Raw genomic sequence first — 144,179 nt, forward strand, 5'->3', positions numbered from 1 at the left:
AAAACTTACTCCGGGACGAGCATTGCCATATATTTCTCGTGTGACTCATACGAACAAAACCCAAAAGTTAATAGCCAAGAGTTTATTTGATGGAGGTTTTCTCCTAATTAAGAGGTCATTAAGGGGATCCGATTGTTACTCAAGGGCTGAGACGAAGGTCACCAGCAGCTGCTCCAGCCCGGGAGATGTGCCGGCCAGCACATTTTCCAGAAACATGTTTCCTCTCTCGCCAGAGGCCCCTTCCCCCTTCCCGCCACCCCGTTTCTAGTCTCTCCAGCGCTGATGAGCTAATAGCATTTTTCCTTTGCATACTTTGGCGCTGCCCCACGGCATACTCTGGCAGCCTACGTGTGTCTGAGCGCGCCCGCCCGCCGCGGGCTCGGCACGGCTCGACGCGGCTCGGGGCGCGGGGGGAGGCGGGGAGACAGGGCAGGGAAGGAGGCAGGCAGGGAGGATGGGGAGGATGGGGAGCCCCCGTCGCCGCGCCGGCCCGAGCCGCCCCGTTCCCCCCGAGCCGCCCCCGCGCGGGGCGGGCGGCGGCGGGCGGGGGCCGGCCGTGGGGGAACTGTCAGGGCCGCACGTTTCCAGCCGCATTACGTGAACAAATGGCGGGGGTGCAGCCAGCCCAGCCAGCGGGGCTTGTGTAACTTTGCGAGCGTGCCAGCAAGTTTAAAGTCCCTGGTCTCTCCTCCTCCTCCTCCTCCTTCCCTCGCTTCAGACACCACCGCGGGCCGGAGGACGAAGAGAGGCTGATTGTTTGCTCCGGGTCCCATTCGCATCCCCTCGCCTATAAATACCGGGGAGAAGAAAAGCCACTCTCGCCGCCTCCTCCGGGCCGGGTTTCCTTTCCGACGGCCCGACCTGCCCGACGGCACTTTCCGGGTGCCGCAGCGCCTGAGACCCCGCTGCTCGCCCCGACCCTTCCAGAGGCGCAGCCCGCACGCCCCGGCCTCCCCGCACCGCCCCCCCGCTCCATCTCTAGCAGGAAAGGCGCCCCTCGCTCTCCTCTCTTTCCCCCCGCCCCATTCCCTCCGGGTTTCGCCCGTATCTACGCCGTGCCGAAGCCCACGAAAGACGAGAAGATGCGTTTCGCGCCGCCGGGGCTCCTGCTCGCCCAGCTTCACGCGTGCATCTACTGGAGCTGCCTGTGGCCCGCCGGCTGCCAGCAGCAGCCGCCGCGCCGGGATACCCCGCCGCCCCCCGCCGCCTGGAGGCAGCGGATCCAGTGGGAGAACAACGGGCAGGTGTACAGCCTGCTCAGCCTGGGCTCCCAGTACCAGCCCCCGCGGCGCAGGCAGGCGGCGGAGGCGGCGGGCAGCCCCATCCTGCTGCTGCGGAACAACGGCACGGCGCTGCCGCGCAGAGCCGCCGCCCGCGCCTCTGCCGCCGCCGCGCCGCCGCCGCCGCAGCAGCCCCCGCCAGCCGCCGGCAGCCGGGGCGGCTCTGGCGCTCGGCACTGGTTCCAGGCCGGCTACCAGGCTTCCTCCGGGGGTCGCGCCGCTGCCGGGCAGCGGAGCCCGGCGGCCGCCACCTCCGCGGCCCGGAGCGCCTCCTCGGGAGCGCCGCGACCCAGCGCCGCCGCCAGCCCGGCCGGCGGCACCGGCACCGACGGCAACGGGAGCAGCACCGGGGCCGGCAGCCTGCCGCCCCTGAGCAGCTTCAGGCCCGGCCGGGAAGATGTCATGGTAGGAGACGACCCCTACAACCCCTACAAGTACACGGATGATAACCCCTACTACAACTACTACGACACCTACGAGAGGCCCCGCCAGGGCAGCAGGTACAGACCCGGCTACGGCACTGGCTACTTCCAGTACGGTAAGAGCGCTTCTTTCCGCCCGTCCCTCCCGTGCCCCGCCGCACCATCCGCTGGCCCCGCGCACGCCGGTCCCGGCGGGATGAGCTGCGCGGGTCCCGGCCCTGCCTGGCCCTGGCTCGGGGCAAAACCTGGCCGGGCAGGCGCTCGCCCGGCGCTCGGGCTGCGGGCAGCGCAGTGCCCGCGTCCGGGACAGGGGCGAGATGCCGATAAGCCCACCTCGGGTTCCGGGCGTCGTGCTTGCGGTGGGGTGTTTGGGACAAGCCTGAGCAAAGGAGAATGCGAGGTTAACGGAGAGCAAGGGTCCGTAGCAAAACGGCAGCTCCTAACGACTGGGATGGTAGCCAAATATTTGCAAACGTGTCCTGGGTTGATCTTGCTGTTATGTGGTTGGTTTGATGAACTGCAGGTCTCCCTGACTTAGTCCCGGATCCCTATTACATCCAGGCGTCCACATACGTCCAGAGGATGTCCATGTATAACTTGAGATGTGCTGCCGAGGAGAACTGCTTGGCAAGGTAGGCATCGTCACGAGATTTTGCCAGTTTGCCATGGGTTGCCGTGCTCCTTTTTCCACCTGTGAGCACGGTGTAGAGTGGAGAATGGTGAGGCTGGAGGGCTCAAGGAAGCCCTCTGTAACCTTCCAAATATGTGGTAGATGGTAAAGTATGCACATCAGAAAGCGATCCTGCCATATTAGAGAGACAAGCTGCAGTTCTCCTGAAGAACCTACATGCTGTGAAAAGTTGTATTACAGGTTTCTATTGTCAGGTTCACTTGAACATTTCTGAATTTTGTGAAATGGAGGCATCAAGAAAACCACTTCAATCTGTTGATTTTCATTTCCTTCCTCTACTCCCACAAGATCATATGTAACTCCATTAAAACAAAACAAAACAAAACAAAACACAAAAAACCCCCAAAACAAACAAACAAAAAAAACCAAAACCCCAAAACCAAAAAAAAACCCCAAAAACAACAAACACTTAACCAGCACAGTTGCACAGTTTACTATTAAGATTATAATAAGCTAATTGTTTTTGGGCCTATGCCTTTTAATGTCTCCTAAAACTGAAATCCCTCTCAAAAACTGTTTCTTAAGGGGTTGAAATAACAACTTTGTTATGAAGTTAGGTCTTGTCCAGTTGGCAAAGAGGGATTTTTCCTGTTTTGTTTGGAAAGAAATCAACATGGCTGTTTTTAACCATTTTAACTTGTTTGATACCTTATCATGCAAAACAGATTTATTTATTTACCAGCATCATTAATTTATGTCAGACTGTTTCAGGGTCATGCTTGCTCTTCACTTGCAGAAAAAAGAAAACACTTCATAATAAGCAGTATTATTTTGCTAGCTTCAGTAAAGACTCCTTGAAGTGCTCTTGCTGGCTATGAGTTGATTAAAATATTCCAGTATTTGAAAGAGTGTAGCTCTTGTAGAATAGGAAAACACAGCCTGATTCATATACATATTAGGGTTTTTTTACAATGGAATCAAACATCTGTTGTGTGATCTTGCTACACAGGGAGTTATTTTGGTTACCAGCAACTAATAAAATCATGCTTTTTGGTACTAGAGTAATTTTACAGCTCAGCAGTGATCTTCATAGATGGAGTCAGTCAGTGGTCAAACTTCCGTTTATAAAATTAAAACCAGATCTGATCTTACTGAGGTCTTGGTCTGACACCAGGCATTTCCACACTACATGGAATTCCTGTGTGACTTTCCAATGCATGAGGCTTGTGGGGCCTGAAAAGGTCTCTGCTATCAGTTACTTCTGAGACAATATAAAGCATTTTTCAAAGTATTTCTTGCATATACTTATGGCTTTTTCCTGTGTTTTCTTTGACTTGCATGGTTGCAGTTCAGCTTATCGAGCAGATGTTAGAGACTATGACAATCGTGTGCTCCTGAGATTCCCCCAAAGAGTCAAAAATCAAGGCACATCGGATTTTCTGCCCAGCAGACCCCGTTACTCATGGGAGTGGCACAGCTGTCACCAGTAAGTGAAGTGCTCAGTATGCCATCTTCTAATTCTTTTCACTGACAAATTGTCACTTACAAGGGACATTGTCTAAAAATAAAGTGAAGCAGAGAGAGATCATGGGGAAACTTTGGCATTTTACTATCTGATTAATTTTATGTTGTGGTAATTATTCTTTGCATGTAGTGATAATTACTCTTTATACAGACACATGAAACGAAGATGGATACAAAGCTTGTCCATCTGAATGAAACTCTTACAGAGTGTAGATTAACATAAATACAAGTCTGAAATGAGATTTGACAGTAGCACTTTGTCTTTTTATTTTACATATGGTCTACTTACATTTAAGCATAATCAGTAAATAAAAGTCCCAACCATGTTAAAATAAATAGAAACCCTAAAATGTACATTTATTAGCATATTCCCTTTAATAACACAGTGACCCATATTTCCTGAGCTGAATTTAATGAGCTAGTTCTTCACAAGAAATGGATTGATCAATTTGGGAAAGGAAAGCTACTGAGTTGACTGATCCCATTATCAATAACATTATGTATGCATATGATGATATTTTTACAGAGCAGCATTGCTCTAGAAGTAGTATATTAGCTGGAAACACAGCAAGGGAAATGTAGTAGAGCATTTTCAACATTTTGGGGGCAGGTAATACCTCAAACTTGTACCTTTTCAGGAAACTCATATGCAGGAGTTTGCAGGTATGTTCCAATTTTTGCTACTTCTCAGCAGGAGCAGTTGTAAAATACCAGAACTAATTACTCAGAATACTTACTTTCACCCTACGTAAAATACAACTCTGCTGCTACAGGTACATAAATGATAACTTAATCTTTTTTTTTAAATGATATGCAATGTAGATCTGAAGGTCTCTGAGCCAATGGAATATTTTTCTCTAGGTTCAGAGGCTTTAGGCACTGAATGAAAAATCACTATCATTAAAATAAATTCTGTCAAAAAAGACTCATATTATCAGTTTATAAATCTTGCAAGCATCAGAAAGCTGAAACTAAATCAAACCTGACAAAAAAGCCTCCACAAATGCTTTAGTTAACCTCTATTCCTAAAAAAAACCCCTTCAATAACAAAATATCCCCCAAACCAATAAGAAAAATCCCCCAACCCTAGTGCTTACAAACTTGGTAAATGGATTAAATGGGTAGGTAGCAGTTGAAGTTTTCTATTTGTTGAAAAGCACTTTCTTACTGTGCTGTGATAGCCCAGCTATCACTGTCCAGATGCAAAGTGTCTCTGATGTTCAGTTCTTGGACAGAAAATACATTGGCTACAAAAAATGCATCTCTCGTGATCATTTCCATAACAGTGAAGTAAACTCATTTGGAAATGAACTCTAACTGCCAATTACTTCGGCTAGCTATCAGACCTCAGTGTTTGTTAGTCACCATCATCTGTGGACCGGTTTTAGTGGTCTGGATGTGCCTGCTTGTGAGGCTCCTGTGCTGCTTTGTTTTACCAATATATTTGAATTTTGTTTAATTAGGCCTTTTTCATATAACTCTTGAGCTGAAGTCATTCAAAAGTAACAGTAGCCAAATGCTGCAAAGACACATTATTAAATAAACAAGCAAATGCAAGTTTATTTTCCCACACATTTGGAAAGAATGAAATTACAATATGAGGTGTTGAAACTCCACAGTAAGAGCTAGAAGTCACTTTGTGTGAATGCAAGAAAAATTCTCACTTTGCACAAATCAAAAGGATACACAATCCTGAAACAGAGACAGCATTAAGTATAGACTGTAAAATTAGTTGATATTGAATGAAATTTGCATTGCCAATACACAGAAGCTGATTTCTTTGTGCAGATTTTATCTTCACCAATGTTAGGAAAGTGTTACATTGTCTCAGGGCCACAGAAATATGAAACCAAATTGTTGGGATTTTGCTAGTAAGTAGCAAACTTCCATGGAATTTACAGTATGTAAAGTAAGCATTCCTAGCAAAACTCTGCTTAAAGGCACTTATAAGATACTCAATTCAAATTTGAACTACCTAATACTTGCTATTGTTATTGAAAAAGAGGTGAAACAGAAAATTTTGGAAAAACAGTGCTGCTATGAAATCTTTCCCATAACAAATTAAAACCTATTATTTATTCATAGATTATGACAGGTAGTATTTGAAAATGAATATATTTGAGTGGTCATTAGTAGGAAAGTATACTAAAATACAAGTTTTGGGTAGTAAATAAATTTTGTCCAGATTTAACAGGATGTAGACCAAATAGGAATATGTGAAAATGTTATTGAAAGGATCTGATCCATCTCCAATAATGTATCTATGGTTTAACAGACACTATCACAGCATGGATGAATTCAGCCACTACGACTTGTTGGATGCAAACTCGCATAGAAAAGTTGCTGAAGGACACAAAGCAAGTTTCTGCCTTGAAGATACTTCCTGTGATTATGGATATTACAGGCGGTATGCATGTACAGCACACACACAGGTAGGAGCTGCTTTGGAGACAACCAAGTGTCTTTCCCCTTCCTAGTTTGTATCTGGATAACTTTTCTGCCAATATCACCTGATGCCCTAAATTAGCTGATGCTCTAACTAGCTTCTGGAATTCTCCATTACAGAGACCAGATACTGACCTGGAGACTGATAATTCACCCATGTGGCATTAACTGTGGGTTTCTTTTATTAAAGAGCAGTGACACTGTCTAGTGCAGCAGCACTGGTAACTGAATTATATTAAAACACACCACAAGTTCTTGTGGCAGTGTGACTGGTCAGGCTTGCTAAGGGGAACTTCGTAGAGAAGCTGTTCCAAATGTTCTTCCCCCCAAACTGACCTCCTTGGCTGGTGCCAGAGTTCATAGGTGGTATTTTCTCCCTTATGGAGTCTGAAGCTGTAAGGTGCTGGATTCCATGAACATCTGCAGCTGCTGGCTGGCAGTCTGCCACAGAAATCTCAGAGTATTGTTCTGTGCTTGTACAGCAGGAGGCTGTTGAAGAGGATGGCAGCTGTGTGGATGTTATGACGGGTTGTGCCACAAACGTAAAGCCAGGTGCCAGGGCTTATTAGGAGAACATGGAAAATGGAACATACCATTATGATAGACAAATCCATGCAAGACTTGAATATTCCATCACCACCTTGCAGAACTGCTAAAGAAAAGCTTAAAAAATCCTAACCAGCCAACCCCAGCAGAACCAGGTTGATCAGCAGTGTAGTATAGCTAAGAGATTTCATAGACTATCCCATTAGAAAAACGAGAAGTAAGACCAAAACTTGATTGATTTTGGATTGAAAGAGGAAATTATTGATATTTACTGACAATTGTTGATGGTTCTGACAATATATGAATTGAAGACCTGTCAGGCAACAGCCTGCAGAGATCAAAAATCTCCATGGGCTTAAGAAGAATAAAGACAAAGTAATGGATGTTATTAAACACAAAAATCTGATGGTACCCCATGCCTTAAATGCAGTTAAATGCCTGGTGGAAGGAATTTGCCTGACATTACACATCCCATTCCTTATGTTCTTTTCTAGTTAAGCATCTCTGCTGAACACTGTCAGAGACATGACACTGAACTTTGATGGATCTGTGGTTTAACTCAGTGTGGCCATATGTACACATGTATCCCTTATTTTGCAGCTCTTAATCTAGAAGGTAGTTATTCTGCCAAAGAGAAATGACAGCTATGTTTCACTGGCTGACGTGTCCACATTTGAATTTTAACTATAATGAATGATCTGCCATACACAGAGACTTTGAAGAGGTTTTATAAATACCTTTTCTACTTCTGTAGACTATGACATCTAACTAAGCAACATACATATTTTACAGCTGGAGTATTTGTCTCACTAGAATCATGGCTGTGTCAGCATTTCCACTGGAAGCCCATATTTCAGGGGTTTGTAATTGGACTGTAAAACTTTCCTCCAGCCTCAGACTTGGCACAAATGTCCGAGTGTCTGAGCTGATCACCAGCTGGGTCAAGAGGGAATTCCTGCAGGAATTGGGTTTTCTGCACTCTGTATATTGCCAGAACAGATCAGGTCTGCTGAGAGCAATCTGTATTGGCCACAGTCAAAGATACTAGGTTTGAACAACATATTCATATGTGAGAATTCTTACTAATGTTCCTAACGACAAAGAATTTTTCAGAAAGATGCATTGGGAATAAAGGCTACATTTTCAATTCCCTCAGATTCTTGTGCCACTGTTTGCCTGAAGAGACACCATTTCCATGGAAAGCTCAATGTGAAAATAGCTCTTTACCCTACTATTCGAAGATAGCAGTTGGGCAGAGTACATCTATAGCAAAAAGTTACATCATTCCTAAAGCACAGTGAGAGGTTCCAAACTGGTGATCAAGTCTGTTTGTACTCATGACCTCAGAAGATATTCACTTGACATTTACAGATACTTACCTCCAGTCTTTGGTCAATTTTTATTGTATTCTGGTCTTATGTAAAGAACAGGAAATAATAACATCAACAGTTTTTTATAAAAGGAGTACTGTAACAAGTGATTATAAGAAAATAGATATACCTCACAGATGAATAATTGTCAATATTATACGTGTTTTTTATCCAGTAGTACTAAAGGGCAGTCTATAAAGTGGTTCACTAGACTTAGGCATTCTAGTTTACACACATAAATAAAATACCAACTAAAAATAAGACTCATTTTCTAAGGCAATTTTCTAAGTGAACTGTGATAGTCAAGTGAACTTCAGTCTGAGTGTCCCTAATGTCTAGAATGTCACTGTTTCTACAGATTAATGGTTTTTTACATCCATGTTAAATTCATTTTTAAGGGTCTGAGCCCTGGCTGCTACGACACTTACAATGCTGACATAGATTGCCAGTGGATTGATATTACGGATGTAAAACCTGGAAATTACATTCTGAAGGTAAGTGTATTGGGAATGGGGAGGTTTGGGATTTTGTAGGAAGTTTTTTTTCTATTTAAAGAAGCAAATGATTTGCATACATCCTTTAGCATGTAAGTTAACAACTGAAACATGGCAGTAGACAGCACTGTGCTTTCTCCCCTCCAGGTGAGTGTAAATCCCAGCTACCTGGTGCCTGAATCTGATTACTCCAACAACATAGTCCGCTGTGACATCCGCTACACGGGCCACCACGCCTATGCCTCTGGCTGCACAATTTCACCGTAAGTGCCTCCCCACTGGTGGTTTTCCTCTCACTGTGCCCCACTGGTAGCATTTTGTTTTGTGGGTTTTGGGAATTTGAAGATCTGTGGGAATTTTGCCTTCACACTTGTGCTGTTGGAGTATGTAACACTTTCTAAAACTCCTGTCTGGTCTGCTAGATAATGACCTCTGGCTCACACATCTTCTTTGTACTTGCACTAGGACCTTTCAAGGATCATTTAGTACCCTTTTACGCCACCCACACACAACTGAGCAGCTGCAGTGCTCTTTAAGACACTCTGCAAAATCCCACACGTGTATGTTACTTTGCTGCTACACAGCAGCAACGCTCCCTGAAACAGTTTTTTCACACATCCTCCGTTTAGTTTTGATCTTTAAAAGTTTAAACAATGCCAAAATTATGCCTTTCTTACATTTTTTCCTCCAAAAAGGCAAATTTATTTAATAAATGTCCTCATGGTAGATCTACTCTACCTTAGTATCTGTGGATACAGAGAAAGCAGACTCTTCTGTAACACAGAGGTAAGCCGTTCTCAGAACACTGTGTAAGTTGATCATATGAAGTATTTATCCAGAGACTTCATTTGGATTCTATAAGGAGTGAGTATTAACATTGTAGAGAAGATCATATCAAACAAATCCCAGAGCAGTAAGTGAAAAGTAAAGCAAACGACCAGTGTAGTCTTCTATAAGAGTATCAGTGAAACAGACTGAATTAATGTGACTTGCCTCATTAGCCTGTAAAATATTCATTCCTCACTTTGCATTAGGAAATCAGTACCTAAATGAGGCAAACTTATGCTTCACACTTTTAACTTCTAATTTCCCTATCTTACCTCTGAAAATGCTACTGAGTACATAGAATAATAGGTTGGAAAAAGTTGGAAAAGACCTTTTAGATCCAGCCATCAGCCTCGGATCACACCATGCTCACCACTAAACCATGTTCTCGAGCGGCATATTCGTACAGCTTCTGAACCCTTTCAGGGTTAACAGCCCCACTCCACTTCCCTGGGTATTCTGCTCTAATGCTTTATGACCCTTTATGTGAAAAAGTTTCCCCTGATAGCCCATCTAAACCACCCCTTGAGGCCATTTCCTCTCATCTTATCTCACTGGCTAGGTGGGAGAAGAGACCAACCTACACCTCACCACAGCCTCCTCTCAGGCATTGTGGAGAGTGATGAGATCTCCCCTCAGTCTCCTCTTCTCTAGGCTAACACCCCATATATACATGTATATATGTACACCATACTTTAAATCTCTCTAAGGCATGTATTCATACAGGGCTAGGAAACAAGATGTCTGTTACTCTTGGCTGACCTGTGCTTTCAAGATGACAAGTGGGTACTTAGCAGTTCCTCTTTCTCTGCATGCCTGCTCACCTGCATAAAATTATTTCTCCTCTTTCAACAGATACTGAGAAAGATGCAAGAAATGGATGAGATGGTGCCAAATGTTTTGAACTGAAGTATCATTATACAAACCTCACTAGGATGCAAACACTATAGAAACAAAACTACAGAACATACACCGATACACCCACACACCTTATGTGACTTTGAAGCACTTTTGCTTCTCAACCAAAACTTAACTGGATTTAAAGAATCTAAATTGTCATTACCTGTATTGCTATTGAAACGTGTGAAACTGGTGCTTCATGTAGAGATATTTTAAATTTTAATAATCTAACTCATTCATGAAAACATGGGACCATTTCTTAGCTCCTTCAAATTTGGAGTTTACATGATAACAGACTTGAGTGGGAATATTACTGGTGAATGAGTTGAACATATTTTAAAAGGTAGAAAAAATGTATGCAAAATGAATTAAATAAAACTCAAGAGAAAGTACTGATGTCAGCTATCTCAGAAAATACCATAATGAAAAACAGACTAAGAGTAATGATATATTACCATTAAAAATCCTTGCTAGGACACATTGATATGAAAGAGGGAAGTATGTTCAGTTTTCAAGGAATATTAACATATAGCAGAGACATGCATATATATTATATATATCAGTTATACCCCTGCAAGAAAAGTTATGTTTACATTTTTAATACATTAGAAGTTTTTCCATTTTCTTAAGTGAAAAACAGATGGGGTTTTGAAATACACCTTTCATCTGTGAAAATTAATTAAAAAGCTTACCCACCTTTATATGTTCATGAAATTTTTCAAGGTGGGACTTTTAAAAAACTTCTGCAAACTTAATGTGGATAAGAAATACCTGTCAGGAAATGGGCTCCTGGAGATGATGAAGAGTCTCTGATGTGGTCATCTGTGAAAAACACCCAACTTGAACAGGTTAACCATCAAAATAATACAGGCAATTAACTCAGGTGGCACCACAAACAGAAGTAGGTCAGATTATCTTACAAAGTATTTTTAGTGTGAAGAAAACCTACTACCCGCTTCCCCCTTAAGTACTGTAGTTGACTTTAAAATGTATATCTCAGTATTCAAAATAACAAAGTTGAAAATATACTATATAGAGAGGAAGAGCAAAAGTCAGTGTATTTAACATCCTACTTTAGGCTGTTCAGGAACCAAAGGCATTTTTAAGGGATAGAACTTCCAGCCCAAATTAATATTTTTGCTGAACTGCTTAACTGGTGCTGGGTATACTACTCCTCCTCCCATCCCCAAATAATTTTGCTTTTGCAGTGCACCCTGCTGTAAACTACAGTAGCTGTGATTCTTGTTTTAAACTGTGAAATGACATATCACAAGGGGATCTGGCATTTTTCTTTTCAGAGATTTCTGATCGTGTAAAATGAAGAATCTACTTTTAGAACAATGGAACCTAGAAATATTGATCGTCATTGATTAAATTTCATCAGCAGTTAAAAACATCTAATGAAATATTGGAATCTCAGTAAATTAGGATAAAAAAGGAAAATAATGTGCTATTCAATATAGTTGAAAATGAAAAATCTGAGCAGTACGGAGAGGTTTTATTATCACTATTGAGAATGCTTCAAGCAGTATTTGGAAATATTTTATGCATTAGAACCCTATGGATTTGGAAGTTCGATGAATTACCATAATATCCTTCAAGGATCAGCTGTTCTTTAGTACATTTATTTATTTCCACCTTAATCATAACCTGGTTACAAATTTGCACAATTAGAACTTAAAAAGAACATGAGATCCAGCAACCTGGTGATTACTACCCACCAGTGGGAAAGGGTGAGGAATAATGTAATTTATACCTGCAGGTCCCTTTCTGTTTGCTGCGAGATCTGTTTTAGCAGTCCGTAACCAGTACAGGCAATGAACAGAAGCAAAATTTGGAAACTTGATTTATGGGAAAACCATTTGTTACATATGTCTGCAAAAATGACGGCCTGTTTAAAGTCTAGGCTTCTGAAATCTCAGCCCAAAGAGTTCTTAAGAGATGTTAAGGGATGCAAGTGCATTCACCTTTCTACAGATTTAAGTCAAAATTGGGGTCAAAGTCCTGAGAGCAGCTTGGGCAATGGACACAAAAGCTACTGAATGGAAGTCACATTGTGGGCATGGCCTGCTTCCTGGGAAGAGGTGGTGTGCTCATACCTCATTGTGCCTGATGCTGAATGTGGGATATGAGAGCACTAACTGGAGATGGAGCAGCCGCAGGAAGGGGGGGTACCCCTCACTCATGACACACTCACCTGCTCACACGTCTGTGCCCAAACTACTTGCAGAACTCCACTGAAGTCAGCAAAGGGGCCAGAGGGCCTTGAGCATTTGTGTAGGTGGAACAAGTGGGAATGGCCTCATTTGGAAAGGTGTTGAATGCTGTAACTTTGAATATTGGGGATATTGGAGCTACGAAAATGTAGCTTTTTTTTTTTTCCGTAGCAAAATATTGTATTTGTTTTGAAATGTGTGTTAAGCAACATGACATTGATGTACAATAGCATAAAAATTGCTTAAGACATGAACAGAAAAACAAGAGATTTTAGGATTAAAAAAAATGAAGGAATTTGACTTTAACCCTGTCTAACTATAGTAAATCACAATGCAGTGGAAAAAGTTTATTATAAAGCATGTGTAGAAGTAGTCCTAAATAGGGGAGCACCAACCAATATTTTCGATATCTTGGCTCTGAAGATTTGACACCTTACTTTTGCGTACTGGAATAGTTTTGGGATTACATGCATTTTTTGTTCAAAAACATTTTTAAAAACTATTTTGGTAGAAGTTTTTATTTTTACAGCAAATTATATTTGGATTCCATTTCAGACATTGGGATTATTCCCTTATCTTTGAAAAGCATATTGACATTGGTTGCAGTGGGAGCAAAACCAGATTTAAATTTTGTGAGATTTCCACTCTGAATTTGCTGTCATACAGTCTCAAATTTCTTGAAAAGCCAGAATGTATAAGTATGTGTGAAACAATAACCTCCCATATTTCAAATCTTTTCTTAAGAACTGCACATAAGGAACATGATGTATATCAGGCTCATCAGAGGAAGGGTTTGTTATATATTTTTTTTAATCCTGAAATACATTTTATATTTGTGTATTTCTAGACAAAAGTGTAACAAAAATGACAGATTGGTCACCAGTGGAACCAAAATATTGTGTAGATGACATTTTTGTGTTAGGAAAAGTCTACTTGTTTTTTCTCTGCTCCAGAATGAAAGCACATATCAAATGTACCTTCTATTGTCATTCATGTATTGTTTGCAGTGTGCTCATTCAAAACCAGCAGGGTGGTTTTCATAAATGAGACATTGAAAGGTGGTTTATCCTGTGTCTCACATTTACGCCAAAAAGGCATTTTCATTTTCTCCAAATCTTAAAAGGTGCTGAAAGATTTTAACTTGAATTAAAACCAAAGAGTATGTAATTGGGAGGTTTTTATTATGCAACTAAATGCTACAGATACAGTGAAATGCCACTTCTTTTTGCAACTTTCTTGATGAATTTCCATTATTTCCTTCACTTTTCTTCAAGGAGTCTTAATTTCAGTAACTTTGCATCTTTACCTGAAGAGCTCTAATTTATAATATTCAGGCACTAGCTTTGTATTCTTCATTGCACTTTCATATTCTTGTGTTACATGCCCGTATTATGGTTGCAAGTTTATGTGAAAATGACTTGAATAAAATGTTTCAAGCGTTCTCCTTGTCGAAGTATTACACTTACTGTATAGGCCAGATCTATCTCTCAGTGAGAAGGCTTCAGTTAAGGTTGTTATGTCTACATGAAAATGAAGAAAATTCTGTATTGCAGACGTGGTGTGAGAAAAAATGTCACAAGAAGGTAGAAACAAGAAATTTTTCAAGGCAAAAATTTTGTACTACACAAAGGATTAACATATCAAGGCTTAACAGGAAGAGGCATATGATTCATCTGGACACACAATTTCCATACCATATCTGTCTTGGTAAAAACAGGAACTTAAAAAGGACTTTCAGAACTTCTGCTCCAAAAACTGCTCTCACAGAAAGGACATAACAGCAGTACATGGTAGGAAGTCTATGTACTCTAGAAAACTGACTAACACATTAAGCATGCAGTTACTCCAAACACATTTTATCCTGATATTTACATCTTCTGAGTACAAGCTAGTGTCCTGCTGCCTCTTCAATCTGCATACTAAGCTGAGCAAACAGTCTGAGTTGTGAAGCATCTCTTGTCCCTTCACTGAGGGACTACTAGAGAAGAGCATGGTTAAAAAGCTTGGAGACTTGTTCTAATAAGAAATCATCAGACACTTAAATATCAACTAACTGCCACTCTTGGCTTCATGTAAATGCAGACAAAACCAATGTAATATCTTTTAAAATTCATACAATAAATGTAGAATTATTTCAGATATAAGCCACTTTGTGTAATGTTTCTCTATGTAAAAAGTATTTCCTATCCTGCTACTTATTAGAGCTAAGAGCTTTATATGGAGAATTTCTCCATGTGATATTCCTAGAGCACAGAACCTGGAGTGGATCAGAATCTGTACAAATACAGAAATGCAGTAAAAATTGCATATGATAATTGCAGAAAGTATATTCATATCTATTGAAATTAAAGCATCTCCCAGTTCCCAAGTACCTTCTACACCATTCTGCTCATTTTTACATTAGATCTCCTGCCTAGTATCACAAAATGATCTATCATCAGTCTAGATTTGCAAAGCAGCTCAACACTTTCATTCAAGTAAGTATTGCTGTAACTAAATTTTTATTCTAGCCCCATTTTTTCTGATCTAATAATTCCATAAAAACTGATTAAAGAGATGTTTATGTCCGTTTGGAAGTCCAGAAAATGGTCCCATCAATTGTACATCCATTTGCTATTGAAAAAAAAATCACATTTAAACTAGTGATGACTGTTTTAAAAGATTGAAAAATCTGAGATTGTTTTGTTGGTGAGCCTGAAGTTGTGCACCTGAAGCAGCCTAGTAGTATCTGACCGTATGGTATGTTCCTGGCTAAAGACATTTGTTCTGTGGTATGGTACTGAACTGAAAATCATGTTTCTTAACATTTTTAAGACTAAACATCCCAGAAAGAAATAACTTCCTATGTCACCATAAAAATAATATGCTAGTACTTTGTGAGAGGACTCTGTCTAAACAGTGTTACAGATGGGAATTAAGTTAAAATCATATATGCTGAACATGTTATGTTGTTACAATGAAGAGAAAACATTAGTCTAAACTTTATCAACAACCCCCAGGCAAGTTCACTGGGTTTTTCAGTTCACAAATAAATTGCCCAGTTACACGTCACAGATATTATCAAGTCTTCACCATCACTACTCATTTATATAATGTATTAAGGCTGTGATCCAGGTGAGTCACTAAGCACCAGCAAAAAGTAGCAGTAACCCATTAAAATACGAAGTAATGCCAGTATCCTAATCTCTTTTCTCATTCATGTTCAGTGCTTTTTCTTTTCTTTAAAGTATGAGCTCAGAGGTATTTTTGAAGAAAAAATTTAAAAAGGATGTTTAGAAAAGTCAGGCTTCCTTAAGGGAGAATTCTGTGGCCACAAATTACAGCTGTAATAATGCAGTAGGAAACTTGCTCAAATCGCAGGATAAACCAATGCTCCTAGATCATTTAAACACATGCAAAAAAGCACTATAGAACATTGGTTTCTAAGAGTCTTGACGTTTTTTCCAAACTATTTGCAATCTTTAAGTTTTTGATCCTTAAATAAGGTACTCATCTGCTAAAAAAAAGGTAAGCTGTCCATGAAAAACTGTTACAGCTGATGACATCTACCAAAAGACATTTCTCTTGCCTTACACTGGAAGCAGAGAAGTCACATACCAAACCTTTGCTTGGTGTTACATTCATCTAGGATTTATTTACTGGTTTCATTTAAAGCATTAAGAATTAAGATTTGCATCTGAAAATCTTGAAGTTTGTGGAAAGCAGGTAAATGCATGGCTTCTTCTGTGAAATATAACCCTACAAAACAAGAGTAAACACATTTCTGTGCTTATTTTGAAACTTTTGGCCTTAAATACTGTTTCATATGGTACAGTGAAAATAACAGCAACAAAACCACTTTGAAATGGAAGGTTGTTTGAATTTCTCATTTCTCTGGGAGACAATGCCATTAAAGACAGTATTACAAACACTGCCATTTGTCCAGTATATAGGAAAGAAAGCCTAAGTGGGGCAAACCATGCCTAAATATTAATACAGAACAGACCAACCTGAAGGTTTAGTCTTCAAGAAATTAACACAAGATGGGACTTGTATAATGCAGCATTATCTGTGCTTAGTCCAAGGCAGGGATCCTCATGCTGCAGGCAACATTTTCTAATGCAGCCCAGGAGTGTGCTGGCTTTGGCTGAAAAAGACTGGGATTTTTCAGACTGCAATATGCAGAAAGGTCATCTACACCTTAAGGGATGACATGATCTACAAGTTTGCAGGGATTTAAGAGCTGACAAATCTGAAGAAAGGAAATTGATAAAGGATTATTGAACACCATAAGCTACAATATCACGAGATGTTACGGAGCTGTAAAACTGAAAGCTTGTAGAGATGGATGTTGCATGATATATCACCATGTGCTCCCTCTGTGCTTTAAGCATCCCTTTTCGACTGCTTTCAGAAATATTGGGTTAGATGGGCCCTTGGGGTGATGCAGAGCATTTCACTAGGCATCTCAAAATGCTGCATGAATAATACAGTCCAGTCATTTACCAAGTTTATGAATTAATTTGATTATGAAAGGTAACTATATTTAATTAAACAACATTATTGAAGATTAATTACATGTTCAGAATTTCATTCAATTACGTAATAGGAAAGCACCTGAAGAAGTATTCAATGAACGTTTTTGTCCTATCCCAGTCAGATGAACTCCAGTGTCAGACTGGAACTAAAAGTCAAATGTTTCTTAGTGTTCAAAGTTTTTTTGAGTTTTCACATTCTTTAAGAAAGTCCAAGACATACCTGTTGAAGAATCCACACATATCTACCAGAACAAAGTATTAAAGACACCTTTTACTTTCTTCAAGTTGGCAGTATAATCAGAGGACAGAGATCACAATTTAAAAGCATAATATTTTATTCTCTCCAAAAGTTTATATATTATGCTTACAACTGATTGACTTTTCCAGCTACCCAATACACTGATGAATTTATGAAGTCTCTTCAAGTTTAAGAATCTTTTACTTTGTCTCAGATGAGATGTGACAATACATAATATTTCTTTTGACAATCAAATTCTCATATAAAGTACATTCTTTTACATACAAAAAAATCCCTTCCAAACCCCTCCTCCAAAGAATCTGCACTATTCCTGCAGATCACCAATTATGTTCCTAAAAACCCTTTATTCATGTTAGGATATATTACACAAATTGTGGCACTACATAATGGGACTTATGAACCAACACCAATTGGCTATTACATTAATCAACAGACAGCACACAAAATGAATTAAACAATCTTGATATTTTAAGATGTAAATAATAGTTGCAATTTTGTAGGTTGCAAAGGATATGGACAATATAACAAAGATGTTCAAACAGCAGTTGCAAAAAAACTTTTTTGAACCTCCATTTACATATAGTCTAGTCATCAAATTTAATCCTTTTCCCCTGGAATGCTGTAATTTGAGACATTTGCTCTCTGCGTCTCCTGCTTGCTTCCCATGAAGGATGAAGAGGCTGCTCCAAATGTGCTTTCTTACTGTTGGAATTAGTACCCCCTGAAGCTTTTGCAAGTGGCTTCTTCTTAAGCTTTGTTTCATTTTTAAGAAAACCTGTGGAAGTACAAACCAAAACATTTACTGTATCATGAACCTTCAGGAAAGTATGCAAACTACCTTGGGATTGCAGATATTTTCAAAAATTCCATAATGAGCCATGGGGAACACAGTCATCTGAATATTCACAGTAACATCTCTTCATCTTGCAGCCTGGTAAATTGCCATTTGGTAGACTGCACATTAAGATTTATTAATACTGACTACACTCAAAATTTGTGTAGACAAACATTCAGCACAGTCTAAACTTTTTTCTTCACAATAAACCAATGACTATTACACAAAGTAACACAGTATGACTGGAATTATATCCTCAATCCAATGAACTCCAAAATGGTACCACAGAATATAAATGGAATAAAATATTCCATATGCAGGAGCTATTGAAGAAATTATTTATGAGACAAGGTACTAGTTACATATAACAATCTAGTACCTTCACCTGTGCACAAGTAACACTAACTGCTTGACAGACAGAAAAGCATTTTCTAGTGTAAACCTTATGTTAAGAATTTCTAATATAAGAAAATAGAAATAACCAACAATATCCACAGATTAAAATAAAAGTTGAACAGTTTGACCATTTTAACAACAAATGTTAAAATATAGGCCACAAACTTGGAAAGAAATAAATACATCCCATCATGAATAGACTGCAGAGGCAACAGAATTTCAAAATGTTTCTTCTGTCCTATTTTTACCAGGTTAAGTAATACCTACCTATTCTTTCATTTTTGAGAGGCTCGTCTTTAGTATTTCTAAAAACAAAAAGAGAAATTAAGATTTTTCAATAAAATTGAAAGATTAACAGACACCTGCGAATAAAGAATCATCATCACCAATACACTCATGCAATAACTTTGCAAATGTAATATGCAAGCCTCTTCAGTACTGCTCCACCCATCATGATAAAGAAGTATAAAGAGAAGTATTCAGAAATGATTGAATTTGGGTGTAGATAAAGCTAGGAACCCTATGCATAAATCAGTACTACTGTACATATAAAAAAATATGTATTGTCAAGGAAGCTTAAGAAAACTAGTAAGTAGTTTCTTTGAAAATGTTCAAAGGTTTAATTGGCTGAAATCCTCTTTGTTTAGTAAGGACTATTAGAAATCACAACCATTTCCATTACCATGACGGAGGGAGGGAATGGAGAACATAGCAAGGGGAAAAGGTTTACCTTCTGTTCTGAGATTTCTGATTGGTGGTAGACAAAGAACTGCAAAACACTGACTCCAGCTGGTTTGTTTTTCCAAGAGGCTTTCTCTCTTCCATGATCAAATTCTGTGCTGTCCTAGACACTGTGCTCTTTTCTGTCTTTATTACATTTTTCTGAACACTACCCTTTCCTTTTGTTGAAGAAAAATTATTAACTGCTACTTTTTTCTTTTTTTTCACTTTGCCAATGAAGAAATCATCATTGCTGTCACTGTCAGAATCTGATGATTCATTATAAAATCTCTCTTCAGTACTATCATCAAAATATTCCTTTTCATGGGGTTGCTCTTGGTCACTATCATCAGTTATTTCTTTTATTGTATTTAATTTGTTCATACTCATATTTTCTTTCTTTTTTTGATAGTCAAGTTTCTTTCCTGTTTTGTTTTGAGTAACTGTTTGCATTTCTACTGCCAGAAACAAAGGTTCTTCTGGAGTATATGCTCTCTCCATTTCCACAGTATTCTGCTCAGATTCACGTTCACAGAGCTCTTCAACCTTGTCAGTTTTTATTTTTGTGCCTGATTTTATTTCATGTTCACATCTTTGCTGTTTTTGAGGCTGCTTAGAAGCTTGGTCATCCAAGTTGCTATTGGAATGTTGTGCTGATTTAGGCTGTTCTTCTGACTGATCCTTTTTCACAGGAGTGGCTTTGTCTGGGTTCTTTCTTGCATCCTTAAAAGCTTTAACAGCAGCTATTTAAGGGGCAGAAAAATATTTTATTGCAGCTACAAATGAATTTACATAAGTTATTTTTATGTAATAGAATATTTTTGCAACTTATATGGGTGGTATTGAGCATATTCTGAATATCCTTATGAATCATTTACCAAACACATGGGATAAGAGATACAGAATCAACAGTATTAGGATACAGTATCAACAAAAGTGAAGGAAAACTCTTGAAAATATTATCAATTAAATACACTATGAAATTTGGGTTAAACTGTGAACTTTTTCAAAAAATAATTTGCAGTTGATAATCATGTTCACTTAGGACACTGTGTACAAAACTGCAAACTAATATTAGTTTGTTCATATATAATCAAATGGACATTTGAGATGCTCTGTTATTGATGAAGTAACTTGGTGACATAACTACTAGAACTTGATCTTTTTTAACATTAATTTTAGGTGGAAAATTACAGTTAGCAGCGAAAAGAGAAAGCCTAAATAACCAGGAAAGATACCCTAAGGACTAGGGTATTAGGATTAGCACAGTTTTCTGGGAAGATTAAGACAGTAATCTGTAAAATCTTTCAGGTGCCTTTAAAAACCCAGATATAATTATATATTTATGTTCCTGATTAATTTACATCTATTAATTTACATCCATTACATCTATTTGATTTTTAGAATTCCCATTATAAGCTCTGTTTGTTTAACACCCTATATTAAATAAATGTCATATTGTATACTGTCATATATAAAGCCATATCAATTTCAAGACACATAAATGGTTTAAAGTTTGTGGCTTGGTTCACTGCAGCTAGTTAGGCTAATCACTAATTACAGAAGCTTTTAGTTTTTGTTCTTTTGTTCATGTCAGAAACATACATGAACAAGGTAACACACCAGTAAGTTATAGATATAATAAAAAATTCAATAAAATGTTTCATACCTTTAAGTTCAACAAATCTGGGCTTTAAGGTGGGGTGTGTTGCAAGTCTTGCCATAGCTCGCTCAGCTGCAGTACAGTTCGGCTGCACAAGAAAAATTCAAAAGCATGAAGTCAACAGAACAATCAACTTACACAGGCCTGTGTCAGTTATGCTACAATGCATACTAATGTGATTCTCACCAGGAACTGAACAAGGGGAAAGCTTATGACACTAACAAGTATTTTATTTTTCATGTATTATATCATTTGAAATGCATTTAAATCTAAAAATTCTGCCTAAACATTGAAAGAAATATAGCAGAGGCAGAATGTATGGTATTTCTCAGGTACTGAAAAAGGATAACATGATTTTCTTTAAAAGCATACCAGACACATCATTCACTAATTTTACATTTACTCTTTCATACAGGAGCAAAGAAAATTCATTCATTCATTAAAAAAGAACATCACACTGGTAGAAGGCATTCTCCTTGAAGGAATGCAACAGGCTGGCAAGAATTACAGTATTAATCCCATAAAAGCTGGCAAAAAGACATAGCAGATATGGAAGGAATATACATAAAAGGCAAGGTCTAACTTGACCATAAAGACAAATAACCCTAAAGTTGATGTGGTAGGATACTGAGCTCTGTAAACTGATGCAATGAAAAAATATGATACTCTTGCTTCAGTTCTATTCAATAAAAAAAAAAAAAATTGCTTTTATTCCTACTTACTCTTTTATATACTGGAAATTACAGGTATGACACATTGTAAAAGCTCTAATTTTAAAGTTCTTGTCATCACTCTGCTTGAAAAACAAAATTAAAGCTACTGAAGATTTTTCCAAAGACAGCTCTGTCTTCTATTCTCTTTTATTTTTTGTGTAACTGTTTGTTTGTTTCCTTCTTTCTTATCTTCTTTTTTGAAAGGAGGAAAAGTAGCTCTAACAGATTTGTAAAACATATTTATCAGGAAGATGTCTTAAAGCCTGCAGTGGAATTCCCTGGGAAAGAGAGGAAAAGACATACAAAAGACATACCTTTCTCTCTTCCTCCTAGTGGTACTGCAATGGATACATGTTCAACTGTTTCTGTGATTTCTGCTATGGAAGTATCACAGCAGAAGCCACCAGAACAAACAGATAATGATATTCATTAAGAACCAGACCCAACCTGAGCAGATTTTGGTGCCATCAACTCAACAAAGCATGCTGTCTCTCCTGTCCTAAGCAATCAACTACAGCAGATGGAGCTCAAGCCACAGGTGCTACTTGGTAGATAACAAGGAGTAGAAGTGCTACTAGGTCTATCGTGGGATGAGGTTAACTTGTTTGATAGCAGACAAGATGGTGCTGTGTTTTGGATTTGTGACTAAAACATTTTAGAGTTGGTAACACATCAGTGTTTTAGTTACTGTTGAGCAGTGCTTGCATAGCATCAAGGCCTTCTCTGTTTCTTGCTCTGCCCCTACCACAAGCAAGGAACATCCCAAGGTACAGCTGATTCACATGGACCAAAAGAACATCAAGTCCTTTTCAAGTCATGATTAGCAATAAAAGCTTGAGGTAACAAAAATGAGATGTCTATGGTTATACATTTATCTTCACAAGTAACCATTATGCGAAGTGAAGCCCTGCTCTTTGGGATGTGGCTAAACATCTGCCTGCTGATGGGAAGTGGTGAATAAATTCCTTCTCCTTTCCTTGCACATACAGCTTTGATTCCCTCCTTGAACTCCTTAACTCTTATTCCTTTATCTCAAGATCGAAGTTTTTCTGACTTTGCTCTTGGAATGCTCTCCCCATCCCGCAGGGGTGGGGTCAGTGAGCAGCTGCTGGTTGCTTAGCTGCTGGCTGGGGTCAAACCACAACGCACATCATACTCAATATATCAGCAATTCACATTAAAAGCAGCTGACATGATCCACGTAAGATTGCTCAGTGATGAATATCACTTGCTTGCCATTTTCTTCCAGCAGAACCAAGTGACTATAAACAGTTATATATCCATTGCATAAAGACAGATGGAGCACTTCCCACCGTTAGTGCAGGAGAGTCACTTTCAGTACTTTGGTCTGAAGGAAACAGAGCCAAAGAAGGAACTACAAATACACCAGTGTCAGTACTTCTAAATACAGAAACATTTTATTGGTTTGCCAACCATAGATCTTCTTCTTTAACAGGTGCAAAGCAAATCCCATTTTGTAATTGTATTGCCATAGTTTTAGAGCTTACAAAATATACTCTATGGCCAGCCATATTTCATATTTGAAATGTAGAGCATCTGAGAATTCTAGTATTTTCCTTTCCCCTGAAGTCTCTGCTGCTACAACATTATTTCTTCAGGTCAAAAAAAGCTGGAAAAACGTTCTCTCTGAAGACTGTCTATATAGAACTATGAACATTGTTCATAGGTCCAAAGACAGGTCCATTTCCAAGGGCCACAGACTGGCTTATTTCCAGGCTACCTTAGCTCTGAGAACTTGAAATCTGAATTTTGATCCCAATGTGACAGTGCTGCATGCTGCCACCAGATTCTTGGGACAGAAAGCTCACATTTTTGAAGATCATATGCTATTTTCTTTGGAGATTTTCCTATAGCTGGAAAATCCATTTCTGAACTTAATTAATACACTTTTTCCCTCAGCTACTTCCTGTGGGTTTTGAAAGAATATACCATGAACTTCAGAAAGCAGCAGCAGCTTCTGTGCAACATCTGGTGTCTTTTAATTCAAGTATTTATAGAAAGGCTTTAAGCATATATAGGCCAGTCTATATGGAATAACCACATTTTTTTCCTTACAGCAAAATACTTCACAAACACTACTCACATGGATATCACCACCTAACAAACACACAACGTGATATTCACATTCTCTCAAATTTCTTATTTTTCTGTGTGTGGGGGTTTTTTTTGTTTGTTTGGTTTTTTGGGGGGTTTTTTTGTGTGTTTTTTGGGGGGTTTTTTTGGTTGGTTTTTTTGGGTTTTTTTTGTTTGTTTTTTTTTTTTTTTTTTTTTTGCATAGACCATGCTCAATTTATTTTCCCTCAAGTATTTTCCAGTATATAAAATGTCATAGAAATATAGACAATCCAGAAAAAAAACCCTAACACAGTAATGTCAACTGTCTTTACAAGCAAGAACACTTCCTCTATTTCCCATCCCTTGGATGTTTAATTAGATACTAGAATTATACACCTTTATTCTGACACACTCCTGCTACTTTTTGTATTATTTTGCACTAGTTATTTTTTATGCAAGAATGTGCTAGTACTTTCTACAGGAATGTTCTTCCTCCTTCAGTGTGTAACTGAGGCACTGGAAAGTGAACAAATCAACAGAGCAGTGTATAGTCACACTTTGCAGTGAGAAATTTTAAGTTACTGTGCTGGTTGAAGCTGAGGTAGGGCTGATGTCCTTCACAGCTGCTGGTATGGGGCTGTGTTTTGGACTTGTGCTGAACACAGGGTTGATAACACAGAGATGTTTTTGTTTCTGTTGAGCTGGGCTTACACAGAGCCAAGGCCTTTTCTGCTTTTGCATTTCCACCCTGTTGAGAGAGTTGGGGGTGCCTGGGAGGTTGGGAGGAATCACAACTGGAACAGGCGACCCCAACTGACCAAAGTGATATTCCAGACCATCTGATATCATGGTCAGTACCTAAGTGGGGGATAAAAGAAGGAATGTGGAGGACATTGGAATGATGGTGTTTGTCTTCCCAAGTCTCTGTCACATCTGACAAAGCTCTGCTCCCCTGGAGATGGCTGAACACCTGCCTGGCATGGGAAGCACTATTAATTAATTCCTTGTTTTGCTTTGCTACTGTGCATAGCTCTTCCTTTCTCTATTGAATTGTCTTTCCCTCAGTACATGAGTTTTCTAGCTTTTACCCTTCCAGTTCTCTCCCTGATCCTGCTGGTGCAGGAGTGAGAGTGAACGAGCAACTGCCTGGGGTTAAACCATCTGAATGAAGGCAGTCTCCTCTAACATTCTACCTTGGTAAATAATGCACTGTTTCTCTAAATAATATTAAAAACATCTATTATCAAACACACATGTAAGCCCCAGATAAGAGTGACAAACTTGGCAAATAGTGACAACGAATGTGAAGAGAATGGACATTACAAACTTATGAAGATAAATGCAGATTCACAATGCAAGTTTTGAGATACGCTGGAAGGAGGGTCAGGAGTTTAGAATGTTTCTGAGAGCTGGCACCACAGGGTAAAAAGGAGCAGTGTAATAAAAACATCAGGTAGAAGCTGTGTGGGTAGAACCTGATTCATTACAATGCAGGTAATAAAGTGAGAATGAGAAACTGGGTGTTTTATGGTCTCGAGGCAGATGGAATTGCAGGAGCTGAATGATATGCTTTGGTAGTATGCTTGAGACAGTAGAGTTTCAGGATAAATTAAAGGGCAACCTGTGATTAACCTTCGAACATGAAATGTAGACTTTTGTTGATTGCTTTATTCTCAATAAACTTTTTGTTCCAAGACTACTTCTGTCTGTACCCTCTCTGCTATAGTTATAATCAATAATAGGAAAGAGGTCATACTTCTGTTCTTCAACTGACTTCTGTACAAAAGGGAACTGCCTCATTATAGACCTCATCAGAAACAAGACGATTATTAGAAGCATATACCACTATAAGGACAACAACTTGAGTTTCACCTGGGTGAAAGTGCTACCAAACTGGTAATGCTTTGTGGCTCGGCATCTGTCATTAGTCAGTTATTTAAAGCAATGACATTCAAATGGAGACAGTAAGAAACCCTGCTGGGAAGTAAGGAGTACATGGCAAAAACCATGACACAGAAACCAACATTGGAGAATTTAATCCAAGTTTCTAAACTATCTATAAATGCAGTTTAATTTCAAATGTTAACAACACTCTGATTTTAAGAAGAGGAAAAAAAAAAAAAAAAGAGTCAATTCTAACTAGAGTAAGCATAAAAATGGATAACATCTAATTCTGGGCCCAAACAAGATGTTACTGCAATAGCCTTCATAGCAGCTTGGGAGAAGAGCTCTCTATCAAAAACAACAAAACCCATACAAACACCTAGAAAACCTGTCAATACACACAATCTTTACAAAACTCTAACTAGTTACAGCTGTCCTTCATAACAGCAGATGTGATTAATGTGAAGTCATGGGGCGGTTGAAGGTGCCAAATCATGGCTGCCACCCAAGTCCATTCCATGACCTCATACTACTTTGGAACAAGACTTGAGAGAAGTTACTTTCTGACTTTGAAATGCCGCTAGTTCTCCCTCTTGCTTTGTGTCTGTAGAACATACAGCATGTGATTTGTGGCCATCAGACATGGTAAAAATTTTGGTATGGGAGGCAACTGGTTAGTGGTATCATTCATGGCAGCATTGGTGTCTCTCAGCTCCTGACGACAAGTGCTTGGTTGTTGACTGTCTCACATTAATGATGACAAGTTTTTTACTCATCATCTGCCAAAACCTATCATTTTCACAATAATCTATTATGTTTTCACTCACGCTTTTACTATTTCCAACATCAAACCAAAATGATCGTACAGGTATTATGAAGTAGCCGTTAAAAGCTATATAGCATGGCAGATACATAAGCTTAATAGCATGAGAGGTGAGAAGTTCTCACAGAATTCAAATCTTTAGGGATCTCAGGAAATCATCCAAGTTTCAGCAGATTTTTTTTTAAATTGGATGATATACACTTTTTAAAATAGGCTGATAAAATTTCCATTTGAAGCTAAAAAATGTCTTAACAGATCTAAAACCTTTGCAAAAACTCATCAAGACAATGTTCTGTAATAGAACTACAGAATTAGAATGGAACAATTTGTTACAAAACATCGAGATACACAAGTAAACTTGTTTGTTATTATTTTCAATGCTTCTATTAATTTATATTGTAAATTAATATAAGCATTGGCTTACATTAATTTACTTTTTTTTATCATGGTAATTCAACCATGAAAGTATCTGAATATTTACTTTATCTATCTTGAAAGCCATGGTGGCTGACCTTGGCTGGATGCCAGGTGCCCAGTGAAGCAGCTTTATCACTCTTCTCCTCAGCAGAAGAAGAGAGAAAAAATTCAATGAAAGATTCATGGTCAAGATATGGAAAATGAGAGATCACTAACCAAGTACCACAGTGGGCAAAACAGACTCAGCTTGGGGAAATATTAATATAATTTATTGCCAATCAAATACGAAAAGGGTAATGAAAACAAAAAACGAAATCTTAGAACACCTTCCCTCCACTCCTCCGTTCTGCCCACGCTCAACTTCACTTGCCATTTTCCTCTACCTCCTCCACCCAGTGGCACAGGGAGATAGGGAATGGGGGGCTGTGGGTCAGTTCATATATTGTCTCTGCTACTCCCTCCTCAGCTGCAATGCCTGAAGCACCTCCTCCCCTCCTTCTTTATGGCTCTTCTTTCTCTCATATATTCTCACTCCTCTCTTCCCTGACTGCAATTGCTCCTGCACATTCCTTCCACTTCCTCCTCAACTCTGTTATCTCAGAGGTGCTGTCATCATGGCTGAAGGCCTCAGCCTTGCCAGTGGTGGGTCCATCCTGGAGCTGGATGGCATTGGATCCATCAGACACAGGGCAAATTTCTAGACCCTTCTCACAGAAGCCACCCCTACAGCCAACCCATCTATGAAAATCCTGCCATGCAAACCCAACACAAAACATTGTGAAGAACATTATGAAACTGAAGACCCACGGCAACATGGATCATCTTTTCACTCATCTGTAAAGCTGCACACAGTAGAAGGCAAAAGTCTGGAAAATCTATCCTAGCTTGGGCTGCCACCAGCAGCACTGACTCAACTCATCACTGCCTACCACAGACTCTTGAATCTAGCACTGAATCCATTTAGTTTCTTCCAAATACTATCAAGGTACTTACACTGCTCCAATTTTATTTGAATTTGACCAAAGCTATCCTTTTCACAAAAGATTTGTTCACTTAGATTCATGCTCCTTTCCACATTAAGTCTGTCTTGTCTTGTTTTTTGGCTGGTCTTTTATCAAAAAGAAGTCTGATGTATAAACATGTTTCTATCATTCCTCCACTTCTTTTAAAATAAGAATTCCAAATAGGTCATAGATTCAAACAAAAACAGATTATTTGCTGTGCTTTAGTACATGCATGATAAAATAATACATCGTATCTAAGCATTTTAAGAAGTTCACAGGCTCTTTAAAAAGCCTAGCACTCTGCAAATGTTAATAACCACATTTAATATGAGTATAAAAGAGTCAATAGAGTTTATTTGGACTAATATGTCACAATTAATTTAGCCAGGCAAAGAAGCGTGAAGTAAATGCTTGTTTTTCAGATTTGGAAATAGTCAAAGAGAAATGGAATCTTTCACCCCAAATTATCAGAGTGATCTATAGATCAGAGCCCAGCATAAATCTCAGAACTGCCCAAGTGCAACTTATGTACTTAATCTTCCATATTTCTTTGCTTTTTCTATTTATGCCATAAAACCAATTCCTGTGATTGTTTCAATAAAGAAAAGTCAGAAGAAAAAAGCCAAGATTAAAGTAAGCATGGATTCTTAATTATTTCCTTATGGAAAACAGGGTCAACTGGAGGGTCAACTCTAGGTGTAAAGTACAAACAGCAAGATTGTGAGAAAATTCAAATGCTTTTAACTCATCTTCATTTTTTCCAAGGCTAGTAAGGTGATGTGTCTATAATCACCTCCGTTTGGAATCTGACACAAACAACTCGCACATTAAAAAACAAACAAACAAACAACTTCTTAACTTATGAAAGAGGACATAAAAGTGAGCACTGTGATAACTCCTCCCTGAATTGTGATGGTCTAATTCATACCAACACTGAAACCATTGCTGGCCTTTAAGAAAACCTAGGAGGATGCTGAACATTACTTCATGCTATAGAAAACTGTGGACAAATTCCAAGTGGAAAAGAGTTGTGAAGGGAGTGCTGCCTAAGTTAGAGTCTAAAAAAAATTATTGAGAAATATCAGTAATCTAAAAATATTACATAATTTAAATTGTACATCTAGGGCAATTGACCAGGATAAAATACATGCAGTTGTGACTCACACAAATATAAAATTAAACACATAAAGTATAGCAGTATAAAGTCTACACGTTTCTGCCTTTTTTTTTTTATACACCTTTCTATAAAATATATGCTTTTCATATATTTTGACATTTGAACAGTTGAGGTGCAGTACTGTCATAAAATACAGGCACCTTGCCAAACTGTATGAACAATTTTTGGGGAGAGCATAGAAGACACTAAAAAAACCCACCCAAACCCCATGTAAGAAAACCTTCAAACCAAGCAAACATTCCAACCAGAAAGTCATATTGAGAGACGAACTGGAAAGCAAAATAAGATGAAATAGAGACCCTGAAACAAAGATGTACTTCAGGGGGAATAGAAACAAAATAACATCTTGGATAACAAGAAGTTGCTATGAGAAAGAGAAAGTTCTTTGCCACAAAATTCACGTAGTCTTAAGAAAAGAAAATGAAATTTGGAGAAAACAGCATCAACAAATTAGTTGGACACCAACTATATATCACATCACAATTGAAACCACAACTGACTTCTACAAAAAAGTGAAGTTGAGATAATTTTTTGTAACTGGCCATCTTGAATGAGCATCTGAAAAATTAAAATAGGCAGTTGTTTATTAACTCTGAACAGATAATTAAGCTAGGTAACATAAAAATGAAATATGAAAGAACTATTTTTTAGCAAAAAATTAAGACTTGATTATGTGTACTTATTTTTATTGAAAAGAGAGCAGAAACACAAAGGAGACCAACAACACTCAGGCAGTGCTGTAAACCAAGCAGTAAAAATAATTCTCTGACTTCACTTTAACGAATACATCTGAACTCCCATGAGTCAGCTGTGCACCATGGGCTTGCCCAAATATTGAGTTTAGCTCATGGTAGCAACTAAATTGGTGATACAGGGATGAGCTCTGTATTATTATAACTATTATAATAAGCCAAAAAGTTCAGAATATTTTGTCTTGGATGAACCAAAGAAGTTTCAGGACTGAAATATTCACAACTCTCCCTATAACGTATATATGCTGACAGAACTCTGTATCCAACTATCAGGGATGTAATCTTGAGATATCCTTACAACATTTCACTTTAAAACAGATGCTCAAATCTCAAACTATAACTTGTCAGATGCAGCCTGATACTGCACCGTAAGTATAAGCACATATAAACTTAAATTTATACTAGAATAAGTAGATGTAGTTGAGTTCTTCAACTTTAAAACAGATGCAATGCTGCAAAACTAGCTTATGTTTCAAAAACAAGTGCCATTTTAATCAAAATTATCATTTCAGATAATTTATAACATAAAGGAAAAAAATTTATCCCTCTGGACAATTAGATCTTTAGATTACCATCAGGGAACATACCTATATATAACTTACGTATTTTCAGGTTTATGTCTTCAAATAAAACTCTCAGGAAAGACATACTTCTGTTCAAAGCACTATTGAAGGAACTGAGAGCCAGGGATTTGGAGGCACAGATGACTTAAAAGACTTTACAAGCACTGCACACACTAACCAGGGTTAGGCCATGTTATAATATGCTACCCAAGATAGCATTTCTTGGCACACTACATTGCAATTTGTGTGCATGATTGAAAACAGGTTTTTTTTAATATATACGTCTTTCAGACTTTTTCTGAAAAAGACAATGGAAATACAAATTCAGTTCACTGAAAAACTATTAAAACATCAGAGATAAACATGCCAGTTCTCTGGCACCAAAATGTAGATTTTCCATCATTAAGTCTATTGACTAAATGTATTTGAGACTTTAATGATAAACACACATCAGATACATATGTAATTCCTGGTATTACTTGAGCGCATCAGCAGAGAACGGATGTAAAATGGATGGTAATCCTGGGTGTTCAGATTTTATAGCAGGTATTTCACTACATGGCACACAGCACCTTTAGGCTTAGAGGCTGTCAGGCATCTTCTGGGCTATTACATTGTTATTACTTAACTTTGGCATGCTGTTTTCCTAATATGCAACCACTGAACCACTCCAATAATTTGGCAGTTATTTGAATTCCAAACCCAAGAAAAAGATCATCACCACTTGAAATTTAATGTTGTTGATGTTGTATTTCCAGTAAGTCACTAGTTACCTCCAGTTTCCCATACTTTTTCTTGTCTACCAATATTGCCAGAGGGGTGCAATGTGCTATAAACTTATGTTGCCATTTTACCAAGCAATAACCTTTTCACGCAAATGGTCTTAGCAGCTACATTCATTGGCCTCCCAATAGATGAGAATTTTTCTTAAACAGAATTCCGACAATTCAAGAACATCTTCTACAGTTTCAGGCAACGGTGGCTCTAGCACTTTTCTTCTAGTTTTCCAGTATTAAGAGCAGACTGATGGGCTTCCTAATGAGCTGGAAGAGCCTGCTTAAGTCCATGAATTTTGCTTTATTTTTTTGATTTTTGTAAGTATCAATTTCTTGGTACTGAGTTGGGCACTTAAAACACTTACCTGGATAGGAGAGATGGGAAGAAATCAGAATAATGTACTTTATTTTTACATGATATATATAATAAAAACCTGATAGAGTTTCATTTGTAAAAATAAAAGGAGCATAAGATACCAGCAGCTGTTTTTCATTTTTAGAAATATCAGGAATATCAGATTTTTTTTTCTGATTTTGCAATGCAATTCTGAGTCACACTACAAAGGGAATATACAGAAAGAGCTTTTCCAGTTAATAACACACAAGGAACTGTTAGTCTTTAACATAAGTAATCACACTTGTTTATATAACACTAAAGACTTCTTAACACTTGGAATTTTCTAAGGAATCAAAATGTTTAAACTCATGTAAATTCTACCTTATGTTGTCTCCTTGCACTTTTCTTCTTGATAGGAGTGCATTCACTGGGCACACTTATCAGAGAGTGCCAACTCTACTGTGCTTCTCAAAACAAGATCAAGACATAATAAACTATGGCCATTTTCCCCTCCAGGATTAACTTATCTTTCTTTCTCACACAAACACACAAACAAAAGCTTTCCTTCTGGAAGTTAATGCTCTTAAAACCAGCAACAGGAACCTTGGTTGCACATGCTCAATGAGTATCAATTCTCAGAGGATTTACAGATAGATGACAAGACAGAGGAAACATTTTGCTTTGTCATTTGGTTGCACAAATCCATCTCCCTGCCCCTTCATGTGGATCAACTTTACAAACAGATTACTTTCCCTATGGATACATAAAAGATACAGTTCAAAGATTCTGTCTTTAGCCAAAAGAATTAAGCATGCCTGAAAACACTGACTCATTACCTGTCTTAAATTTGTAGTTTTTCTAGTCTCACTGAACATTTTCCGCTCACCCTTTCCATTCTCACTGGGGCCTGTAGTACATTTCTGGTATCAAGCTTTTGTGACAGTTGGAACTTCCATTCAAAACACTTCTGAGATTGTGGTGGGGTTTTTTTTTGTTTGTTTTTTGTTTGTTTGTTTAGCATTTTTGTGGGTTTGTTTTGATTTTGTTTTGGTTTTGTTTGTTTTGTTTTGTTGTTGTTAGTTTGTTTTTTTTTTTCCAGTAATATCTTTGAGCTGTTGAACTACAGTGCTTCACAGAAAAGTACCACTCTCATGTGTGTATAATATCCCTGTAAAAATGGTAAACTGCATTAAGTATCTTGAAGACTCGGTGGAAGGAGGGTCTCTGTACAATCTGTGATGATGATACATGTCAGGAATTGTAGTTCTCTACCATTGTTGTTTTCAGTGCAAGCGTTAATATGGAAGCATTCATAACTTACATTCTTCCCCTGTATCTTGCTATTGGAGGTGTCAATCAACTGTCAGTGCACCCAGTCTGATTCACCTTCATTACTTGTTGGATCAAGCTGTTCTGTCCTTGGCCTTTAAGAGACATCCTGAAAAATACCCACATGCTCCCTGCGTGTCACGTCATTGTTAACTTCATGGTTCTCCAAGCATATAACCTTTCCTGTGCTTTTAAACATTCCTTTATGTCCTTTAAAATTTTCACCACTGAGAGCCAAGTGCAATTTTGATTATGCTGCAGGTCATCCTTTATGTCCAGCTTTTCCTGGCCCAAAACATACTACAAATACCTAAGGGTCTCATTTTTATACTATACATTATCCAGGCATTGATATTCTGCCTCACAGGCATTGTGTGCAAGTCTGGAAAATCATCTGGAGAAGGAGATTGTGGCCATCAGTAGCTTGGCTTTCCTTTATTAAAAAAAAACCCACCAATAAACCACAAACCACTCAAATGGTTGCCAAATCAACCACAAAAACTTGAGAACCTCTTGTTATGCCACTTTTCCTGTATTTTTTTCAAGGAAAGCATAGAAACAAGACTACTTCTAATATTCTCCTCTATTATTCCCATGACAACTCATACCCAGTAAGATACTGATTACGCATCACTCAAGTACTCAGTTAAAATTGAAATGAAAGTTGCAAGTTGCTTGTCTTTTGTGAGTGCTAACATAAAGCTTTCTGGGACTGAAAAAGTACAGCCATGTGTATGTGCAGCACCATGTATCATGACACCACTACCACAGGCATATCTGACTCTAACAGCAGTGTTCATCCCACCCAGCTTTTGATCCATTATACTCTCAAAAGCATATTCATTGTGTTTGAATCACCTGGGGATGCAAGCCAAGTAACACTCACAAAACTGTTAATCAGCTTCCTCTGAGCTTTACTAACTATGATATGCTTGCCCACATTCTGGTCTAGCACATCAAGTAAGTGAAATGAACACATTCAAATCTAAAGCAATCACACCACTTCTGAGTCTGAGCCCTGTCTAGGGACAAGACCGTACTTCAGCAAACTTGAGGTGTTCAGCCAGGCAACAAAATTAAGAAATGCAGCCCTCACAGGAACGCAAACGAGTGGTAGAAAGATTCTTGGACTAGCAATTTAAAATCTGAAAGGAGACAGCCCTTTTGTGTCAGAGATTAACAATATCTCTGTGAAACACTACCGAAGTTACTAGCAGCTTATTTTGACACTGAACTTAAAAGAAGAGTCCTTCCAGAATGAACAAAATCAAAGCTGTAGTTAAACTCAGCTCATTGCAATTGCTACTCTGATGTTGAAGATGATGCTAGCTTTGGTCTAGTCTACCTCCATGCTCTCAAACAGTGGCAGTATAGTGGAGTGTGTATGGCAGCCTAGTTTGAATGCAAAGGGGCAACTGGAGAAGACATCTATAGACTGTTCCAGAGACAGTAAGGGAAGAGTGTGGTGCAGGGGAGGAATGGCTAACCAAAGGTGGGAGTGACATGGACATAACCCAGTACAATCCTGTACTCTCCCACTGGAAGCCTGGGGAGGGATTGATACTGGCTGAGCTAGCAGACAGATGGACAATTGCAAAGCCAGGTAGGTGGGGAGAAGACTGGAGAGAGATTTGTCAAAAATTGACAGACTTCATTTATACTGACATAAAATTTCAGTTACAGTCACAGTAATTGATTCTAGGCTCTAAAATATAGTCTGGTATATACAGAGATCATGCTAAACAGTTTGGAGTTCAGGTTATCAAATTTGGAAGATGAGGAACTTTCAGGAAAAGAAAACAAAGAAGAATCAGTCACACAGAGAAGTATTTACACTTGAATGTGATATTCATCAATGAATGCAAAATTCTTCATTTCATCAGTACTCTTAGGAAGACTGCAGACTGTTTAACACTAACATCTGGTGTTTGACATGGAAAATTCTTGGGAAACTGTGGCTTCATACATTTAGTGTAACTTCCATTCAAACTGAGAATACTCAGGACAAAAAGAATTCAATTCTGTAACACTGACGCCCAGCATAAAGACAATTATTTTAGTCAGTGATGCAGGAAATTATACTATTAAATTAATTCAACACATTTCAAAAAAATATAAGATGTTGACAGATGCATCTATTACAGAGAAAAAAGTCTATCTGGCATCTGATATGGAAATTAATATCTACTGTTTCACACTGAAATAAGAAGGGAAGGTAACATGTAGGAAAGTAAATTGAGTATTAGCATTTTACTGTTTTCAGCATAAACATATTGTTGGACAATACAAATATCCATGTGCCTAGTAAGGCAATACATTCCTTCGGGAGCCAAAGGAGATAACAATGATAAGATAACAATGTTTCCAAAAATTAATACTTATAGAGAAGTGGGTAGGGAGTGAGATGGAGATTATCTGTGAAATCCAGGTAAGTTATTAAATCACTGGAACATAACAACCAAAACTTAAATAAAAAGGAGAATGAAGTTTTTCATGGGTTCCTCCAAAACACCAGCCATTTGCCCCCACATAGCCAAAATCAAACTGCAAAATTGTAATGAATTAATGATAAGCATATTATACAACATTTATGGACTATCACATCAGTATTACAAATAAAATTAATTCATACAATAATTATGTCTTTACAGTTTATGTACTGCAAACAAAATATTTCCATAAGCAATGTTAAAAATCCATGTGTGTAAGAATCTACTGTTAAAGGCAGTAACAGAAGTTTTACATCAATAATAATATCTATCCTAATCAGTATGTTTGTGTTGTGAGTAGAATTCTTCAGGAAGGCTGTGGAGAGGAGAAGGGAGTAGGTTGTGGAAAAATCCTCCAAACCGCAAACGAAAGACAGCAGCTATTCAATGTCTGATCCAAAGCCTTTGAAGCTAGCAGCAAGTCTCCAATTAAAATGCAGAAGACTCTTTTTAGGGGCCCTTTGCATGATTTAGTACATTTCCTCAGATTAAATCTACAGTGCGTGCAGAGGGGTTTGTTGAGATATTTTCCACTAGGAAGTACATTTTTAAAATAAATGAAGGCAAAGATCAAAAGCATACATTTAAGACTATTAGATAAAATAAAAACCTTTATATTTCTGAAAATTAGAAAATACAGATATAACTTTTCCTCTATAGATCTATGTGTTTAATCAAAAATTCTACTTGATTCAGAAATTACATCTTTCTTTTTCTGCCACAAAGCTCAAAAGTACTAGGAGTATTAACTTTAAGATTTCCTTAATAAATAAGTGTATTTAGTAGAACATCTTGTGTATTCCTTCAGCAAGAACAATGCTTTATATCCATCTAGTCAGTTATTCCCAGACACTTGCTGTGCCAATTAACTGTTAATTAAAGCCTCAAAGGTAGCAGCCTTTCATAAACTGCCTTTCACATCCTGTTGATGTGAAAAATGTTTTCAATATAAATCTAAAAAGAAGAAGAAAATTAGAATTGTGAGTACTCTATCCTTGCTCTTTTTTTGTTTACTTATTACTGAGAGGCTGTGAATTGACAGACAAATTTCAGGCCATCATTTGCGTATTTTAAAAAGGACATGAATCTGACAAATGCTATTTTGATAATGTCATTGAAACACTTTTGAAAGAATTAAAGTTAATACATATTTAGCCCTGTAGCTTCACCCTTCTACTTCCTGTCTGTGCTGGAAAAAGAACACCTTTCTACCTCTTTCTCATTTTCACCTTTCTACCTTTTTTGCCCAAGGACTTACTTAGCCCCACATGAGAGATTTAGTGAATTCAAGAATAAGTTTAGGAGGAAACAGAAATGTTCTTCTCACATGTGAATAAATCAAAGTCCTGTTTGATAAATCATAGAAAACCCTTTCATATAACTGTTAGTATTTTAGTTGGTTCCCCCATCCCAAGGTCATTTGAGTCATATAGGTAAAGTGCCACAGATATTAAATTCACTCACCCCAGAACTTCTAAGTGTAACATGTCAGTCTTTAGTGCTGAGTTGCTTCTGGAGCAGGTATTTTTAACAGATGCCCAATGTCAACCCTCCAAAATTATGTTAAGCCGAGCTGTCCTCAACAGGCAGTTTAGATTTTAAATGATCAAACTCATACTGTGTACCCTACACAGTTGCTTAGTTAAATCCTGGCATGTCTCCCTATGGCTGTTCATGAGCCGCCTGAGATCCTGTTTCCAAAGTCTTTGAATTCCTTTTAAATTCCAAACAAGACAAAGTTGGTTTCTGTACATGAAGCAATCCAAAATAAGCTTGCCAGGCCTTAAATTAGGGAAAAAAAAAGGCAAAAAGCACTACTAATGACTTACATTTCTGACCTACAAAAAATTTCTCGACACACGTAGAAACTGTGGCAAGCTTTTCAGTAATCTTGAAATTCAGAGGGATGTTGCCCAAAAATACTCTGAGGATCATAATACACTCGAAATTTGCTGTGCAGAATCCTCTTTGCAGACAAGCATCTGCATGATTGAAACACAACAGGATTTGAGCAATGGATGGAAATACAAGACTTAACAGGAAAAGGTGGCATTCTTCTCAAGGACCACAGATTAAAGATCAATGTAAAAGAAGGGAATACTATTCTCCTAAGGTAATGTGAAGATTGCATCTGGAAGCAAAAAATATAGGTGGTATTTATCATCTGTGAATGCTTGTCCTGCAGGTCAGAAACATACGCTTAATCCAATCTCTCATAATACTGTATATTGTAACTCTGTTCTTCACTCAAAGTAAAATACAATAGTCATTTCTGTTTCAACCTGCTCCCCAAATCAGACAGTTGCTGAATTTTGAAATACATTGAGTTTATTCTTTAGAAAAAATAAGAAGTATTTTGACTTTTCTGCTTGTAATGAACAGCATTATTAGGATTAGTTTTCAATTTATAACTTCAGTGTCTTGGAGCACTACACTGGTGAATCAAGCTTCCCATACATTGCAGAAATATATACTGTGTGCAACAGTTCAAAATGCCATCACAGCTGCAAATGTGAGTTGAAAATATGAGCTGTATGACATGTTTTTCTAATTTTACTAATGTCTGTCAAATATATTTGTAGTAGACAGTGCTCAACTTGGAATAAAAAAGTGCACAGGGACTTGGAGAAAACCTACAAAATACAGGTTCTGTTTTTCAACAGCTGTAAATAGAACCAACAATATAAAGCCTAGTAACATTTGGTAACATTTATTACAACTTTTACAATAGAATTTATCACCTATTGGTAGCAATGGTGCCAGCTGCAGCAATATTCAAATGGATTAAAAATATTTCAGCAGACATGCATGAAGAATTGTTCACCTGCTGCTTCTTGTAATGCTTTCATAAAAAGTCTTGTGTGATGGGGCTGGTGACTCTCACCAACCCTGCAACTAGATAAATCTGATCTGCTTATTATCAATACTGCCATATTGAAATTTAAGTCATAGGAACTCCCAGTTAATTGCCACTTGCTAAACGCTTAGCATAATTTTATTGCACTAAACTGAAATATATGCAAACTTTTTTTAAATAGAAAAGTATGCTTAACTTATTCTGAAAAATGTTGGGAACCAGTACTCAGTGAGGAGAAACAATTAAAAAAGTATCTTGACTACATGACCACTATGCAAAACTAATTTTCAGCATTCCACAATGAATTAAAAGCAGACTGCCTTTTGTCAATGAAAACAAACCTATTCTGAAAATGAAAACAGCCACAGGATGTTTTTGTTAAAATATTTTGAAACTCATGTTAATGAAAAGGTAAACCATGTGGTCTGTATGTCATGAGACTACAGAATATTGCTAGGGATAGAAAATTTTTTTTTTTTTTTCTTTTACTGTATGATTAACTGTGGGAAAATAAGAAACAAAATACTGGAGAATTCACTTCCGTTTAGGCACTAAAGAAGGGATGCCTTCTTTAGTTGAGGATACACTATGGCCAACCAAAAGGAACCAATGAAATTAGGATGGCACAGCCACCACTTGTCACATAGTTGTACAAATTCTTTTACTGCAGTGAAGTTAAAACCCTCTATGGGATTAAAAAAGCATCAGCATCCATCCATCAGCTTGATTTGAAATGTAAGTTCCACCCACTAAAAACTGTAAGATTAACAGACTTTAATTCCCCTGAAAAACAGGACCAGCAGCAGAAAGTAACAGAAACAACAACAGTTCAAAATCCCAAAACAATTCCATGAAGATACCTACACTATATGTTTGCAAGAATTAAAGCTAAATTAAAGCCTATTTTAAGACTTTAAGTAAATATGAGAAGCACATCATCAGTCATGACTATGAATATATAAAAAATAATGGGGTGAAAGTAAGATTAATTATATTCCTTCAGCAAACTTGTCAATGATATTGCCACCTTAGAAAATAAAATTACAACTGTAGATCTACAAACTCCTTTCAAAAATAGCATCAATAATTGCATTTTGGTGCACCTTCCAGAAATCAGTATAAGTCTGACAAATTTGAAATCTTGGCAGAAGAATCTCCTATGGTGAAGTGCAAAATGTCACTATTTGAATTTAGCATCCCTCTTCAAGAATGAAATCCCTTTCCATATGTCCTCACACATTCAAAATCTTCATGTCTGCCCCATTTCTAACATTACAGTAACCTGCTTCTGACTACCTCATCTTCATACTGGAAAATCTTGGTCAAATACATTTAAAAGAAGAATGCTTTTTAGCTTCATGTCAGTGCATCTGTGACCTTTTCCTTACTCTCATCTATCATTCAGAAAAGGAAAAACAGTTAAGATGCTTCTACCCAAACACTTCTCCAGAAATCCAAATTTTCCTATTAACTTTTTTCCTATTAATTTTGCTGACATAAAACATTGAAAAGCTTTCTGCACACTATGCTAATAACTGAACTACATCACACATGACTGTAATATGCAACAGCAGAGTTATATTACAAACTAATGATGCCATTAGAGGAGTAAAAGACCAAATTCCACATAAAAACTTAGCCTGTGAAGTATAAACATTTCAGTTTTCAGACCTCCTCAGTGGACCACCTATAGGAATTAAGGATAAAGTGAAAAGGTCCATAAAACTTCAAGTATTGACATTTTTAAACTCAAAATTGCTTTCCGGCATCAATAATGTAACATGTTCCTTGAAATGGTAGTCGTTTCAGCCTCAGCTACTCATTTCAACAAGCGTCTTTGCACTTCTATGTCTTCATTTCATCGCCTACAGACATCACTAGTTAGGCAGTTCATATTTGATACTGTACCATCAGCAGGCTTCAAGAGAAACATTACACTGAAATGAATGAGCCACAGGGGTGTTAGAATTCCACCTTTATTTCAAACTAATGTTTGTCACATTTTGTTTTTAGATGTGGCAACTTCTCTCTGCATTTGAAAGTATTGAGAGCTTTTTACCAACAGCTGCTGAAAGCCTACTTAGATTATTTACACTAATTGAATCATGTATATATACTACATAAACAAAACAAATCTATTTATAAAGACTAAGAAACCACTACTATGCTTCCTGGTATTCTGTTCCAATTACTAGGGACTAGCCCACCAGACTACTGACAATTCCTACTAGACAGCTACTCATTTTTCTGTAGATATGTCCTGGTGGATAAACCTCCTCAGAAAAGGAAGATCTACAATGAAGATACAACACAACAAGCAGAACACACTGTGTCAAATTCATGTACTTGCACCCACACATGCATACTTTTCACACTCAGAGAGGCAGGGAAAGGAAAACAGAAACCAGCAAGTCTTACCTTTTTGCAGACACTTTCAAAATTAACTTCTGTCCTAAGAGCAAGTCTGGAAACTTCATCTGGTTTTATTTCCTGCAGATGAAAGATACGTTTATTCTTCTTATGCTCAAACTTCATGAAGTCTTTCTAGGGTTCCCCTTCCTTATAAACATTCTAATCATGGCACGTCCCTAATCTCTTAAAGGAAGAAAACCAGTTTGTTATATGGTGAATTTTGGTGTGTATGTTAACACTGTATTTGTACTGACTGACCTTTCCAAAACACTACGTTAATACCTAATCTGAGTGTATATACTAGTAGTGAAGGCAAGAGGGATTTTTCAACAGCAAAGTATGCAGAATAGGAGGTTTTATTCACAGAGTATGTCAACTGCCCATATTGTTGTACTACAAATAAACTTTGGAAGGCCTCAAATTCCCAACATATCTTCCGATGAAGTTACATGAGAATTTATCAATATACATGAATATATAAGTTAAAGACAATGAAAATGAAGCTGAGATTAAAAAAAAAAATCTTTTTTCTAAAGAGACTGACTGAATACACAGTTTGCATTCCTGGACTTAAGCATTTGTACAGGCAGCTGAAATAGAAGAATGAAAATCCTGGACAAGCATTTTGTTAAAAGCTGAATATTTTATGAAACATGCCCCCACGACAGATTTTTTGCAGCTTTAAGACACATGCTTTACATAGGCTGTATTAAAAAATGTTCTATTAACCTCATCAACTGAATTAATTGAACACTATTTTCTTCCTGGGACTGCGCAACAAAAATCATGTTACACAGCAATTGCTTCCCAGATGGCCATTTTAAAAGCAGTTTAACTACTCTTACGCCAGACCCAAATAATGTTCACTCAGTTTGAAAGGTTAAAATTCTGCACAAAGTAACTTAGTTATTCTGATAGCTTTTCATGCTCAACAACTACACTGTATTTGTTAATTTCTTTCTTTGCCTCCTTAAGCATTCTTGAAATGTATTCCAATACCTTCATTTTAACTTCAATGTTAAGTTCCATATTCTATCCCTTTTCTGTCGTAAATCTGGAGCAGTCTGTACACTTCCTTACACACAATTTCAGGAAGAACAAGTATCTTACCTTCTTATAAAAGAGGTCATAACTTGCATCTGAAAACCTTATGACTTTTTTTCTTTGTATAGGTAAGATACTTCACAGAGATTTGCAATTTATCTAGATCTTTAAAGTGTTGCATGAATTGCATACGTCTTAGAACTGTAAACAATTATCTACTATGGGAAAAAAGTAATAGAACTTTGTTAAATTAACAACAACAACAATGAAATATCTTTTTGTGAATTTCAGAAGACCTTCCTGACAATAATGCAAAATCATCTCCCAAAGGTACTAGTGGAAGCCCAATGACTTAGAGGACAGGATCCACACTGGAAAAACACTGATGGATGCAGGAAACAATCTTCTACTGGCAGATGAGCAGCTGGATGACCTAACAGAGATGGAAAAGACCTATGATTCAGTTTTCCATGACTTTCCAAAGCGTTTCACAGATGGTGAAAGTAGGACACGTTGGTCAAGCGACATGCTTACTGTCACATAGGAGGCTGGGGTTACGAATGAAGCTCTGGAACCCAATATTATTCATTAAATCAAGCTGTTGGTTTATTAAACAAAAACAACCAAAAAAGATAATTCCTATGATCTTCATCCCAAATAAAACTGCCTATTTCCTGTCTCCTTAGGATTTAAATGCAGCAACAGGGTTCAGGGCAGAGGCAGACAAACTTCAGTGATTCCTTCATGAGAATGTCAGAAGTTTAATTTTGATATGACAATATTGCAGAATTCCCAAGACATTGCAGAATCATGAATAATACTGGAGAATCAATTACACTTTGGAATGTGAAGTCATGAAAGCGACACTGAAATGCCTAGGATACAAAATGAGGCCAAGAACCTTCTGTTCAGGCTTAAATCCCCACATTTATAAATTATGTCTTTCACTTCTCCTGGATTTAACGCAAACTAACAATTCTTGACTTAAATATTCTTCCAAAGAACCTCAGTTTTGTAAACGTAGTCACTTGCCTTGAGTCAAGTGACAATAAATATGTATCAAATACATGTTTATTCTGTCTCTATTAATGGTCAGAAACAGAAAATAAAATATAAAAAGGGGACAGCAGAATTTTTCCCAGCACAGTTTTCTCAACTTTGAGATGCACCTGACTCACAAGGAAAACCTTAGTATTGAATATCTATTATGGAACCCTCCTTCCAATTGTGCTAAGGGATGTCATAAATGGATGCCCCCTCCAGCATCTCTGAGACCAGTCGATGGATTCCTCCTGCCCTGATGCTGCAGCCCAGCTCAATGTGTCCAGAGACCCACAGGTGTCTTTACCAGGCCCATAGACATAGCAGTTGCCTTCTTATTAACAGGTTAAACCAGTACTGAAGCTCAGTTATGCAGCATGTAGCAGTCTCAGGACTCACATGAACTTCAGTAGAGCCAGCAAAGACCTCTTTTCTTATCAGGACTGTAGTTCACTACCGAGAGCATGCTACCTCTCACCCCCTCAACAGCACAAACACATGAGCACTCGTGGATCCCTCAGTATCACCACAGTGTATCTCTCTGTCCATCTCATACCCTTTTGTCAGGGTCCATAGCTCTTGTGCCCTTCTCATGGGCCTCCTACTTGCTGGCTGGCAGCAAGCCACTAGCAGGCAGATGCACACACCTCATAGGCACCATCAAGGGCCCTCTGGCCACCAAATACCCCTTCTGAGATCACAGAACTGCAGAAAGAGAATGGTTAGAAGGGGCCTTAAAGATCCTCTAGTTCCAACCCCCACCATGGGCCACTAGATGAGGTTGCTCAGGGCGCCACCCAACCTGGCCTTGTAATATTCCCAGGGATGGGGTATCCACATATGCTTTGGGCAACATGTGCCAGTGCCTCACCACCCTCACAGTAAGGAATTTCTTCCTAATATCCAATCCTAACCTACCCTTAGTTTAAAGCTATTACCCCATGTCCTATAATTACATGCCCATGTAAAAAGTCCCTCTCCCACACACTGCTACTCCAGTTTGAGTTTTGCTAGTGAAGTGCTTGTGCCCAAGAGATATACACATGGTGTCAAAGCACATAACAGTCTGCTACTACATCAGAAGTAGCACAGGCACACAGGCTGTGACCAGCAGCCCAGTCCAGATGTGCTGAGAGCCTCACAGGCATGATTCACCCCACTCTCACCCACAGATGCATGCAGGACATGCAGTGCCTGACCTCCCTGATGGTGCATGTGTTGTTACTGCCCTGTGCCTGGAGACCCACCCATTGCTGCTGACACCACAGGCTTGGGGCACCTACACTACTGCCCTGACTCCTGTTGCTTGCCCCATAACTCCAGCAGCTGGCACCTAGTTCCTTACAGGACTTGCAGGCAGGGGACAAAGAGGTGAGATTACAAACAGGTAAGACAAGAAAAAAAGATGACTCTGTCGATCAGTTACAGTGCTTGGTCAGGTAAATTTACTGACCAGAATTGACTGAGACTGCTCAGTCTCAATGCTCAATGCTCACTCTCAATTATGCCCCCTAATTTTTCTTCATCCCTTCCCCTTTCCCATACTCCTTTAGCACTGAGAAGATCCACTTCTGGAGGCCCCTAATGAACAACACACTTACTGCCTTCCAAATACTCTCACAGATTGTAGTTGCTTTCTCAAATTGAATTAATGCTTGGTGTCACAATCTGTACCAGCTGGTTTTCAAGAGAGAAACTATGTTCCAGTGAACAAGGAGTACAAAAGTTAAGAGGGAACAAGATAAATATGCTACTTTGAAGTAGCATATGAAGTACAGAAACCACAATAATCCCAGATTAGGGAAATACAGACAAAAGCCTCCTATGAACCAATGCACACACTCCTCCTTGAAAATCATCCCTGTTTTCTCAAATATCTAAAAATACCCCAAGCCAAAACCTTCTAAGTAAGGTGTTGACACTGACTGCCTATGGAGCGATGATAAAAAACTTTTCAGATTAAGAGACCCTTCTCCCCTGCACACTGACCATGTTTTCACTCGTGGAAGATAGACAACTAGCAGAGATAACACACTGCCAACACTACTGGCATTAGTGTTTTAGGTGGTAAATGCTGGCACATTGATGGATAATGGGCAGTAAGCAACAATGGAAGAGATAATTTTCTTTTACTTACAAACTGCACCCCTATCTCAACTTCTGTCATGAAGTCCTTTGGAGACAGGGACACAAACAAGAAAAGACTCTGTAGGCTGATATCCATGACATAAAGCGTAATAGTGCAGCTGTCTGTCCTGACACCTTGGCGGAGCTCACAGTGGCCACTAGAATGCCAAGATGACACTGGAAAGAGGCAGCAAAGAAGTGGCAGCAGTAGGACCAGCCTGACTCAGTTTTTCCAACCATGTGGGGACCAATGCTCATCCCAGCATTCAGCTGCCCAGGCAGCTGCTCCAGTGGGCAGTGGAGTGATGTCAGGAGAATCACCTGTAAGACAGTTGGATCCTGTCAGAGCTGCAGGCAGATGACCAGGCCCTGGCCTGAGATTTGGATGAATAAACAGGATGTGAAAAACTACTGGGCATAAGAAAACTGCTGTTTGTGACAGGTAATGCTAGAAGATGCAGAATGCCTGTAGGGCAGAGTTACACAAAAACCAGACAAGCTCTATGGAAAGATGGAATACAGGGCAGACTTCAGGGGTGGACAACTTGCTAGATACCAAAGTAACTGAAACAGTAATAGCACATGAAGCCAACATTGCATACAAAGTTACAGTGAAACACCAAATTTATGGAAAATCTAACTATGGGTGGGCAAAGACTGGCCTGGACTGGGAAAAGTGAGCCCTTAGTACTTACAGAAACTTAGAACAGCAATGTTGGGAGATTTTTTTTTAACAAGCCATAACTGTCTTAGACAAAAAGACAAGACTATATTAAAGAGAAGTATGTCAAGCGTAAATGGTATGTGAAAATAGGATTTCATGCTTATATTGATTGTGGCTGCTCAGATGAGACTTTATCCAAGTGGTATTGATTAAGACAGAGGTTCTAACCAAAAAGGCATGGAAATGTAATTTACTGAATAGCCTTTGGAAGACAGTAAAAACAAAAAAATTCACTGTCAAATGAGGCTTCAACACATCTCAGAAATGCAAGGTTTTTTCATACAAAAGGTATTCCCAGCTATGCTGTCTCAGGCAGCTTTAGATGACTCAGAAAAAACCCCCAAAGTTTGCCAGCAGCCTGTAAAAGCAATTTAGCAGTCCTCAGACTACTAAAAATGACACAATTTCAATTTTGTTTTGACTAGTATTTTTGGTTTACCTTTATAATAAAATTCGTTACTTTTCATCATTATTTTTTCACATTTTCTTAGCTCTGCAAGTTTTAAGCCCTTCCATATGAAAAGATGACTTTCATCTTAAATTGGTGAAACTTCTACAAAAATAAGTAATAGAATCAGGGTATATAAAAATAGAAACACAACACCCTTACCAAAATATTTATGATGAAATCTTAGCTATAGTTTGCTACCCATTAATACACTGTCAGCTTTTAAAACATAACCATCATTTTTGCTCTTATATAAGTATTTCAGACTACTTTCTCACAAAGTTTTTTATATTTTCCCACAGCATTCAGTCTGATGTTGCTACTTTCTGTCATTTTTCAAGGTTGCTTAGTGAAGAGAAACGTGTTGAGACAAAAAAAATCCAGAACACTTTTTCAGCTTTTTTCTTCCCTACAATTTAATCCCTGTATATCTTCTTGTCACAACCAATTTGCTCCCCTAAGTCTTTAGAAGTTCAGTATTTTAATCATTCAGAACCAAGCAGTCTTAGACTTATGGGTAAGCATTACCATTGTGAAAATACACAAAAATGGGATATCTTCAAAGTAGCGAAATAAATCAGCCATGGCTCACCTGAAAGCTGATCCAGCTTCCGAAACGAAACTAAATCCATTATAAGAGAACAAATTTAAGTTACAAAGGCATGTTTTCCAGAAATGCAGTGCTGTAACTGATTATTATCAAACTGATTATGAAGAAAAAGAATACTTTCTTCTCCCAGCAGTTTACAAGTCCAAATCCTTTGTGACCTAAATACACACACGAAAATTTCCAGTGTAAGTCACATTAGTGGACCACCACACGAAAGTAAATAGCACTCTGACTATATAAAAAATAAAATAAATAAATCCAAAACCTCTATCTCCCTTAAATCCCCATTTTACTAGATGTGTAAACAAGATGAAGACTATTACCAGGAGAGGAATTTGGATAAAATTAATAAACAGAGTAACAAAAAATTTGATCTTGTAAGTAAAATATGACATTGTCTAGTTAAGTGTGGCTTAAGCTTAGAAGCAAGTTTATTAAACAAATCAGTGCTACATCGACATACTTGCTTTATTACAAAATCCCTGTGGTATTTTACCACAGGCAAAGCTAAGCATTTCCAAGTAGCTGCTTGCCTTACTGCTAGTCTTTATGAACTATTAGTAAAACACCACTTAAGCTCTCTTTTGAGTAATTAAACGTCATGATCTCCACCTACCACAGAACAAAAGCTTAAAGATATGTAAGGTCTCTAAATATTTTCTGCATTTGCTCTCATTTTTTAACCAGAACTTTTAAAACATGAATAAAATGGGAGGCAATATCTCTCTCGGTAATATCGCACAGACGAAGAGAAGTCTAATCCTAGACAAAGAGTCTGTATCCTTAGCCCTGGAAATTTCATCTTCCATTTGGCTTTAGTTTTTTCCTCAATGGAATCCAGATAATCCAGGTCACTCTAATCTTTATCCATGGCCTGTAAGTTACATAAAATCTTTCCAGGAAGGCCTACTGATTCGTTCAAAATTTCCCTAACTCTACCCTGATGACAGGTAAACTCAGAACACTTCCTACTTGTTTGCAACTGCACCTTCTGCAGTAAAGCATTTCACACCTGAGAACTCGCATCTGTTCTAATGATTTCCTGCTTTGCTGACTGTGACAATTTCCAATAACAATTTATCCCCCCAGGCTGAAAGACAACATGAGAATTCCTAAATGATGCAGTTGATCAACTTACTTTACTTGGTGCTAAGAAATAGATTGAAAAATCATTAAGATGTTTGATTCACTGGATTTCTAAAGCAATTCTAAAAAGACCTGCCATTGCCTCCTTTGCAGCAGACATACCCGTGGACGTGAAAGCATTACACAATTACCAAGAGTTTCCTGTTGAGAAGGAGTGAGGTTTTCAACCCACAAGTGAGAATCCACTGGGGACCAGTAACAGTCTCATGAGAGGTAGATTGAACTGATAGGAAGTACAAGCTGGTGCTGTTAGGGCCATCCCTGTCATAGGTCTGGAGCTGACTGATGTCCAAAAAATTATGAAGACTGCCAAGTCACTTGTTAAGAATACTATAATCTTTCATGAATCTAGTAAATGTGTATTCATCTCCACGCTGAAAATGTTCCTGTTTTTTTTTTTTAAACCATCATTAGGAAAACGGCACTCACCCATCCTGAAAGCATCAGCTCACTCTCTGGCCCATGCAGCTCAAATGGGGACTGGTTCTTGGAGTTCTTGGGTGAATCATACCTGGGGCTCAAGGCAGAGGATATGCTGGGAAACTTCACCACTTCAGGTCCCCTGTGTTACCACAATCAACTCATACAACATAGGGAAGGGCCTTGCTATGCCTACTAAGACACAGTTAATGCTGGATTTAAATAAAATGCTATTAAACCCATTTATTTTTAATACTTGAAAAAGACAAAAGACAGAAACATCTACAAAGTTCTTCGGAAAATAAATAAAAGACAAGGTATACCTAATTTACTCACACTAAGGTAAAGATATCTTTGCCTCATTTGATATGACCTGCCATTCTTCCTGGCAAGACAACATTAGGATTTTCCATGTTTGCACACTTTTATGCCAGAGCCTATAACTTTCAGATTGAAAAAATAAAGAAATCTAATTTTGGGAGCTATTTTCATGATTTCTTTGGTGACCCACTGGCACAAATTCTTGCTTTTTAAACTACAGATGGACACAAAATCTGAGTGGTGCTAACATGTAAATATTTTTTAAAAACACAGGACTCTACTGTGTGGTAAGAGACTATAAAAATAGTAACTAACCACTGTGGGGTGCATGTGTTTGGGAAGACCTTTTAATCTAATAAAATGTAATATACTGATGAAGTAAACACTGTCTGTTGAGGTGTGTGTGCACTCAAAATTAATATAAACAAAACAAATCAGTGTATTACTAATGTACTCTTAATTCTAAGAAAAGTAGATGTCACATTACAATGAGGGTAGGAATGTCTTTCCAACTAGCAATGCTCTGCATGATGTGGAAGCCTCTCACTACCAAAGAGATACATGTACTAACAAATTTCAAATAAAAATATAATAGTGCTTGATTAAATACTATTCCAGAAGTTTGCACATATTCAAAAGTAATACATTCTTTTAATAAATAACTTCAAGAAGTTAGCCTTTGCTATGCTTCCCGTCACTGCAGCAAGTCTGATAAATGTCCAAAAATATATGTATGTAGAGATGTAGCTTTCCATGGAAGTCAAGTTTTACCATACATACCAGTGTCATAAAGCACAGACAACGACAGGAAAGCAAAAGCATAATTAAAAATATATTCCATGGAATTTTTTTTTTGTTAGTTTGTTTGATCGGCGTAGCCAACAAAGCTTTTGCCAGCAACCTGACTGGATGACTTGGTTGTGTATTATCACATACTGAAAACAGGTTTTATCCAGTAGAAATGAAGACAGTTGCTCTCTAATTGGAGATGGGTTAAGAGAACTATAATTTAAATACATTTTCCTGTATCACCTGGGTTTAGGATTATTATGATGTTCAAAAGTAATTAGGGAGTTTTTAATTTATAAACTATCTAGGGTCAGTATCACAAAGAGGAAAAAAAGCATAAAAAGAAATGGTTCTACAGTTTCTAATTTTCCTGAAGTATACACCAAAGACATTTAATGTATTTTTAATAACTTTGCATGTTTTATCAACTGCCTTATATTTTCAGAAGTTTTATTGAATTTTATGCTGCTTTAACTAGTCTTTGATTTTAATATAAGACCTCTCAAAATAAAAAAGTAGTCTTTTTTGAAATCATTAATTTTCAACCTTCTTGAATTAATAACGACTTGGAGAGAAAAACTACAAAACAAATTAAGGAAAAAATGGTAACATTTACTTCATATTTTAAAATAACAAACCCAAAGATGTCACTAGAGGAAATTATCAGCATACAACTTCCCCAAAAAATCAGAAGATGGAGAAATATATCACTTTAGATAAACATAGGACAATTGATTTTGATGGGAATTAACTATTCCTAACATGTGGGGGAAAAAAAAAAAAAAAAAAGAAGGAAAAAAGAATACTCTAAAATTGCAGTTAATCATTGGGAATGTAAGAATCTACTTTATGGGGAACTTCACTAGCAATTGTTCTTTTTGTAAACTACACTGGTGTCAGGTTTTTGCTGGCACCAATTTTAAACATTACTAAATGTCTACAGTATTGCTGTCTCAGTTTAGATCCAAGTGAAATTCAGTGTCAACCTGTGAATTCTCGTCTAATAAGTTTCATAATACAAAATTTTATAATTTTCTGGGTTTATTGCTTTCTGGAAAATTAAAGTTACAAAAAATACTTAGCTAACAAAACTACATCATATTCCTAAGAACACAGTTTTGCACAAATGGTTACCTTCCTCTAGCTAAATACCCTCATTCTTCTATGCTACATAACCTTTTCTAAAAGCACAACATGCAGCTGAGGGAAAGACTACTTATTCATGCTTTAATAACAAAACAAAAAGAAAAAAACAACTCCCCAAAAGAAAACTCAACATGGCTAATTGTTTGAGCTCTTGTAAAATACTCAAACGTTACTTGGCAAGTATAGGATGCTCTTTTCTGCCACGTTTGTAAACTAATTTAATATTTCAAGTTATGCAAGTCAAATGCCAGCAATTACATCAGTCTACTGAGATGAACACTGTGAACTTGGCATTTTATTGTGTCAATTAGATTAAATGAATTGTTTCATTTTGGAGGTTCACATCTGATTCAGTAGTCACATTCAGAGAGCAGTCACTGTTTTCAGCAAAGCACAGAGAAAGCAATTAGCAAGTCTGCAATCTTATGACAATTTCAGAAGCAGAAGGTATTAGGAAAGTAAACTACAATTACAAGCGTATAAAAAAGACAAAAAAAGAGTAGTAAAACAAGCTCAGGAGCACAGCAAGCATTATGTCAAAAATTGTCATTATTTGAGTATTCTTTTTTCTTCAAACATCCCTTCATTCTGAATGTCAGTGTTCACTTGCACTGTAATGCAATCAGTAATTTCACTGTTCTGACACAATTTGTTCCACAGCGCTTTCTTAATAATAAAATAACAACCACATGCGATTTGAGGGTTAACATATTTCCAGGCAGCCCTGTGTTGGCTGGAAGCGCCTCGGGTGTTGAGTTACTATCCGTGGTATTCGGCCCGGCTGCCAGCAGCGGCGGCGGCCGCCAGCAGCAGCGCGGCTTTGGAGAGCGCAGGAAAGCGGCGCTACCTGCCAGGAGAGGGCGCGGGGCAGCTCCCGCCTCTCCCGCCCGGCTAAGGACAGAGCCAGCGAGGCGCCACCGAGGCAGCCAGCGAAAGGACGTGCTGGATATGCTCACAGCATTCCCAAACAAGAAGATAGCGACTGACAGATGGGTGCGATCCGCGTAATAACCCCCCCACCCGCTACGTTCCGGTTTGAAATAAGACGCGGAATCAAGAAATAAATAATGAGGACAGAAGAACCCGGAGAGACGCAGTGTGAAGCAGAAGCACGTGAATACACAGACCCTATAGGCACAACCCCTTTGCTTCCAGAGGGCATAACAGTTCAATGATTACACCAAGCAGAAAAAAAGAACTTCTTGTTTCCATTCCTTTTCCCAGTATGCAATGTCTCCAGGAAAATTACTCCTCCTCCAGTCCTTTCTACAAGCTCCATGGAGAGAAACATGAATTAGTTTTTGTCCTTTCCTAGAGATCTTGAAACTTCAGCAAGACAAACCAGTCACCTGATTTTTCCAGGGTGAGGAGTGAAGGTGGAAAGAAGAGATCATAACAAAACATGAAAAAAAGTTTTGCTGTAAGTATATGCAGATTTTCAAATTGGCTGTTAAAACCTCCTCAGCAAAATATTGGTACACAATATATATCGAGGACAAATACGTGACTTGTGTAAAATCACAACATCAGTAGTTCACCTTGTACCCTGGTGAATCCTCTTCCAATTTTGTTGCATCTTATATAGATGCTGTGCCATATCTGATCATTCTTGACACTCTTCTTTATACTTTTACCAGTTTATTTGGTTCATTTTTACATGCACAAATATGATTTATGCAGTATACAGTAAAGTAATTAATTTTAATAGGAAGACTGTTTTCTGTCTGAAGACAAGGAGGAGCAATCTAGCATTTTCCCAGATATCTATGGTAACTCTGATATCCACCTGCTTGTGGTATCAGCAAAAGCAAATTTTTTTCAATCCAGTAATAATGATGAACTAGAAATGTAATTCTCACCACCACCACAACTACTTAGCCTTTATCACCATTGAATTTCATCAGTCATTTCATTGCCCATTCGATCAGTTCTGCAGTATTTTTTAGTTTTAGTAATTGCATCATCACTACCCTGAAACTCTGGAATCATCAAGCTCTGTCACTCATTCACTTTTTCTGAATAGTTTCCAGCACTGATCTGCACAAAACGCCACTGCTAGCTTTCCAACCACTACAAAAGCCAGGCATCTTGTCTTCTCTTTCACTTACTGTATTTAATTCTATGACTAAAAGAAGAAAATTCATATTCATGAACAGCTTTAAAAAAAGAAAAACCAAACTAAAACCACATAAAACCTCTAGAGGCTTTGGTGAAAACTGGACAATATACAGACTCAATCATCAATATCTACTACATATTTAATCCTTCAGAGAACTCCCACTAATTTGCGGCATGACTTTCATCTCCTAATGGTACCAATATTCTACCTCTTACTGTTCATCCATGTGCTCACTAAATCCTCACTTAAATAAAATACAATGCCTGTTCAGCACTGAAGTCATATTCACATTAGCATTACGTTCCCAGACAGACTTCATCTTTTTTTTTTTTTAAGCATGAGGTAGCCATGGGAGAAATAAGATTTTACACACAAAAGCATCAGTTGGAAAAAGGAGTCATAGCAGCTGCAGTTGCTATTCTGAATTAATTTCCAAGTGACTATACTTACAGTAATCTCAAATTTCCTCCCCCCTCCCACCACAAACCCTTCAATTAGAAGAAATAGGAATAAAACCATTACCACAATATTAAAGAAGAATTTCTATTTGTGAAGAACAAAATATCTAATTTCTATGGAAAATTTCATCAGAAGAAAGAGGACAAAAAAGGACAGCTGATTAAGGATTTAGATACTTAAATATTGATCCACCATACTATGCAGATTCACTATTTACTGCATATTATTCTTTGCTTCTCAAGAATAAATTAAATACAAAGACCAGCTAGTATGCAGCAAGAAATTATTTAGAATTATTGTCTCAGAGATCTCATGAGAATCATCTCATCTTGATGACTACTGTACCTCAGCATAGGATGATCAAAATACAAAGGAAAGCTATGTAGTACTTACAGAAATGTTCTTTTTTCAGGTTCTCATGAATTACAGAGACAGTTAAGAAAACGCCCAAGTTGGTTCAGTAAAGAGAAGTGCATGTTGGGATCATGAAGGAAGTCAACAACAAAAAAAGTATCTATTTTGAATACACATAAATATTTTCAAAATAAGTGCAGAAACAAGCTGACAATTCTGTCATTATTTTGATTAATACTAAGTGGTTTGTTTGGCTGACACTGGTAAATTTTCACATAACGGCATGAGATGTGTTAGGGTTTTTTTTATATTATTGCAAAAGTTGCCCCTTTATTTAAATAAACAATGAAAATACATAGAATTCAGAAAGGAGACAAAGTCTCATCTCCAAGCCCTATTTTTTAAATAGTGAAAATGGTTTATTCTGCATCCTTACAAAAAATAAGACAGTAAAATCCTTGTGCAAGACATGATTAGAAAAAGCTTCGCCTGAAAGCCATACTTCCAAGTCAGCTGACAACCTGCACGTAGAACATACTTTAATATTTTCCTTAAGTTGTCTCAAATCCAACAAAAAGCTGCCTTTGTGATCTGTTTTGACTTTGTACCTAGTAATCAAATGCATAAGAAAAAAACCATGATAGATGCTTCTATTTAAGCATCTTGTCAACAAGAAGGTTTTCAAAATGAAGCTGATGATACTTTTACTGACTTTCATTCTTAAGAAATGCAGCCCATTTCTTAATGTAATCCAGGACAGTATTTCGGTATATCAAAAAACCTCAAAAAACTTCTGCTATCATAATGTAATAAAACAGTAAGAATGTCTGCCAGCTATTTTCTTCTTCATATTAAAACTGTGCAGTACAAGATCCCACACTAATTTTTCTTCCTGTCTTTCTTACAATTCTAAGTATCCTTTTATACTCATTATGTAGGAGAGAAAAAAAAATCTACAGCTTTCTTATGCTCATTCAACATATTTTGACCCTACAGGAGAAATGACCAAGACACTGGCTTAGGAAAACAGTTAATATTAAGTTTGGAGTTTCTCATTTTAGTATAAATATGACTGGAAGCAATATATCAGAGAAAAGAGTATGGAATGCTATGAAGAACAGAACTCAGCCAGTGATTATACCAACCTGCCTTCTTACTACTTTGATAATCAAAAAAGGCTATAGGTAGGAATATTCAAGTAAAGTGGGTACACTGAGGAGATATGTTTATGTTGGTTCCTGATGAGGCATTCCTTCCTCATTCTTATTCATCTATCAAAAAAAACATTAAATAGCTCCCCTTTCTCAACGTCTCTACACTGAGCTGTGGAGTCTTATTTTCCATTAGCCTTACTTCTGCTGTGTTCCTACAGAATCCATTCCTGCAGAGCTTTACATTCCTCACTACCTGAAAATCCATCAGAGTTTTGCATTTACTAATGTCATCTCTGTGCATTCAGGCACAGTGTCTTCTGCATTCCTCGCAGGCTCTCTGTTCTTGCTTCCACCTTTGGTGGACTTCCAGTATGTTTGGGCCCAGGAACATACAGTTTACCCACACCACCTTCTTCTCCTTTACATCCAGTGGTCTTTACATTGTGTTCCCTACTTGGGAGAGCTTTTACTTCAACCTTGACATACTTTTAGACAGCCATTGAATTAATACGCAGTTTGTTTAACAAAAATAATAGTCCCTACTAAGGCATACATTTTCCAGAATAGCCAGGAACTGCCAACAGCAAAGAATTTGCTGTTGAGAGCAGCAAACTTTTGTGTTTCCTAATAGCGCCTGACTAATGCACACGTGGATGCATCTGCCACTCAAATCCCTATGCTTCCTGCATTACTGCAGAGGAATTCATCATGCATGGATAAAAAGTCAGACATGCATCAGAGCAAGGACCTGGACTGCTCCACTGAAGGAGGGTTGCATTACTTTAGGTTCTATTTCTTACTCCTTCCCTGAAAGGGTCTACAAGTAGCATCTGGTCCACACCATTGCAAAAGCTGAAACAACCATGACTCTGCCTTTCATTGAGAAGATTAAGGACTACACTGACTACACTGAAGTTTAAAGCACCTCCCATTACTCTTACAAAAACTTTTAAAGGTTAAGGATTCCAGAACATTAGGATGAATGTTTGCTATCTATTTAAAAGAAAGCAAGACTGTTGGAAAAAACATTCCAGGAGAATGAAAAAGCAAAAAAAGTGCATTTGTTTCCACTCTGACTTAGGACAATTGTATAGTGAGATGTGAACTGAAAGCCGGGTTACAAAAGATGATACCATTAACCAAGAAAGAAAACACTATTGCTAGAAGAAAATGATGAAGGTTTACAAAAAAGCCTGGTATTTCAGGATGTAAAAATTCCATGCAAAAAGGCCATACTACAAGAAAAACTTAGGAAGTTCCTTAGGCTGACCTACTACAAAAATCATCAGTTACCCAGCCCTGTTCTCAACCTTGCCATTATTACCTTCAGGAAACTGAATGACTGTTGTTCCAATGAGGAAACATCCTTCAAACTGAGGTTCTACTTTTATAAAATAATTTGGCTTTCAAAATCTTAATAATGGAGTTCATATTTAAGTCTACTTCTGTTAACATCTTCAGAGAGTATAAAACTAAGAGAAAATAATGTAAAGCATAATTTTTTCCTGTATTTCTTGTACTAAATTCATTATTCTGTGATAAATACTGGTTTAAGCGTACTAAAAACTCCACATTGTATTAACGAATCTGTTACTCCAGCAAAAATTTTCAGGACAGAGAAATCATCTCTCCAAGACACTTGAAAATGGCTGAGACCAACTGACAAATGGAAGGCATTTTTCTTTCAAGCATTGCAAATTGCCTTTTGTCCTTATTTTCTTAATGGGCACCCCCCAAACATTATATAGGAACATCTTCCATAATACCAAGGTCTTTACTGTGAGATAAAGGCAAAAGCACTCCTAGACACATGGTAAAGAAAAGATAATTTATATTAAGATCTTACTTCAGCCAAGAAATTCCAACAACTCAAGGTAAGACATTGCTAAGAAATCACTAGACAGTCTGTTATTTTTGTGTCAAGAAACTTTCAAGGAAGTAATAGCCTCTTAAATATGCAAAGTAGTACTCTTCCATGGATAATTAATCCATTTTGATAGTATCATCAAGCCTGACAAACAAGTTGAGAAATACCTGTAAGTATACACAATTTTATATTTCATAGAAGTAGTATCATACTAGAGGACTAGAAAGGATCATACCATTCTTTTTCCCCATCTTTTGTGAATTGAACAAATATTTTTTACAGTTTTGGAAAAATGAAAACTGAAGAACTCAAAAACTAGTATATTATTCCAATAGCTTTGAGAACTCCTGCAAACAATTAACCCAGTTCCCACATCCATGTAGCTGGAACTTTCACCTGCTCTCATTTCTCACAATGTTTACTTCTGATTGTTGTTCTTAAGACACTTTTAATTGTATTTGCCAGTTAAGTTTTTTTCTTATTCTTCAGTTCTAACAATGAAAGTATAGAGAATAAAAAAATTAAATGCTCTTCTAACAGTACGATAATATATACTATTTGTAAATACAGGTAATAAAAGGTTTTTCAACACAGCCCAGAACCAACACTTCAGATAGTTTCAATATATATGCAGACCTGTGCATATGTGACTGTATAGAGCATATTAAAAAAATACATGGACATTCCATTAAACCTAAAAGTTAAAGCATCTTATACTATCTCACTCCTAGGAAACAGTGATATTATGTCAGCACTGTCTGTTCAGAATTTACTCAAGGACAGGACAATAGCATCCCTGACAGTTAGTGATACAACTGCTAGTGACAGCAAGCATTTTGTCCGTCTTGTTGTATCAGACTGCAGTTAGTAAAGATACAAACTATAAAGAAAAGTTAAAATCTTGTAACTGAAAGTTCAAATTTGTTTCGTTCACAGAAGTCCTGCTCAGCCGCAGGCTCAAAAAGTTTGTGAGTTTACAGGCAGCTGAACTGAGAAACGTAATAAAGCAAAGAATTTTCCTTGGTTAAGATTTCAAACCATTAGATTTTTTTTCTGAAATGTAAGCCATTGCATTAAAAACTTCAGAAAAACAGACAACTGTGTCAATGTTGCAGAATTTAAGTCTTTCTCCTGAGACTGAAACAAACAACCTGTAAAATGGAATTCCCCAATAATGCCTTCTGAGGTCATCAGAATACATTATGTCCTTCCAAAGATTTTGTTGCCAACAGTCATCAGGCAGCCTTTTTTTCCTACTGGATATATGATAAGGAGAAAGGACATGTGGGTCTGTTCTTGACAACAGAAGAAAAAGGACTGATGTTTTAAAAAGACGTGTCTTTGGGCATCGGTTTAACACAATGGCTTTTAGTGGAGGTGGGGGAAGCCATGGAAGTTACTTTTGAGAAAAGCTCCTTGAAGGTTCTATACTATCCGGCAGAGTCAATCCCTGAAGGCTCTGACAACAGACATGCTGCTGACTCAATCAGAGAAGTTGGTAATGTCTCTGCAATGACATACTTAAAAAGTAAAATAACTGCTTGCAGTCCTTCCTCTTCTTCCGCAAGCAGCTTCCAGGGCCACACAGCCAGGTCATGTGGCTCACCATCTCAACACAGCTTGCAGCAAGTGAACTTTACTTGCTTAGCTGCTTTTAGCCAGTCGTGCTGCAGGCAGTGTCAGCAGTGCCTTCTCCTTTTTGGTGCCCCATAGGAAGAGAGGCATGGAATGGTGCTGGCACTGTGGCAGCCAGTGTCACTCATGCAATGCCAGCAGGGGACACCAACAGCAAGTGGCATAATGAGCAATTCCCAATATTGAGCCTGTATGAGATCAACCTTTCAGTGCTGCAAAACCCTGAATGAACTTTTCAATTGATAGAACTTGAGAACAAATAAACCTACGACAACAATTTTCTCCTAAGTCAGAGGAAAGGAAGAAGCGAGGACACATGAGGAAAACAACATGGCGACACTAAGGTCATTGAAAGGAGGGAGAGAGATGTGGTCCATATATCAAAGCTGAAATTCTTCTACAAGCTCTGGTGAGGACTATAATAAAACAGTTTCCCTGTAATTCATAAGGGGAATGGGGGGATCCAGAGATCAACTCACAGCCCATGAGGTGCTCATGAAGGAGCAGATGATGAAAAGGATGCTGAAAAACTGTAATCTAGTAGGAAAACCAGAGAGAGCAGACCCTTGCTTCCAGAGAACCCTTGCTTCCAAACTAGAGCAGCTTATCCTTAAGACTACATACACCCCATGAACTAAAATGAGCCATGCCACGTAGTTTGGGAAGACTATTTTGCCTTGGGGAGGGACTCATGTTACATCAGGCTGGGTGGGACTGCTACTTGTGAAAATTAGAACCAAGCTGGAAAAGTTCTCAGAGAACTGTCTCCTGTGGGAAGGAGCCCATGGCATAGCAGAAGAGACTCCTCTCCGTAAGTGAACTGAAGAAAGATTTCAGGTGAAAAATTGACAGAAACTCTCACACACTGTCTCCCACCTGCCCTGTCACTGGGAAAGAAGGAGAGGATGGAGGGAAGAAAAAGGTGTTCCAAAGGTTGATTTTAGTTCTTATTATACTCTTTTAATTCTTCCAATAATTTTTTCTTTATACCTTTTAAGTTTTGAACCCATTTTGCCCTTCGAGTGTATTTGCCTAATGCTTATCTCAGTTCATGAGCCCTTCAGCTTTTCTTTCCCCCTCCTTTCTCAACTATAGCAGAGGATTATGAGTGAATAGTTTTCCTCGTGGGTGCCTGGTACTTACCCAGTGTCAAACCACGACACTTTGGCAATGGCAAAGAACTTGGAAAAAAATTTGTACTATTTTCTTTAACCTACAGAAGGCCTTCATGCCTCCAACCAATAAAGCACTTCCAGAAATTCTAAGCACCTCAATAAATCTTTTATCCTGAAAATACACACACTATGGGAGTCTGGTGCAACATCCATTTTCTGGCTCCAGGCAACTTTGGCTGCTGTAATTATTTTGTTGGATTTTTTGTCTTTTTCACTGAACTGCTCTTTGCAGTTTGCAGCTCCTCAAGACTAATCATTCAGTAAGAGAATAAACATTTTTTCTTACATGATACATGTGAGAAGTTCATGGACAATTTATTGGTGTTAACAAACATGAAAAAATTTGATATCCTGCACATAGTTCATCAATTTTGAAAGGATTTTGCATTTCCTCTGGCATAAGTTTGAGATCCACACACCAGAACTCCTAAAATAATCTAGAATATCTCAAACCTTAGTTATCTGAATTGCAACTATATAGATCACTTTCTATTTCTATTGTGTCCAACCTTACCTTAAAATTAACAAATTTATAATTTGTTATGTAAAGGTGCTTTTTATGAATCTTATGATCAATAACTTAGGAGAAAAGGTTGCTGGGAGGGAGGTTTCATAAAATATAAAATCTTCCACTCATCTGAAAGAACATCACAAGTTTGTGCGAAAGCTGTCTTTTTTACTTTTTCCATGATGAATAAGGAGTATTTCTATGCTAACTCTAAAAATCCCTGTTTGTCTAGAAATCAACAGCGGTTGAAAAAATACGTAAACAACTAGTGCCTTTTAGGTTGTCATTCATAAGAAACAGGAGCTTTTCTTTCATGTAAGAAACAAATACACTGTAGAGCTAGTAAATATCGACTTCTGCATTTTTGAAGTCTAAAATTATACAAGTAACCCAATCTTTTTCTGATTAAACATTAATATAACTGTGCATTGTTTTAAACAATAAAGTCGACTTACAACACTTAAAATTTTAGATAGCCAAGTGCTTTTTTTAGCTATCTACCCAAGAAATGTGAGAGTTTTTCCTTCTCAGCTGCTTACTTTGAGGACTCCTTCCTTTCTATAAACTATTTCAGAGCAAAATTTGCTTTCAGCTCTCTAGATTACAAATCTATCCTCCCCTGACAATCACTCTTAAAGCTACCACTTACAAGCCCTGTACATATTCATGCTAACTGAAGCAACACTTGAATTTACTTGGCCAATACAGTCCTGACTGCAGGCAGGCTTTAGGATGTCTGCATGAGTCAATTCTGGAAGGAAAGGCACAACGCAGACAGAACAGAGATGCATGCAGAACAAATCCTGCAGTGGAACTCTCTCAAGAACACTCACAAAAGCCCCATAAAACATAGTTTTCTGAGCTCAGTGCTCCAGCACACCTGATCACTAGATCATTCTCTTAGAAACTAAGAAACGCATACTTGGCATTAAAAAACTTAAAAAATTAGAATAGAAAAAAGGAGAAAGAGAAAAAGGAAGAAATACAAGATCGAGTTTAACACTGATGGCAGGTCAGTAATGCAGAGTGCCTCAGTGCTAATGCCATGGTGTTTGAGCAGTGCTGCCCGTTTTCTTTTCCCCTTTACTTATTTATGAAGACTCTCACTGAAAGTATTAAGCGAAAAATCCCTATGAAGAACCTGACCAATCTGGCACAAAGCACATCTCCATTGGTCAATGGAGCCTTTCTTGTTATTAGATTTTTTTGAAGACTAAGATCTCTGCAAAGTTGAGAAAAAAAAGGAAGAAATATTAAAAACAAACAATCTCCCAGAACAGCGCACAATAAAAAGAGTTATACAATCACTACAGTTATCAACTACACTTATCGAAGAAACAATCAAAACAGCCATATTGTGAGAAAACATTTGTCACAACCTATATATGACTCTTGTGTTCAAGCCCTATGATTGGAATTCATAACTAATTTCACCATATATAATTTTATTAGTATCAAGTAAAATCGAGAAATTTGCACAATCATTATTAAGTTATAAATTCTGAAGCATTTTCTTGACATCATAACATATATATAAGATACAAACACTGTATCAATTAACAGCAAGTCTGAAAATTAAAAAAAGATCTGACTCAAATGTAACCAGTCCCTTGCAGCTACAATTTGAAGCTGTTGCAGTACCAAAGACAAATGGCATGGTATTTAGAGCCTGCAAGACAATGAGGATACTGTACTATTAGACACACAAAATGCCTCCCCACACTCCCGAGCAGCACAAGAACTTTAAATTCTATGCTTTAACTGCTACAGTAAAAACTCTGAACACTACACACTGCTAAACAAATTCATGTTTAGCCTGGGAAGCTTAAGACTCAAATTGTTTAACACCTTGACAAACGCAAATACTCATCATTTGCTCATTATATAAATATTCAAGCTTACTCTGAAAATACTTAAAAGTTTCAGTAATGCAGCCACAGAAAACAGACAACACTTTTAGCTACTAAAATAATTGTCTCTAATATTTAATTATTGAAACATGGCATTACCTTCATGGCATGGATTTCTTCTATTAATCTCTCAACTCGTTTTTGGTTCTTTAATTTCAAGTCTTCTGAACCCCTGCAAGTAAAGTCTATCTTTATTAAGATAATCTCAGCTTAATTACTTTATTTCCTCTCTGGCAATACTAAGTAGTAGAATTAAAAAAATCAGGAGATGGTGCACAAACAGAATCCCTTACTGGCAAATAAACATTTTAGCAAACACCTGAACATAGCCTAATGCTTTTACTGTACTGAACAGCAGAGGAAACACTGAGGATTTAGCAGAACAATGTGAAAAACAATTGTTACTGTATTAGAAAATACTGAACTACAATTCATATAAAGAATAGGTGGCACCAATGTCTCAAATATAATTATATTTTAAGATCTGTAATATTCAAATATGGAAGTTCATTGGGTTTCCTTCTTATTTTGGACACCTTGCTAAAATTGTGAGAGTATGCTAAATTTACACTATGAACACAGTAACAGATGTATCTCACACGATCTCTAAGATGGTGTGAGATACATCTGTTAAATTGCTAATGCTAAGTTATTTCAGGCCAGTAATCTTTGAAAATTTAATCTACAAAATATTGTTTAAACTGTTCATAAAATAATAAAGTAACAGTAATTACTAAAAATCAAGTATGATCTGTATATCTATGCAAACCAAGTATTTTTTGCTCCACAATACTGAAGACAACTACAGTAAGAAAACTTGGTGCAACTTAAATTCAACAGCAGGATAAACTAAAAGATGAAATCTGACACTTTCTGTAAAAGGTTCTGTAACTGACTCAGATTACCTTCCAATACACTAAATCCCATTAAAAAATCATCCCATATCTGCTTTATTTAAATCCTATCAGTTAGTATTTTTAGTCTAAAAATGATGTAAAAATAAGACAAATAGAATTAATGTGTTTTAGTGCCTTAAGTTTTAAGAGTAGTGCGTTTTTCTCCCATTTTTTGTGAAAACAATTAAAATACTGCCTTATTTATAAGCCACAAAACCTCATTATTATTTAAAACTGACTTTTTCGATTTTAACTTCCCGATGTGTCTGGTTAGTCTGCGAATAGTGAGGACTCTGGCCTTCTTCACATCTTTTCTCATCTTCACAACCTGTGAGAAGTATGGAAGACATTATAAAGTGCTTTACTTGATTATGTTCCATATACAATACATTCATTACACTGAGTTAAATTTTAGAAATTAGTTCAACAAAGAGAACTATTTTGAAAAGAGAGTGCATTTCTCTGCTAACCAAATCCCATTTCAAATGAATTCAGATTTCCATTAAAATCACTAGGTCAGTTGGTTTTGTCCCAAAACCCTCCTTTACTTTACCTTTTTAGTTCTTACGATGCAAGTGACTAATGCTGCCCCCCATACAATTCCCCTCCCTTGCTTCTCAGAGGAGCACTGCTTCACATGTTCCTTTGCTTGCCTGGCAGAGGCAAGGCTGACAATCAGCACATGCTCCTCTCTAGAAATTGTTTTGCTCTGTTCCAGCCTTCAGTTAAGCCACTGCTGAATACCATTAAGGGCTTAAGAACTTGATTGAATTTGATCTTGATTAGCTCTTGTAGGCCCTGGAAACATGCTGTGGATGCATTAATATTTCTATTAAAAAATACCTGACAAAATATTTTTGAGAGAATACAAAATATTTTTGTAGCCTGAGCTACAAATGTAATCAGTTACACAAAGTATGTGTTCTACATTAGGTTGTGGGATTTTTTTAGTATCATCTTTATGATAGTTTAGGGTGTTTATTTACCAGCCAGACTTCCCATCACGGGTATGAAGTACTGCTCTGTGAGCTTTGAAGATATTTATCTTTTCTTTTTTTTTTGTTCAAGCTTGGTGTAGGTTTATAGTACTAATATTCCTCACCGACCTGAGTAGGTGATGCAGTCATCATCACTCTGTCAATTTGATGTTATCTCTGAGAAATCAGAATAGAAATCTGATGTAAAGAACTTTATTGAGAAAGAGGTGCCAACTTAATTTTGAAACTTACCCCACATGATAAATTTAAGATAAATTTGGCTTTTGTCAGGAAGACTGATTCTTTTGTTTGTTTTAGTATTTGGTATTAATTCTAAGTTTAATTGTTAGATATAAAATCATAATAGACATAGTAAGATATATATGAATAACTAAGAGGGAAGTTCAGCTGTAAAAAAAAGGGTCACTGTTCACTCCCTGTATCTCTCAAATGTTCATCATTAGACAGCACGTGGGCTTAAGGTTTTCCATTATGAAATTTAATTGCAACAGATTGGAAAGATTTCTTTGTTCATCCTATCTGTCTAACAGGTAGCAGAATTCTCTTACTAAATAAGAGGGATGAGAATTAAGACCAAAATATCATTGCCAAATTTTCTTTAAAACTGCCTGCATTAAATTTTGGAACAGACTACTGGGTAGGATGGCAATTGAGATAGACTATAGTGAGTTAGAAATCACTTGGATTTTTGTTTTCAGCAAAAACTAATTCAAATACATAAAAAGAATTTAATATCTAAAATTCTGTTCCATCATAAACAATGTTAATTTTGAGAGTCTTTCCTTGACACTTTGTGATATTTTGTAATGAAAGTGCTTTAATGTATTATGCACCAATGGATTTAAGGTATACTACTGGTGTTCCAGTGGGACAAAAATAAGCAAAGTGAAGATAAAAGGTGAGACTTTTCAAATTTCTAGCTTAGTCTAGCTCTAAGAATGGTGTTAAAGTATGGCTAGTTAGGAATGTCGTGTCTTCTGTTTAGACCTCAGATGCATTTTTAGACTGTTGGTTGTTCTTCCTCTTATGTTTATGGAAGCAGTTAAGTGGTCTCCTGTTCCAAAAATTGTTGTAGCAAAGGTCAGCACATACCTTAGTTACCCTAGTAAAAGTAACTGTACACACAGGTCTACCTACAAAATCATTTCTACTGCAGTTAACAGCAGAAACCCCATGGCAAAAAGCACAAAGTGTCAAGTTTCTGCTACACAGCAGCACCGCTCAAGTCTTAAACATGCTAAGGAAGAAACCCACAATATCACCATCTGCCATTAAGGCATGCAGATATTTATTTTTCATAAGATACTGAATGAGATTATCATAGGTCCGTATAGTACATCTTCTTCTAAAAGGAAGAAAGAAAATAATGCAGTTTCTGGCTGAACACCTCTTTGATACTACGTACATTCAATTAATTTGGAATGTCAGATGCAAACTGCGTATGTCTTCTTAGAAAGTCTGAGGAGGTGATGTTGTTTTGAGTTTGTGTTGTTTTATTGTCTATTTTTTTTAGTAACAGCTAAAAACATCCACAAGCTAGAAACATACTGGAATTTATGTAACTCATACTTTACATATTAGTTACTGTGTATGCAAACACAAAGTATATTTAACTTTCTCTCAAAAATATTTTGTCAGGTATTTTTTAATAGAAATATTAATGCATACACAGCATGTTTCCAGGGCCTACAAGAGCCAAACTTCAGCCTCCTCTGCTGCCAGCCAATGAAAGCTGTATAGACATGACAGCAGGAATGAGGGAAGGTATTCACTCTTTGGCAGACTAGGAATATCAATTCAGTCACTTCTTTCACACGGGACAGCATGCATCAACTCTCTTCTTGGAAGTACTCATAATGTTCTCAAGAAAGCAGTCAGCTCTTTGGAAAAAAAATCAAAAAAGTTAAGCATCAGATTTTCAGTGTCCCTCAAACGATGGGGCTCAGACCACCAGGGTAGGCCCAGATATTGCAAAGTGAGAGAGGCAGCTTTGCCATCAGTAGGGAAAAAAAGTCAACTACACCAAACCAACAACACCACCACACAAAAAAACCTCCAACCAACCAAAACAAAAACCCCAAACAACTCCCCAAAAACCCCAAAACAAAACAAAAACACAACAAAAGAACTACCCACCAAGAACAGTCATGACTTTCAAAAAGTAATAACAAATATTTATTCATAATAAGGTATTTTTATAAATAGTTCAAGGAAAGACTGTAAGAAAAAGCAGAATCTATGCACTGAAACATAAAAAGGGTACACTGAAACATAAAAAAAGTTACAGTCTAAGTCAGGATCAGACTTTATGCTTTAAGACTAGGCAATTTTTAATCTACTCAGCAGTCACAGTAAGCACAAAAGAATAATTATAAACAAGCAAAACATAAACTAAAACATTTCTTCCGTCAACAGGATCTAGGATTCCTGGAAATTAAGGAAATCTGCAATTGTATGTGGAAATAACCACTTCAAGGATTTCTTTGAACAAAGAACAAGAGATGCTTTCCTTTTTTGAAGACATTTTTTTATTTTGTTGGGAAATACTACGTATGAGACAGTTAAGCCATTCCTACTCATTAATGCTACCAAATGTTTGTGTTCACAAATTATTAATTATAGATAATATCAAAGAAAGATTAGACTACGTATCATTTATTAAATACAAAGGAAATCATAAAAGAAATGAACTAATTTTTGAAAACAAGCCTAGGTAGTAATGTATGCTAGCATGAATGCACATAAGCATATTTCAAAAGCTATGGTTATGACTCTGTGCCTTTTCACCAAGTAATGTATTTATATCACTACTGATGCTAAACAAAGATGAAATCCAGAAAATTCCAAGGCTGATGATATTCCACAAAGAGAGACATCCACCAACCCACAATTTGTCACCTGCAATAACCACTGCCACAAACCATTTCCAGCCATAGGCAGAAATGGTAGTTGCTGCTGCCCTTTCAAGAAAGGGCAAACAAAGAGCACAGCAGGGGATCAGCAGATGACAAGCCAGACAAGAACTAGAAACTCTCAGGCAACTCACCCTTTCCAGGGAGTGCACATTAATGAGGGAGATTGTGACAGGAATTGCAGGCTTCAGTACAGCCTGCATTAAATGTGATACTGGGCACAACGCTCCCAGTACTCATCTGGCAATGAAAACAGCTCCAGCTTTAATGGATGGGTACCACTGACACAGTACAAAGGCACCAGAGGATACATATCAAACCAAGAGGGTAATTTCTAGCAAATAATAAAGAACAAGTGTGTGTTCAAAGACATAATGAGAACTGTATTTAACACAGAATTCACAGCCCAGCCTTTTTCCCTGAGAATGGAAAAAACTAATAGTTTCACCTCCTTTGCCTTTCAGCTTCAGGTTATACCTGACCCCAAACAGTTAATAGCCATTCCCAGATATTTATCTTTTTGTGTTGTAGTCCCATCAGACCTTCCCAATCCTCACCATGTCCAAGCTCTTCTCCTGTCCAGAAAGAAACTGACAGGATTACTTAATTGTACCTTTGATCACTAAATCTTCTCTAGGTCTTTTTCATTTAACAGTTCCGTTTTGACACTGGTATGTAACTATGACACTCAGTTACAAATTAATTTAAAGTAACAAAAAAGTCTTGGAAGGGCTGAATCAGTTCCTAAATCAGTGTAAGACTGTCTGGAAAGGGCGTCTGATCACAGACATTATCCCTTTTAAATTAATGGGATATTGTTATTGTACATAAAACAAGACAAAACACATATGCAATAGAATAGAAAGTTATTTTAAGAGTCACATAATTAAGGTGTTCAAAAAACACTTGTTTGAAAGTTTTTAAGTTTCTTTAAGAGAAACGTAAGGCACTTTTAGATAAAGCAACATCAAGAAGTCTAGTTTAGGTTCTGAAAGTCTGTATTACTACAGAACAGTCTTCATATTAGGGATGGTAAGAAAAACACACCAAGGAACGTGGACAAAATGATAGTGTAGGTACAATTATACATTCAAATTCACATGACTAGTCAAACATATCTGCCTTCACATTTTAAAGACAACAGCAGCAAAGTTCTCAAACGAAGATTACATTAGAGTAAAATGTTATAGTTGGCCATTTCTGAAACTTGTTTTGAGGTCTGTACAAGCAACATGACTCCAAACTAAGCTAGTGTTCAGCCAATCAAAAAAAATAAAGGAAAGTGTGACTAGAGATTTGTCGATGTATCAGGAAAGGTATGTGTCTACTCTGAACTACAGTATCAACTGTACTTGACAAAAAAAACCAACCCAACCAAAACCAAACTATTATTAAAAAAAAAAGAGAAGTACTAGTATGTTTCTGCTTGTGACTTGTTTAAATGCATTTTATTCAAAAAAATTGAAATACTAGAACTGTGAAAGAAAAGGCTTTTTTTTTATATTACCACATATAAAAGCTAATATTGTATATAAAAATACCTAAAGGACCTACAATGTCTTAAATTCTTAACTAAAGTTAATAGAAATTAACTTACACAGTCAGCCCCAAAATGCATCCAGCTATCCAAAATGCATGAAAGCAAATAAACTGATGGACATGTCCTTTTCTTTAGAGCAGTCTGAAGCACACATAACTGTTCTTCTTGGGCTTCAGTCCATGAGGTACTGAGTATTTTGGTCCTGACCCAATAATGCACTTAAATTATTAAATCCTTAAACAACCAGCACTAGGCAGACCAGAATTTCTTCATCCACTTTTGCTTTATGCCAATACACAGTCCTAGTTGTGGTACACACAACCAGAAAAGACAAATAATTCTGTTCTCTTCAAGGAAGGACACTGCATCTAACTTCATCTAGTGAAAAAAAAACAACCCTAATTGTAAGAGTTTTCAACACTGTGAAATATCCATAATGTTGAACATACACCATTAAACAGAGGCCTCCAGCCTCTCCCTCCACATTGTAAGGTCTCTCCTAAATGAAAACTGTCTTCAACAGGACAATTTTGCAGACACAACTGCAAAAACTATTTTTTTTTTCAATTTGAAAATGATGTTCCTAAAACAGTGTTCTGTAATTTTACAGACACGTCCAATTTCACCGTGCAATTTAAGGTCTCTTATGTCTTTTCTATCACTTGATGCCTAGGAAAAAAAGGAGCTTTGTTTTGAGCTTGCTTTTCTATTTCAATTTCTTCCTGTACTGTCCAGGCTAACAGGATTTATCTGACATGAGGGTCACATGTGAGAGTGGGATAAAAAAGAGAAAACATCAAGAACCGAGGCTGTTAATTCTGTCCCAGGAAAAGTCTATTTTAAACATTGCCTATCATGACAAGTTACCATATACCAGGGTCTAGTGAAAGAAGGACAGGAAATAGATGAAACTGCAGGCACAGGATATACTTCAGTCCTCTGAAGTATACTCCTCTTCATACATTCCCTTATGCCAACAGAACCCCAGGAGGTTGAAATGAGGGCCTTATCTACTAGGATCAAAATGGCTCAATGCAGAAGGAGAAAATATTTACATATGCCCATAGGTACATAATAGTTTTTAGATTTTAACACAGTAAAAGATTTACTTTTAAATCAAGTTTAAACAGTGCTGCTAAAGTAGAAAGGGAAGAAATCATAAAAAATACATCGAAATCACTTGTGTTTTGTACAGCGGCCGTTTTTACAAATTGCCTTTATTACACATCAACAAGTGTCAAAGCAAGAAATCCAGCTTAAAAAAAAAACAAAAAACACACACACACACACAAAACAAACAAACAAACAAAAAAAACCCAAAAGAAAAACAGAAAAAAAACAACAACTAAAAAACCACAAGCAATAAAAAGAAAGTGAAATGTGTGTAAGTTGAATATTCGGGGTCCCTCCAGTACCTACAAAAAACCATGGAACTCAGTAATGTTTCAGTTCTCACTGATCTTCCCTTCCTCGTTTTAGGGCACATCAAAAGCATTGGTTTCACTTTATAGTTACTTGGCAGTCTTCCAACCAAGAAATTACTATGGCAACAGAGTATTCTCAACATTAATTTTTTGGTGCTATTTGGCAACACAGAGTTTTAAAATTCAAAACACCTGCAGTTGAATCACATACTAGCCAGAACTAACAATAGTACATAATCTTTTGAGTGAATAATCTAAGTGAAAAAATGTTTCTGGAACTTCATTACAAATATTTCTCTCTATTATCTGGAATGCTAGCTTGAAAGATCTAATGATTTTTAGATTCTTCACACATTTGCGTGAAGAATCAGGGTTCAGTTCCGGAACAGTTTTATACAAATATATACTGCAAAAAAGAATATACAGAAAAACCAAAACAAGGTTGAATTTTCAGCCAGATCAGTTTTCTGAACTCTTTTCTCTTATGATCACGTGAATGTTAGCTAGCTCCAGCACAAAAAAGCAAAGAAAGAACATACAGAAGACAGAAAGATGGACCACAACAAATCAGACTACAATAAATGAGCTATCCCTTTATTTAATATAAAGATCAAATCCCAAAATAGAAAGTGCTAAGAAGCACAGTTTTTCAGTTACTGTTTGCACCATATCATCATGGTGTTAATATTACCTTAGCCATACACAGCTACATGAGAACAGGTTTGAATCAAATGAATTCAATCAAAACGTACAAAAATTCTTGAAACATGAGTTGAATTCTTCTGGATAAACTATTGCACCCTGCTGCCCAAAGCAGGCAGAAATGCCACTGCTAGCTTGAGCACTCAGAAAGCAAAACACCTGCAGCTTCTCAGGCCTCTGGATACTCACCCTGTCAGGTTTCCCAAGGGGGTTGCTAACGATAAATGAAAAAAAACCACACCACCCACTCTGGCAAATTTCCACCTTCCTCACAGGAAAAGTAAACCACACACCCCTTGTGAGTTACTGTCAAACCCTTCCTCCACAGTCTGCCCATGTTGCTTTCTCTGTATTTTCTCAACAGAAGCACTGAAATATGAGGTTTTTTATTCAGTGTAGCACTGTATTTCCTCCTGCATGGAGAACAGTTGCCATTCCTAGCCTAATTTCTCCAAGTGGAAACCACAGTGAGTACTCGAAAATGCTGGAAAAGATCATTTTCATCTAAAGGTTTTGAAAAGCAATTCCAAATATCTAAGATAGTTGGGAGGGAATAAGGCTAGCCTAGAATTACTTGATCACTGCCAAAGACCAAAACTTAATGGATTTACTACTTCAAAGTCAGTGTCTCACTGGATGGAATCAGACTCTATGCAGTACTTCAGAAAGCATTCAAGTCTAAACCAGGATCATGAGATGGCTAGACACACATTTCTAAACCCGAAATACAAATCAATATGTCAATAAACTATGTCCAGATAAGAAGTAACTGTTATAAACTAGACTGAAGATATTAGATACATCACTGCATATGTAACCACATGGAAACAGAAACTATACATGTTTTACAAAACAGAGGACTACCTGAAGGTAATTTCTAACTCTGTACTTAACTGATTGGCTGTATGCAAGTTTTGAAAAACCCCAGCTATCACTCTGCTAAAAGTAGAATGGAATGTTGAAGGAGGGGAGTGATCAAGGCATCCAATACACACAAGCTTAAATCAATGGACTTCAATCCATTGATTGACTTCTTAATTAGACCAGAGCTCTAACCAGAAGTCACATGTGAATTTCATACCTCCTTAAGCTTTGATTTACACAAAGACAGTAACAGCACAAGCTGCAGAGAAGCTGCAGTATTGATGTAAGAATTATGAGGGTGAACACACTTCATAATGAATAAACAGTAAGAATGCTGAGGGATTTTACCCTTCAAATGGTGAACCTTTTAAAAGCAGCTGGAAAAGAGCACTGATCACAAGACAGCATTACAAATGTCTACATTACTTGCATAATCTGAAGCAAGATGCCACAGCTCGATTACAATGACTGACAAACAATCTGTGTAATTTTTTACATTAATTGTGACACAGGTCACAAACATGATCCAAACTTGTAGAGTTGAACTGCCATCATGAAAAGAAAATTGTGTCAAAATTAGGTAAAACCTTTTCCCCATAACAAATACAGAAATTGAACCACAGTGATTCCAGTATAAATTTGGAGGGATGTTTGGAGGTATGAGTGCTTTGTCTTGGAATTAAGAGATGTTAATATAAACAGTGGTATGGCTCCTAAGTCACCACAAAAAACCTCCAAGTCTTGACTGCTAATATGTTGCAACTTCTCTCACCTTTTGTGAAAGAGAAGATTATCCAAACTATGTGTTCTGAAATTATATTTGTTAGTCTGGTACCTGTGAAAATCAGGTTTGTCAGCACACTGTCATTAGTATTTATCTCTGGTAACTTTTGGGCTTACTAAAACGAAATCAAGGTTGACCAACCATCACAGGCCAGAGCTGCGACATGTTTTGTGAAAACCAGTAGCCATTTAAGAGTTGTGAATGAACATCAGCATGGCTAGCATGGAAGAAATACACAAGCAGAATTCAAGTCTCTTCCATTTTGGCTGAGAACAGTACATGCATACTCATTGACTAGCACATGTGGCTCTGAAACAGCCATAGAACACCCTCTCCTGACTGTCCAAACAGGGAGGAAACATATCTCATAACTACAGTTACCAAGAACACTCCAAAAGAGTAACCCCAAGGATAATACACTGAAAACTAAAAAGAAACAGAGGCTCTTTTTAGAGAGACTAAAAACTAACTGATGATATCTATACGAAGTTTTTTGGAATACAGGACTCAAAGCAGTAACATGCCAGGTATCACTGGTTCTCAACTTAAACAGAGAGTACATTTTATTTTTATCACATTGTTTGTACTAATGATTTAATCTGGTGATTGAAACTTCAAGGGTAGTTAGAACACTGACGACTTGCTGAACGGGACTGAAGAAGGAGAGATTCCAGTGTGCAAGACACTTTATGAAAAAATAGATACTTTTTATAGTATCTTCAGTTATATAGTAACTACAGTTGTCCTCAGCTTGCACCAGCTCACACACCAAGAGGCCAGGAAAAGAATGGAAAGCCTGCACAATGTTACAGCACCTCAATATTTGACAAATACTTGTATCTTAATATTACCAGGAAATGCATCATCATTATCTGTCATTCAACACAAACACTCACTTTGTAGTAAGTCATCCATTTCAAAATTTATATTTCAATGTCACTATTTAGTTATTATTATGCAAGCAAATAATTAAGGAAAAATGGTTTCAAATTCATTAAATGAAACAGAACACCACCAGAAGATGAGTGATTAATTTAGAGAAATACCCACTAAATAATTTTCCATTTCTCCCTAAATCTGAAAGACAAAAAATCTAGCTAAATACCACAGTTTTTAGATTGACCATAAGTATACATTTAGCCTGCACTATGAAAGCAACTGCTCCTACCATGATAAGAAAAATAACTTTTGTTTTAAAATTTAAACTATTTTTCTTCAAACTCCTCCTCTGTAAAGTTTGTCCTTTATCAACACAAGAAGAGGTCTAAGTACTGGAAAAAGGCTGGAAGGCTATTAAGGTATGTGAAGACCCCCAAAAAGGGAATGATCAAATATCAACAAAAGGAACGTCAACTTCTGCTGCTCATGCAGTAGTCAAGTGTTCCAGACAGAAGGAAACCACGCCTCAAGCTACATCTTGCAACAGGTACAGCCAATTTTCATGACATGAGTAAGCATCACCAGGTATTGATACATTTTTGAGGGATGAACAGCTCTCTCTATTACACTCTACTCACAATCTGAAGAAATTTCAGTTGTGAAAGTGTATTTTAAAACATCAGTAAAAGTTTTTCATCTCTAACTTGTATCTTCCAAGACTGTGCTTTCTTGTCTGATGTTCTGATATGTCACGTATAACATTTAGACAAAGAAATAATCTATATAAGTAGCATCACAAAACCAAAACAGAAACCTTCATGCAAGAAGCAAGTAGACTAGTATGTCATGGAATGGCATAGCATAATAACAAAAGCATGGAATGATGTTAAGTCCAAAACACTGATCAAATAAAAATTAGTGAGTTGAGTTCCAGGAGGAACAAAAAAATTAGAAAAAGAGCCTAGCCACTTTCTTCTTATGTCTGGGAAAAAAGCAATTGAGAAACAGATAATAAGGATTTAGTATCCAAATCTTAAAGGAAAAAAATCCTTTATTAAAAAAAGAAAAAAGAACATGAAAATAGGGAAAGAATAGAAAAGATGTGTTTGTGGTATATGACTTTCAAAGTATTTGGTACTTCTGCCTTTCCTCTTAAAAAATGATCTGTCTTCTTATTCAAAAAATGCTACCACCCCCAAATTTCTTTGAAGAAGTGTGAAACTTCTTTTACTAACAGTCTATCAAGTCTAACTTTTTTCATCTGTCTTATGGTGTCCCTAGCACAGACACCTGACATGCATATAGAAAGTATCAAAATGCATCCAGTGAGTACAAGTAAAACCTCTGTTCAGACCTATGGTACGCCAGTTACCAGCAGAACCCATGGCCTCAGGAAACATATTCTGATACAAACCTCATATAAGGGAAATCCGAATTCACCTCACAGATCTTTCTGACTTACACTTCCAAACAGGATGAATATTCAGCCAAAGACTATGAACATCACCAGAATGTGAGGTAAGCTTCCACTGGCTTCAAACATGCTGCAATATTAATGGCCTGACAAACTCTGAAATACTATCCTACTTCCCACAGAAAAACTGCTCATCCCTATGGTCCTTTCTTGCTATTCTATCGCTATGACTCTTATTTTTTGTGGGAGCTTTCTCCCAGTCAGTAGTTATTGATTTATGCAAAAAACCCACAAAAAAATTCAAAAATAATTTTTTTAAGTGGCACTACCATATAAGCTACTATTCAGTCTTTTTGGAAGGATGGGAAGAATTTTTGCTAGTGGGAATGAAGAATTACTTTGCTACACCAGTTAGTGTTCCTTATTTCCTCAGATCAGTTTAAAGAAAAACAATTTCATGATGAGAATTTCTCATAAATACAAACACATGGGAAAGTCAGTGGTTAAGAAAACCCAAAAAATCTAATAATTTGCATTCTTCCTAGAAGTTTCTTCATGGAATCAACAGAAACTGGGGAAAAGGACAAGTATGAAATGCAGAAGGAATAAAGTGCTTAAAATATCCCTGCCAGATGTCTGACATCTATTCATTAATTTAAATACCTTTCCACAAATTGTTCTCCATCAGTTGCCAAGATACCAAATGTACAAGAAATTTGTACGCAACTATTCCAGTATTACTTACTAACAACTTGGAGCAGGGCTTAAAGGTTCTTGCAAAATCTTCTTTGTTGTGACAGAACAAGTACTCTCACATGCCTGCCCAACGGGTATATTCACTGTCCAGCCATTGACAACTTCTCTTCCACACCAAGTGCTGGTTCTGTTGGAAAATTATACTTCCAACAGAAATATAATTTCCTTCTTCTGAAGCTTGCTACCTTCTTCTTCCATCTAGGTTTTTTTTTACCAAATTGATTTCCCCGTTCCTGCCCTTACAAGTTCTCCTCATTCCTAAACCTTTCATTTTGTTCAACACACTTCATCACCTACCCATTATTTCTGTCTGTTTCAATATTTAAATACTTATGAACTCCTCCCCTCCTTCATTCTTCCCTTCTCCTCCCCTCTCCTCCCCTCCCCTGCATGAGCAAGCAATCACCTTAACTGCCCTTTTGTTCTATATTGTTCCGAATTCCTACCTTATCCATGTAAGTTATGCTCCCCTGTGCTATTTACAACCTCGGCAGCATTTCCTCAGTGAGACTTGCCTCTGGATGAAATCCACCATTCATTCCTTTGAACCAGGAACTATCCAGAACAGTTCTTACCAGCCTCTCCTGCAAACAGCTTTTATCTGCTCATCCCTTCCTACATTACCCTACCTGTACATGACCTTATGTTTTCTCGAGAAATACCTTTAAGATGATAAAGTCTAACCATAAACCAAACACTGCCAAGCCAACCGCTGAACAAAGCCCCAAAGTGCAACATCTACACATCTTTAAATACTTCCAGGAATGATGACTCAACCACTATCCTGAGCATCCTGTTGCAGTGCTTGACAACCCTTTATGTGAAGAAATCTTCCCTAACAGCCAATCTGGAACAACTTTATGCCATTTTCTCTTGTCCTGTTACTTGTGAAAAGAGACCAATACCCACCTCACTCCTTTCAGGTGGTTGTAGAGAGCAATCCGCCTCACCTTCTTTTTCTATGCACAGTTTCATTTGGCATTAAATGCCATATGAATTAACAGGTACCATTATGACCCTTCTTTGCAAAGGAAACAACGTAATGGCAATTTTTTTTCATATAAAATCACTGCAAGAATTTTAAATCTCTTTACTTTATATGACTTGAAAAACATTCCAAAGGGTCCTTGAATTTTGTACTTGGCCACTTCATAGCTCTTTACTACTGACAGCTCTGCAGCACAAGACAAACAGAGAAGAATTCTATCATTGCATATCAATGAGCAATTTGCAATGAATTCACAATTGACTACTATTCTCCTTCTAGGAACATCTCCTCCCCAAAGCCCCCAAATTCTATTATGGAAAAGTCTAACACCACACCTTCCCTTCTACACCCACTTCAGTCTTGCTCCCTTCTTTATTTAACAAGAAGTTCCAGACTTCGCAATGTAAAGGCTGCTGGAAGACCTCTGCAAGGACAGCAGTAAGCAATTACATGCATTTACTGTAAAAGAACCATTTTTAAATTGTGTTTTACTCAGGCACATATAGTCATAAATTACATTTAATAAAAAAACTACATTGTGTACTGCAAGTACCTCACAGTTCCTTTAAAGTAAAAGTAACGAAGTTTCCCATGACCGTTTGCATGTTTTTTTCATTATTGTACACCACCACACCAAGGAACCACAGATGTTTTTGTTTTATGAGAGCATCTTACTAGCCTACGTGGCCTACCACACACACTTTATATAAACCACTTGAGCTAAGAAAAAGTTTTCATTACTGTCCCCAAGTACAGCAGTCCGATAACGGGTGTATACAATGCTGTCAGAAATAAACTGCGTTAGCCACGGTTAATTGCTTCAGTAATCTGCTGAAAAAAGGTCTGTGTGAAGAGCAAGCAGATCAGAATTTGCTGCTAATATTAGTAAAACTGATGATGTGGCAACTCTAGAAATTTTAGAAACAGCTGCTGGAACAGTTCCCAGGGAAAAAAAGCCACAATTCCTCAGAATTTTATCTCACAGAGTATAAGTTTGGAAATTTCATAATGTTTCAAAAGACTTTTTCCTTAGGACATTTACATGGTCTGTAAAAGAATGTCAGCAATTTAACACTTGAACTGTTTTAAGCAGAAATCAAGCCCTATGTAGCACAACTTTCTTCTTCAAGAAACAGTTGTGCCTAAAATTATTTATTAGCAACACAACTAATGCAAGAATTTTTACATGTATTTCCATAGAGCTAAAACGACTGCTGCCAAGTATTCCAGAGTTTTAAAAGAAAGCCACATTTGCTTTCCAACTTTGCATAGACTTGTAACATACAGAAAAAACATAGTGATTTGCCAGTATACTAAGAAATGAACTGATGGAAAAGATCAGGTATTTAGTTTTGAATCCTGCAGAAATTTATCTTTTCTCAGTTCTCATCGTTTGTTTATATGCCTTTCCAACACTTTAGACTGACTTTAGTGACATTTAAGAGAATGCAGAACCAGCTTCAAGGAAGTATTTAGGACTATGTGCAAGCCAGGGATACACAGATCTTGGCAATGCCAACAGTCATCCACAGCTTCAGTTTGACCACAAAACATCATAGACACCTAGACACACTTTTTCAGAAGTATCCAAGTGCTAGCCACTCTACCTTAAGAATAATTTTGAAGTGGTCACAGACGAACTTCAAGCCAGCTTAAACTGACAAAGAGACAGAGACTCCGTGATACATCTGAACCATACTAGCACACAGCTCAGAAAAGTACAAGAACTGGTGTTCACCATCTGAAAAACAGTCTGGGTGCTGGGGCACATAACAGAAAAGAAAAACTTGGTATAGGAGTCTAAGGTAAATACTTCCACTTCAAAAAAATGGCTTAGCCAGCATACTGTACAGGTGCTGGATTAAATACAGCTCACAAATCACAGAGAAAATAGCCAAAGAGAACTTATCTATAGACCAGCAAGAAGAATTTTCTCAGGAGTAAGAAAGTCAGTTCCAGTTTTCCTTTCAGGGAGCTCATGTATTTTATGCTAATTGTTGGATAAGCAGCCCTTGGAGCACGGTCAAGGACTTTTCCTTCGGAAATGCTCCCACTGGTGAAATACATGACCAGGCTCCCCTCACTCCATAAAATCACCCTTCTTTGCCAGACAGTAGTCCAGCAACAGTATTTGTGATTAGTGCACTCTGCTGGTCATTGAGATTCACAGGATTCAACTCACCTCAGACTGAGGGAACCTATATATGAGCTTTCTCAATTACTAGAAAGTTTCATAACAATCAAGCCATTAAAATTAAAAAAATTCTCCCATCAGTCATGCCTTAAAGGACAATACTGTATTTTGAATTAAGAGCAGTAAGACATCCCACAGCTCAATCCAATACCAAGTAACTGGTCAGATGCCTCACCTAAAGAGTCACTTCCCCTTTATATAAAGGGAGTAGACACAAACATTGAATTGAGCTAAGAGATTCTTTGATTACCGCATAGCCCGGGGCATAGCATAAAAATAGATCTTTGGGGGTACATACTTTATTTCAGTGAGAAATAAAGCAATGCACTGGACTGGCTGCCCAGTATTTTGAACTGCCTTACACACAGTAGTGTCTACAGCACTCTGTCAGTGTTACTTTCAAAGTTTCTATCTAGGATTCTCTTCCATCACTGTAAGGAAGGCTTAGGAACATACTTCAAAATACCACAACATACCTTAGGTAATAGAAGCTATTTGGATCATTGGATCTAATACACTACAAACCTGAATGCTCACATCAACTTGCCCATGGTAGCGAAAAGCATTTTTAAAGAAAGCCCATGAAGGCCCAAGTGTTAATTTCTTAATTACCATTGGAAATACAATTCAAATATTGCATTTTCCTCTACTTCTTACCAGGCTGCAACTTACTGTTCTCCAACAGGTAAGAGACTCTTTTTTCCCTCCTTAGTCACATTTCCCGAAAAATAAATATAAATTTGGTGACATATAAGAGACTGTATGACCAGATTCAAGGAAGTGTTTAGGAGCACGAATTGTCAGGGATAAACAGATCTTGGCAGTGCCAGTACCCAGCCATGGCTTCAATTTTGACCACAGAGCATCCTAGGTATCTGTATACCTAGACACCACTGAAATGGTAAGATTCTTCTTTCAAGCTGACTTTTAACTAGTCTCCTATGAACTCATTATGTAAAGCCATCAAGATTAAACAAATATAAGGGCTCCTCTGGCTTGCCCTTTGAACTCTCTAATTCTCCTGCCTTCACAGCCTTGACCACTAGTTAACTAGTTAACTGTTAACTTCTGTTAACTTCTGTAACAAACACCTGCCAGACAACGTAACTGCACATAACATATCAAGTTATTTTAGGTTTTGCTAGTTCAATGCCCTCCCCAAACCCTATGTTTATTTCACAGAAAGCCACTGCTTAAAGAGCAACATATAAGTGAGATGAAAAACAGCTCTATCAGCCAAACAAACAGCTCACCCACTGTGGTTGGATAGTCCATTTCTCCATCTCTGTGCCCAACCCACTCATCTCAGATCCCACATTCCTGCTGCTCTCCCTCGCTTGTAAGACCCTGCTACCATCAAACTGTAGCAGAAAATTACTGCAGCAACAAACTTCTTATGATCATATAAGAGGGAGGCAAGACCACATGGCTTGATTGAAAAGCCTCAGATTCAGAAGCATCAAGCCCAGATGCTTGTGAAACCACAGGTGGAGAATCACAGTCCTTCAGGGTCACATCTCATCTGTCTGAACTGCAAAGCACTTCTCCATTAAAAGTGTTATATGAAAGGTATTTCAATGTCAAAAATTCTCCCAGTTTCTATAGAAAAAAATGTGTGTGAAAAAAAAAGACCATGAAAAAACACAAATTTGAATTATATGTCTAATTCAGCATCGTAAGTCAACAAAAACACAGAGAGGTACATCACATCTGAGTGACAAGCTAGTCATACATAATGCTGAAGAAGGCTGAAAATAAGGAAGATCTTTAGTAACTGCAAATAAATACCACAGTAAAGTCTTAAACTCACTTCATACAGAATGCTTCTTGCAAAAAGGTGACCATTAAAAGACTAAACTTTAAGTTTATTTCATTTTCTATCAATTCAAAAATATTTATACAAGCATGCTGGACGTATTGTATTGAACCTAGAAATATATAATACACTAAGGACTAGCATGAGTAAATACTCAGATCGTTCACATTTAGTGCATTTACAAAAATCATGAGGCAGTTCTTGGTTATAGAAATCAATTCAGCTTCAGGAAGAATGAATGACCCATCCAAATTTCCCACTCCCTAATCATTCTTGATATTCCATGCAGACCACGTTCTCCTTACTGCTATATAGAAACTTTGGTGACCAAAAATTATTTACTTATAAAAGGATGTACTCAAACTTTCTTCCATTTGTGAATGAACACATACATAAATGCAATTTCAATAGCTCTTTCCCTTTTGGTTTTTATCTTCGTTGTGTAACCTACGGACAAACACAACACCTATCCATGCTACACCAAGACAACTCAAGTATTTTTATAAGCATCTCGAAATACACATTTACTTCTGTTTGCACTGTGACAAAAGATTAAATATTTTCAGCTATAGTTCTATATAATTATTGAACTACAGCTTAAACTCAAGACTGCAGCTTCAGACTTCCAGAGACTGTATGTCAGTCTTTCTCCCTAAGTTAAGGTTATACCCTATAGCTTTTTGTCTGATATTTTTCATTATCAGTCATACCATTCATACTTGACTTTCCCATACACGAATCTAAATTCTTAATTCACATGTCCAGACTGCTTTCTAAACATGCCATTATCTAAACCACTGCCCAGCCAAATGTGAGGCCAGGATGTCAGCCCTAAATCTAAAGAGTAGCAGAGTTGAGTGCTGCCATGAATATCATCACAACACGAAGTGCTGGGATCCAAAATACTATTAATGGAATTTATCACCCTGAGCTTCATTACTAAGCTCCCTACACAACAATTTTAATTCTGGACCTTGCGTGGAAGGCTGAAAAATACATGTGCACACAAATAATTCTCAAGATATGGTTTTATGTCGATCCTATCTTTTAGGGAAAAAAAAAGAACAATTCTATCGTGGATGAAAAGCATTACACAGACATCTGGTTTTATTATCTAAAAGCTGTAGCATTGTAAATACAGAGAAAAATTATTTTGGCTGCATGAAATTATTTATTACAAATTTAAGATAAAAACTTCACCTGATACTCAAGCTTCAATATTCAATCAAGTTTGGAAAATTTTATTCACATGTTCCACAGACAGAAATGCCAGTCAACTCTAAGAATTTGCTTTATATAATATAATGCCTTGCTAATGTTGAACTTTAGCCATTAGAGCATTCATAAAGGTACACACTAGAACACCTATTTTTAAAACACTGTATACAGACTTCATTTGCATTAGCTTCATCAGCTTTCTGCAGCATAGCTCCTTGAGATAGTTACAAACAGAATATCATCAAAAAATCAAACCAACAAACAAAAAAAAAACCCACCCAAAAAGGATGCTAGAAAGAAAACTGTATTTGTTGCAATAATACAATATTGGTAACAGAACAAAATAATTTAAGAAGTACAGGTTCTAGAAAAAAACCTAGAAATCTGTAGGGCTCCCATTCAATAGCTTCTGCTTCATACTGTTGTGTACTGCTGATCAGCAAGGATAATTTTTCACATTAAACATGAGCTATCTCCCTTTAAACTTGCCCTTATCCATGGTAGTTGATGATTATGTGCTGCCATCTAGCAAATGTTTCCAGAAAAGCTTAACTTTGGAAGCTGTTCTGTGACAAGTCACCTGAAATTTCTTAGAAAGTTTTTTAAAATAGGAAACATATTCAAGAAAGCAAAAGGTTTTCAAAACGATTCTTTCAGCCTGCACATTTGTAAGAGTAAGCAAAATTGAAGAATACAATTAGGCTTGATACAGACAAACCCTCCAAAAGTAAGATCATATGCAGTCAATGTGAAATTGAACTTTTCATTCTATGACTTACGCTTTCCCTTGTTTCAATGAGTGCAATGAGTAGAAAATGGTAAGAAATACTGCATTTTCTTCTTTCCCAAAAACTCTAGTCTTCACTGTTTCACTTCGTTCCAATTTTGTTTTTCTTATTTCCCTTGCACCCATCCTCCCTCTTTTGCCCCAACCAATTCTTCCTTCAGCAGTATTCCAAATGCAGCAATCTCATACAGTAATATGGTGCCCGAACTACAAAAAAAAATAAAATTGTTTCTTAAGCCTTTTCAATCTCAATTTTTCAGTTATGTAGCCACACTGGAACTGTACCATGCTATTTACCAGCAGCAAGATGTCTTCCTAAAATTACTAGACCTTGCTTACTGTGGGTTCTGCCAAGACATTAGTTTTTTTCTGTTATTATCTAGGTATATATTCAATTAGAGAAAAATGAAGAAAAACATTTATACACTTTTGGCACAAGTCCTACTTGTTAACATGGAAACAGTGTGATATTTTGCAGGATTTACACTGCTATAAACAATTTTTCATGAGAAGAAATATTAATGAAATGTCTAAACTAATAATTTGTGTATTAATAATTGATTGAGAATTGATTAATTGATTAATATGAGAATTGATTAATATGAGAATTGATTATAATCTGTTTCTTATTATTTTCTGTCTTATTTCAACTCATCACAAAAATTGCAATTTCCTCTTTTCATCCTGGGTCCCTAACAGTGTACAGCTACCTTAATCCTCTCATTCATACAGTCACCTAAACAGTACATTTTTATTCATTGCTCCTTATAGATCAGAACATTCAGTAGAATATTGCTCCATGGAGGTACTATTCTTTAACCAAACTATAATTAAAAAAAACCCCAAAGCCCAACAACTTCTGAAGTGTCCACTCATTTCCAATTTCTCTGAAATTAGCCATTGAATTCAAAAGCTCTCAGAAAGGACACAGACAACACGGCCCACTATTTGTCTCATTTCCCTGGAGGATTTTCTTCTCCATCACCATCATCATTCAATCACCATGCAATCAAATGTCCCCTAGTTTCAAAGCACATATACACCTCATGTAGTAGACACTGAAGAACAAGTAAGTTTTTTGACACTTATAACTCTTTCTTAGCTACTAATATCAAACATAAACTGGTAAGTACTTAAATTAAAGGTCAATTAACATTAAGGTAAGTGCCAGTTTATATCACTGAGAAACACTGGTCTTAAAAATATTTGCTCTTCTGTAAACAAAATGTGAATTGGTAAAAAGTGAATTTTGAAATCATCCTAGAATTGCTTAAGATTCCACTATTTAGCAGGACATGGTATTTTATGTCAGTTAACAGAAGTCTTTCTTTGCTAGAATTAAAACTGAAATATCGAAGTATAATATCACAGAATTTCATAGAACGGCTTGGGTTGAAAGAAGCCTCAAAGACCACCTGGTTCCAACCTTGCTGCAACGGGCAAGGTTCCAACCTTGCTGCCACTAGACCTGGCTGCTCAAAGTGCATCCAACCTGGCCTTACACACCTCCAGAGACAGGGCATCTGTTGGGAAAGATGGGACAGGAAGGGCTTATGGATATGATTGTCTAGTAAAAAATACTGGAGATACAAAATCTGTGAGTGAAATAGAAATGAAGGCCAGCTTTGAGATGTAGGCATGCAGGCAGGAAGATGGTGATTAACTGGAGATAGGTTGAAGGACAGAAAACAAAAGGACCCAAGAATGCAGCCCCTCTTCACCCTGCCAAGGCATCAAGGAAAAAGTAGATAAGAAGAGTAGTCTTTAGAGTTTAGAATAAAGGACGATATGGTAATTTAGTAGTTCTCATAGGTTGCATGCAAAGTTTGTGGGTTTTGTATCTTGTGCCGGTTGGTCACTGTAAATTAGAATATTCATCACAAAAGGAGATATAATGTATTTCTAACAAGGACCTCGCTCTTTTTTCCCTACTCTTCTCCCTTCGCTCTTATCTTACTCCTCTTACCTCTTGCTCTCTTGCCTCTTCGCCCCTTCTCTTGCCTGCTCTCTCCCTCTGCTTCTCCTACCACTCTGACCCCGGTACTCTTCTTACCCCCCCTTACCTCATTCCCCCTCTCTCTCTCCCTCTCTCTTTGGGGCTTCCCTTCAGCCGAGGCTGGCGGCTGACAGCAGCCCTCTTTACCCACGACCCTTGCAATGAAACCATGTGTTTCTAGAATATCTCAGGTCTGCAGAGTTCCTTTATCCCTGCTGTCCACGGATGCCCTTACAGGTATACACATATCCACAGGCCAACACATCCTAGTGCCTCACCACCCTCACAACACAGAACTTCGTCCTAATATTTAATCTCAATCTACTGTCTTTGAATTTAAGGCCATTCCCTCTTGCCCTATCTCTACATGCCTTTGAGAAGTCTCTTTCCAGCATTCTTGTAGACTCCCTTCAGACATGGGACTCCTGAAAATCCAGCAAAGACAAACAAGTTTTATCAGCTATGTATGAGTCATAAAAGTTGTCTCTGCAACAGATATCATCCTGCCTACTGTATACAGCCCAATGGGGAAAACCCCATGGGATGTCTAGTATTGTCTGAAGGTGCACAGAAGAGAGCCGCTCTGTCATTTGCTTTCCCTTAGCAAATTGGAATACACAAGAAATATTATTAAATAGACTGCATTTTAAAAAATTATTCCATTAGACATGGTCCTAATAAAATTCCTCCACTTCATCTCTTACTAGAGGAAGATATGATTTTTATTTTTCAAATACTTTCTTACAAGGGCATCTCTGTAACAAACACACAGACAGCATCTGTCACAGAGATATGAAATATCCAGGTATTGGTAAATAATTCATTTCACATTTTATATCTAAACACCACAGTTTAGCACAGCTCTGACACTTATAAAAGTACATATACACAGAAACAGAAAACACTTTTTAAGTGTTCTTTCATGCTAGGTCTCCAGCCTACTCTTAGCCAGACTGACCTTCTGTCCTTCTTGAAGAGATGGTATCCAAGATTTCAATCTCTGTCCTACCTTACATCTCAGATGGACCTATTATTACTGAGTGTCTTCTTTTTTTTACAGATTGGTAAAAGCTACCTCCTCCAGAACTTTTAGTTTCCTCTTAGGAGAAGGTTATGTTATGTTTGAAGTATAAAATGAAATTACATTCCCAGTATTCTTAATGAAATCTTCCAATTTTTTGTACAGGAACCTATTGTACTCCTTTTCTGAAGAGCTCCTCAGTCAAATAATGCTTCTGTTTTATCCCTTGTTATATTAATGTTTTTGTGGTGAAAGACTATGAAACATCACCCAAACGTGAATCAATCACAAAAAGTTCACACTACATCAATGAATGAATACCCTCTTCTTTTGAAACATCACCCAAACGTGAATCAATCACAAAAAGTTCACACTACACCAATGAATGAATACCCTCTTCTTTTCTTGGTGATTTACAGGTACTTTTCAATGTCAAATCACAAATTTCTGACCTTACACTTGTTAAGAGCAAGAACCAAAAATTACTGAGTAAATATCTCGATTTTATGTACTATCAAACATTTTTTTCTGATGAAGAGACTACACGTCACTAAATTCTTAACCAGGAAATCAACTTGCAAATCAACCAAGTTACTATATGACTAAAATAAAGTAATTTTTTTTCTGTTGATAACTGTAATCAAGCTGTTAATTATGTAGGAATTCTGCAAGTGTATAAGTGCTAAGTGCAGGTGCATATACACACATGCTCAGAACAGCCAGCTACTCTAAACTGATGGTGCAACACCTAAAAAGAGGTTACTTCAGTTGTGTCAGGCTTATTGTGCACAACGATTTGCAAATATGTAACCAAAACCCATCACAAGTGAAACACACACAACCGAATTCTTCCAATAAAGAAGAAAAAAAATATACTGAAATAAATATGAAACACAAGACTTTTTACGGAACAGTCAGAAGTTAGCTGTAACCCATTAATTTTTCATTTTCAGTCTCTCCATGTCCAATAAAATAAGGCAATATCTTAGCCATCCAGTAGGCAGGCACAGCCGGGGCTTGAGTGGATCCGCTAAATCACCTGCAAAACTTCAGTGTGAGCACAAACACAGCAAACAGGCGTAATGAAACGACACTCAGAGACAGGACATCGCACCGAGGCACACGTGTCGAAATCTCCTGGCACCCCCCTACAAGTAGCTGAACTTCACCCGACGGAAGTTTGTTTTCATCACACTGAGCTCCAGCAAGATGGGATGAGTTTTCCCATGCCGAGGGACGGCGGCGGCCCCCTCTTCCCCCCCCCTTCCCTGCGGCTGCAGGCGGCCACGCCGGCCGGCCGGCTCGCAGGTCGATCCGCCGCCGCTGACCGCCGCCCCGGCCCTTCCCCCGGTCGCGGCCGGGCCCTCCCCGCCCCAAGCCTCCCCGCCCCAAGCCTCCCCGCCGCGGTCCGCTCCCAGCGGCGCCCCGGGGGTCTCACCTCGTTGTTGAGGTTGAGCACGGGGGCCATGGCGCCGCCGCCGCGCCCCGCAGGCCCCGCCGCGCCCGGGCCGCTCCGAGCGCTCCCCACGCCGCCGCACGAACCGAAACCGCGCGCAGGCGCCAAGGCGCCGCTCCCGCCCGGCCCCGCCCCGGAGCCCTCGTTCAAAAATGGGCCGAGAGAGACTGGGTCGGGCTTTTCTCTGTAGCTTTCGGGCGGTATGAGCGGCGTGGGCAGGGACGGAGCCAGAGCCCGGCCTACCCGCGGCGTCCCGCCGTTCCTGCGGAGCTCGCCTCGCGCGGGGGCGGTGTGAATGGTTGCGGCGCGGTGAGCTGCGCTGCAGCGTGGATGGCATGGCGGGCCGGCTGAGCCCCAGCCGATGGGCATGTACGCTTGTAAATTCTTAAGCTGAAGTGGCTTCTGCCCCCGCGACTAATTTATACGCTTAGAAATATTTTGGGGTTCTTGCTTTTCCCTCCTTGTTACTGCTAGGTGGAATGCGTTGCAGGAGTAAATTGTGACCGCTGCCGTACCTCTAGACCTTGCTCTATCCTTTCCATGACAAAACAGCCTCCATTTTCAAAGTGCTCTACAGTTTTCAGATTGAGTTTTCCATCTGTGGAGAAGGAAGATTTAGAGTTGTGTGTGAAACTACATGTCCTGGAGCTTTGGCTATGTGAATGTTTTTACAGATAATTAATTTTAAACAGCTGTGGTGAAGTGTGGCTGAGCATGCGTTTTGGACTTAGTCATGTCTCAGTCTGAAAAGTTCGGCGAAGTTTGTTAGAACTTTCCTCATCACTGCCAGTTTATTATGCTAGAAGGACTTGCTGATTTAAATTGCTACAAATATTCTTCTGTTGAGACTTTTGCAAACCCCTGGCTTAAATGTAAGTCTAGTATATCTAGAGAATGGATCAAGTTGGAGTTTTTTTCACATTCCTTTTTATGTGCTGCAGTATTCAAGAGAACTGAGGACATACTTGAAAATATGTGGGGAAATCGTTTAAACAAACCGAGTTCTGTTGGTACAAAAAGAAACAAAACCACCACCACCACAAAAAAAACCAACAAAACAAAACAAAAAACAACAACAACAACCAAAAAAAAACCAAATAAGAAAACCCCACCCTAACAAAAAACAAAAAAAAAAAAACAAAAAAAAAACCAAAAACAAAAACAAAAAACCCCCAACAAGCAACAAGCCAACAAAACTCCCCCCCCCCCCAAAAAAAAAGAAAAAACCCAACAAAACAAACCTAAACCCAAAAAACCTCCAGAAAAAAACCCCAAAAAGCAGTTTCAGGAGATTCTTTAGACATTTACCAGCAATTAGCTGGCCCCTGGATGGCACTGTTGTGCCTAGAATTCTGCTTTGAAGTTTGAATATTTAAACATATGCAACTGTTTTCAGCTGTCTTTAATACATTTTATGTACAGCACCTAGCATTTGGATCTTGTTATATTTTAATGTTTGATTTCTAACTGATGCTTAGGCATCTCCTGTGTGAGAACTGCAGCAAAATCACCCTTGACTGCAATTTATCAAGCCTTATATGAAAGTGAGGTTAGGCCAAGCTAGTCCTTTCAAAGTACTGCTTTTGAGTTCCATTTAGGATGTTTCTGAAGGTGGTGCTGGATGTTCAGTAGTAGTATAGGTTTCATCTGGATCAGTAAGGAGCCAACTGAAAATACTTTGAACTCATCCCTTCATCTTGTAGTAAAGGAATTTTGTTGCAACAGGACCCAAATTTTATTTAAAGCATATGTTTGCTGAGAATGTTCAAGTCTCACTGCAGATGAGACTCACAATTGCTGCTTCATAAAAATTCTGACTTGCACAATTATATCCAGTTTAGCAAGAGTCAGCCAACCATCACAGAATGAACTTTTCTTTGTAGTACCACCAATGTAGGTGGCTATAGTGATCTACATGAGAAGGAGCTGGATTTGTCTATCTCTGAGTATAGATTAGTATTGGATGTGATACACACAATGCCATCAATATTTGTTTAAGAATTGCTGGAAAGAATCTCACGTCTACATTATATTTGTTTGCAATGAGTGTAAAATTGTATGCAAAAAAAATCCAGAAGGGAAGATGTTACAAGAAAAATAAAGAGCTCTTTCCTTTTGTCTTGATATTTCATGCAAAACTATCCCTGCATATGCCAGCCTTAAGTTCCATTGTGCATCTTAGCAAAGAGAAAGACAAAAGCAGGAGCAAGGAGCCAGCTGCAATTCTTTGAATCTAACCAGTGCCAGCATGGCCTCACATCAGTTAGAGTTGTTCCATCTGTGTAGTCTAGTGGGTCATAACTTCAGTTTTCCTTTCCATTTCCTCTGAACACTGAAATAACTTTGCTTTTAAAGTTACTTGCAGGCCCTGATGACACACTTCTGGCCCTTCTTTATCCAACAATTGTGTTTTCTTCTCACTTAGTTAGTCATTGCTGGAAATAAGTGGTTTATTTCTTTCTCCCTTTTTAAACCTCAGTGACCTTCCAGGGTTAAGAATCTTTGTGCCTCATAGCTTCCCTCTCAGCCCTTTGTCATACTATTTTTTGACTTTTATTCATTCTAAGTCAAGATTTTCTTGTCAGCTTGTCACAGTCAGGATGCCTTGAGGCATTGCCCCATATAACACTTTTGTACTTTGATGCTTTGTTCTGACATTTCTTCCTGTTGTGTCAGTATTTCACTACAATATATTGGTATGTATTCTCAGTGTTGGAATGCAGTTTTCTGGACTGTTTTCTCTCTTTTGAGAACAACTGTCTGTATGTGCACATCACAGGGCAGCATATATTTATGGGCTATGAAGATGGTTGAAGGGCCTGAAGGGAAGCTGTGGGAGGAGTGGCTGAGGTCACTTGGTGTGTTCAGCCTGGAGGAGACTGAGGGGAGACCTCAGTGCAGTTACACCTTCCTTGTGAGGGGAAGGGAAGGGACAGGCACTGATATGTTCTCTGTGGTGACAGTGACAGGACCCAAGGGAATGGTCTGAGGTTGTGTCAGGGGAGGTTCAGATGGGATATTAGAAAAGAGTTTTTCACCTAGAGGGTGTCTGAACAGGGTCCCCAGGGAAGTGGTCACAGCACCAAGCCTGACAGAGATAAAGAAGTGTTTGAACTGTGCTCTAAGGCATGTGGTGTGATTCCTGGGGTCTCCTGTGCAAGGCTAGGAGTTGGATTTGAGTCATCCTGATGGGTCCCTTCCAACTCAGGGTTTTACAATTCTGCACATCTATTTGTAGGATGTAAGATGTTGCAGAACAATGCAGTTGTTGAAATGGAGTTCAACAACTTCACTGAAATGGAAAACTATTTAAAGAAAGACGGGGTTATGGCTGATTTCTCTTTCTCTCCCTTTATCTTGGCACTCTCCAGATTCATGTGATGTGGTAGCAGCTGTGTAGATCATCTTGTAGCTACAACTGGCCTTGATCCCAGAGGCCATGCATAAAAGTTGTATTTTTGGAATACTTATTGAAATATATGATTATCACAGACTTGCATTTGTATGCTCAGTACAGATGTGATGAAATATATATGAAGTTGTTTTGTGTTGAAAATGATAAGTAAATTTTAGGAATTTCAATTAATCTTTCATGTTTTGTGAATCAAATTTAAATTTTAAGAAGTTTCATAGAAAGAAGTGCCAGTAGTGTTAACCAGACACTGAGGACAACAAAACCAGAAGGTTTTCTGCAACTTGTTGTTTCCATCAGCTTTGATTTTTGCCAGAGGAGTTTCTTTTTGCTGATACTTAGACATCTCTTCTGGGCTTGCTCCCTTTCTTTTTGTCATGGCAATTTAACAATGTGGGCACTCTAAAAAGAGTTACCTCCCCATAATTTCAACCAATTCCTTTCCACTTACAAGGAACAAATATTAATAAATGTAAGTTAGAAAATAGTGGTTTAGTAACATGCAAAACAGAAACAGGAAAAAACAAAACCCCAAAACAACCAGTTAATACAAAATTGCTAAATCTGAGGAGCCCCATGGGAACAAGGAAACTCCCAAAATGGCATCATACTGCCTCCTCCCAAGATGACGGGCCCCACTGCTGACATCGTGTAGGAAGACAAAAGGAAAATGGCCTCAGCCTCTTGCCCAAGATAAGATTTCTTACTTACATAGGAAAATTATTGAAAAAATATACAGTAAAAAATTCTGTCATCCTCTGTGAAGGACATGTTCTATGAAATGAATTGTTTTTACTCCTAAGACAGAATAGAAATATTTCCTCTTATTATTGCAGATGTTTTCCTTATTACTTTCTTCACTTTTGAGTTTTCATGCACACGTACATGTGTTACTGTCCTTATGTACACAAACACACACGTTGGTGAAACACATTATATTTGCATCATAAGCGATCATATCTCTCTGTTATCAAGAAAGAAGAATTAACATTGAGATTCCTTCCTACTTAGAATCCATTCAACATTCAGCAAAACTTGGAGAATTTATTTTTTTTAAAAAAATGTGAATTTAATTATTATTTTAATGCATATGAAAACAGAGCTTAGAAAGAAGATTTTGTGGTGAACTTCAACTGGGCATATGAAGTTTAAATGTGCAAAGCACGTTATAGAAGAAAACATTTCTTCTACAATCCATCATAAATGCATCACTTAATAATTCCTATATCCTGCATTTTTTTGAAAAAAGCAGTTCCAGTAGTTAAGCTGACTATTTCACCTTGTTGTGTGAGGCCAAAATTTTCTCTTATAACACATAGGTAAAATGTTAAGTAAATAATGGGACCCTAATTTCTGCTAGCTTCCTTAAGTATTATTATAAATTTAAAAAACAATCCATGAAAGTTTCATGGGCAACTCAAAACCTTCCATATCCAACAATTGTTGCAACCTGGCCAGTGAGTTTGGAGTAGAAAAAAACACATCTATGTTTCACTCCAGAGAAGATTGATGAATTTATGATAGCAGAAAAGACTACTCAAAAGTAAGATTCAGGGGAGAAAAAGACAAAAGACCAAGCTCTCTCTGATCCCCTGCAGAAAATACTTGAAAATAAGCTGCAGAAGCATTCTGAAGAGATCCCATGAGCAAATGATAGACAGTGGGTCTTTGTCATGGCACTTAAACTACAGAATGTGCTGGGAAAGATGAGAATGAATTGGGTCTGATTCATTCACAGTGACAGACTGTTCATAGTAAAAGATGCACAGGGAGTGCACATTTGTGGTGTCTGCAGTTAAAGCTGTAGGATGAGTCCTCATACCAAGTCCCTAAAAAGGAATTTGGAAATGGGTGATGGAGCTTAGAAATGGATGGGGAAGGGGTCTATAGAATAGTACTGGAGTGACTGATGGGTTTAATGGGACTATCTGCTGCCTGTATTGCAAAGAAAAAGCTGAAGAGAAGGAGTGGGCAAGAAAAGCATAAATTGTAGTATGAAATTTTAGTAAGTGGAGCCAGGAATAGCATGGAATCATTACTAAAAAAGCAGAGGTGTGAACAGACAAATAGAGGAGAAACTTCTTTGCTAAAATGGAAGAGAATTTTGCATCCATAGAATAATTTTAGTTACTTATATGAAAATATGAAACAAAGCACTGTTTAATTTTACTCTTGACAATTCAGAAATTATTGTGTTCCAGAATTCAGATTTGGTGAGCATAAATTTTCTGTATAGAAAATTCTGAAGGCCAAAGTTTGTCATACCCGGTGTTAGGCTTTTAAAAGAATGTTTTATCAGGCAAGAGTCAAATCAGGATTATTTGTGACTTCCATTTCCTTCAGAGGTAGACAAAGGGATATTTCCAGAGAGCACTTAAGGCTTTTCTAAGATCTTGTTGCTGAGGGTAACAGAAATCTAGGGTGACTAGATCTTAACCTAAGTGCCTCAATTAAAAATTAGTTAGGTAAGATGAATCTTGACATGAGTGTGGATGATAAGCTCATTGTAGTTGTGATGAAAAGCTCAGAAATATGGAGAGAGAAACTGGTAGTTACAGCCTAAGTCTGAGATCATCAACAGATTTATATCTGTATACTCCAGATACAACAAGGTGATTCTTGAGTGCTCCCTGCAGTAATTAAAAGCCTTTGACTCAGTGTCATGTTTCATCAGTTTGTGTACAAAAGCAGCTGGAGAATTGGAGTCTCATGGTGTTTTCTAGTGAGCACCTGACTGATCAAGATTGCTCTCTCTTTTCCTTTAGGAACTGATCTAGGAGTAAAGTCTGAAGCTGAGAAGAATCAGGTAGGATTCCTTCCTCAGGAGTCCAGTCCAAGGAACTCATCAAGATCACAGATCAGAAGGTGATCTGTGAAGCTTCCTCACTTCTAAAACAAAGCTTTAGTTTGGTAAATTAGATTATTAAAGTACAAAGAGTACTACTTTGGAAAATGCATATTTATGCAATAGTCTTATGTGGTAATTAATGAGAATTATGATTCAGTGTTGATATTAGTAGTTTTGATATATGAGAAAGATAAAAGATATACAAGAACAAATTTTAACAATGTACAAATTTTAGCGATGTTTTTTTTAATTTCTTTCAGGCTACTAGTAGTTTTTACCAGAATGTGCAAGGGATTGTGGCATTTTAACTTGCATTTTTTTAAAGGTATTGTTTCCTCATATCCTATTCTTAAAGTAAACTAATTTTTTCCAGGAAAATAATCCATGTTTTGTCTTCATGAAAAGCAGTAAAATGTAAACAGAAGCTTGGAATGCACTGTAAGTTTTCTTAAAGTAATTAGTTATGTGCAGTAGTTCTTGGAACACTCAAATTTTCTGTCACTGGTCTTCTGACTTTAAAGAAACAGCTGCTGTCACGTCGGTTAGAAGCATAATCACAGAACTAATGGAAGTTCTAAAAAGTTTGTGTAGCCAAGAACATGAATAAATGTTGCAATATTAGGTGCATATTGCATTTTACCATCTCCTATATATTTCAAAAGCTGCCCTTGTGTATCTTCACCTAAACATCTGTTACATCTTTGAATAGGAAAGTACATTCCTGCCCAATTTCAGGATACATATAATAGATTGTAGCAACTTGAGAGCAGAAGGTTCTACTTTGAAGTATGTGAGTCTAATCAATGGATACTCATTTGGAGTATCAAGTTTTCAAGGATAATGGCATAATTTCTTTTAGCAAAATGAGCAAAAATTAAAACAATTTTCAGTAATTTCTCTTTAATGTGTGGTTTATGAAACCAGCTGATTTTTGTTTTATACAATTTATAAGAACAAAAAAGCTGGGAGACTGTGCTTTAAAGTTGGACTATGTTTTTTTGGTTCTTTTTTTGTGTGTGTGTTCCTGGCTTAGAGCTTGTTTACAATTAGTCTTAGAAAGCTAATGTTAATACCATACATATACATAACATAATTTTATGATGCAAATTTTAGAGTAAGAGTCTGTGGTGAAAATTCTGACTTATGAATCTGTAACCTCAGAACCATTAGCAGAATTGCATTTCAAAGTTTTTAGGAGTGGAGTTGAAAAATACAGATGAAAAATTAATAAGTCTTTTTAATTTGCAAGGTTGTTGAACTAGCACAAGCGGTAAAATGTGTTTCATTTAAAAGCAATCTGTGTCATTGCAGGAGAGTACACTATGTGATATACCCAGAGTTTATGTAACGTGATTGATCCTTTGGCAAAGATTAACATACTGAGCTTTCAAGCAATAAAATGATGGGGAAAATCTGGTGTCTTTCCAATATCAAAGCGGTTGTTGAATGTTTGCTGTGAAACCACTAAAACCAAGATAATTTTCTGAATTCTAAAAACTTGGGCCTGTCACAGTAGAAAGCAACTCAGCGGAAAAACACTTTGGTGTCCTGATGGACACTAGCTGACCATACCCAATGCACACTCTTAGCAAAGGAGGCCAGAGGTCTTCTGGGTTGCACCAGGAATGACATTGCCTGCCAGCAAGTTGAAGGTAGTGTGCCTTCCCTTCTATCACATGTGAGACACATCTGAAGTTGTCAGTCCAGCTCTAGGTTTCCCAGTGCAAGAAGACATGGACATCCTGAATCAAGTCAGGAGGAGGACGACTACAGGACTGTATCATCAAGAAGCATGCAAGAGACCTGGGACTGTTCAGCCTTAAGAAAGCTCGTAGGGATCTTATCAATGAATATATCTGTATGATGAATGTCATGGTGCCTGCTTGATAAGACAAGAGGCAGTGGGTTCAAACTGATAATAATGTCAAAACCCAATGTATAAGTAAGTTTTTGGTGTTTATTATTATATATTGAAACCAGTAAATGATGAGAAGGAGAGTATTCTGTTCCTAACTGATCAGTGTTTTTATCTCAGTTCTTTGGGTTTTTTGAGCAACTTTGTCATATCTTGAGGGAACACATCAATCTTAGAATCTTGTGTTTTGGTCAGAAGAACACCGCTAGAGTGATGAAAATATGTTAGCCAACAGACTTGAATGATTTGAACAAAAGAAGACTCCTTTTGTTTAGATTTATTTCTTTTCTGATTTTGTAGGAAGGTAGACTTTCTTTTTTTGTAACAAGTGAGTAATAGGTAACATGTAAGACTCAAGCTAGAACATGTAAGACTCAAGATGTTGTTACTGCATAAATATATTAGGCACCTGCCATGGTTTTCTTCAGTCTCCAAATCAGGCTTGGCTTCTCAGTGCACTGAAGAAGACTATTCTGAATAGAGATTCCATCACGGAGATTGTCTGAGACTTCCCAGTTTTTCTTCCTGTCTCTTTTACAAATTGCCTGAGTTACATACAACATATACATGTTTTTGTTTCTAACTTGGTCTAACTTCCATTTCTGTAATAAAAGCCTGTCTTAGATGCCATAATCTGTGAAACAATAGGAATGTAATTATGTCTGTTGACTTGGATTTTTTTTTATTTTTCTTGCATTTCATTCATGTTTCTAATAAGCATTCCAGCATTTTTATTAGCCTCTGTATTTTAATTTATTATAACTGTAGGAAGAATACTCTAATTTCTTTTTTGCTTTTTTCTTGATTTTTTATTAGTGTTTTTGTTAAGCTTGCTAATAAAATATTAGTAGCTTTTTTTCACTGCTTTGATATTTGTGTGTATGTATGTGCATATGGGCTGTGGATCTGTGACTTTGCCTTGATACTGTGTAAGAGAATGAACGGAAAAGTCTTTTGCACTACTGAGACAAATGTAGAGGAATTTGTTCACAAGGCAGGACTACTGTAGCAGCCTCTACATGGCTTAGTGCAGACATAGCTCTTCACAGAGTTTGCTTCTTTTGAAGCAAAAAGAATAGGAGAGGAGCTTAGTGAATAACCTGGCTTTTCTGTTGCATCCATTGCAATAGAAAACTCTCAATGGTGTTGACAGCAATGTCAGGCAATCTTTCAGTCACAATATTTTTTAGGTTTTCTATATGGATGACTGGCTTGATATCATAAGTAAATTTGCATGTGAATTCTTCTGAAAATGGTCACCAGAAATAAATATCTGTAAGTGGGATGCAGTTAGGGTGATTACCACTCTGAATGAATAGCAGCTATTTTAGGAGGAAATGCATGTACATAGAGAACTTTTTAAGTTCCCTGCCATTGAATATACAAAATCTCTGCAACCCTTAATAATATCTTGATCAATACCTAGTTGTAATTCTTCCATTCATAACATCATGCCTGGAAAATAACAAGTGTATTCATGATGTTTCAATCAGAAAGAAGCATGTTTAAAATTTTCAAGTGAGTATATGAGTAAGAAATTCTGTGAAATTATTCTTGCCATCTGATTTCTTGATATCCGATGATGAATATCCACCTCTGGAAAAATTTCAGAGAGAAGGACTGTCTCTCTCATAAAATACATGTTAAGGAGATCTTATAAGACTGCTTGGGCTTGGTTCTTGCTCAAATTTCTATCAAGCAAGGAAATATATTTGGTTTATGCTTTTAGTTTTGTGGCTTTTCTACTGCATTAGCAACGTTTTAGGCTCTGGTTTCCAAAGGAAAGCTTCTGTCAGTCCTTCTGATTTCTCATTCATTTCATTGATAGGTAAAAACCCTGACATTTGTGCAGTGCAATAATTTTGGAAGGCAGATAGAAAGTTGATAGCTCAGCCTCCATATGCCTTCTCTGCATAACTTCTGGGGGTTAATTAATGGTAATAGATTCTGATTGTACTCCTCACCCTGATATGGGAGCTCCCTGGGAAAGGAGCAAGGTCAGGATAGACATTAGACACTAAATTCTTTTTTGCATTTGGTGGCAGCAGGCTATTGGGATGCTCACATTTACGTGAAGGTCAAGAAAGTCAGTTGTAGGGCTGCTGGATGTTTGAAACTGATAAAAATTCCTTGCTGAGCACAGCTCAACTGGGAACCAGAAAATCTAGGCTGAAATCATACTGGAAATCTGCAGCGCAAAAGCACCTTTGTGCGGAAGCACCATTCACACATAAAAAGTTTGGCTTCAGCTCATGTAAATAGTTCATCCACTTAGCCATATCTTTTTTATATAAGTTAAATTCAAGTATCTCATGAAAGCTCAAAAATAAAGATTACTCTGAAGTCGAGCTGAGTTTGAATGGACACAGGGTTAGTCTCATTATAATGATCTGACTGATGGGGATTTTTTTTACTACCACAAGGAGATACTTTCAGAGATGATGAGGTCTTTTATGATGCCATTAAAATGAAAAATTGGTGAAAAGGACCAGAAGCCAATTTCTACTCTGCTTTTTGAATGTTTATGTAGTCATTTAAGTAATACATGTGCATCCACAAGCAACAAGAGGAATGAGGACATTCACCTTGCACACTTAGCCTGGAAAGCTCTCTCTGAATAATTTATTTTTGTTCCCTGGTGTCAAACTAGAAACCTGAAGGAAAAGTTCAAAATTACCCAGTTGTAAATTTAAACGAATGGCTATTTATACCAATTTTCCACTTACTATTTTAACCAGCTTTCCTTTTGTGTAGAGCAACGCTTGGGAGAACATCTAGAAATGAAAAATTTTCTTGCTACACCTTTCTTTGTATTATTCTCTGACAGTTTGTGGAAAAGTTGATAAATTATGAATTCTTTATTCAAAAAAGTTTCTGTACAGTCTTTGTTTAGCTGCGTTGGTTTTGTAACAGATGTCTGAATGGGTAAAAATCCCCATTTCTTCCATGTGTGATGATTTGGATGATTCTTCTATTGATTCATAAGAGGTGTGCTCTACCTGAGAAGTCTGATTTGGTTTGTATGTGGTGGATTATACTTGTAGTATAATTTTTAAGGGACAAATTCTCATTTTCTGATTTTCTAAGAATTTAGATATTTTCAGCAAGTTTCTTTCTGCATCCTGAATATTAGAGAAAGGTTACGTGTTCTTGACACACAAAAAGGTACAACCTGACATGCATAATTAATGTTAATGAGATTAATATTACAATAATTTGAATATTTTCCACAACTCCGTTATAGCAATTTAATTTTAAATTTGACCATGTGTTAGGAGTTGTGGTTTCTCCTTGTTGGTTCTCATAGATCTTGTGTATGAACTTCTAAGATCTTCTATGAATTGCTTTGCCTTCTGAAATTCTAGAGGTTTGGTGCACGTAAAGGGAGGTCAGGAGTTCAGGTTTTGGTATTCTCTGTGTTATATGCTGAAATAGCTGTTCTGGTGTCTATGGTAAAGGATAAATTAGAAATAGATCCAACTGCTGGGTTTTGAGTAAATGGTACAATCTCTTCTCTCTTCATTTCTGAGTTCCTGTTTCTATTCCTGTGGTTTACTTCTCTGAAGTAAGTAAGTTTAACCCAATGGGATTTGGGTTTTTTGATAGCTCTGGGTTAGCTACTGCTGGACTTTTTATTAAATACTTTAATAAAATTTGGTAAGCTCCACAGCAGATAATGTAGACCCTCTATGACTAAACCTCTTTAATTGTTATGTTTGTCAGTTCAATGGCAGGACGTGTTATGTACATTTTGAGGGAATTGAGTAATGAATGTACTAGCAGAAATGTCAGTACTTCTCTTGATAGTGTGAAAGATTAAAAAATTGCACAAATCTTGAAAAACATTAGTTTATCTGACTTGTAGGGGGCCTGTATGCAGTTCAGGATAATGTGAGTGAGTGAAGAAATCTTACTTTGTTGTTGGCTATTTTAACTAGGAGGTCCCAAACACATTAAATTTTTTTTTACATGGATGTTCAGCTGCATTTTGTAGCATTTTTTAGGTATATGTTAATCAAATGGATTTTCATCCTGATTAAATCCGGAGAGAGAAAATCATTTATAGAAATTTCAATGTAATACTGACCAAATTCTATCCATTTTATGACTACAAGTCCATGCAAATGCTTGCTAAATTATGGTGAGAAGGTTTTAGGTAATTTATTTAATGTAACTCCACAAAATAGTCTGTGAATATAGTTAGGCACATAAAACAGCTGGTGGGATGCACCGCATGTATTGGAACAGGAGGTGTTTCCTTTCTCCTAGAGAGAGTGAAAATGCAAAACTCATGTTTGTAACTTTATATCATGCAACTACTAATTAAGGTGGATATGAAAGAAGTTCAGCTTTTAATATTACCTAGCAATGCCTTCAGACATCACTCAGTCAGATCTGATCATATAATTTCAACTATTTTTACTCACTAATTTTGCTCACTTATAAAAAAACAGCCAGTCTTCTACTATCAAAACCTAGAAGCACCTATGGGAAGAAGATGTTGACTGGTTGAAGAAAACTTTCAGGTGTTTATAAAAATGTGTCTTATCTTTTGTTCTATTGATACCAATATTCTTTGTAAGAAAGAAAAGTAAGACTACAGCTGGAACTGCTAAAGAACTGCTAAAAGGGATAGCTTTCTAAAGTTCACACTATTTTTTCTGAAAGTCCACACTGTTTTATGGAATTTCTTTTTTGTCTGCTTGACAGCATAGGCAATGTGCAGAGATGTTCACGTTGAGAGAGAGACCTTTTTCCACAATTACAAAAATCTTAGCACATATGTATCATTAGCTGATTTTGCTGCCCTGGAGTTTTTTCTCTTAACCCTGTTTAATACCTGAGACCAGATAAATAAATTAAAAATCTGAATAATTTTTTGAAATTTAAATTCAATCACAAGATTCTTGATATTACTGGAAGTGATGAGAAAGTGGCCAGGATATTTTACTTAGGTTAGAAGGAAATACTCTCTAATATTGCAAGCTTATAACATCTGTTCTCCCAAAATTTAAACTCTAGTTTACTTAGAATATATATTATTTGGATATTATAAAATACAATACGTATAAAATGCATATATCCTTACAGGGTAATACTTAGATATTATCTTGACTTTAAGGAGGTATTTCAAAGTTTTTATAAACAGCAAGGGACTTAGTGGTAAAACAGCTTTCTTGCAGCATACCTTGAAGCTTTGTTGGTAGAAATCAGTTTTGTACATACATCCGTAAATACTATGCTTTCCTTTTATTTCAGGAATGCATCAAGGTTTGCTTAAAGATTACTTTATTATTCACCTTCTTATAAGTAAAAAAATAAATTGTGGTTCAGAATATGATTTTTCAAAATTTGTAAAATAAATCCTTCTATCTACAGCCACTGTTGCTCAATTTTAGATGTGAAGATCAGCTCAGGTCTGTAATCTCTAATTCTCAATAGAATAGGAAATGTGAGGAGCAAAGTTGTACTGACAATATTATGATTGTTGATTCATTCCATATTGCTTGATACCAGGGTGGTTATTGCAGGAGCTCTCTGTAGGAGGGCTGTCATTACTAATGTTGTTGCCAGTATGGTCTGTGGCAGTGGCTGAAAGCAAAATTGCAGCATCAGATTTCTCCAGCTGAAGTTAGAGGCTGGTTTTCTTCAAAGATCTCTTCAGTACTGCATGAAAGGTGGCAAAACTCCAGATTACAACGTTTGAAGTAGTAGGATGCAGACTTTAATACAGCTCAGCCAGTATAAGAAATATATGAATGTGTATATGAAACAGTCAGATATATAATCAGATACAGCTTAGCCAAGGTAAGAAATATGTTTCTTCAGTCGTTCCTTTTCACTTTTTTGTAAGGAACACCACCAAGCAATTATGAGAAGTGGTATTCTCTCCAGGAAAATACAACTGGGCAGAATGTCCTTGAAAACAGCTTGGCATAACAACTGCCCACAGCCACCTGGGTGCAACATATATGGTATAAACTTCTTACAAAGGAAAAATATGAAGGGGCGACAACTCCATAAGGCATGTTCTCTTTTCAAACTCATGTGTCATATGGAGCATGAAGTATATATTATGGCATGATAAAAATCGTTCTTGCCATATATGCTCCTCATTGGAGACATTTCTGTGTACATCTGTACATAGAAGTGGTATAAGAATGTCCTTACTAAGGTCAGTCTGCATTGCAACTTTTTTCAGTCTTCACGGTTGTAAATGAATTTATATTATGGTATTATACTTACTCTAAGGCACTAACTCCATGATAGTCACAAAAGTTTCTCTGAAGCTGCTGGAGTGTTAGGGTTTTTTTGCTAATTCTCATTTCAATAATGTTTTTTCCTTTGAATTTAATTTCAGAGTAATTTGTTTTCTAATAACTTTTAAAATCATGTTACTGAGCTCTGTATTGCTAGGTTAGAATTCAGTTATTTAAATAATAAATTAATTAGTTAATAAATAGTTTTAAAATATTAAAGGCTGATTTCAGATACTTTTTACTTAGTGGGCTTACTTTTAAAAGCTGAGGTGTTACTAGTTTTCATCATTGTACTGATATATGCATTGTTATAATATGTTCTTATTATATTCCTGATTTCTAGATATTCCTGTATTCCTGAGGTATTCAGGGTACTGAAGCAAATGGCTGTTAGGGCATTGAGTATTGTTTCAACACTTGTTCCCAACATCTGTTTCTCATTTGAACTTTCTGTACTCTTTTATTTTCCTGCCCTGTCTGGGCCTCACTGTGAAACAGAGCTGCCAAAAGGAAAAATAAAGGAAAAAAAGAAGTTTCTGGTCCCTTGAAACTCAAGGCAGCAATGTTCTGCAATATTTTTTTTTTTTAGACCACCAGACATGAGAACATGTACTCTCTCTTATCCCACATTTTTTTCTCAAAGGAGTAGCCCTACCAACTTTATGACCGAAGAAAAGAAGCAAGAAAGGCTTATACATGATTCCAGGTTCCAGAAGATGTTTTGGACACCGTAGTCTGCAAATAGATCTACCAGTCTATTGATCTGGCCTAAGTCATCCTTCAAAGGAAAATAATTTACCAGGATTCAGTGGGCAGCAGTCCTGAACAACTGAACAATTTATACAGAATTTATGGTAGCACAACAGTAACTCATAGGCCTAACTTAATTGCAAATCTGAAATTCTTAAGAATACTTAAGAGCAACATTCCCAGTACATCTGCTATGGCATATTCACATTAACATGCACACAGGTGTCAAGAAGTACATATAAGATATACCTCTAAAAAAATTCCCTTTCATTTCAGTGAAGTACTTGCATCAGATGCCTTTGCATCTTCACAGCAGGTGGAGGGGTGGAGTCCGGAGGAGGGGCCGTATCACCATTGCTGATGTTCAGGGATCTTCCAAGTACATCCTACTTGAGAGTTTGTGAGCTCTGAGAGGCCTGACTCAGAGAGAAGAGCTGGCCACAGCTGCTGCAGTCCAGGAGACCTCCAAGGGTCTCACTTTGGATTATAGTTTATAGGGTTAACACAGAGTGAGCTGTGATCATAACAATTTCTCATCCTGGCTGCCAATTCAGGTAGATAACTTTCTTCAAAAAGTGTTATTTCCCTTGGGCAGTTTTTTGGGCATGAAAAAATAAACTTCCAGCATTGTTTATTGAAAACCAGCAGCTCATTGGACAGCACTAGTTCCTGGGAACAGTTTTTCTGATAAGCTTAAATAAAAGCTGAGCCCAAGTGTTGTTCACTGAGCCTGGTGAACATTTCACAGATCACAGTTTGGCCTGAGCAGGGCAGGGGATGCACCAGCACAGGTTGTCAGGATATGGCACTCTGCTTGGTTTGGGCCAGATTTCACTGGACAACAACTAGCAGTACTACACAAATCCCACTTCAGCAAGTGTCCAGTGGAGACACATTTCAAGAACACATTAAGGAGGTTTAGTGAAACTGACATATCTTTGGATTTTCTTTTTTTTGTTTGTTTCAAAGTAGACAAGTATTTTCAGAAAATTCATTTATTTAGGGACGGACTGTGAGAATAAAATTGTGTAGGATATTTTTGTATGGAAAATTTTTCAAGCAAAAATTTTTCTTAGAATTCTGAGAAACTGAAATTTGTCTAGAGCACATTGGCAATGACTCATGGGATGCAGCAAAAAAGGACTCTGCTCACAAACTGACACAAACTTCCCTGTCACTAGGAATGCACTTAGGTGATAGCAAAGTTGGTGCATTTGCAGCATGGTTCAACACTGAAAGTGAAATCTGCTATGACTTAAAATGCTATGCACAATGCACAAAATATGTAAAGGAAGATTGGCACAGGCTAAAATCTGTTTTGTGCTTTTTTTTTTTTTTTTTTTTTTTTTTTTTTTTTTTTTTTAGAATGTGATGGCATTTCAGTGTTACAGTAGTTGACAAGGGAAGAAAAGAATGTGCTGTACCCAGTCTGCAATTCCTTGGCATCCATGGTCTTCTCTGCTTTCCAGTTCCTTCTATGATTAATTCAAATTTTTCAATCATGTAGCACCAGCCAGGTCAAAGAGAGAGAAGTTTACATTGAATTGTGGGACATGGTATTTGAAGAGCCTTGGCAGAAATGGAGGCCTGACATACAATTTCCATAATGCAGTATAGGGCTTAAATGATAATTAACATTTTTATGTTAAAGTGATATTTCCTTTTTGGTGCATTATAAAAAATATGAGTCGGAGAGACTCACAATAATTTTTTTTTTTGACTTTACATAAGAAAATAAATTTTCCTGTAGAAAATTCACAATGAGCTTTAGTATTAATATTAGTTAAGCATGTTTATTCACTAAAATGTGGAACTGTGCTAGTTCCAGTAAATTCTATTTTAATTTGCATCCAAGAGCCTTCAGAAAGACAAATATTTCAGTAGAAGCTGGTGATCTAGCATCAGTTCTTTCTAGTTAAAGTTAAAAAGAAACTTATGTGTAAAGACTAGGTAAAATTTCTGTCATAGATATGTTTACATTACAAGTATTGTGACGAGTTACACTGAATGGAAAAGAGTTTCCTATGTCAACCATAATCATACAACCATAAACAATGAATCACAGACTTTCCTCTCTGCTCACAGTCCCTACATACAGGATCCAGTTGTTCCAAATTTTGATCCTGAAGCATTTGTAGACATAATTTCCTCAACAATTACTTACTTTGGAAATGTTTTTAACTAGAAACTTGCATTTTCAGGCAAAAATCCAATTCTGAGCTGTTATTTAGTCAGTTCCATACATGACATCTCCATAGTTTCATCCTCAAATGTGGATTGATTTATACACCTTCACACATCACGACTTTGTTGTCACAATTCTGTACTGCAAGCAAGACAATAGTCCCTTGTGTAGAGGTATGCCAGTTGTATGAGAAAAGTCATCAGCATAGTTTGAAAACAAGCAGACAAAGTTAGAGGATTTCAGTGGTCAATAATCCTATGTTATTTCTGTGTAATACAGAAAATGCTGTGGATAGCAGGTAAGACCTTCTCAATTTCTGCTCAGAGAAGCAGGGAAATTCAGTGATACTTCAAAAATTGTTAAAAATACGAGAGGCCCAGGTGTCAGACTTAAATCCTTATATACATGAACCAGGAAGGAAAAGTTATCATACTGACATCAAAGTTCTTACAGTCTACTCCATCTGAAAGAATAATGTTATGTATTTCATTGTCTTATGACAAACATATCATTGCTCTTAATAGCACTGAAGAATAAAGCACCACAAATACTTTTTAAGGCTGCTAGGTAGTTTTTATCATCATTTTCAAATGCAAAAAAATCATCCTAAGGTTATTAATGGCCTGAAACAGACCTAGGGAAAGGACTCAAAATTCTTGAATTCCAGTCTTTTGACTTAACCAGATGACCTTTTCAAGATCATATCTCCTGTTTCTGGGTGTTTTCTTAGAACACAGAGGAAGAAAGAAAACTATTGGTTTGGTGTAAATTAATTCAAACTTTTCCTGTTAAGTCTGAATCTCCTGAAGTAATGTGTGGGCTGACATGTTTATCCTGTATTCCTGAATGAACATCAGGAGAAAAACAGAGGTGAAGAAATGGTAAAAAAGATTTTAAAAAGAACTTGCTTTAAAAGTTCAGGTTTCTGTAGCTCTTGTGAATCAAAGTAGCAATATGATCAAAGTCTTTGTGTTACCACACCACAGATTCTAAGCAAGCGGCACATGCAAGTGAGCCTCCTGTTATGTGTGCAGGAAATTCCTTGCTCAGTGCTGTAAGTGTAATATTAAAAGACTTAGCATCTGGAAATTCTGAATTTTTTTACTAATGAAGTCTAGTAGTGTGTTTGGAGACCCTGTCATTGGTTCAGCTAAGGCTGTTGTATGACAGCTTTCCACGTGGAATCTTGGGTTGGAATAGCTTGATTTGAAAGAGACCTTAAAGACAATCTAGTTCCACTCCCCCTGCCATGGGCAGGGACACCTTCAACTGGACCAAGCTGCTTAAAGTGTCATCCAACCTGGCCTTGAGCACTCCCCTGGATGTGGCATGAACAACTTCTCTGGACAAGCTCTTCCAGCACTTCACCACCCTCACAGTAATTTTTTTTCCCCAAAGTCTAAGTTAAACCTACTCTGAGTTTAAAGCCATTTCCCCAAGTTCTGTCTGTCAGTACACACCCCTGTAAAAAGTATCTCTCCATCTTTTTTGTAGGTTCAAGTACTGGTGATGTCTTGAAAAGCAGCCTAGAACAGAGGCTAGACAGTGTAAAAGGAATAAAGTAGGTGTTTATTAAAAAGGCCTTCAAAGGATACACCTTGGGCAGTACAGGAGCCTGGTCGAGGCTACACCCAAGATGGACAACGGGTCACACATTTTCACAGTTTTATAAGTTTTGGTCTATTTACATGTTGGGGTTAATTATCCAATTACACCTTCAGGTTATGGAGTCCTATCCTCCCAATTTGCTCTCCTCAATTTGCTGTTGTTTATACTTTCTTGGGCTTGAAGATGCAAGGGTGATACTGGTTTTCAGACTGGAAAAGGATTGTTTTATCTAACTAAACTGTGAAGAGAATTTACTAACACTCTATATATGGCTCAGAGTTATACACCAATGCAGTACAGAATCTGAGAACTGTGAGAGCTAAAACTTAAAGCATCACTAGAAGGCCTCAATTAGGTCACTCCAAAATTTTCTCTTCACTAAAACCATAAAATTCTTACACAGAATCTGAAACACAAATGAAGACTTCTCCTGCTTAAGCATTTTTTTATGATGAGGCAAAGAATGTAATTTTAAAACAAGGTCTGTGTTTCAAACCCAACTATTGTGAGCTAGGGGTGTGGAAATAGGTTTAGCATTATCATCCAGAATTTCTACTAGCCTTCCTCCAGTTGAAAAGCTGCTTTACTAGCTTTTGGAAGGAATTGAACTGGCAGCCCTATAGAGTCTAGATGAAAAGATATTGTTGATGCAAGCTAAATGCAGTCCTTTTATTCAAATACCTTGGAGTTTGTGATTTATTATTAAGACAAATGAGTGTCAAAAGGAGGTTGCCCTCTGTTTAATGAAAACTGAAAATGCCATTGAAGCAAATATCTTTTACTTGGGCTAGATTATTGCATTTACCCAAAATAAATTCTTAAATTTTACATATTGTAACAGCTTCCTAATAACAAATTATAATTTTTCATATGTATCAAGGGGTTTAAGTGGTAATTTTCATAAAAAGCTGTTGTATTATAAAAAATCCAGCACAGAACAAAGATGTATCTGTGCTCCCTGGGTTCTAAGTTTTAAAAGCAGGTGGGGTTTTTTGTCTCACTAATTTCCCTTAATACTTTTTTACGCACTGCTTGTGTCGGAGAGCTTCCAAATAAGCTGAGGATACTGAACTATTTCTTGAACAACAATAGCATATAGAATCTGTCTTTGAAGACTTCCAAAGTATTTACATTAGTAGGGATTGTGACTACTGGTGAAGGAAAAAACACTTTTCAACTTCCCCTGCACTAGTACGTAACGATCAAAGTTAGAAATCTGCCTTTTTCTTTAGAAATCAGTTTTAAAAAAAAAGTGAAATGCAGTATGATCTTGTAATTAATCTTAGGCTGCCTGGCTGTGCTGTTTTGCATACTAAAAAATCCTTTCATCTGTGAATCCTTTCATTAGTGTAAAGTTTAGGTAGGCATCTAGTGTTTCTTATGATATGCCCTTAATAGCTTCAAGCAAGCACGTATTGAATCAGCTTTTAAGCAATCCTAAACTCTTTTTCTCTCCCTTTCTCGGAGATGTGTCAAAATGCAGCAGTAATAGAAAGCAAAGATATCAAAACTTCATAAATTCTCAAGCAAATAATAAATCAAAAGCCTTAAATTTAGAATAAGTACTTCTGAAGTGTCAAAGATTTCTTTTATTTGTCAAAGATTTCTTTTGTTTCAGGGTGACCAGGATATCATGCTGCAACACATCCATGCTTCAGCAAAAACTCCTCTATGTAGCTGTGCATTGAGATAAAAGTTTTCAAGTCAGCGTGGTTACAGTAACTATAAACAGTTATTAAATATATGTAAACAGATGTAAAAAATATTTTATAGTGAATTTCTTCTAATGGTACAGATAGAATAGAAATTCTCATAGTAATACATTAGAAAAGCTAATAGAGTTACAGAACAGTAAAAGAGAGGAATACCCTTGAATATCCTTTTGAGACCATGAGGCAAATTTATTCTAATATGCTGAAGTGCTAAAGTAGAGCTGTGATACAAACTCTTCCCTGTCATAATATGTCACAATGAATGTCTTTTCAATTTGAGCTTATTACCACTGCCACTAATCCCAGTAAGACATTATATTAAAAATAGCTTATGATCTCATGGGTACTGGAAAATTAAGCTCTCCCTGCTGCTATATCTATTTTTTTTCCATCTCTCTACATTCAATTTCTAAGAAAAGTTTAAATTCCTGCAAGTTCTCTTAAAAAATGATTGCACTATCTTAGTAATTTCATATTTCAGTTCTGGCTGATGAATTTGTAAATTCATTCAGTTTTCTTTGAGCTGTTAGACTGAACATGCTGCATGGAGATAAACACAGGCAGGGGATGAGCTATGGGCTTTTGCTTATTTCAAACTGCTCAGTTCTGACTAATTGAAGAGATTTATTGTCACTCCTTTCTGAGGGATGGATTCACTGTTTGCTTTACTTTCGTTTTTGTGTAGAGGATCTAATGAGTACTCTCTGCTTTTAAAGAACACCTTTCCACAAAAGGTTAATCCACAAGTTGTTCCCTGCACACTTTAACTCATATTGATTCTTTGTATTTCTTATTAAATAAGACTACTGCAAAAATCAGACGTAAGAAACAAATAACCATCAAACATTATTTTGCATTATAATGAAACTTTCTTGCTTTGATTTGAGATAATAAAAGGAAAGACTATTAAGTGGAGAAGAATCTTCAGTAACTAATGAGCAAAGAGACTCCAGAACATCAACTATTTGCGTTTATGTTGAAACTAAGTCAAGGAAATAATTGCTAGATAAAGAGAACCTTGAAAAATACTATTCAATTTCAAAGTAAAACAAACAATAAGATATGTGAAATAGATTAAAATTAATGTACAAATATAGAAGTCAAGAAATGACATTGCCAATTTACCTTTATTTAAGTGGAAATGAGAAGAAAGTATTAGCAATTCAAGGTGAAATCTAAATTAAAATGAAGGTGATAGTAAAAATTTACATGGTTGCAGTATTAAATCTAATTTTCCCAAGAGTGAAGCTATGAGTAAGCCATAGTGGTTTGATGGGTAATAGAGCATGGGTGATAAAGCATTAAAAGTGAAACAGAATAGTATAATGACAGTAAATGTGTTTCTTTTTTAATTGAAGGGTTTTTTTTAAAAAATGTAGGTATGCAAGATTGATATTTTAGGCTTGCTTACTGTGACTTAGTAATGGACAATGGTTTTAAATTGAAAAAGAGTAGGTTTAGAATTGGATGTTGAAAGTTCTTTCGGGGCTGTGAGGCACTAAAGAACAGGTTGTTCAGAGCAGCAGTGGATGCCCCATCCCTGGATGTGCTCAAGGCCAGGCTGGTTGGGGCTTTGAGCAATATGGTCTAATTGAAGGTGTGCCCTGCCTGTGGTGGCAAGGTTGGAACTAGATGATCATTTAGATCCCTTCTAATCCAAACCATTCTGTGGTCCTAGGATTCTGTGATTTAGTTTTAGGTGGTTAGAAGAAATTAATCATGGCAAGAATATCAACTAGGAATGCATAAGACTGAATAACTTTTCCATTTGCCCAATGCTCATTCTGTATAAAAGATCATGCATTAGGTGCCAAATTAATTTTTTCTGAAAATTTACTGGTTTATGCATTGTTGGTTTTTAGCAGTAGTTACAAAGGTTCAGATAGAAAATGTGGGTTAGTGAAGGAGCTTAATTTTTGGATATCTACAGCCAAATCCAGAACAAAATGCTGATTAAAGTCAGCAAAGTGTTAAATTTTGCTTTTCAGCTCACTGCACATGAAATCAGCTTGAAGATCTCACCTAATACCATAGTAAATAATCATGGCTAGCACATCTCTGCCCTATAAATAATAGTTTTCTCAACAGGAGTAAAGTGTATGTTGCTTGTTCCAAGGATTTTGCAATTTCTACAAGGTATGAGAAATAGCTACATAACTCACAGTGAAGAAAAGAGGTATGTGCACTTCATTTCTAAAGAATAGAAGAACAAGCTTAATGCTCTAGGTGTTTGAAGCACAGATTTCTTGTCTGACACACTTCTGATATGCAGGATGGTTTTAGTGGCCCCTTCTCATGCACTGAAATTTAGACCTTATATGTACTACTGCACCCATTTGTCTGATGTGGCCTTTTTCAGTAGACTAGGCATGGTGTTGGAAAGCATGAAGTCATAATCAGGCAAAGCTGTAACACTGAAAAATTGGTAAAAATTCTTGAGGTTCCTGGGGAAAAAAAAAAGAAATTAAGGAGGATAAAAAAATTCCAAGAAATCAGAATTTGTATGACAAGAAATCAGAAGCTGAAAAGCAGATTAAAAAGGGTTGTGTTCTGTGGTTTGTATGTGTGCAAGATGATTCTGACAGTGACTTTCTACACTGTAAAGGAACAAACAAAAGGTAATAATAACCTTGACAAGGGGCAGTAAAATTGCTGTAGGAGAAGACCAGAGAATTTTAATCATTGGTCTTGCAAACCCCCTGGATTTTGAGGATGTTAAAAGCAAGCAACAGCAGGCTGGATATGGTAGAGAAGAGACCAGAAAGATTGTGGTTAGGAATCTCTACTAAACAGCTTTATTAGCTGTTTGGACAGCTGAAGGGGAACTGATTAGGATAAAAAAATTATAAACAATAAAATAAATGAGAACCTCCAGCTATTGTGAAAGTAAATGTTTCCTGAGTTTAGCTGTCAAAATTGATAAAGCTGAACAGTATTTTTATTAATTACACAGCTTCTTCTTTAACAGTTCATGACAGGAGAAAAAAAATTAACTTCTTTTCCTATCAGTCACAGAAATTTTATTGCATGACAGTGTTATATCACTTTGTGCTGCACTGGTCAGTTAAATTTCTGTAAGGTTATGATTGATATTCATCTCATTTGCATTTTTTGGCCTTTATTGTGGAGCGTTTTTCCCCTACAAAGCTACTGCATTTAATTTCTTCTTCATCCAGTATTCTAGCACCTGACCTAATTATGACACCACAATTCTGAAAATAGTTACTTAAGCTTTGGGCATCCAAGGTCCACAAGTGGAAGCCTGCTTAACCTGAGAGAATAGGAAGTACATGCATTAACTCTAGCCCATTAGCATACAACACTTTGGAAAATATGGAGTCCTACAATAGTCTAGTTGAACAAAACCATTCCTTGAACTAAAGTTTTATTTGAGTTTGGCGTAGAAAAGGTCCACAGTTTGCTTAAGGAAGTCCTGAGCCTGTTTAAGGGTTTGAGTTCTTACTCAGTCCATCATAATAACATTGTAGTGGAAGCAAAACCACAGTTAAGGAAACATGCTGACCTTCTGTAAGTCCTGAGTCTTTGATTCTTTTATAGTGATATACTGGACGCATGAAATTTTACACCATTTTTTCTGTTGACAACAGTCCTGAGTTTAATATTGCACACAGAGATCAATTTAACTGCATGTACTTCTGGCATGTGGCTTTGGACTTCATCCTAATGTGTCATTTTGCTAAAAGTAACTTGTATTGATTTGAAGCGTGAATTTAAATATATATCTCAACAAGGAATATGGAGTACAAGTTTTTTCAGCTGAAATATGGAGTGGTATGTTTCTGATCTCATGTGGTTCTCACATGTTCACACATTCCACACTCAACAGAGACAGGGGTTGGATGTAGTGGTCTGTTTTTTTTGTCTTCAGCAGTCATAATTTCCATTGGGCATTGTACAGGACCCTGACCTGAATAAACCTGTGTGAAACAACAAATTGCAACTTTGTAACTGAGTGAAACTCCACACATAAGAACAAATAATTATTAGCTGCATTTTGAGTAGCCTTAAATATACTTTTTAAAAATAAACTAAGTAGAATCTTGATAAATCTTGAAAATATTGATTTTTTATTATTATTATCTGTGTGTATTTCAAGGTTTGTTTCTTTACTTACAGAAATAAGGAGCAAAATAGTGCTAATGTTTGTTAAAAACTAATAGTGAAAATTACAGAGAAATGGTCTGTAAATCAGTTTGTATTTAATCTTAAGTTGTGAACAAATTTCAGTTGCAAAATGTTAACTTTGCAGCAAATCTATTTTTGCCTTAAATGCATCTCAGATAAGTTGTGTTAGTGCTGTTAATTATAAAGAATGAAGTGGTAGCTTGCATTTGGGGAAACATACTAAAATAACATTTACTTATTTCTTTTAGAACAGAACTGCATTTTAACTTTCCCTTTACAATAATACAATTAATTTAGAATAAGAAAACAATTAAATAACTGGGACCAGATTTTCTTACATCTTGTCAGCAGCTGGTGGAACTAGTGCCTTCAGCTCAAATTTCTGCTCTTTAGATTCATTAGAAATGAATCCAGCTTGTCTATTCTCATCTTGCAGAACAGTACAGTTTGTTGGGGCATCTACTTACATATGAAAATAATCAAAAAGCTTTTAGTCATTGAGATAATGTAAACACTGTAAATTGATGTGGTTATCAGAGTAATGGATTATTTTACTCAAATAATTACAATTATGCTCCCTAGTATAAGTGTAGTGTCCTGTCCCTGTGTTTTCTGAGGGTATACATTCCCTCAAAAAGCCTTGCTTATCATAAAACTGTGTTAATATTCTGGCATCGTTCTCTTTTCCAGCTATGGCAGAATTGCTGCATTAGTGCAACTTGGATGTTTTACAAGTGATGTTTCATGATTACTACTTCATGCAAACACCGAAAGTATGAGTGTAGATTAACACCACTCATTAATGTGTTTGCTGGCAAGGAGCAGGCCAAGGCAGTTCTTCTGGATAGACAGTATCAAGTCTCCAACTACATGTTTCTGTTTATGGAGAGTAATGGGTTTTTCTTCCTTTATCTATCCTATGTTTATGTTTGTAAAAGTTTTTGTTGTACAGCACCTTATTAGGCACTGTATGTGTGCCAGTCTGCCAAGATCACTAGATCTGCATGAAGACTGTGGCTTCAGGAATAATCAGATCTTTAGATGGGAGTCGTTAAGAAACAAATATCCAAGATCAAGACATAACTTTGTGCAGCCTGAATAGAGAAATTTTGTTGTGTTTTATTCAACTACTTTGTTCCTCCTAAGCTGGCATACCAAAGCCCTTCACAAAACCAGCATCGTCTGCTGGAGGCTTGATTGTTCCAATTATCTGCTAAAGCTGATTTTACATTCTAGTCATCTATAGAGCTCTTTAATTCTGTATTTACACTAAAACTATCATGTCAAGCCACCTTAATCTAGTGCTTCTGATAGCTATTGAAGAGTTTTAACAGATAATTCTCATCATAAGCCACCGTGACTGACTGTTGACTTATAAATGCTGTGTACAAGTTTGTTAAACACATTTTTTAAAGCAGGAATTTCACTAGGAAAGAATGCATTATCCATTTTCATTCATGCATAGGTAAATCTCTCTCAAACTTAGAATAAGGCAAATCCCAATATAATCTCTTTTTATGTATCAGAAATGAGGAAGCATGAATAATGTCTTAAAGAAGAATGTCCTAGGATATATGTTCCTAAATATGTGGGCATTCCAGATTTGTGGTAAACACTTAGCATTTTTTTTTCCCTATAGAATACATAAATTTGGCTATAACCATGATGAAAGCAAAAGGGGAAAACATTCAACACTCCATACTTCATACCTACTGTTCCCACAACAGCCATGTCAGGAATGCACAACAAAGAGGTTGACATCTTGTGTTACCTCCCCACCAGAATGACCCTCATATTCTGTCCATTTCTTGTCTCTGGCAAAGTGCAAGGGCAGGGAAAAATAATGAGAAGGGTAAACTTTTAAACTGTATCATTAAAAGCTGACAGAGATTATGAGTGAGGCATTTTAGGGAGAAGAGAGAGCGTGGACAGATCTGACTAAGTTTATTGTGGTATTTGGAGTCGGTGTACATAGCCAGTTTCCAAGAGGCATGCCTGCCTTCTTGCTCTACAAAGAGGCCATCAGCTTCATCCTGTAAAATGCTAGGCTACATCTTTGAATATCTTAAACTTCCACCGGCCTTACTTGGAGGAGTTCTCATTACTTCTGAGGTCTCTATGTACTGAGATGAAAGAGTCTGAAAGTGTTTTTTTCTAAAGCAGACAGAATTTAGGAGGTATGCAGCAAGATTTCTGTGGTGACATTTCCCAACCCACCACCTTTTGTCCTTCTAAATGGCAATTAGAAATCGACATTCTCCTCTAACAATGTATGAGTAAAGAGTTACTTTTTCTAAAAGGTTGGAAATGGTTTATACAGATCTAGATCTTTTAACTAGATCTTGGGCAGGCTGGATCTTATCAATGAAGACTTAAATGGGACTCATGCCTGGTATTTCTAAATTATTTAATATTCAATCATCCTGGCAGAGCTATGATGCTAGTAATGTTGTTCATTTATTATACACCTGACATTTTTCAAGAGCAAATACAGGTAACAAACATTTTGTTCATACGAAATTAGTGCTGGTTTTGAGAATATCTGAGCCCACATTTGAATGCTCTGCGGATTTTGAGAATAGTAACCTGTTGGTCAGCTCTGACAAGTAAGAAATGTTTCCAGAGTCATAACACTTTTATGAAATAAAAAGTATAAATTAAACAAATTTTTACATAAATTGACAACAATCGTTATTTTTTTTAATACTGAAACTCTGTGACATATTTCGTGGGATATCATTGCCTCACAGCAGTTATGTACTTTTCAGTATGTATGCTTGAATGCAAAATATGGAGATATTTACATTCTGTTCTCTTAAATGTTAGTTTAAATCTGCCTGCTTGGTTTTTAAGGTGTGAAGATCAACTATCAAATAAAAAAATCAAATTGATTTAACTCAGTCAAGTTAAATGTTATTGACCTGTCCAAAGTGTACTTTTTATTTCAGTGTGCTGGGAAAAGTAACACAATAATGGGCTTTTCATTCTGGTAAATGCCACTTTCAAATAATTTAGCGAATTACTCTTCTCTAGATTAACTCCATTATTCATTCAGCTTTTATTTAAAAATCTCATAAAGGCTTACCAAAGAGAACAACTATTTAGTGGTCAGGAATTGATTCATATTTCTCTGAAAGTACTTACTATTTTATGTTGTTGACAAAATGCCTTCCCCCCATACTTCCACCTCCTTTCCTTTGCAATTGTCTCTGATGTGCAGTATGATTTGTCCTAAGATAAGAGTACCACATGCGAATTGCAGGGGTGACTCAGGATGATCACATAATAAATGCATTTCAGAGATGAGGATCTGTGGTGATTGTGACAGGCTTTGGTGCACACTGGCCTGCAAAAGGGTGCAAAGTGCTGCTGGATGCTGAATTGACTGGTGTCCTGAGGTTGCAGGGCAGCTTCCAGAGAGATCTGTGCCCACTCCCTACCTTCCTTCTCCCCCACTTCTAGGCCTTCACTTCCAGGAATGTCTGCCAGGTACATCCAGCCATAACACTGGAAAAGTTCACTTTTGAACGGATAAATAAAATTGTTAAGATCCTGATTTCCTACAGGGATAAAATCTTATATTTCTGGAGGTTCTTTGTTGCTTTGTTGCTGCGCAAAGCTGTAGCTTCTGCAAGGCCAAAGCCTGTATATTTCTAGGTCAATCTCTTTGTATTTTATCTCTTTAGACCTATTTATACTATATACACCACTTGTTAGCAACAAATCTAAAAATAATCATCCACATAACCTACTGGAGAGGCTTTTTTCTGCTGCTTTGTCACATTAAAACTGAGAAGAGCCTGGGCCTATCTGTTTGACACTTGTCCTTATTTGTATGCATTAATAAGATTGCCTCTTCATCTTCTTGACCTTGGAGAAAGAAATCCTCAACTAATAAACAGCTTTCTTAGGCAAATCTTCCCTCCAAGGCTTTATCCCAAGGCACTTTATCAAACAGATCCCTGAAGAGACCAAATCAACTCTCTTGAATTCCAGGGTAGTGAGCTTTCTGTGCACACTTCTCACTGCCCCAAAGTTCTTGGACTCCATTTCGTGGTCACTGCAGCCAAGTCTGCCCTTGAGCTTCACATCCTCACCAGCCTTTCCTTGTTGATCTGTACAAAATCCAGCATAACATCTTTTTAACTCCTCTGACACTTGGAGTAGGAAGTTATCAAGATAAGAAACCTTCTGGTGGAGTTAACTTTCTTCACAGCATTTTGCTACTTCATTTTCCTACCTCTTTCCTTTGCTTTTAAATTGTCTTAACACATTTATGCTCCTCCAATTCTCTTCCCTATTTTGCTATAGGGGTAAGTGAGTGAACAATGAGGTGAGGACTTACCTACCACCAAGGGCCAGCCCAGCACACTTTGTTGGTAAATATGAATTCTGTTTTGAGAGTTGAAAAATCAGTAAACTGATTCTTACTAACTGCTACATCCTTTACTGTAACATTCAGAACTTAATCAGATTTCATTTCACTTCATCAGATGAACATACATGCCACTGACAATTTTTAATTTTGGGGGGTTTTTAGTGTCAATTATTTGTCAAGGAAATAGTGGAAAGACAAAATTTTATAACTTATCTAGCAAAGCATTTATACACATATTTCACTCCAAACTTAGCTCACGTTGTCAAAAATAAGATGTGAGTTAATGTTTGATTCAATGAGAGCCAGATTACACATGAAGTTAAGAATGCATTTTAATATTTTTCTGGACTAGCACCATGCAGCATGTATTCTATCCAATCTATAGATCTACAAATAAGGAGGCCACTTTAAAATCCACATACTTACAGGAGCAACAGGAGAATTTTTAAGAAACCACATGTATTTAAGCTTAATTTGATAAAAAGCATAAAAAAGAAAATACAACATCTCTGTGCGGTAACATCCAGTTGGCTGGGTTGCAAATGGCTGTCTGGCTGAGCTCCAGATCTCTTCTCATTACAATTTCAGCACTGTGGGATAGTTAAGGACTAGAGGAGAAACAGCCTGTGTTTAAAGTAATGTTGCTTATATTGCTGCTTAGTCAAGGAATTAATAGCTGGCCTCTGGGGAATGTGGTTGACATCTGGTTCATGGCATGATTGAGGGCGCTGCTGCAGAAGCTAGAATAAGAATACTAGTTATCTTATTAATAAGTTGCCCTCATGTTCATATTTATTACAAACTGTATCTTCAGTCAGGATAATTCTTTGTATGCAGTCTTTATTTATGGTTTGAATTCCTTTTGCATTATTTATGTACAGTGAACAAAGATAAACACTGAAATGTAGGTGTACCATATAAAAAAATGTTTGGCTGATTGACTGAGTGAATCAATATTCATATTTGTATTGAATATATCACCCAAAGCCCCCTCAGGGCTTTCCTGTAATTACAAGAGTAATGAAATATTACCTTAAAAAGCCAACATAAATTCTAAACCCTGAATTTATTAGCCTGAGAACTCTGCATCAGCACTCTCCAATTTTAAAAGTGCCAAAGCAAAAACTATTCATGTATCACAAGGATAGAAATAGCCAACAGGGATTTTTAAAAATCTGGTGAAAAGATAGTTTGGAAAAGATAGATTTATAGAAAGAAAATAGTAATATGATTCTGCTTCAGATTTTATTTGCTGCAAAAGGAGTATTTTTATGGCTTCATCTTCATCACAATTCCCACTCCTGCACATGCTGTCACAGCAAGTCACTGGATGCTGTTGCCATAGCAACAGCAAATAGGGGGAAAAATCTGCTTTTTGAAAAATTAAGCTTACATTCACAAGGATAATATCAAAATCATTGGTTTAACTCTAATGTAACTTCACCATTTGTAAATCAAGTTCAGTTTGCCTGAAGCTAGTGAAGTTATGATGCTCAAAAGTGAGTCAAAATTGGATCACAGAACCACAAATTAGATGATTGTAAGGAGTCAAAGTAGACCCAGAAAAATAATGTATAATTATTGAGTTGGTTTTAGCAATGAAAATGGATGCAAAATGGTATCTTGGGTTAGTAGTTCAGGTTCAGACTCACAGTTTGCAGGTGATCACGTTTTCCTCGAGTGGGTCTGCTGGATATGGACACTGTCAGTCCCTATGTCTGAGCTACCTCTCCAGTGCAACACCTGTCCTTGAGTCTCTGCTTTGTCATTTCAAGTACCAACTTCTTTAGAAGAACACTGTATAGAAAGTGTATAAATATAAAATTATATAAAACAGTATAAGAGTGAGAATCTAAGATGGTTTTCTGGAGTAAGAATTGCAGATGAGTTTTAAATAGCATACATAGACAAGTTGTTTCACTGACTGGCTGGAGGGCTTTTATATTATCAACAAGTGAAGTACTTGGTGATCTACTGTAACTGCAGGTTTATTTTATTTTTCAGTGTAGTTGCCATCTCTTTTCTCAGCTCAAAATCTTGGAATAATCTTCTTTACATTAAACTTTACTATCCTTACTGCCTGACATTTATCCTGCTCCATACTGATTTCTGATGTTTAGTCTAGCTTTTTTGTGTCATTGAAAGTTGAGTACAACTTTTGATACATTGCTTTATGTTGCAGAAGCAGTGAGAGGAGTGTTTGACTAGAGTGAATAACCAGAAGTAAGAATAGGCTGGCTCTCATAAACATTTTTTTTTAAACGTACATGTCATCCTTTGAAACAGCCAAGCTGTGTCTAACATGCCTGCTAGGGCTTATGCAGCCCAATGGCATTGCATTTTTAATCCAATAAATCACTGGATCTCCAAATCAAAATGTCAAGTTGTATACAAACATATTGAGAGAAGCAGGAATCAGTTGGGTCAAGTATCATCTCAAATAGCTCAAATGTTGGCAGCAAAGGTGATAGAATCAAGGTCCAGTTTGTAAATTAATGAGTTAATGAGCATGAACTGTCAGTACTGAATATAATAGCTGTTTGGTGGTCTGAGTTTTGCTGTGGGATTAAGCACCTTTCAGGAATTCTACGTTCTAACCACATCTTAACAGTGGGGAGTACATTTTATTGGACATTCTGCCCCACACTTAATTTCTTATTCTTAGGTAAGAAGATAGTAAATCCTTGTAATTTTTCTTGTCTGTGGTAAACTAGTAGCTATTCCCGTATACCAAGTGTCACCTAAAGCTGGGTATTAAGCTCCCGTATGTCTGCTGCTAAAGGTGTCATTCATGGCATGTGTTACACTGGTAAGTAATGGTAAATTCACGAGGGTGTGACCAGTAGATTGCCATAGAAATGCATTTTGACATTGCTATAAATACACTTGAGAAAAATCAAAGTATTACAAATGATCTAGAACAAAGATAGTTGCATATCTCCAAGCTATATGCAATATTGAAATCATTGTGTGAAGACCTTGAAGATACTGTTTTCCAATGTCAGGACTTCAAGAGCAATGTTATAGAATATATGCAGAATGGCAGAGAATAGTGGTACAAATGAGGAACAGCATAACAGTGAAACTTCAAGTAATTTCATGCATGTGGGAGAATAAATGAATAATCATTTGCTGATGGTAAATATGTCAAAGTTATAATGATTTCTTGGCCAAGAAACGGCTAGTAGGGACTTTACTTTTCTATAACATTACTTCAGGTAACATCTGTAATTTCTTCAAAAGAAGTTTACGCCTAAATGCATTGTCAGCAGTCTTCCATTAAGTATGAATTATTTTAAAATAATTTATCTTGTATAACCTGAAAAACACTGTAAAGTTTTGATGTCACTTTATTCCAAGACTTGATCCCCCTGAAGTAGCTGTATTTTTTCCACAAATTTCACTATAACCAGAATCCTGCCAAAATAAGTCTTCCTGCTGTAGACACAGAACTGTATATAACCTGGTCTAGGACAATTTTTTTCTTCCTTTTTCTGTGATCAATAACCTCTTGTTTTTTATTATTCATGCTCAATGAATTTTTAAAATGGAGGAATGAAACTAAAGATCAAACTTTCAAGTAATGAATAACAATGAGATATCTTTCAGCAAAATAGAAGATAAGCCAATTAAAATCCAGAGAAAGGAGAAATTATAATCACTATTTATTTTCTACCCTCCACAGAAAATAGTCTTTTTTAAGCTTCAGCTTAAAATAGTTTTCCCAGTTATGATTTAGGATAACAAAAATGTGAAGCAAAATGTTCTTGTGTCCATGTTCTGTTTTGACAAAGATAAGAAATATTTGTAAGTTACTGTCCTGGTTTAAGGCAAATTTGGGAGGAAACTTCTAAAGGGGTCCCTCTAGAGAGCAGATTCAAGCATCACCTCCCCTAAGCAGTTTGGGAAAAGATTTCCTTGGAGAAAAATGGAAAAAAACCCTGATTATTTAACAGGCCAAGTGTTCACAAGCATAAAAATTGCATAATATTAAAAAATGGAACCTTTCACTGTTCTGAAGAAATGGCAAATTCAGAAAGTCCTTATTGTGGGGTGCAGCCCCGCTCCTCAGTCTCTCATCAGTTCCTCCTGTGCTGGAAAATGCAGCATCCCAGTCCCTGGTGGGACACTGGTGTGAGCTCCCGAGTTTTCAGTCCAGAGCAGGGCCCATCAGTTCCAAGAAAAAGAAAAGCCACAGACTGGGGTACTTCCCTGCCTCTGCTAGCTAAAAAAACACTAACCAAAAGCAAAGGAGTACTCTCTCCTGCTGTCAGTGCTGCAGACACCACAGTGTGTGAGAAGGAATGTGGAGTTAGTGCAGTTTCTGAAAACAAACTGCGTGCTTCTCCTACCTTCACTCTCAGAACCAGTTCTAAAGGTGCAGAACTTGATATCCAGCATGAACAGAACAGACGGCTGGGGATACAGGCATCATAAAGACACCCTATGACACTTGCAGAGGGGAAAAATGCAGTTTTCAAAAACACCAAAATCTTATTAACTTCAATTATGAGAAGATTTTAATAAAGAGATTCCAGTATGGTTTATTAAAATAAAGTTTTAATATTATTTGAAAGACATACAAACTAATGCATTTCAGTGTAATTAACAAAAGCACAGAGATATTTCTGTATTGTTATTTGTATCATTTGCAGGTTTTTAAAATTTGCCCATAATATATTCCAGAACTTCCTTGAGGTCAAAAGAGAGTTTTGCTTTTGACTTTGATGTAAAAACAACAACAACAACAACAACAAACAAACAAACAAACAACAACAACGACAAAACCACTAACAAAAAAACCCCAAAAGAATTGCCATGTAAAGCCTTGGGAGCTGAAATTTCTAAACATTTGATCTAAAACCTGCAAATATAGTTATACTCATATATCAGTATTGAAAAGAAAATGGGCTTGGTAATTTTTTGTAGATTTACACTTAAGATCTGAAGAGTTGGATTTTTTATCAATATTAGACCATGAAGACAATCCTTCAAGATTAATATATGAACTTTTTAAGCAAAGAGATTAATTATTATAAAGAAAGATGAGAAGTGCTAATGGATTACATTTCTGTGACCTTATGCTTTAGGAGAATTGATCTTGTAAGATGGAAATGGATGATCTCTCCGCTTTAAAATGTACTATACTAATACTCTCTGACCTTTTTCAAAATTATGACTCAATCATTATAAATATACTTTCTAGATTAGCAAGTAAGAGTATTTTGAAAATCAAATAGGAAATCTATATTGTGAAGGATCACAATAACCATAGCACAAACTCAGTAGTATAACATATAGATACAACTAGTTTTTGTGTTGTTTCTGGAACTGTTGTTTTATTTTGAATCCAATATTGATTTACTTGAAACTAAACCAAAAAATTAAAAAATAAACAGACCTTCTGAAAATTAGAATGAATTAAGTGGGATGAAATTAAGTAAATTGAAATTCCTCTTACGGTATAGAAGTGGTTTAAAGTACTAAAGCCTCAGAAAATAAGCCAAATATTATTCATAAAACTTCAGTTTATAATTTTAGACAAGATAAATGGACAAAGTGTGGGCTCAGATGCAGAATACCATCATGGTACTACTTTGTTTTTTAAAATAGGCAAATCCAATCTTTTCTTCTTAGCACTGATAATATTCTGAGGAGAAATATGGATGTCATAATTCATTAAAAATTTAAGCTCATACTTGCACATTAATTTTAAAAAAATTACTTCATACTTAAATTAAATTCCTTCACCCCATATAATTATTATGTGGCAAGAAGTACTGCTAGTACACTTACACTGATAGAAGGGATGTATGATCCTGTTGTGCTCCATTGTTCTTTCACTACGATATTTGCAACATTTTGATAGATCTTGTCCAAACAATTTACTCCACAAAGTAAATTCAAAACAGAGGTTTATCTCAAATCTGAAGTTCACTGCCCTGTTCTTCACCATGTATTTTTAGTTATCTCAAAGTAAGTGTCAGAATTATGAGAAGTCTTGGCATGTGTTATGGAATATTTCAGAGAAGTTGCAGTTAAATACCAAGTACCTGTGTCGTGCTGGGTGTCACTGGATGGATGCATATGGAATATGTGCGAGAGGTATTGACAAATACTTCAATTCCTCTTAATAGGAATAGGCAGAACTTTCCACATTTGAACTTTAACAGTTCATTGCCTTGAGCATGAGCTAATTCATATTTCTGAAGCACAGCATTATACAGAATAATTTAGCATCTAGTGTTTCTAGTTGTTCCTATCAAGCTCAATTTTTGTCTTTTTTAATGAAATATAAAACTTTCAATAAATGTCACTGCTGTCTTTGAATATCTTTGATCTTTAGCAGATTTGCTGCAGTTGTCCAGAGTTGATCATGAAGTATTCAACTCACATTTGTAGGGACAACACCAAGGGGGCATCTGAGCTGACAGTTTACCCAGTAAAAATTCCCTCTGACACATGCAGTGATAGGAAATGGAAAGGAATTTAACCATGCCCTTGGCTCTGGATTGGCTCGGTTCCATCCCCATAAATGACTAGGCTGCATCAGTGTACAGAGAAGCTTTCTCAATAAACTAAACATAATCTTCCTCAATTCAAATGAGAAGTCCTAATAAAGGCTTGTGCTATGTGTGTGCTGCAACCTCTTTTCCCATAATTTTCCCTCTTTTCCCTGCCTGTAATGGCCCAGCATCCACAGAGTTGACAAGGATGTCCCACCCTCCTCCGGCTTAGGTGCTAGATCAATCAAAGGCAGCTTTGTGTGCTCTTTTGCTGTGGTGAATTGAGAATCACATATCAGATTACCTTAAATCTGTATGTTCCACCATGTGCTGAACTCCTCTCCTGTGCTACTTTTATACAAACATAATTCCCCTGATTTAGCCCCTGTTCTTCATATATATATATAAATGAGAATAAAATAAGTCCCAGTGTATCTGTAGCATACCTTTCTTATCTGTCATAATTTCTGCTCTTAATTTTAAACATTTCAAGGCCTGGAAAAAGATTAATAAATTGGTAGCACAGCATTCTTTCAGTCTTTATTTAAGGAGCACTATACCAGTGCCAGCTCATATTGGTTTATACTGGGGACATAAAATCCTTTTATTTTGTATGGATATGAAACAATGAATAATGTTGCTTTGCACATTTCTTAGATCTGGAAGAATCACAGAGAAACAAATCTTTCATTAATACTACTGACTCTATGTCTCTCCTAGAGTAAGACTTTCCAGTATCTTAGTTTTTTGTAAGAAGAACCACAAAAACATACTCTTTATGGTAAATTAGGGGCATTTTGTTTCAGCAATGTACCTATTATAAGCTGATAGAATTTTAAGTCACGTTTGTAGAAGCAATGATCTGGTTGGTGGGGGAACACTAAGGTGTGAAAAACCTCTGATGCTTATTCTTATGTTGGTGAGGTTGAAGATTTTTATTGCATTAATATGATGTACATTAGAAAGTCATACCACAAATGAGCATTGATTAATATCAAAATACTTTTAGTCTGGGGTGAGAGAATAAGGTTATATTTCTTTCTAGTTTTTTTTCAAGTGGGCAATGATAAGACGATTTCCTTAAGTTTTGTACAAAATGTAACTATTTATCTCATTAATTCCAATTAAAAATTTCTAAACTAATATTCATTTGAACAAGAGTCAGCTGCAGACTAATGACCACTGAGAAGTTCCAAACTTTCCCTCTTTTCAGTGTACAGCAAATAGTATCTGGCTTCCCTTCAGCATACTTAAAAGGCTTCTGTTTGAGTTCTGTATAAACAGCCACTTAGGAAGTTCTGAAAAATTACAGCCAAGAATGAAAGATTAAATTTTAATTTATTCCCATCACTCTATATATTCTCTGGTGCGTGGCATGTGGAATTGCATGTGGTACAGTGCTAATCCAGTGTTGGCAGCACTTCCAGTTACTTAAACATATTTAGAAATGTTTCCTGGTGACTAAATTTGAACTTCTCAAACTCTTTTCCATTAATGGAAAATTATAGCTTGCAGCCTCATTTTGCTCTATCCAGCATTGTTGCTCCACAGATATTTTAAACAGGGTGGGAAGAGACTTTTTGACTTTTTATTAAGAAGTGACGGTGGTGGTGGAGAAGTCACTGTCTTTTAGCAATCAGCATAGAGAAAAAATATGCTTGTGAGTCCCAGTGCTTTGTCTTTGTCAGGTTAGTTTTGATATTTCTGTCTGGCATAGCTGTTTGAAATCTGATATTCCATACTGCTAATGTTAAGTGTTCTGTCTTTATCTATCTTCACGTATTGGTAAAAATACCTTAAAACTGATTTTAATCTCTTTAAGGTAGTAAATTAGATTGGATTTTTACTTACGTCAAGTCATGCCACTGAAAGGATACAAAGATGAGTAGCAATGTAGTCAGTGTAGTCTGTATCTGTTCGATTAGCTCCATCTTTCTCTCCTCTGCAATATAGTCTGTTTTGCATTATATCTATGATTCACTTTTTGACCCATGCCTCTCTGATAAGGAGTGAGACATAAATAGCCAGTCATTCCGTATGAACTCTGTTTTCAAATTTGAGCTGTGTATTTTTTTCAGATGCTCTCATTCCTACCAACAGTCTTTAGTTATTGTTTTTTTCCTCTGTGGGCATTCACTTCATATAAAGAATTAAAAAAGGGTCCATAATTGGAGTAACTTTTGGGTTCATTTTCCTTTTTCTTATTTTATTTTGCAAGTAAAGTATTATTTGAAAGTAAAGTATTATAAAGAAAGGTGAAATATTACCAAGGTTATGAGAGATGTAAACAAGGTGCATACATTATAAAGGAAGACATTAGTATTTCAGTGCATGAGCATCTCCTCTTCATACATAACATCAAGTAGACTGTATGTCTGTTTTTATCAATAAACTCAAAGGCATGGTCAATCCCATACTGAATAAGTCCAGAGCCAGCAAAGGAGATGGGTTTGGGTGTGACAGCAACCACCAGGGCAGAGAATTCACAAATCAAAGGAGGGGCCTGCCTGTGGGCATAGGCCAGAATGTGGATTTCTACCCTGAGGCAGAGCTGACACCTGGCCAGCCAGGCAGCCTGCAGGGAAGCCCAAGTGGATAGCTGTGCACAGACAAGACTAGTATAAACTATCAGAATACTGTCTGTTTATTTTAGACTACATGTTACCTGTTTTAGACAGTCCTGATAGGCACGTATCATGATGGCATTAGAACCTCTTGTCAGTACATCAAATAAATGTGATACATGGTGTTTCCTGTGTATTAGTATTATTTTTCTGAATAAATTCTTTACAAAGGCATTTTAACTCAGGAGTTCACACCCTAAATTGAAATTCTTATTTATTCTTCAATGACATTTTATTAGTTCTCTGTAGAGGCTTTTGCATTTTGTGTATACTATGGTCTTCTACCAGCATAGCTACATTTCCTATTATATCTACAATGGATAAAAAATATTAGTAGTGATTTTTTTCCTCCTTTCTTTGCCGTTGATCATCTTTGTTAAACTGCACATTATTGTTCATTATTTAATTTTTTTAAGTAACTGTGATCATTTTCCTGATCACCCCATTTTGTTCCTTCATTCCACGTTTGGGTATGAGGTTTGTAATTGTGACAGACAGCATTTGTTTAACAGCATTTTTTAAGCATGCATGTACCTACCAAGACTTAGAACTACTTGATTGGCAGATCTGTAAGTTTTTGGGAAACCTCTTCTCTACACAGAAGCTTATGCAAAATGTTTTCAACCACTTCTGTGGCTGATCAATATTTTGAAGATCTCCAGTGGAGGAAGAGAAGTATTTGACCCATTAGAAGGGCCTATGTTGCTGCTGTTTACTGAGTACTTTTTTAAAGTGATCAATTTTCTTTTTTCATGTTACTACTGGTTTACAAAGTTTTCATTTATCAATTTTTCTCTTTTGTTACATGGAATCTCCAAAATGTTCATGTTAAAACCCAATGAAACACATGGAAAATCAGAAACAAAAAACTCTGGTTCTACATGGAAAAGTGGCATATGAATGTTTTTTCTGTCTTCTGGAGCTCTTCTTAGTGTGCTGATTTCAAACATATAGGTAAAATAACCAAATATCATGGGAAAACTGGTGTGTACTGGCATGGATTATCCAAACCACTGCATTATGATTTTTTTTTTCTCAGAGCATTGATGAGTACTCTGTAAATGAATAAAAAATATCCAGACATAATGTTATGGTTATGCAGATCAAGTTCTCTAAATCAGTAGATTATAGAAAAGCAAGTTTGCTTATAAAAATGCAAAGTATTTCTTTTCCTTTATGAGGTAATTTCATTTAGGTATAATATAAAATTATTTTATTTAAAACTTTCTGATTATATGGAAGACATTTGGGAATACAAAAGAATATTAAACATGAGTCACTTGTTGAAATATTAATCACTGCAGTAAGCCAGAACCAGACTGAACAATAAAATAGTGAGGAATGTTATCAGAATATAGTTTTTAAGACCCTGAAAAAGTACTGCTTTGGGTTTTGGTGCGATTGTTTTGAAGTACTCTTATTTGAGAAATTTTTCATAGTATTTATAGTATGTATATCTGTAAATGAAATCCATTAGGATATGGTGAATCAATTTACAGTGAATCGTTTAGGATATATATGTGTTGGCAGACAACTAAAAAAAAATCAAAGGTCCACACTGTATTGTCTCTACTCACACATACTTTTCCATATCCACACGCAAGAGACTTCACTAAATTTTCGCATTAAGCAATGACTTATTCTCCAAGCTCAAGATATCTTCTTTGTATCTGAACCTCTTATATTTCTCAATTACTTTCTGCTTTTATCTTTTGAAGTGCTCAGCTTAGTGAGGTGTTCAGCCCATTAGTTTTGATCTGTTTATCCATCCAAGGTGCAAGTTCCTAGTGATGAACAGACCTATGGGTGTTTTAAAAATCCTAGTGAAAATGTTTAGTGCTTATACTTAGTTGCACAAGGTAGAATGGAAGAATACCAGTGATCATGAGAAGCCTTGTGGGAACAAAGAAAAAATAAGGAGTAAGATATGCCTAGAATACCAAGAAAAAGGTGTAGTAACAAATTATTTTTTTCCTTAATGGATTAATTGAATGTGTTGCAATGCATATCTCACCTGTTCTGTCCGCTCTCCAGTTAGTAAATATGGTTCCTTGGCCACAACAGATTTTTGTCTGGGTCAAAATGGCACACTGACAAGATTAGAATGGTTTTGGTCAACATGCTTCCTCTGGTCTTTAAGCTTTATGAAAGCAAGTGATCATCTAAATGGTAAATAATGGTTTTGATGAGCAGGATACCGTTAGGTTAAATCCTTTGATACCATGTCCCAATCCTTCATTCTACAGGCTTCTCAGTGTTTTCTAGGTGGGCAGATTATGCATTTTCCAACACTATGCTTTACTGCAGCTGTGTAGATATTTAAAAGAATTAGTTATTTGCAAACAAGTTGTCTCATGCTTCCACAAAGGCAATTTAACGAAAGCCTTTTTGAACTGTCTTTGGACTTTAACTTCCCTGCTGCATTGGCATTCTTTCTCTTAAATGACAAAAAGCCGTCCTTCCTATGTGTCAAAGTTGTGCTGGGTGCTTCTCTCACTGTTACCTTCTTGTTGAACAGAAGTTGATGACAGTGACTGTTGTCGTGTTATTGACACCTGTAAGAAGCTGTTTCCCAGAATATTGCTAATATTATTCTTATTCTCAAGGAAATTAAAAAAAAATATTTCTATTTTTCAGTGATACTCTACAAACATTGAGTCTTCTCTGTTGGTTAATCTGGTTGGAAAGACCTCATTCATGTCTCTCCATGCCACTTCAGCCCAGCGACATGGATTTAAAAGAGGCTTAAGCGTAGGGCACTAGAAAAGCAGACTATGGTGTTGTGGTGCATGAAATGAAGTGGTGACTCTATTCATTACCATGTTCCCCTTTTCGTCGGGGGATGAGTAAGATACAAGGAGGCACAGTTTTAAGATAAGTGAATGAAGTGTCAGTACCAAGCTCACTTCTGTGTGTGCAATAGAACTGGGGTTCTCAGACTGTTTTTGAAGACAATTGAAGGCTGGCAGAGCCCTTGCTGGAGTAGGCTGCTGAAAGCCTACTCTTCCCTTTTGCAAGAAAATTTCCAGGAAAGAGAAGTATGTAATATATTCATACCTTTCATGCTTTTCTCATGGAAACCATAGCTGTAGCTGTTGACTACTGTAGATAGAGAGAGGCCAGAGAAATATCTAAGACTCAATATGCTACAGTATGGGAAGCAGGGGAAAAAATATTTGGGGCTACATTTCTCTGAAACAGTTTAAAAACCTGGAGATCTTCTGTAAAAAGTTTGGGATTACTTTAGATTTTCTGTAAGGGCATAGAAATTCTCACCTTTAAAGGGTAATGTAATGCACTATCATTGTTTTCCTGAATCAGAAATGATTTATTAGTTTCTATTAAGTGTGTAGTTTTAAAAGCATTCTGGGAACAGGTATAGTAGCTGCAGTGAGTTCATAAGATCTATTTCGTGGGTATTTAAAAGGATTTCCTACTGCATTTTCTAGATTGAAATTATTCTGCACTGATTCACATAAGGAAGAAACTTCTCTCTGTTCCTCACTATATTAAAATATAAATATATAAACTAATAGACTAACTTTTTTTTGTAAGATTTTTCAGCAAAAGCAGTATCCATGCTACCTTGCTGTCTAGGATATGGGCCCACTACTAAATGCCCAGTTCTCTCGCCTATTAAGATCCTTTTGAATGGCTTCCTAGCATTCTGGGAGATCAGCCATTCCTCCTTGGTCCCTGGGAGATTGCCGAGGGCTGTTCTTGTGAGTGGAAATCTATGCAAAGAAGCCATTCACTACCTGTGCCGTATCTGCATCCTCTGTCACCAGTCTTCCTGGTGACATTTAGTTATGTGCCCACAATTTCCTTAGTTTTCCTTTTTTTTGTTAATGTATTTGAAGAAGCCCTTCTTGTTGTCCTTGACATCCTTGGCCAAGTTTAAATCCCAGTTGTATCTTGGCTTTCCTCATCTCATTTCTTCCTAGTCTGACAGTATCTCAATATTCATTCCAAGTGGCTTGTCTATGATTCCACCTTCTCTGTGTCTTCTGCTTGTGCTTGGTTTTGACAGAAGTTCACTGCTCACCCACATAGGTGAGCTCTCGCCCCTTTTCCCCAATTTCCTGCTTATTGAGATGAATTGTTCTTGCAGTGTCACTGCATTGTCTTATACCTGCTTTGTCTAATGCCTTTTTTCTCTTCTTCAGCATATTAAAGCATTCAATTTGCAGTTACAATGTCAGAAGCCAGGAAATTACAAAGTTAAAGCACAGTAGAAACCTCCTACTGTTCATTTGTCTTGAGAGACACTTGATTCTATCATTCTATTCTGTTCATCCATACTATTCTCTTTCACAATTCATGGTTCACTCAATGCACTGGACCAATGGTGCCCACATAAAAAGCAAATGCTTTTTATCTTTGTTGTTCAGCAGGTATCAGAAAGAAGAATAATTCATTTCCTGAGGCTTTTCTGTTTTGATTATGACTATAATATCTGGTTCACAAACATCAATTATCCAACACCTCAGAAATCTGAGTGTTTATTCTCATTTCAGAAACACATGATTTACATGTGTTTTCTCATAATGAGACATGAAGGTCAGAAATTGCATAATCCTTTCCAGTGCCCCATTTTAAATGACTAGACATGATTTAGATTTTTTTGAAGAAGTTACTACAATTTTCAGTTGCGGTTGTGACTTGTACATCCACTCTTAGAATCATAACAAATAATTCACACACCAAAAGAAAGATCATATCTGATAATTCTTTTGAGATGATTTGTATACATAGGAAATTGAAAGAGACATCTCCAATCCTCTGGACAGTATTGACAGTCTTAACAATTTCCTACTTAGCCAGTTCATTAAAAGTCTTTTAAGTTTCTGTGAAAATTAAATCAATAAAACCTAGTTTCTATATCATCTTCACTCCACAGCATGATTTATTCTAAAAGCATTACTACCAATGCAAACATTAATTGTCGGTGTGAAGCATAATAAGGTCAAACAATTTTGCAGATAAATACTTTGTTCTTGAACTCTTTTTTTGTGATTGCTAATTCATTATTCAAGAAAGAAAAAAAAATACTGTGGTACACTGTCACATCTACGTTTTTTGGTAGAAGAACAAGAATGGACTTCACCCCTTGAGTAACAAAAATTACTGATTTCCACTGTACTTCAGCTGTTAAGACACCTTCAGTGTATTTTGCCAATGCTTCCATGAATGTATTCAGATATCAGAGGAGCAGTCAGGAGTAAGAGTCCTGTTTTCCCTTCAGACTCTGGACAACATTGGGTCAGGGCACTTTCTTATGTCAACTGCCATCCAACTTGTGAACTCTTGCCATCTGATCCTGCCTTCTTTCCTGGTTGCAGATGCATCCATGAAAAGGACTGAATGTGCCCAGCTGCTCGATGTGTGAAGTCATGCGCAGACCATTCATCATTAGGAGACAGATGCAGGAGATGGATCAGGAGTTAAATCTTCACTCAGAATGTGCAGTGATCCCTTCTTCTCCGAAGAGGACTATTTGAGACAGCCTTTGACAGCCTCAGAAAGAGCCAACACAAACAGCAAGTGTTCACAAACTGCAAAGTTGTCAACAATGGGATTATGATGACCTTGCAATGGAACACTTGGGAAAATCAAAACCAGAAAATGTTACAAGCTGACCTGTGAGCGTGCATAGAACATTTTGTTCTTTGGAAATTTTTTGAAATTTGGAATTCTTTGGAAATTTTTTGAAATTTGGAATTCTTTGGGAATTTTTAAAGTGAACTTTAACTTTTATTTTGAGGTCTAGTTTTAGAAACCAAAAAGAGTGATATAATAAAAAGCTAATCAGAGGTTACACTTCTTTCTCTCATTACAAAGTAAAAGCAAAACAAAACATTTTATTCTGAATGACAATAGAAATAACTTTATCAAATAAATTTTTACCTATTTTTTTCTCTGGAAAAAAATATCATTACATGTTGACCTGAATGTTTTGTCTGCATTTCTGTTTGGCCAACCAAATGAATCAGCTGTAAATGTTTTCCGTCTTTCCAAAAGCATGGGGGTTTTATACTTCATCCCAGGCTTAATTTCTTCTAGATGTGTGTTGGGGTGGGCGGGGCCTGGAGAGAGCCAAGCTGAGGAGTTAAGAAAGAATTTCGCAACTTCACCCAGAGCCCCTAAGGCAAAAGACAAACTTTCTAGTCACGGCGACCTGTCCGGAGACCCACAAGCCCCCTCGGGATTTTATGTAGATCTGTAGATCTATTGGTTTTGTACTCTTTTCCTCCCACCCTGGTGTCCCATAAAAACCCCTGGGTTTCCTCTGGTTGACAGAGGTGCCTCGTCCCTGGACCCCTTTCGCTGGTACCTTTGCAATAAAGTTACCACCTGCGGAAATTCCACACCAGACCTCTCTCTCTCTCATCACGGCCGGCTAAAAGAGGGGCAAACTCACAAGGGCAGGAGCTGAAATCACTGAGCTGAAATCACTGAGCTGAAAAATCACTGCTCTGCCAAATCACTGCTCTGCCCGCTGCTGAGAAGCCCCTCCGCCAGCTGAGGAGCGCCCTGACTCCCCAAGAAGCTGTCTTTAGCGAGACATCTTTTGGGGTGGCTGTGGCTCTCTGGGTCCCAAGCGGCGGACCCCTCTACCAGCTGGAATAGCTGTGAAATGAGGTAAAATAAAATGCCAGCAAGTTATGAGGTGACTTTGTTAAACAACCTTCTTTTTACTTTAAGATCTGTTGAGTAAGTAAGCAGCACAGCAGAATGAAAAATTGTCATGAAGGAAGTATTTTCAATTTAATTGTCTCCAGTTGCTTTTCTGTGTTTTCTGCCTTTTCTCTCTGATTCTGGCATTTTAAATTGCACTAAATAACATTATAGAACCACTCTTTACTTCAGAATAATTTTAATATAAGTGGTCTCAGGTTCTACTATCTGTTTTATTTATGCATTCAGCCACATAGTAATACATCTATTTACTATTTTGTGCTGGTTTCCAAAACAATCCAACTGATTGTACTTTTGATTCCTTGCCTAGTTTGACATCATAACAGATCAACAGGTAAAATATCCCAGTCTTACCTCTTTGTTGGTGTTTTAAACATACTCATTAAAGGTCTGAGCTAGCCTCAAAAATACAATATCAAAACCATACAGCTTCTAAAAAAATTCAGGCCTAAATAATAACCTTGTAAGGGAAAGAAAGAAAAAAATCCTAAACATTTTTTGTAGTATAACAGAATGCAGCAAAGCACACTGCATTAAATTCTCTTGTACCAGCAAATATCCAGTTACTTCATTACATAATAAGTATCAGTTGATTTGTTAGTATTTGTAGAAGATGAAATGCAGCAAGCAATACAAAGGTGTGGACATGGAAGTTGTAAATATTGATCCTTCTTTGTTTAAGATTTTTTTATCCCTTCTGTTTTACAGTTTTGATTGATTTTCATTTTATCCAGAAGTAATAGCAGACAATGCACGGGAAGGGTTTCCAAGACAGCTACTCTCTAAATACCTAAACTATAGGGCTGTTGGAAGAGTATTTTGTTTAGAAGGATTTTTCTTTACATGAATTTTAATGGGTGGTAAATGGAACAGCTGATCTTATTTCCTTTGTCATTCCTAATATTTCATGTGAATTACTTTCAGAATGGTAACAGAGAGGCTACATGGATCCATGTGAGTACTGTGTGTATATTGCTCATGGCAGATGATTACAGAACTGGGATGCTGAAATACTTTTTCTTTTTGTTTCCCTGCAGAGTGAAGAGAGCAAAAAAGGCAGCTTACACCAAAATTAAGTTCAATAAGCTACACTCTGCACTGTTCTGGCTTTTTTTGTGCCAAACAGATATATTGCTGATAGTAACCTTTACATAATTTCAAATTGATTTTGCATTATTCTGACTTTATATTGACTATACAGTCTCTCAGGGAAGTCTATTCCTGTGTTTCACTGTCTTCATTGCAAAAATTTGTCATGTAGAATGAAAATTCATGTATCTTGATCCACTAATCCAATACAGGATTGAAATAGCTTGAGACCTCCATTTTGGCATATGTGAGTTAGGATATCTCATATTCTTTGCAATATTTCTGGATGGCCCTTGCCAGGGAAGCCAACCTGGAGGAATTCAAATCAAATAAAATCAAATTAGATCACTTTAAAATGCCTTTAACTTACAATGGCAAAGAATGGGATCATTGATCATAGATGTATAAAAATAAAGAATATGAAAACCCTGAAACTTTCTCACACCTTCTGCTTAGCCTATCCTTTTTTATTTCCCAGTGGTCTGAAATAAGATAGAGGTTTTAATGATTAATGCTTTGGAAGAGGCATAGATCATGGAAGACATTTGGATTTAATGTCTGTATTACAAAGGACAACAGCATTTTTGGTACCAAAGAGCAACAGGTGCTTTCAAACACTTTCATTTACTTTCCAATGAACACAAGAGCAGTCCAAGAGGTCAATGGTGACCATAATGGACCATGAAGGTATATTTATAGTGGATACAGATAATTATTTTCCTATTTCTGGGGGTTTTGTATATGTTGTATAGTATACTAATGAGCTTAATACCTGTGATTCCTTCCAAACACAGTTTTAAGTGTGTCTTAAGAAAGGTATTTAACAATAATTAATTTTTCCTTCTGTGGATACATCTTTCACATTCAACGATTTAGCTCTTCACAAGCAGATTTGCAAAGGAGTCATGATGCATATGAAAGGAAGATTTGCTGTGACTGTAAGCATTGAATGAATAAGTAGTAATCCTGTTGCTACCAGCACTTGGATCCTCTGCTGCCTGTTGCAGGAACAGTCCCAATTACACGAGTTATCCACAAGATGGTGTACTAATACAAACTACTGGCATTCATTTTTCAAGAAAAATCGTTCTAAAATGAAGGAAAAAGAAAAAATCCTTTCTACTGATTGTGAAAAAAATTCTTATGCACAGATTTTCATCAGTATCTATTCTGATGTCTCTCATGAGGTGTTCATTCCCATTCATTTCCATTCATCTATGTAGATGTTTGGTGACTTTCAACAGCTACAGTAAATATTAAAAAAAAAATCTTTTCAATCCTGGAGCACTTTCTTATCTACTTAAAAATGATTAATGCTCCAAAGTTCCACGGAGAAGCACCATTTTGTTACCAGTGAAAAAAATCCTTCAGTAGTGAAGACATGATTACCAGCTTTTCAGAAATTCTTTTTCCTGGTACATCATATAGGGCACATCAGTACGTGGTAGTGACAAAATTGGTTATATCCCAGGTCTTGTAATAATCCCCAGGTGGATTGTAACAATTCTACAGCAGTGTATGGTAGTTCCAGACACCCACTTTTCTGTTCTTGACCTCTTTCAGAATTTGTTCTGATACTAGACTGTGTCTGAGATTTCTTAATTCCTGCAGATAAAGACACCATATTAGATACTAGAATGTCTTCAGAATATTGATTTTTAAAAATCAGTGGAAGCATCAGTCTATCAAGAAATTATAAATATATGGACATGCATTTTTTGTAAATGATTTTTATTTAGCATCTCTTATATATTGATAATGAGCATCTTTCATTTTTAAAATATGAAAATCTTCTAAACCTGAAAAAAGATAGATACTGTCAAAGCTAAGATATAAAAAATTATAGATAACTGCAAGTAACTGTTTTTCCTTATTTATGCTGTAGGCAATATCTGTGTTCATCTGACTATGTGTATAGCATAACATAAAAATAAATGAATTGAAAATATCAGAGTCTGGTCTAGTAAAAGTTTTATCAATATGTCTCATTTTTAGGTATGAATCTGATGCATAGCATTGAACTATGTTGAGAATGTTCTGTGGTTTAAGACTTTAAAGCTTTTTGAAAGAATTTCCACTTTCACCTCTTCACTAGTTTTGCCTTAAAGTGCAAGACATAGTGAAATGAAATACAAGCAGATCTAGAGAAAGTGAGTCTCAGAGCAGAATCTCCATTTTTTTTTATCTGCACTTAGAATGCTGTTTCCCATTAGTACAGCTCAGTGATTTGACTATTCCTGGCAATATCTCAGTTTGGTACTGTTTTCTGTGATTCTGGAAATGAACTAAAATCTTAGTGTCAAAAGGCTTTGATTAATTTTCAAATAATTTAGTGCTTTAAGAATACCATTTCCTTCAGATTTAAGCATCAGCCTTCTATCCAGTTACCTGTTTCTAAAACCATATTGATGGCTTGCCATAAATCCAATAGCAGTAACAGTCAAACCCCACCTCCCCAAACAATCTTGTAAACTGGGAAATAAACGTCCTCATTAAACGTTATAATCATTCTATATTCTGTACTTAAGTATATAGAAGGCTTAAGTACAGAAGGCAAAGTGAAATTCTGAATATATTCTTTTTAATTGAATATAGTGAAGTATAGGAGAAGTAAAAATGTAAAACGTTGTAGTGGATGAAGTGCAATATAAGAAGAGCTTATATAAAACTTTCAGGTATGACAAACTTGCAGACCAGAGAACTGTTTTTTGTTGCCTAAGGAAGTACATCTCCTTCTGATGTTACACCAGAGCGTAGACACCTGGGTGACAGAGCAAAGTGTACAGCTGTCTTTTTTTTTTTTTTTTTAATTTCATTTTTCTCCTGAAACACATTTGTATTTTTAAACCCAGATTTCAAAACTTTATGATAACTGCAGATTTCAGATTTCTGGGGAAGAGATGTGAGGTTTTTGCTATGCCTCTGCAGTCCTTCAGTCATGGAAGGATCTAAATTCATAGAAATGAAGCTATACATTAGAAATCAAACTACTTAATAATGTGGTGGTGAAGTCAACTTAGATTGATTGCACAATAAAGAATTGGTATTGACCTGGCACATGTCATCAGATACAGCTGTCCACTTTAAAAAACGGTACTGGTTACACAGCTAGTTTAATTGAGCAAATAAATATTTTTAGGTGGGGAAAATACATTTCTAATTGTAATAAGGACATTATTTTTATTACTCTCCTTGCATAGCAAAACAGGATTGTTAATTCAATTTTCATTATTATTTAAAATGGGGGCTGCTTTTCATCTTAGAGAGGTCACTTGCTGATGTTTTACTGGTATGACCTCCCTGGTATCCAGTGATAGAATATGTGGAAATCCTTCAAGGCTGGGGGAGATTTTGACTGTACATTTATTTATGAAGAAGGAGGTAAAAAATTATAATATGCTTCCTAGAGAGATGTTCAGTGGCCCAAGCCTGGCAGTGTTTAACATGAATTTGGACAATCCCCTTAATAATGTGTTTTAAATTTTGGTCAGCCCAGAAATGACCAGCAGTTGGACTAGATTATTGCAGTGGGTCCCTTCCAGATGAACTATTCTGTTCTGTTCTGTTCTGTTCTATTCTATACTATTTCAGCAACAGTTGTAATTAATTTAATTTATTTCAGTGGAATGGTTCTTCCTGTTCACAGAAACAAGAATAAATACTTTTGGGGGTAAAAATTGTCAGAATTTCAAGTTGCATAGATTATATGAATTGCATAGGTTATATGAATCCCCCAATCTACATGCTATGTCAGTTTTTTGTTCTTCAGTGAAATGTCTTGAAAATGGATACCTGACATTTAAACATCTTCCATTGACCTTAGAAGGAACAAACCAAATCCTTTTGCTGCAGGTCAGCTGCAGGTCCTAGTCTGTAAGAAAATCAGCTAGAAAACTAAGCTCAAAATTTCCTTACATGAATGGTAAAAAATGCCAACAAAGCTGAACCATGAAGACAGATATGGAAGCACACACGATGACAAGATTACATGATGTGAAGTGTCTTGGGAAGATACTAGAAGCCTTAATTGTTATGATCCCACTGAACTCTTACCTAACTTATGTCTCCTTTGATGAGGGACTTTAAAAGATGCCTGGTTTGGAAGTGATGCTTGTACCTTAAAGGAAGAGGCATAATGAGCTTTGACCCAGTGCCTTGCCTCTGGGGTGAGCTGTTGTTACAGTATTGCATGACACGTCTTTGCTGTGGATTGCTGTTAACAGTAATCCCGAGTTAATTACTCAGTGGGCATTGATTTTATTGTAAGGAGCTATAAATGTATAAACCTGTAGTGTTCAACACGTCTAGGTTAACTGCTGTATCAGGGGCTCCTTTCCTGTTCAAGCTGGAAACTAAGAAGAGTTTACAGACTTCTACAGGAAGAATGAACATCATCTGGAATGGAGTTTCCTCTTGCAATACTCTTAATGGCTTTTATACCTTTCTCATTTTTCTTTTATTGGAATTTGCTGACTACCTATACAGCCCATTGAATAATCCTATTGCTATGACCATGATTTACAGTTATTGCTTCTACTTTTACAGAGGACATGCAAAAATAAATAAAGACATGGGAATTGATTAATTTACTGCTCATGCTCATTGCAAATCAGAAATTAACAGAAACTTTGGCAAAGAATGAAAGATAAGTAAATTATTTTTAAAAAAAGTATGACTGCTAGCTAATTTTAAAAGATTTCTCTAATAGGTAGTTTTAATTACAACTGTAGAAACTAATATTGTTAGTACTTGGAGTTATTACATTTTGCATTTGATTACAATGCTTCAAATTCAAGCATTAAACAAAACTACTTTCTGTTTGGTGTTCCAATTTTTTAGCTCAGATACATGATTAATTTCCCAGACCTTGGCTGTCTACTCAGTCATGTCAGTTCTGCTTGTACAATCCAGACATTTCAGTGAAATCAGGTATCTTTCAAGGTATCCTACTTCTAAAATTTCTATGTAGTTGCCCTTCACTTTTTGTGCTCTATGCTAGCGGACATGTAAATGCAATAAAATGTCTTAAATAGAAGACATAATATTTATGGTTTTTTGTCTCATAGTATTTGCTTCAGGAAAGACTATTTCTGCTTATCTCATCAGTCATACTGGAGGAGACCGTACAGAAATCATAGGGACAGTATTTGACACACAAACTTTCATGACAGACGATTTTTTAAAATGGGTTTCCCTTGTCCTCTGCTGAATCACTACCACCTTGAGAAATATACATACATTACATCTTAATCTTTTGCATATGCACTTATATAATGTATATTAAAAAATATATAAATTCTACATATACTTATATATAACATATATAAAAGTATACATTTGTTATATATAGGTATATATATACACATTTATAGTATTTATATGCAATGTATAAGTATCTATATGTTATATTATATATATATATCACATAACTTGATGTTTACTACTGAACATATGTTATGCTGTAACACACTGAAAAGTGGAAGGAGCTTCTTGAGCAATGCACCTCTTGAGTGGATATAGATTTGGATCTCCTGACCTGTGAAGTTAGCTTTTACACCATGATCAAAGCTTCCCCTTCAGCTAATGCATTGATTAGGCCCTATTTCTTGTAGCAGTCATTTCTCTGTCTGAGGAAATCTCTAGAAATAGAAAAGATTAGTCTATGTAACAATAAAAAATAAATCAAGACTGGTTTAAAAATAGAGTGCCAGATATCTCTTCTGATTTCTCACTTTGTGTTTCCATTTATGTACTAATTAACTCAAAAAGTTCTTGTGCACCTAATTCTGGAACTTCTTTTCAGGAAAATTACTGAGCCATTTACTGTAATTGCGTGTGCCTCTTTGGCTGGCAGGGGGGGAAGTGTGAAAGGACCCACCCTGACTTTGCCCTGCAGATGGATTTCAGCTTGGACACTCATCCTTTGTCTGTTTGTTCCCAGCCTTGTGCCTTGCAGGACTCTGTTCACTGGGGTGTGGTGAGCACACATATGTTCTGACACCATCAGCTTCAGCTCCCACAGCTGGTTCCACTGGTTACGTCCAGGGTCTTCTCATGCCAGGTGGAGCCACTCTGCTTTCTTTCCAAAGTTGATTCGTTCCTACAAGGGACAGTTTTGCTAAGTGCATGCAAACTGTAAAAGTTAGGCATTGACAACTCATCTCTCATTTTCATTATTCCTACTTTACTGGAAATCTCCCTTCAACCTGCAGTGGAATGCATTTTGTTATTCCTCTGAAGAATTGGAAGAACTACTATGAAGTATCCTCAAATTTCTAAAATTACATGTACTTGCTTGACTTTGAAATGTTACTATTAAGTTTTAAGAGAGAAGTTGTTAAAAACATTCATTCTATGAGATCTATCATGAACATATTAGATGCCTCGCCAAGGGACTGCTGTTCTTTTGACTGAATTTCAGAAGCTCAGATTAAGCAGTGGATCCTAAGGAAAGTACTCAAAAGCTAAGGGTGAAGTTTTCTTTTTCTCCTGTCTCCCAGTTGCTTTAGGCTGAAAATTTCTCCATTTTTTCAGGATAAATATATAGTATTGTGAAAAAAACCACACCTCTCTCAGAGTAAGTAATAAAGAACCCCTTTCCTTTGTGTTGGTAGAACTGTGGTTTCTCTCTGTGCCTTTAGAAAATGTCCCATCATTTATTAGATGCATTTTTTTTCCAATCTACATACTACAGACATGCTTCTTTGTGTGTAGGGAGCAGATTTCCTTCTAGTGGTTTAAGGCTGATAGGCCAGGAACAAGACATTTTCTAAGGCATGTTTTGCACTGCACTTCATTATTACAGAAACTACTAACTTGTAATTTGTGTGTTTCTTCCTTTATTTGTATGTGGCTATAATGTATTCTCAACTGAATTTTGCCTGCTCTTTAAAATGTCTCCAAAACTTCAAAGTAAATGTCCTCAAAATGTTGGGTTTTTTGTTTGTTTGTTTGTTTGTTTTTTGGGGTGTTTGTTTTTTGGTTTTTTATTTTTTTTAATCTACAACCTGTGTCATAAACTATATCCACAAAGATATCTCTGCAATAAAAAAGATGAATTTCATAGATCATTGCTTTCTTGAAAAACAACAAACAATGAACATGGAAACCAAATAACCTTTAAAATAATTGTCACTATCTTCATGCATAAGTGAGTTTCTGCCAGAAAATTGCATTTAGAAATTTTTCTGATTCTATTATTTTCTTTCAGTCTAATTTTTTAGTTGATTATTATTTATTAAAATTTATTCTAAAGAGTAGAACTAACTAGGATTAGAAAAAATGCAGAAATCAAACTGCATTTAAAATATTTTGTTGCTTTAATTACAGGGTTAAGTCAGTTGGGGATTTTTTCACCAGGGGTCTGATTTTGTGAGTTGTTGATGGCCTCTTATGTCCTCAAATTAAATTTATAGCAGCAGGTAGTTTTTTTGAGATGCAGATTGGGAATCAATGTTCTGAAAAATGCACCTTGGCTGTGAAATATTCTGGGCGTTCAGAAGGACTGAAGCACCTACATGTGTGAACTATGTTGTGGTAGTCAGTCCCCAGCGCTCTGGGAAATCTGGCAACTGGATCATTCTTGAAACTTTTAGCTAAACCAACTTGCTCCTTCTGCTCGCTGTTTTCATATATATAAATATTTATAGTGATTGAATTCCCTAGAAATAGAAAACAGCAACAATAAATAATGTAAAATTGTCAGCTACTTCACTCCTGCTTCAAAATCCCCAAACTCAGTTCTAAATATGGATTAAAAACTACTGTCACCATGTTTAGGAAATACTATGGGTGAAGAACAAAAAGTCTGTTCTGACCACTTTGAAAAATGTAAAGAAAGGGGGTTCAGAGCTCCGCACATACCAGTGTCAGGGAAGAGAGCTGCTTTGGACTGATGTACTGATGAAGCAGGAGAGCAAACAAATTTGCACATACTTGCACGAAGAGAGATTGCTGCCTGTGAAAGACAAGACACTATGAGACCTTCTGCACATGTAGCAGGAGATCAAGAGTGTTTTGCTTTGCATGAAGAATAATATCCATAGTTCAGGAGATGTGAGGAGAGGTGTAAAATGAGTGAGTCCTTGACAATGTCTGTGACTGTCGGGGCAAGTGTGTGACTGGGGAATACAGAACCAGAAGAGAAATGCTGAAGGGTATGGAACAGTTGAAGAAGCCTTAAAGAGGAAAAGGATAAAAGAGAAAAACAAAGTAATAAGACCGGCATGAATATTTTTTTAAATGTAAGACTAAAGAATGTTGCACATACTGCTTTAGAGAATGCCAAACATTTGATTAACATACTTCTTCTGCTTGCATTATGAAACACAGGTTTTCAAAGCAAAGACTTTAACCATTGTATTCTAAAGCCTACTAAAATCTATTAAGAAAAAACTACAATTAAGAGAAACTGTTCTTATAAAGATTAAGTTCTTTCAACATTGAAGTTTAGGATGGTGAAATAAAAGTATGGAAAACATGGAGCAACTGATCAAAATTCAGATTTTAGTGCTTCATTAAGTGCTTTTGGTAAGAAGCTAGTATACCTCAAAAGAAAATCAGGTGATTTATAAAAAATTTTGGCTGTATAACTCTCAAAATCACAATTCTAATCTAAACTTTGGTTTATAGTGTAGGTAAATATTAGAAGCAGGAGATAAGAAAGTAACACAGCAGCCTCTGTAAGGACAATATTCCTGTTATTGCCCTTCAGCAAAGAAATATACAATTACCCTCAGGCTGTATGCAAATTTTGATTTTCATTTTATGTTAATGTAATTTGTTCTGGACTGTCATAGGAATTACAATACTGCCCTTAGACAGCGGCCTTGTGCCTTTCACTGCACAATTCCTGTGCTACTCAGTGTCCAGTGCTGAAACACTGAACCCTGAGACTACTCAAATGCATTTCTGGAAGTAAAGAGAGCTGCAACTGAGTCCACAGGTTTGAAAACCTGTATTAGCTGTTGAATGCACTTCAAAGGCATCTTAAAACGGGAAAAAGCATCCAATTATTTATGAGACAGCTGAGCCATTTATCTCTGGAAGTGTTGAGTATTATAATTTCCATTAATTTTAATTGCTGTTAAATGTTCAGTACCTTTAAAAATGAAACATTTGGAGATAAACAGCAGACTGATGTTATCCAGCGAACAGTCTGTTATCCTCTCCTTTATGTCCTTTAGTTTATATTCCCTCTGGGCTGTGCTACATCTTGGCTGCTTTTTTTATGAACTTTTTTTTCTTCAGTGGCCTTAGAGCTGTATAGCCCAGATGTCAAGGGCAAATGCCCAGCAAGTGAAATTTAAATTTTAAGTTCTTCAGATTTCCTCTGAGGTGTTATATGAAAAATATAGTAAATTGTGATTGAAGGCTTTATAATGCACTTTTACAAAAACAAACAAAAAAACCCAAAGTCCTTAATAGATCTTTCCACAATTTTAAAATATACTATTTTTAAATTGTGAACAGTATGGATGTGTAGTCAAATGCCTGTTATGTCTTGTCCTGTTTGTTTGACAGCAGACTCAGAATACTACCTCATTTGTCTTTCTTAAGTGTGATCTGCTGTGATACCCGGAACAGCTTGGTTTTGTAAAATTGATAATGATGACAATTTTTTTTCCTTTGGATATGTATCACAATAAAGTGTTCTCTCTTCAGTTTAATTCTGTGTGCTCAAAATTTCGTAGCAGTACCAAACAGAAAAAAAAGTATATCACACTAACTACAAACCTTAATTCCAGCTTGGAGATGCTCTTGGGGTTTTTCTAGTTCATCAGCCAATGCTGAGTCAGTGAAGCATGTTATTTCTTCTGTTGTATTATTGGCACGTGCTTAGGATGAATGTGAAAAGTTGTCTTCCTCTTTTTAAATAAATAAGAGTACACTACAAGGAGCAAGTGAACAGATTATAGGATATGTAGTAGGGGTTTATGTCTGTTTATGGGAAGAACAACATAGAATTATAAACAGACCTTATTCTTCGATGCACTGTTTCACAACCAGATTTTGGTATTATGCAGTCCAAGAAAAGGAAATAATGTAATTACCCTCCAATGTGCACAAGGATGGGACACAGAAGAAGCCTAGGAAATGAAAAAAAAAACAGGCTATCAAAAGGACTAAATTGCAGTTTATGCCTGTCAGGGAAGAGAGTTGCAAGATAAGTGTCAGGAATCCCAGCCCATCACAATCCCATTTTATTCAAGAGAACAGAATTTTCTCCTGAATTTGAAGTAAAACAAATTATTGTGAGGAAGGGAGATATTAATGACATTTATTGCTCAAGAAAACCAGGAAAGAACTTGAATATTTTATTTCCTTCATCTTGTCTTTATTTGGTGAACTCTAAAACAAACAAAAGAACACCATGAAAATATTACATTTTTTTAATGATACCAAACCTACAAGTGAAAAAACAGGCAAGTGAATTCTTGAAAGAATTAATTTTTTTTCTGCTGCATTATATTCCACATAAATAAAAATAGTAAATGTTCTGGAAAGCAGTGAAATTAAAATGGTGAAAATGATTGTAATTAAGGCGCAAGAGCACAGATGTTGAATGAGGAAGAAAATCTGATGCAAATTAATATTGGCATTTGAATAATCCTACTTTCTCCCCTCACCTATAATGAAGATAAAAATATTTCTCTTTCTTTGGAACACAAAACTGTTTAAGAAGTGTAAAAGACATCCTAATCATAACTTGTGCCTGAATTCAACACAGAGAATGTCTACAGGACTAGAAAATATCTTTTAAACTATAATATGAACATACTGAATGAGAATCCTCATCCTCGCAAGACATGACCTCTATGAATTTTTTTTGGCTTCTTACAGTGGTTTAAGAGAATGATGAAAGTACTGATTTTGTTTAGCCATGTAATGGTCAGCATGACAGGGGAATGTCATTAATATCTCCTAAGATGAAAGTCAAAGGGAGACCATATGAACTACCAAAAATTATTTTCATTCTTATTTTGCTGACCAGTGGATTATGAAAAACAGATATGCCACCCAAACTCCTTCATTCAGTGCTTATGAATCTCTGTATAAATTATGTATAAATTTTTGGGGGCTCATCAGCAGGGTAGTAGAGTGTTGAATCATTCCTTCATTGAATCCAGTGTACAACTATGACATAGACTACAAGCTGCTATCTCACTTACCTATTTGCCACTGCTTAGAGAATAAAAAGCAACTTTTAAGTGGGTTCCTTTTCTGGCTTTCAGAGCCATTACATTAAACAAATACTTAAAGCATCAGCTAAAACATAAATCAAGTTGACATCAATGAGACATGAAAACATAAATCAAACTGACATGACTTAAATTACAGTATATATACATGAAGCCTTAGACGGATTATAATTCTGAAATGGTTCCTTTTCTAAATAAAATGAATTAAGGAGACATGATGATACATAAAATATCAGTAGGCAGGAAACTGTAAGGCGCATACAAGATATATACCTATATCTACTTTCTCTTCACAGGTACTTTTTTTTTTTTCCTGTTGGCTCATGGCAGCTCCAGTCTTTGAACCATAGAATAGTCCGAATTGCAAAGGATCTTTGCATATCTAGTCCAACCCCCTTGCAATGAGCAGGGACATCTTCTTGATCAGGAGGGATCCTGATCAGGTTGCTCAGAACCCCGTCCAGCCTGGCCTTGAATATTTCCCAGGATGGGGCATCCACAACCTCTCTGGGCAATCTGTGACAGTATTTCACCATCCTTATTGCAAAAAAC

The 144,179-nt window shown here is 36.9% G+C and overlaps 2 protein-coding genes across 2 annotated transcripts; one reads left to right on the forward strand and one right to left on the reverse strand.

Annotated features, from left to right (window-relative positions):
* Positions 1-1,082: 1,082 nt before the first annotated feature.
* On the forward strand, positions 1,083-8,979 carry LOX (lysyl oxidase). The gene is made up of 6 exons (XM_066340068.1): positions 1,083-1,818; positions 2,226-2,334; positions 3,682-3,819; positions 6,133-6,289; positions 8,617-8,712; positions 8,860-8,979. The coding sequence occupies exons 1-6, from the start codon at positions 1,083-1,085 to the stop codon at positions 8,977-8,979; spliced, it is 1,356 nt and encodes a 451-aa protein (XP_066196165.1).
* An 8,508-nt stretch (positions 8,980-17,487) lies between these two features.
* On the reverse strand, positions 17,488-86,412 carry SRFBP1 (serum response factor binding protein 1). Its single transcript, XM_066340021.1, has 8 exons — positions 86,277-86,412; positions 62,785-62,873; positions 61,749-61,821; positions 40,659-40,730; positions 21,050-21,131; positions 19,391-20,123; positions 18,928-18,965; positions 17,488-18,204 (listed from the first exon to the last, which is right to left on the reverse strand). Exons 1-8 carry the CDS (start codon positions 86,304-86,306, stop codon positions 18,014-18,016), a joined length of 1,308 nt encoding a protein of 435 aa, XP_066196118.1. The 5' UTR covers positions 86,307-86,412; the 3' UTR covers positions 17,488-18,013.
* Positions 86,413-144,179: the final 57,767 nt, after the last annotated feature.

This window comes from Sylvia atricapilla, chromosome Z (genome assembly GCF_009819655.1).
Source record: "Sylvia atricapilla isolate bSylAtr1 chromosome Z, bSylAtr1.pri, whole genome shotgun sequence".
NCBI classification, from domain to species: Eukaryota; Metazoa; Chordata; class Aves; order Passeriformes; family Sylviidae; genus Sylvia; species Sylvia atricapilla.

Coding starts and splice junctions, on each gene's coding strand:
- LOX (XM_066340068.1), top strand. CDS start 1,083: ATGCGTTTCGCGCCGCCGGGGCTCCTGCTCGCCCAGCTTCACGCGTGC. Junction 1,819..2,225: donor CACTGGCTACTTCCAGTACG/GTAAGAGCGCTT, acceptor GATGAACTGCAG/GTCTCCCTGACTTAGTCCCG. Junction 2,335..3,681: donor GAGGAGAACTGCTTGGCAAG/GTAGGCATCGTC, acceptor GCATGGTTGCAG/TTCAGCTTATCGAGCAGATG.
- SRFBP1 (XM_066340021.1), bottom strand. CDS start 86,306: ATGGCCCCCGTGCTCAACCTCAACAACGAG. Junction 62,874..86,276: donor TGCTCAACCTCAACAACGAG/GTGAGACCCCCG, acceptor TACTTCTCACAG/GTTGTGAAGATGAGAAAAGA. Junction 18,205..18,927: donor TCTCAAAAATGAAAGAATAG/GTAGGTATTACT, acceptor GTACTTCCACAG/GTTTTCTTAAAAATGAAACA.